Source organism: Vigna umbellata, chromosome 8 (assembly GCF_029865625.1).
Source record: "Vigna umbellata cultivar VRB3 chromosome 8, Vumbellata_1.0, whole genome shotgun sequence".
NCBI classification, from domain to species: Eukaryota; Viridiplantae; Streptophyta; class Magnoliopsida; order Fabales; family Fabaceae; genus Vigna; species Vigna umbellata.
The window spans coordinates 27,349,383-27,493,561 of record NC_142172.1 but is presented as its reverse complement, the minus strand read 5'-3'; the positions used below and the strand labels follow the sequence as shown (position 1 = coordinate 27,493,561).

Genomic DNA, 144,179 nt, shown 5'->3' with positions numbered 1-144,179 from the left:
TGTGCCAGAAATATCATGTATTTCTTTTATGGGTGTTGCTCCCTCCACCACCACCACTTACTCCCTCCACCTCCCCATTCCACTTTTACCCCTCCTTTCACTTCTCTATTCTTATTTTATCCTTGAGTAAAATTTTACTTTTACTATTAATACTTTTTAACTTCTATCCAATCCAATCCAATCCCCTATGCGTACAGTGACATACAAGCTTTTCTTTCTTTTTAACTGCGTCGACGTACTTAATCAACCTCAAATTAATGTATAAACCTTAAACGGATATAAGCACCTGTGGACGGATGTCAACATCCGTTCAAGGGAAAACGGATGTCGACATCCGTTTTAAGGTAAAACGGATGTCGACATTCGTTTTAAGGTAAAACGACGTCGACATTCCTTTTACGTGTTGACATCCGTTGACAATTTTTAATCAAGGGAAAAAAATGACAAAGTGATAGCTATTAGTTAATTAAAAGATATCGTCGTCGTGGTTCCTCCATCGGGGAGAAGAAAAACAAAAACTACAACTCACTTTCTCTCTCTCATTCTCTGATCTATAAATCATCATCTCACTGTGAAAACTCAAAGTTGCATTTTTTTCTCTCTGTTTGTGTCTCCATTGTTGTGCTTCCTTAACTTTTTCAATTTTTCTGCACACCCATTTGAGTTTTCTAGGAGTATGGCTGTCACTTCTTCAAATTTAGCTTTGACCAATTTTCTATAATCTTGTTTTTTTATTCACCATCGGGCAAGTATTGGTGGTTTCCGTAATTTGATCCAATTCCATGGAAATCACCATGCACCCTTTACTGCTATTGTTATTTTACCAAAAAGAAATATTTTTTTCAACCAATATCGATTCCGGGAATCCTCAACAAAAAATGAAAATCAAGATGGAATCTTGGTTTGCTTCTGTTTCTGTTTTTCACTTTATGCATGTGATGTTTGATTAAACGTGGTTCTTTACCATTTTCTGCGGTGCTTTCCACGTTTTGAATTTCTATCATAAATAGGTTGTTCTCTTCATTTTCAATATTTTTACATGCAGTGCCAAGATTTTTACACACCACCGCACCACCACGAACGGAAAGCAAAGGAAGAGTTGGAGTGACAAGAAACAGATCTCATAGAAGAAAGAACAAGTGAGAGAAAGTTGGGGGGAGGGGTGGGGCTGGGAGAGAAAGTGAGAATGATTTAGGATTTGGTAAATAAAGAAGGTAAAAAGTAAAATAATTAAAAACTATAGAGTAATTTCGTAATTAAAAAATTTGTGTGGAGGTGAAGGGAGAAATGATGGCGGTGGAGGGAGCAACGCCCTTCTTTTATTCATATAGGTATAATTAAACCTTCTAACCACTTGTAGATATAATGAATTCAAATTTTTTTATAAAATTTTAGCAAAAATTCTAAAATTTCACGAAGTTTAGTATTTTATAACTCTTCCTCTCCCTTGATTTCTTATTTATTGCGTTGTTTGTTTGTTTTTATGTATTTTTTTATTGTTTTTGAAAATTTCATCTATTTCATCACAAATATTTTGATTATTTTATTTTTATTTAATTAAATCTTAATAAGATATGTATTGTATATGACCAAATATTTTTCGGTCATATCAATATAGATTTCGTTCCAGGTAAAAAATATGTTAAACTACTAAGTTGACATGTATTTGACATTTTCCTACTCGATCAGTATAACATTACACAAGCCATCTATTCACAATAGTCTATGGTTAACCACAATAATTCATAAACTAATTGGTATTTGGACTACTGGTCCTAAGCTCATTCAGGTAAGGTTCCATGAATAATAATATAAATAACACATCTTATGTGGTATGTTAATTACATTAATTAGTTATTGCATTTATTGCTTGTTGACACACTAAGTTGACTTGGACATCAAAGTGTCTTATGCAGGCACAACTCCTACTCAGCTCAAGGATGACGAGTACCCAAAAAGAGGACAAATATCTTGGAGATTGAAGACTAAGAATGTTTGGAGTGACCTTTGAGTCTTTAAAGGATACACTTTCAGCTTTGTAAGACATTTATGATAAGGGTTTTTCTTTCCTTATTCCAGTCATTCTACTTCTTGTAGACATTATAAACGCTTTCTTCACAAAATACAAGTTGGTCCTACAGTGGACGCTAATTATTCTTACCGAGTCGAAAGTGTATCCTTTAAAGACTCAAAGGTCACTTCAAACACTTAAAGTCTTTAATATCCAAAATACTTGTCCTTTTTTCTATGTACTCATCTTCCTTGAGTTGGGTAGGAGTTCTGAGTTGGGTAGGAGTTCTGCCTACAAAAGATACTCTGATACCCAAATTAATTTAGTGCATCAACAAATAATAAATACGATAGTTAATAAACATAATTAACATACCTCGTACGATGTGTTATTTATACTATTATTTATGGAATGGATTGGGCTTAGTGACCTAAATACCAATTTGTTTTTATATTATTGCGATTAATCATAAACTATTGTGAATAGGTGGCTTGAATGATGGCATGCTAATTGAATAAGAAATGATCTATAATATATATATATATATATATATATATATATATATATATATATATATATATATATGTATAAACTTAGTAATCCGATATGTATTTAGTTATAAACAGAAAATATACTAATATGACTAATGATATACAACTTAGTACATAAATAAATGTTTTATTCAATATAAATTTAATTCCAACATGATTCTACTGCTTAAAGTTGTCGACGATCTCTTGTGTTTTGCTTCTATCCAAAAAACCTACATGTATTCATAAAAAGAATATAAAATGGTCCACATAGGGACAAGGATTTATTTTAGCATAAAGTTGAATTAAAATACAATGAGTATCTGATTATAGTACAACACTTTTATAATAACTATTTAAAAAGTCATGACATTTTACCATAGAGGATTGAGTCATAAAGCTTGGTTGACATTTTAAGCATAACCAGATCAATGGTTTAATAAATTAGCAGTTATAATGCAAGTTGTTTAGTATATAATGCATACGTCAAGATGTGAACATTAAGCTTCGTAAGCTGGGAAATGGACATGTGAGTGAAACAAATTAAATTTAGTTTCAAACCGACAAGTTGGAACAGTCAAACAACTTTATCAAGTGTTCCATTTTATCAGGAAAATGTTGGAACAAAAGAAATGGTCGAGACATAGATTCACATATAAACTTAAAGAGCACTATAAATATATACTTTTATAAGTACTAAATTTTACGTTTTTAATATATTCGTACAATATTATTTTTATTTAAAAATCGGTTTAAAGATAAACGAAGATAATTAAAGGATATTTAAAAATTAAAATAAATTTTTTAAAATAAATATATGTTTTAATAATTAATTAACGAGTGAATAATATTTGTTTTTTCTGAAATGTTGAAACGGAGATTATTATTAGCAGTAAACAAGAAACAAAGAAGCGGCGTTAGAAGGTAGCCAGCCCATGGTAATTAGGATACTAAACAATTTGGGCTTTATTATTGGGTTACAGTTATTTGGGCAATTTCTTTCTTATACTCATGTTTGTTCACCAGCACCCTATATATTGAAAAGGACAATAATATCCCTGGGAGTTATATTTTATTCAAGTGCTAATTTTTAATTTTTGGAAGGAAAATATGTATTCTGAATAATATAATTCTAACTAGATTGGATTTTCAAGAAAAATGGATTCTTGTAATCAATTTTGAATATCCAATCCCAGAAGGTACGTAGTGATCACAATTTTGGAACAGTCATGGAACTGTGAAAAACATCTATAGAAGATATACATGAAATTATGCATTGATAATTTTGAATCATATGTTTCGCAAAGCGTTATGTTCTTCATTTTTATTTTGAAAAGGTTTTCTTATAAAGTAAAAAGAAAAGGGTGTTGCTCCCTCCACCACCCCAAGTGTTTCCTACACCTCTTTACTATTTTTTTTATTTCAAAAATACCATATACCTATTAGGGTATTGCTCTGTCCACCACCCCAAATCTTTTCTACACCTCCTCACTATTTTTTTATTCCAAAAATTCCCTACACTTCCTCCACTATCTTATTGCAACGACTTTCCTTCACTGCATAGGCATAACCCATATATTTGTCTTCCTTTATATCTCTTTCTAATTCACTTATTGAGCACTTCCATTTTTCCTCGACAATCTCTCTCTTTCTCTCTCCCCATTGATGGAGCATTCATATAGTAATTCCAGAGAACCACATGCTGAAGAACATCAGACAACATATTTGCAATGAGAACTTTATCTAGGAACTTAAGTAGATTACATGTTAGTTGAAACAGTTCTGTACTTGAGCAAATTTCCTAAGAATGATCATCCAAAACAAAAAGCGCTTCAATTGCACGAAGAATTAAATCAAGAATAGAGTACTAAAACATTAAGATTAGGTTTTATCATACCCATTCCACCGATTAGCAGAATGGAATAGTTATGTGCAAAATAAACGTGACATTGAAACAAATTGTTTCTCTCTCCTCGCAATCAAACCCGTTCTCTCTCCTTGTAATTCTAGATTGTTTTTTCTCTCTCTAGAAACCCCTCGCTTCCTTCTTCTCCTTTTTTTCTTTTTTAGCTTATTCCATATTTGGCCTTCGACACTTCACTCACATCCATTTATAGAAAAAAAATTAGACAGAGAGAGTGAGAGCGAGCGAGAGACAAAGAAGAAGTGTTCAGTCACCGTTTATTGATTTTATCGATTGATTGGTTTTTTGATTCGGTGATTTACGATGCAACAATGAACGATTCTGATTCCTCGTTGCAGTTGCAGTCCACAGAGCAAAATGTTACACGGCAGTCGGTAGGGGTGCGGCCGCAGTAGTGGCTCCCAATGCAGTATCCAGCGGCCATGGTAATGCCCACCACATGCTGCCTCCGCAACACTACACGCCGCCACCGTACATGCCTTTCCATCACCACCAATATGCGTCGCCGCACGTCCCGCACCAGCAGCATCAGAACGGATCCAACGACGAAAACAAAATTGTCTGGATCGGCGATTTGCATCGCTGGATGGACGAAAACTATCTCCATCGTTGTTTCGCCTCCACCGGCAAGATTTCTTCTATCAAGGTTATTCACAATAAGCAAGCTGGCCTACACAAAGTTACAAATTTGTGGAGTTCTATTCACATGCTACTGCTGAAAACTATGCGATATTCGTGAACGTATATTGATATTCGGATGTTGATATCCGGATGTTGATATTTGAATGTTGATATTCGGATGTTGATATTTGTGATGTTGACATCCGTTTAAAAACGTTTAAACTGAAGGGTAAAAAAGAAATGGAGAAGTGTAGAGAGCTCTGTGTGGTGGTGGAGGGAGTAACTCCCAAAAGAAAAAGGTTATGGATTATCTATTCAAGAAAGCGCGAACCTTTTTTTATAGTTGTAATGAAGGTGGGATTTTGAAATAAATTATTGAACAAAATATATTTATTTTATATGTGGATGTTGGCGGTGAAATTTATTATGTTTATTATGATTCAACTAAAGATAAAATAGTTCACAACATTGTAGCAGTGATGGTTTCACAACAAGTTATGAAAAATATTTTTTTTATAATTGATTTTCTTAGTTTAAAAAAGTCATACCATATATTATAATACAATATTTAAGGTATTTGCGGATAATTTATTGAATCGAATCGAGATATTGTCTTTTAAGTTTAAATTTGTATTTGATTATAACGTGTTAGAGTCAAATAAAATAAATGATCAATGAAAAAGAAATTTTCTTTTAGATTGTTAAAAAAAAATATCGTAAAGATTTATAGACAATTTCTAGTGAAATTAAGAATTGTGATTGTCACTTTATATTACTAGGATAACTAATGACTAATTATGAAAGATTAAATGAGTAGTTAGATTGAAAAAGTGGTAATTAAGATTTCATAAATACTATGATAGGTAAGTTATATATCAATAGACTAATCACTAATGAGAAACCAAAGTTCATTTATATAATAAAGAGTTTTGATGAAGTATACCAATATTATAGTGGTGCCAGAGAAATTTATAGACAACTCTTACTGAAATTAGAAAATATGATTGTCTCTTGACTACTTATGAATGATGAAATGAGAAGTTAATTCCTAAAATAATAATTAAAACTTTACATGTATGTTGATAATCAAGTCATATGTCAATAGACTAATAAATAATGAGAAGTTCAAGTTTATTTATATGATAACAAGTTTTGATGAAGTATACAAATATTATATAGGGTGTCGTCAAAGGGATTTGTAGACAACCTTTAGTGAAATTAGAAAATGTGGTTGTCATTTTATATTGTAAGTATAACTAACAACTAATTATGAAGGATGAAATATAAAATTATTTTGCAAAAGTAATTATTAAGACTTAGGCATATATGTTGTTAGCCATATGTAAGTAAACCAATAACGAATGAGAAGTCCAAGTTTATTTAAATGATAAAAAGTTTTGATGAAGTATACAAATATTACAATAGCATTAAAGGTGTAAGACTTAGGAACTAAATATCTAGAAAGACGGTGGGTATGGATATCATAAATTAAAATAATAAAATATAAGTATTACAGAAGTGAAGTGCAACATAGTTGGTTAGAGCTCCTTGTTATGGGTTGGAGGTCGTGTGTTTAATTCTTGCTTTGTGTATAAACTAAGGGTTTCTCCTAAAAATCCTAAACCAAAACTTTACCATGCGATTTTTGGTCAAAAATTGTGGCCCTTTAAGGAGTATACAAGTGTCCACAAATTCCCTCCAATTAAGGAAGGACATGTTGTCATTCATAAAACAAAATCATCTCCAATGAAAGCATGACACATGTCACATACTTTTCACATGGTTTGGATGTCTAGCTTAAGGAAAAACACTATACTAATTAGACCTTAATACAAACCTTAAAGAAACCTATACTACTTGGCTGAAATACATGGTCTAAAGAGACCTACACTACTTCGCTGAAATACATGACCTAAAGAAACCTATACTACTTTTCACCCTCCATGATGGCCCATGAGAAAGAGCTTTGCCACCTTGCATAAATGACTCTAGATCTTCTTAAATGTGCTTGGGCCATGGTTAGGGGTATGCCATAAGTTGTTTTGTTAAAATTATGCAAATTGTTTTCATAATTATGTTCTAGTTATTTGTATTACTATGTCCATGGATCGAGTGTTGAATTTTGCTCGTAAAAGGAGTTGCTACTGACTTCAAGTGTTAGGTGATTAAGGTTAATTTTTGGATGTTGTTTTTTCGGCCAAGACTTGTGTTGTTTGAGTGGATTGCTTATGTTGTTAGTGTTAAGGCCGAACTATTTGAGCTACATTTGACTACATTATCTAGGTTGGTTAGTGTCAATGTCGGGTTGTTCATGCTATATTTGGTCAGGTTGTCTAGTCTGGTTGTGTCGGGGCTCGGCTATCTAGGCTGTGTTAGGCGGGCTGGTTTGGCCGGGTTGGGTTGGCTGGGCTCTAAGGTGTTAGGTTGGGTTGGTCGAGCTCTAAGGTGTCGGGCTAGGTCGGCTGGGCTCCATGGTGTCGAACTATAGTATGGTCGGCCTGGACTAGATGGGCTATTTTGTGTTACCAATGAAGAGCATTGGTAAATTTGAAGATAAACAATTTTGATGATGCTGAAAGATGATACATTGTTATTGTTGTTTTAAAAGCAATTTGTAGATTATAAATGTATTAGGAAAAGTCTTCAACATGTAATACTTAGAAAAATTCGTATTTTTAGAACTGCTACGCATTTAATCGATTATTAGAAGCTATAATCGATTATCCTGAGCCCTTCTGAAAAACCTCGTTGCTCTGGAATAATCGATTATTACTCCGAATAATCGATTATCACAGTTCTGATGAGAACTGCCAAAAGTCTCTGGAATAATCGATTATTCCTCAGGATAATCGATTATCACTTTTTGAAAACCCTGTAACGGACTCGAATAATCGATTATCACTAACAATAATCGATTATCTGCGGCAGTTATAATTCATCTTTGCAAACTTTAGACCAGTGGGCTATATAGATGAGTTCCAGAACTCTTAGAAAAAACTCTGAGCTTTTGAGAATACAGTGTTATCTGAGGAAGTTCTAAAAAGCTAGTTCAAGTGCTTTGCCTGGTCTCGTGAATAGGAGAAGCTCGCGTTTCGTGTGTCGATAGTCGGAGCGGTTCTCTTCGAGTTGGCAAGGTGGTCATCTTCCGGTTCGTTCGTCGAAGGAAGGTTTTTTATTTGTTTTTATTCACTCTTATTGTAATTTGTAAAACTGTTTTTAGTGAAAACGTTAATCACTTTTTATAGTGATTAACAACTTGACGTAGATTCTTTTGAATCGAACCAGGATAAAAATTCTGTGTTGAATTTTCTTGCTCTCTATACTCTTTACATTTTACGCATATCAACTGTTTGATAAATTTTCTCTAAGAAAATTGTTTTTCTAAAACGGACTATCAAAACTTGATTTGTGACCGTAACACGCTTTCCGAGTATTTTATTCCGCTGCGCGACTCTATAACGGTACCGATTGTTCTGACATTTTGTCCAAGTTGTTTGAGACCTTAGTTTTAGGGTTTCAAAACTTATTTCTAGGCATTTTATAGGTCAGTTTGAGGGTTTTTGACCTTGACCGAGCTAATGGCAATGTTGGCCAAGTTGTTCAATCTATTGGTTGAGTTGGTTTGTGCATTGAGTTATCTTTCAAGTTATTTGGGGGTTTATAGGTTGGTCTGTTTTAGACCCTAGCCAAGTTGTTGGTGGAGGTTGTTGAGCGGTTTCTCGTGATGGCCAAGGTGATGGGTGTAAGGTAGAGTTACTTGTTGTGTGTTATAAGTCCTATAGATGTTGGTCGAGGTGTTATGAGTGTTTGCCAAGTTATCTACCTTATTTAGGTATGTGGGCTGAGTTATTAGATGTTGTGATGATCTGTGGTTATTGTGTCTCCTTGTTGTACTTCGTAAATTTTGGGTTGTACCTTTCGTCTTGCGAGACGGTAGAAAGATAGTCACCTTTCCTTTTTTAAAGGAGTAGAAAGGTGAATATCTTTGTTTATGAGAGGAAATAGAAGAGGTGAGGTTCGAGTATTTCCCTTTCATTTTTCAAGTCGGTAGAAAGGGATGAATGTCTCGCATGTAGGTTTCCGGCTCGTGCTAGGTATAATGTCCGTTGTGAGCAACATTAGAATTTGTACTCATGTGTCCTTGAGGAGCAGGAGAGATAGGTCTAAAGCTGTAGTGGAGGACTACTCGAACTATCCTATTTTGGTGAATAGGTGTCCGATTTTGGTGAACAGGTTTTGTATCATAGAGTACGAAAGAAAGACAGTTGTTTTGGCATTGCTTGGCTATAGTTTATTGTTGGGGTGACTTACCTTTGAGATGACATAGGGTCTTAAAGATTGTTTGAGGTTAACGTGGTTTGTTTTTGAAATGAAGGATTGGATTGGAGACTAATTGACTAGTGTAATATGTTTTTGAATAGGCTTTGGTGGGTGTGATAGAATCATTGTATTGACTTGATGATTGAGTTTAATACGTTGTATTGATGTTTTCTTGTTTATTTTGTTAGCTCACCTTTATTTGTTTATATTTGTGTTTGTGTGATGATCATATAACTCGTGTTTCTATAAATTAAGGGGCATACCCCCATGTCTTGATATGTAGAATTCCATTAGAGGATCTTAGTCTCTCTCTTCACTTGTAATAGTTTCATAGGATTTAGAGAATACATGAGGAATGAACAACAACTCCTAGGATTAAATGTTAGGATCATTATTAGCTACTAAACCTCCAAGTGTTGGGAATTGAATGTAACTCTCTAAACTTATACTTGGTACAATTTTATTGTTTCATTCAAGTGTTCTTTCCTATGTTAGTGATTTGATTCGCTTTTCATGTGTGATGAATTGATTAATCATCTATCGCATACATAACTTAAGTTAGGTGAAAGGTAATTCATGTTATAGATCCAATTGAATCATCTAAGACTATTAATTGACAAACATGTCCTTATATAACTTAACTAGTCTAAAGAGTCTTAATAATCATTAATGCAAAGAGTTCATTCACTAGGAGTAGAGAAATCACACTAAGTTTGAATGTCTTTAATTCCTAGTGTTGTAAGCATGAGTCTAAGATTACATTAGTATACTTCAAAGAACAAAGAATGAACTTTGATAATCCAATGAAATAACAACTATGTATACGAACAAAGTAATAAAATTCAATCCCAACACGTTTTATACCACTAAATTATTTGCTATAAATAGTATCACGAGTTTTGATAAAAGTTGATCAAATCGTTGTGGATACGATACTTAATACTACAATTGAACCAATACTTACTAGTGTGATTGATCCCGAACTCGAATGTAACAATTATCTCCATTTGGTGGTGTGGACCTCTAACTTCTTCGTATGGGATACTAACTTTAATAAGATCATATAAATATGTTGGAATTTTTGGATCACATATATATTATTTAAATATGTTAAGGTCATTATCTAGTTAATTTAAATTATAAAGTGATATATTAATATTAGGTTTATGACTAAGGACATAAGTGTCATGAATGATTGTTGTGTAGATATCTAAAACAATATTTTGATTTAATGAGGGACCAAATTAGAATTATCAAAATCTATAAAGTGACAGAAGTTATAAAATGAGTTATGATCATCATCTGTAGAGAAGGTAATGTTTTGGACTATATTAGGGATTTTATTTTCTCTTTGTTCCATTAAGAGAGAAAATAAAAGTACTATCTAAGGTCCTCTACGTATGAAAAATCACATACATACTGTCATTAACATTATTATCCACATTACTCCTAATGATAAATTGAAGTGTGCTTTCACATTTTATTTTTGTCATGAATTAAAATATAAAAATTCGTTAAGAATTAATATATCACTCTATTATGCATTTTGGATTTATATAGATAAAACATGAGATTATGCATAATTATTATTTGGTAGAAAAATCTTCAAAATATACTCAATTAGTAACTTATTACAACTTAAATAAGAATACAAAAATACACAAAATTTATATTAAATCATATCTGTTGCAACCGGAATCGCGACGGGACGATGATCCAAAAAGAAACGAGTTTTTGAAAAGAGATTTGGAGTCGCCACCATAGTTTATTATGGAAAACTACGGAAAAACCATAAAATAATAAGGCATGGTCCACAAGAACCAGATTCTGGGTTCGGGAGTCGGTTACGTGTAGGGAAGATATTAGCACCCTACAACGCCTGCCCTAAGGCAGTACCTTTAACTAAATGCGCGAATATGATGTGGTTTTCAAAATGTTTAACTATCCCCTAAAGTAAAACTTTAAAGAAACAAAATATATTTTTTAGTTTTTTGGGCCCGACAAGGATTGACCTTGCTCCTACGTAGTCTCATTCAAAATGAGAAATCAGGGTTACGTAGTTCTTTTGGAAATTGGAAAGCTTGTTTGAGAAATTGTTTAGAAAATTTGTTTGAAAAATGATTATGGATAAATTTGGATTTTTGGGAAAGTGAACCTGACAAGGGCTAGCCTTGCTCCTACGTATCTCCACTTTTGATGGAGAATCAAGGATCACGTAGTTCTAGCAGAAAAATTGTTTGTTGTTTGAAAATGTGGATGTTTTTGGTTTTTGAAGATTTTATATTTTTAGTCTTTTTATATAAGAAAGAGAAAATGTTTTTTAGCACAAGGACGATGCGAGCGATCACACATGTGCTTAACCTTTAAAATATTTTTTTTTTGTATTTTAGAAGAGAAGAAGAAAAGGTTCTAACACAAGGGCGATGCGTGCGATCACACATGTGTCTAAAACTTTAAAACATTTATTATTAGTTTTTTAGAAGAGAAGAAGAAAAGGTTCTAACACAAGGACGATGCGTACGATCACACATGTGCCTAAACCTTTAAAAATATATTTTTTATCATTTTTTATAAAAGTGCATTTAAAAAGTAGATAAATATTTAAAATGAGAATAAAAGAGAGAGAAAGAAAAAAAAATTAAAATTAAAATTAAAATTAAAATAAAATAAAAATAAAAATAAAATAAAGTAAAAGGATAAATAAATAAATAATGAAAATAAAGTAAAAAGTAAAAGGATAAAATAAAAGTAGAATAATAAAATAAAAAAGGGTGTGGAGGTGCTAAATAAGAAACATGGGTGCTTAAACAAAAAAAAAGGGCCAAAGCCCAGGCGAGGAGGGGTGCAAAAATGAGAATAAAGGGGCGCAGGGAAGAAATTCATTTTTTTATTTTTTAGGAACAGAATGGGCCTGAGCCCAGACCAAGGGAATGAATAAGGGGTGTAAAGGTGAGAAATGGGGGGTGCGCGGAATGTGTGCCCAGGCCCAATTTTTTCTTTGTTTTTTGTTCGCAAAAATAGAGTGGGCTTAAACCCGAACGAAATGGGGGTGTAAGTGGAGTTGCAAGTGGTGTCTAAACCATTTTTCTTTCCAATAACGGACTGGGCCTAAACCCAAGCAGAGAGGAGTGTGAAAAGGAAAGCAGGGGGGTGCAAGGAAAAATATATCTATTTTTTGTTTTAGGGTTTGGCCCAATTTTTTGTTCAGAAATCCCTATGGGTTTCAACATTTCCTCCTTCATTCCCAACACTCATACTCAGTTCCAGAGATCCAAGGTCCCTCTCCTCTCGCTGCCGGTGCGCTCACGCCTCAGCCAGAACCGACCGCCACTCCGACGTCTCCAGCAACGCCATTTTTCCTTCTCTTCCTCCCCTCATTTTCATCGTTTATTGATTGGTTTGTTGTTGATTGATTCTTCCATTGGTGTTTTGCCTACTGGGATTAGGAATGATGGGTATGTGTTATGTGCATCTGAGTGTGAGGAGTGAATAGTCATGGTTGCAGTATAACAGTATTGAGAGAGGGGCTGACCGGGTGTGTGTTTGGAGAGGTGGTATTTGCTGCTTGAGGATTCAATTTTGCTGGGGATTGGAGATGAACAGAAACGTTAGAAGGGTTCCCTGAAAGGGGGGAAAAAAGAGAAGAGAAGAATGGGTTTTGTTTTTGTTTTTGTTTCTGAGTTTGATTGACTGCAGGTGAGGGGGAGTGACACGAGTTACGTTTGTTGGGGTTGATGATGAATGTTGGCCGTGTTGAAGATGGTTACGGGTGAAGATGATGATGCTGGAGGTGGTATCCGAAGACGAGATGGATGTTGGTTGGGAGGTAAGGATGAAGATGGGGTGTTGGCCGTGAGTGTCAATATGGCTTGTGGCAGTGGGTGAATATGGATGATGGGTGTTGGAGGTGAGGTAGAGGTGAATGAATGGAATGAGTTTCAAGAGCAGAGAGATTGAGGTCAGTGATGGCTAGGGAGGATGACAGTAGCATGGAAGAAATACCGATTCACATGTGCAAGACCAATTGGGACTAGCAAGCAGACACATAAATGCTAACTCTTAAACTGAAACACCTACTAGCTGAAGTAGTAAGACTTACCTCTATGGACTGATTTCGCACTTGTGCTATGGCTTGTAGTTGCCGATCAATGCTCCTTACTTATCCTCCTCTCTGAACATGGCCTCTACTCCTTCTTTGTTGTGGGTGCAGTTAGCTGATGAATGATGAATGGTATTGGGGGTGAGGGGAGTCGAGACTGGATTATAGTTGAAGGTGGAGGTGTTGGAGATCCCCTCTCTTTCTCCTGTTCACACTTCAAATCCAGCTTTAGAGTCAAAAGCATGCCCTGTCGAATGGTTGCTTCCTGTCACCGCCCCTACTCTGCTCTGCTGTGTTTCCTCTTAAGGTAAGCTAGCTAACGGCAGTGTAGATGCATGCATGGTGCAACAGAAGATTTGCACAAGAATGGAAGATATCGTGGAAAAAGAAAGAAGAAAGCAGCGAGAAAGTTAAACTTTGCCATCTTTTTTTGTTTCTTTTTTTTTTTCTAGTACATTTAGCAAAAAAGAATTAAAGTAAAAAAGACAAAAACAAAATAAATTGACTAGAAAAAAAAAGACTAACATAATGAAATAACTCTAAAAAAAACATAAATAAAAAAATAACCAAAATAAAATTAAAATAAAATAAATAAAAAAATACAGTATATTACAATAGACTCTAATACAATAACTTAAAATAACAAAGTAAAATAATCATAAAATAAAATTAGAATAACATAAAATAAATTTCATCAAAACTATATTATTTAGTCACCCGGACGAAATTGGGTGTTGACAGCTGCCCCTCTTTATTTAGATATTACCGGATAATATGAAAATTTTATATTTTTGTATTATTTGAGTAAAAGCTAAGTAAAGACTGAAACACTAATTTCGTCTGGGTTTCAAAAGGAAAAAAAAAAAGCAAGAGTTCGACCATTGCCTAGCAGAAGGTCGGAATACGAAAGGAACACTTGAACTTAGGGTGTCAAAGAAAAACTGGGCTTTGGGGGCCAGGTGAGCTGGGCTTTGTGGGCCAGTGTGGAAACTGGGCTTTTGGGGGCCAGTGTTGAAACTGGGCTTGGGGGCCAGGCGAGCTGGGCTTTATGAGCCAGTGTGGAATGGGCTTTATGGGCCAGACGAGCTGGGCTTTGTGGACCAGTGTAGAAACTAGGCTTTGGGGGCCAGTGTGGAAACTGGGCTTGGGGGCCAGTGTAGAAACTGGGCTTTGGGGCCAGTGCAGAAACTGGGCTTTGGGGGCCAGGCGAGCTGAGCTTTGTGGGCCAGTATGGAAACTGGGCTTTGGGGCCAGGCGAACTGGGCTTTGTGGGCCAATGTAGAAACTGGGCTTTGGGGGCCAGTGTAGAAACTGGGCTTTGGGGGGCCAGGCGAGCTGGGATTTGTGGGCCAGTGTGGAAATTGGGCTTTTGGGGGCCAGTGTTGAAACTGGGCTTGGGGGCCAGGCGAGCTGGGCTTTATGGGCCAGTGTGGAAACTGGGCTTGGGGGCCAGTGTAGAAACTGGGCTTTGGGGCCAGTGTAGAAACTGGGCTTTGGGGGCCAGGCGAGCTGGGCTTTGTGGGCCAATATGGAAACTGGGCTTTGGGGCTAGGCGAGCTGGGCTTTGTGGGCCAGTGTAGAAACTGGGCTTTGGGGCCAGGCGAGCTGGGCTTTGTGGGCCAGTATGGAAACTGGGCTTTGGGGCCAGGTGAAACTGGGCTTTGTGGGCCAGTATGGAAACTGGGCTTTGTGGGCCAGTGTAGAAACTGGGCTTTGGGGGCCAGTGTGAAAACTGGGCTTGGGGGCCAGTGTGGAACTGGGCTTTCAAATTTTGAAAATTTTGAAACTTGTAATTTGTGAAATGTTTTGTAATTTTGACAGGAAATTGATTTTTGAAAAGACATAAATAAAAAAAATAACGAAAATAAAATTAAAATAAAATAAATAAAAAAATACAGTATATTACAATAGACTCCAATACAATAACTTAAAATAACAAAGTAAAATAATCATAAAATAAAATTAGAATAACATAAAATAAATTTCATCAAAACTATATTATTTAGTCACCCGGACGAAATTGGGTGTTGACAATATCAAATTCATTACCAATAAGTTACATCCAATTGTGAGCCAATAAGACTCCTTTGGAAATTATCTATCATGATTTAATTGTATTTTACATCAAATACATTTATACTCATTAAAATATAGTAAAACATTTGCATTGTAATTTTTAATTATAAAATTATGGAATTTATTTTTGAATAAGAGAAATTTAAAATTACAAATGTAACAACAATAAGAATAATGACATATCTCTTTAATTAAAAATTTTCTATGATAAAATGATTAACGGTTCTTTTTAAAATGGTTTAATCATTCTTGTAGTCCATATTTCTGTTGGGTTTTCTCAAATAGGTCTCTTTCTTATTTTGGCTTAATATCATTGTTGGTCCCAATTTTTGTCAACTTTATTCGAAATGGTCCTCATTTTTTTTTATTATGTTTAATATAGTCCCTTATATCGTAATTTATATTCAATTTAGTCTTTTTGGCAAACGACGTTTAAATTGTTAATGACACAGTGTCAAAGTTTGCAATCAGTAAATGATGTAACCTATTTAATCTGTCGTGGCTGCCTTTTGTCATCTTTATCCTGACCACTTCATCATCTTCCCTCTTCAACCTCAAGCATAACACTTGCATTTATGATTTTAATTTTTCAATGGGGGACATTTTATTAGAGAACCCAAATAAGGGTAAAGACTTTGTTCTTTTAGAATTTGGGAACCCAACCTCAGGGGTCACGCAAGAGAGATTCTTCCCCAATCTCTTCTTTTCTCTATTTACTGTAAGCAAAACCCTGAAGCTTCAAGCTTATTTCCCTTCCTTTCTCGCGGATGAATTGGTCTTGGGCGGCATTTTTCTCTCGTGCAAAGTTCTCATCTAGGAAGGGTTTTCTTCTAGTTTTCTTTCTTCTGATTTAAGTTCGCGTGGAGGCAAGGAAACCATTCTTCTCTTCTCTGCCTTCAAGCTCATGCATCAACCCTTTCTATAGAGGGTTCTCCTTTGCAAAAAGGAATTTTGATTTTCTTTTTGGGGTTTTACTGATCTTGTTTGTGAAATTGGAAATGGGGATTTAGGGTTTTTCGGTTGGGAGATTTTATGTTTTTAATCATTCAGCGTTTGCGATTGAGGTTGATGGCTACACTTTGGGAGTCATGTTCTTTATCTATGAATTGGTTTTTTTCTGGTTGCGCGAGTGGTGGCAAGGAAGGTGGCTATGGATGTCACGGTGGCCGTCAATTCGATAAAAACCCTAATATTAAGGGGGAGTCATTAAATATTAGAAAATAAGTTTCAAAAAACATAAATCCACCTCACTATGCCTTAAAGTTTCCACATCATGCAATACATGACATGGCTGGAAATTTAGTCGTTAACGATTTAAATGTCGTTTGCCAAAATGACTAAATTGAACATAAATTATGATATAAAGGACTACATTGAACATTCTAAAAAAATGAGGACCATTTCAAACAAATATGACAAAAATTGGGACCAACAATGGTATTAAGCCTCTTATTTTTTTTTCTAAATTGGGTTCCTAAAAGTGAAAAATAAGCAATTGGGTCCCTACCGTTAAATTGGGTTGACGATGTTAAATTTCAGGTGACTTGTGAGTGTGAGGTGGAATAATTTAATAACGCGGAGCCTTAATTAGGTGGAAAATGTGTAATTAAAAAATAAAAAAAGTGTCATCCTCCATTCTCGAATCAAACCACCTAAAACACCAACACCCCACCATACATGTCGTCACGCTCAGCCTAATCTCCACCACACAAACCTTCACCTCCGTGCTTCAATCGTAATATCCTCACCCAAACACCATCAACCTTGCATAATTAAGCACCACCTAGAAATCTTCTTCCCTATGCATCAAGCCTACGAAAGGAAACCCAAAAATCAACCCTAAATTACGATGAATCGCACCTCATAACAAACTTGCAGAGAAATCCCAAATTTCACAAACTCAGGAACCCTAATCGCAATCTGCCCCAAATCGCCTAATTCGAACCTCCATGGCTACCATTGCGAAACCTAAACGCGAGCCATCGCGAATTTCCCAACAGAAAACCCACATTCGCATTCGCCTTCAACCTCACCGATTCACACCTCCACCATCTTTGTGACGCAAACCCATTAGCATCGCTGCGATTCGTGAACCAACTTCACCATGACGCGTGTTGCTGTGCGAGACAAGTTAGGGTTTCTCCGTCGTAGTTGTGTGATTTGAGATTTCTCTTATGATGGTGCGATTAGAGGCGATGGAGGGGTTTCTCAAAGGGTCCTTCTATTTTGTTTCGCAATTTTGGTTGAGTTCGAAATTATGCTCCGATTGGGTTGATGTTCACTGCATCTGGTTTCTTTGTTTTCCTATTTGTAGGTTTCGTGGTGGTTGACCGAAAGTTGGGTTCGAAGATGATGGAGGAAGCGCGTCTTAAGGTTTTTGAAAATTTGGGGATTTAGGGTTTGCTTATGGTGGTTGGTCCTGGTTTTGTGAATTTAGGTTTTTGCAGCTTGTGATTGGGGTTTCCGCGATAGACAGCGGTGAAGAAGATTGGTGATGAAGGTTGAATGAAGGCGTGGAGCTTTGTGGTTAAGATTGGAGGACGAAGAAGGTGGCATAATGAAGATGGTTTATGATGAGGAAGTGCAACTGCTTCGCTCACAATGGTGGATGGAAGAGAGCATGGTGGCCTTCTTTAATGGATGGTTGGGGTGAGGAAAGGCGATTTGACGACTGCCATGGTTGTGTGAGGAAAGATATTCACATTTCAGAAACAATTTTTTTTAATTATACATTTTTCACCTAAGAGGCTCTGTATATGTCACATCGTTAAATGATTCCAGCTCTCATTGACAAGTCACAAAAAATTTAACCCCGTTAATCCTATTTAACAACAAGGACCCAATTGCTTATATTTTTCACTTTTAGAGACCCAATTGAGAAAAAAAGAGACCTATTTGAAAAAATCCAACAAAAATAAGGACTACAAGAATGATTAAACCTTTTAAAATTATATATTGAATATATTTTCAAATTGTATATTAAAATAAAAGCAAACCAAGTACACAAAGTATTTGATTTTTATATGGGGATAGAGTCACTATTTTACGAAGAAAAGAAAGCAAATGGAACAACAAACATCTCATATAGGTTTTGTTTTTAAAATAAAGCAAAAGGGTATTTTGGTCTTTCACTTTGAGAGATAGTGCTGAAAACTAGATTTTTCTTTCACATCCTATAATTTTTTAGCATCACCACAATTTTTAAAATGATTACTTTACTTTTTGTAAACATGACTTCTAGATTACATATTTTTGAAAATTTTTAATTTTCAAAACATGATTTTTAGAATGAAGCTTTTGGGATGTAATTTTTGAAATAGAATTTTTAAAATGGGACTTTTTTGAATAGAAATTTTGGAATTTTTTTTTTTCTAAAACGCATGAAATATTTTGTAATAAGCTTTTTAAAATGAACTTTCTAAAACAAATTTTGTAGAATACATAAAATGTATTTTAAAAAGAATTTTTAGAATGAGCTTTTTTCTGCAAAGCTGTTTACTTTTGTTTGGTATAATGAGGGAGGACATTTTAGACTTCTGTCAGGGTATGGTGTAAATAATAATGATGAGTGCAGGAAGCAAAAACCTAAAACAATTGTCAAGCATTTGAACCTGGACGAGAAGAGCCCACAGCCCATGAAAATATCCATGAAAAAAAACCATTATCATTGGTCACAGGTCACACAAATGATACTAGCAAGTTCAATTTTCAGATTCTGAAACGAGAAAATTGGTTCGTTTATTTTTCAATTCAATTATTGCTAGCTGCTTCAAAGAGTAAACTTGAAGAAACAAATAATAAACATTAGAAAAAGAAGAGGTTTCAAATTGAATGGAGTCGTCGTCGTCATCGTCCATTCGAATCCGAAGATTCGATGAGCTTCCAACGGCCAAAGACTTCGACTCTGTGATAGAGCTTTCAAACGTTCCCGCTGTATGTGAACAACACACAACACTCTATTTCTCTTCTTTCTGTTATGCGCAATTTATTATTTACAGTTAATTAATTGGTGGTTTTTTCAATCCGGAAAAGGTTTTTCGCGGGTGCACCAAAAGTTGGAAGGCATTCTCGCACTGGAATCCATCCAACGGTGGCCTTGACTACTTGCAGGTTCCTCTTCACGTTACTCACATTCTCTTCTCCGCATCCTTCATTTCCTTGTGTCTTGTATCATTGATTGAAGTAAGTTAACCGTCTGTTGAACATTTTCATTTGGTGCTATGTGTTGAAACCTAGGCACGTGTGGGTTCTTGCACGGTGGAGGCCATGGTATCTCAATCTGCACCTGTTTTTTATGGTGATCTTGGAAGCCATCAGAGGGTATTTTTTTTTCTTAAAAACTATCTATATATGGTTTTCGGCCTATTGATGAAATGATGCGTGATTAATCTGTTTTTCTTTCCTTGCAGGTTCCTCTGCCATTTTCTAACTTCCTTGACTTTTGCAAGAAGCCGACGCAGATGCAAAGTAAGCGCCATCATCAGGGTCTTGATCATCGTGCTGCCTCACAAACTGACAATGATACAAAACATGCTTGTTTATCATTGGAAGATGCTCCCAAACAAATTTATTTAGCACAGGTTCAACGTCTATTAGATAGTCGGTAATTTTGCGAACTGGTTTACAAAAGGATTTTTTTGAACTGTTTTTATGAAGATTCTATGCTTTTTTAATATTTCATTGAACTATTTTGGCTGTCATCTCTGCGTTGGCCCTGTCCCTAAGTTGATGAAATGACAATGAAGAATATTCATAGGCATAAAGTGTAGCATGTGAAATCAATGCAATTATATAATAGTTAGTGATATAAACATACCTGAATCGGCATTCATCCCCATGAATACCATCTAACCTGAGTGCTATCTGCTTACCTTGGGTGTTTATAATTTCGTCTTCACTGTAAGAAAATTTACCCTCACAATTTCTAAAATAAATTCCCTAGAAGGTGAGTTCTTTTGTTTGCTTTTTAGATAGTGTGATGGTGGCATATTTTCAAATGAATGTTGGTGATGTGTATTTCAGGTACCAATAATGAACAGTGATCGTCAGGAAACCGTTCAGTTAGAAACCCTAAAGGAAGACATTCAGACGGTTGGTGCATTTATCCCTGTAATTTTTTTGTAGTCTACAGCTCTGTATATTTAGTTGTTCTCTGTAATAGGAGGTTTTATTTGGGCTTTTTTTTTTTTTTCTGCAGCCTTCGATTTTGGCTTCAAAAGAGTTATCTTCTATAAATTTGTGGATGAACAATGCCGAAGCCAGATCAAGTACTCACTATGATCCACACCACAATCTTCTTTGTATAGTTTCTGGCTGCAAACGAGGTATGTCTTCCTCTTATTGATGTATCAGATGACCTTGCCAGCGTGTATTTTTTCCTTTGAGTGATGGATGTGGTACTTCTCAGGGTATCAGTGTTTTTTTTTTTTTGTTTTTACACATCCTCAGGGTATCAATTATTAACAAATTTCTGTACATTGGTATGGCTTACTGATGTTTTAGTCTATTTAATGTCTAAAGTAACATGCCGATAAATAATGTATCACCCCCCAATAGAGTTTTGGAACTTTATTTACTTCTCCCTCAAACTTTATTTCCAAGAGTCTTCTTATTTTCCTCTATTCAATTTATTTTACAAACCTTCTCTAACAACCAAATTCTTTGTAGTTGTTTTGTGGCCTCCTTCTGCCAGTCCCTCACTCTACCCAATGCCTATATACGGGGAGGCTTCTAATCACAGGTATTATTTAAAACGAATATTAAGAGGAGAGAGAGAGAATAAATAGAGAATTACTGTATGACCAAATACACTCAGTGATTGTTAGGTTTCCTATCTCTTTATCAATGTGTTGAATAGATTGTTGTACACTGCGCTATTACTAGCATGAGACAAATTCAACTCTTAGACTTTGTTCACTTGAATAGATTTGGGGGAGAGTGATTGAGGGGATTTGAGAGGATTTGAAGATAATTTTTTTTGTTATTTATTTTAGTGGATTTGGAGGTAAGAGTGGATTTGGAAGTAAATTTTTTTAATCTGTCACGTCAATCAAATCTTACACTAATTCTCACAAACTTTACTTCCAAATTCCCTCTCACTTACCTCCAAATCCACTCAAATAAACAACAAAAAAATTTATCTTCAAATCCTCTCAATCACTCTCCCTCAGATCCAGTCAAGTGAACAAAGTCTTAGAAGTGCAGTCCATAAAACACAACTCTCTAGTTAGTTGTCACTAAGGCATCATTATATTCTGACAGTTCTATTGTTTTTCCTAATAAAATCCACGTGGCAGTTCTGTATCTTTAGAAAATCCTGACTACTCAATTTATCCAAGGTCAGAATGTTCAATGGAGTTTGCTCAAAAGGTTGTTCTTCAGGCAGGCGATGCACTTTTCATTCCGGAAGGCTGGTAAGCTCTAAAATTTGACAATGTCTTTAGGATATGACTTTCTCAATGTCTGTCATCTGAATTAGGGGAACATTGGTCAGGCTGGTTAGATTGGACAGAGAAAATTGTTGCATGATAATAGTATAAGTTGTCATTTTATTTTTGTCAATCTATGCTATATACACACACACACACACACTTTTGTTTTCTTGCAGCCATTGCTGATCACGAAGAAAAAAAATCATGTAAAATATACCCAAGAAAAGTGAGTCCACCATCTTTTTTTGACAGTAAAGAATAAAGAGACGATTCCCTATGCTCTTCTTTTTTATCTGCATAACAATCAAAGAGCACTACCAAAGTGTTTCAAAGAAGGATTATCTTGATGTAGACTAAAATTAAAATAGCATATAAGAAATGACACTTCATACACCTTAAAGTTCATAAGATAGAAAGAAAATGTAATATTTTCTTCTGAGATTTTTGACCTTTTCAAGGAAGGTTGTTAATCTTTGAATTCTTTCATGCTTGTCAAATTGTAAATATAGGCGGGCTTTGTTTTCAATTTATATTTGTGTCTATGTGTCTTAACTACTTGTATCCATTCATACAGCCTTACAGGCCCAACGAATCTTCACACTAACAAATTTCTAAAGGCCACTGTCTCATCTCTTTTCTATATTTTTGTGTTGCATTATATTTTCCCCAATTCCAGGACCATCTTATTATTTATGGTTGGAACAGTTACATTTGAAAGTGTACTATTTTATATGATGTGACCTTGTTTGATTGATTTCCATATTTTATTCATTGGCATAAAACACTTTGTTAAAGGTTGTTGTGCCAAGAGAGTACAAATATTTCCTGTAGGATGGAAAGCATGAAGATATACCGAATGTAGTTTAAAATTCTGTTTGTTATTTATACATCTGGAGATAACGCATCATGCTTCGTTTTTCACTTTAAGCTTCGTGTTCATATTTGTCATAATTTCTGTGTATTTGGTGCTTAAAATGCTATTAGTGTATTTCCCTTCTTAGATTGTTGGTATGCGCATCTGACTATAAATTTATTTACTCACAACTCAGTAGGATTGAAGAATATAACAGGTCACATGGTTAAAGTATTTAGAGAGCTTCGTACATAATGACCAAAAAATAGGGGGGATGTAAACTATAGGAATTAAGCAAGATAGATGAATTGGAAGAATGCTTTTGGTGTTATCTGTGATAGAAAGGCACCCAAAGTCAAGGTTAAAGGAAAATTTTCAAACATAAAAAATACATTCTGATACTCTCTATTTGTAATAATCTAATTCTCCTAAAAAAGGAAATAGGGAAACTAGGAAAGTAAAATAAAATAAAAAGATTATATATCTATTTCCTTTAATTAGGAAGATTCTAAAGATATTATCTCAAATTACAACGCTCCCCCTCAAGATGGATCATACAAGATTGTATGAACCAAGCTTGGAATAGTCAAACTCAATTGTAGAGAACGTCAATAAACCAAATTGGATAGCAATGGACGAGGGCGAACTATCACCATGAAACTTCAACTTGGACAACAATGGACGAGGGAGATTTCCATAAAAAATGGATGATGACTTGCAACAACAAACAACAACAAACTACAAAAACAGATGAAGGGCCTCCAGTGGCGAACAACAACAAACTGCAGGGACTGGATTGCCATCAATAGTGGCGAACAACAACAAAACTTCAAGAACATGATTTCGATGAGTAACATATGCGAGGCCTTCAAAGGCTAACAACCACAAACCTTAGGGACTTAACTACCCTAAACAACAACAAACCTTCAGGGACTTAACTGTCCTAAACAGCAACAGACCTGCAGGGACTTAATTGCCCTAAACAGCAATAGACCTGCAGGGATTACACTACCCTGCAGCGGCACTAAAAGGCTAACAACCACAAACCTGTAGGGACTTTAACCACCCTGAACAACAACACACCTTAAGGGACTTAACTGCCCTATCAACAACGAATCTTTAGGGACTTAATTGCCCAGAACAACAACAAATCTGCAGGAACTGAACTGTTTGCAGTGGCTAACAACAACAAACCTATAGGGACTTAACCACCCTACAACGGCTGAAACAACAACAAACCTTCAGGGACTAACTACCCTGCGGCTTTCTTCCCCTCACGACTGAACGGCATATGGACGTCAATAACAGAACGTGAAGGTGGAAGAATTGGTGAGAACCGATTTGTACTTGGGGACAAATCTGAAACCCCTAACATCGAACGAGTCAAATCAGTGGGTGGTCTCATAGAACAACTCTCACTGAGCTGTTACAACAAGGCATTGGCAGAAACCAAAAAACACCAAAGATTGGGACTTATGATGGCATCAGCAGGCCAAAGACAGGTTGGAGGTCCAAAGTTCTCTACTGGACTACTCCAAAAAGGTGATACTTAACACTGTATCACAAGAAGTACGGGCTAAACTCTAGCCCAAAAAGAAAGTTCTCTGCAGGGGCTGAAAAATATTTCCCCTCACAGCAAACAGTGAGAACGACGGCTAGTGCACTTTACAAGACACTCTTAATCTTGACCAAAGAAAATATGGCAACTTATGGAGGCAACAACGACAAACTGCAGAGGTTACACCAACTTGTTGACTGGAACATTACAGCTACAAAAAAAGACTCCCCTTCATGCCACAGGCCAACGGGGACATCACACTTGCAAGAGAGAATCACAGAATTGTAACCAGATGGTGGAGACAAGCTTGGCCATAGGTGTCAGTGCATTCGACGGCACAAGCCACGGAGACGCGGGCAAGAAGCACCAATCAGTGTCGCACAAGAAAGAGGAAGAAGAAATCCATTGGTGGTGGCAGAAAGCCCGTGAAGGTAGAGAACCCTTCTCCCAGAAGAAACACAACAAACACTGCCGCCCAAGAAGTTACCGAAACACTACACACTTTGTAATTTTTAGAGTCTTTCCTTTCGTCAAACAATTGGAAGGCTGAATGGGAGGGAGGAAGAAGTTCATTGACAAGAAGAACTCTGCCACTTTCCAGCTCATCGCTCGCGACGCCTTTGACCCATCTTTTTCCCAATCCAACAGCGTCTTCGTCCGCGTTGACAACAACCCTGTTTCCTTCCCCGACGCTGAAGATGCCGGCTTCGACGATGCTACTGGTGACTACGACGACTACGATGGAGTTAGCTGTGGCCCATTGCTCGAGGACGTCAGGAAGGAAATTCTGGAGCTAAGTGGTTTATGAGAACGTCCGGGAAACGGACAATGAGGGAAAATGGAAGGCTAAGCCCCCACCCCCCTACAAATTTGGAATCGGAGGCCTTCTTCACAATTTTTCAGCGAAAAATTTCCAGGTGCAACTGGATGGCACCTTTCAGGATGGAGAAGAAAATAGCGGAAGCAGTAGAGGTAGGAATGACAACTGACTGTGACGGCAGCGGCGATGGCTGACTGCAGCGGTGGCGGCTGACTGCATCGGAGAGAACAACAAAGGGCAGTAGTTGCGAAGTGGAAACGCGAGGTGACACCCTCCTCCTTGCGGCTGAGATGGATCCTCGTCAACCCGTCGCGGAAGTGTGTTGCGAGGAAGATGAAGATTCTGTGAAGCAACAAAGTTGGTAGCAATGGCAGCTATGGAGGGTCAGAACAGAGAGGAGGAGGTCCGACGAGTCGACCGGAAGCGGCGCGTGACAAACACGCACACGAGATCTGACGGAGAGAGGAGGCGCGTGACGGCGTGTGCGGAGGAGTCGGACACGTTGACCACCCGGGTTAGGTCGCGCTCGAAGAGACAATCCAGATCCGCTGGTCACCGGTCGAAATTGTGACGACGGCCGGCGGAGATCGGCAGTGGAGATCGATTGGGTTGTGGCTGGCGATGGCTGGCGACGGTTGGCGACAGCTAGTTCAGAGGAGGCAGTTGCCTTTCTAGGGTTCCCAGAAGACTTTAGGTCTCTTTGATTCTGGGTGCATATGAATGGAAGCCAATGAGAATGCCAACGTTTGGGCATTAGAGAAGGACCCATTCTAATTTTACTGGGCCAAAGTCTGGAAGAACAGCTGCTTTAGCTGTTATCAGAGGAAACCAACTTGTTGTTGGTCATGAAGATTCTAGATGGCTCTTGTGAAAGACACTCAATTGATCTAAGGATCATAAGCATAAACTTGGCTACGGAAACTGGAGTAGGATTGTCCATTGAAGGTACAAAGGTACAGGTTAAAACGAAGAATTTTAGGGGGCCGCCGGCGGACAACAAAGACAATGGAAGTAGACCAGACAAGCTCTGATACCATGTAGAAAATAAGAATGATTTATTATTCTTAATCATAAAAAAAAATACATTCTGATACCCTCTATTTGTAATAATCTAATTCTCTTAAACTAGGAAATAGGGAAACTAGGAAAGTAAAATAAAATAAAAGATTATATATCTATTTCCTCTAATTAGGAAGATTCTAAAGATATTATCTCAAATTACAACAGAAAGAAGTTCTGTGATATTTTATGGAATTGAATGTTGGGTGTAAAAAAGCCAGTAGGACAATAATTAACGTAGTATGATAGGGATTGGAAGGTGTATGATAGAAAAAGGTTTAGAAGAGAAGGGGAAGACCAAACGGTGGAGGAAGGAAGACCAAACCGAACGATGGAAGACAGGGAGGAGTCGATACCTGGAACAACAGTTAGGATAGGCGGAAAGTAATTATAGTAAATAAAGCTATATCCTAGGAAAATATTGTTAATTACGGTAATTAGAGCAGTATCCTAGGGAAATATTGTTAATTACGATAATTAGAGCAGTATTCCAAGAAATATTGTTAATTACGGTAATTAGAGCAGTATCCTAGGGAATTATTCAGTATAAGTTTATTACAGTAATTAAAAGTATATCCTAGGAAAATAATAATTATAAATAAAGTCCTAACCCTATGGTTTAGGGCATGCTTTTGATTATTGAGTTTTGTAAAGGAGGTTATGCTCCCCAGTGACTGAAGGAGGTTATGCTCCTAGTTATTGTTTGCTTTCTTTGATTCAAATATTTCTATCAATAAAAGAGGTTTATTTAGTTACTGTTCTTTTGATTTACTGTGAGAGTTGAGGGTTATCTTTCTACCTACGGTCGTGGTTAGTTACGTCTCCGACACGGATACGTAACATAGTAGATATGAGAATTCTGCATTTGGCGAGGGAACATTGGAATGCATTGTAGAATATGTGGTTGAAACATGCATCGGGTAAGATGGTTTGGGTGTGTGGAGAAGACTTGTATTATAATTATAGAAGCCTCATTGTGGAGAGTTGATCAAATGTAGGGCAAAACAATCGCTAGAGGTTGGGAGATCTTGAAAAAGAGAATGATTTTTATTATTTTCATTCATTACAATTACATTCTCCTTACCTCTATTTGTAGCAATCTAATATTCTAAAAAATAGAAATAAGGAAACAATGTACTAAAAAATAATCTAGAAGATCTCATTCACCTATTTTTTTTAATTTGAAAGATTCTATAAATATTTTCTCTAATTAAGAAGATTCTATAGATATTTCCTCTAATTGACTCAGAAAAATTATAAACAAAATCATTAAGAAGGATTTAGATGTCAATTAGTTTTTTATTGATATGATTCATGGCATCATTATGGTTTTGCTTGATGTATGCAGCTGACCCCACCTAATGGGCAAAGGCTTGGTTATTGTTTTGTTATCTAAATATCTATAAACTTTTTAAAATGTCCTGCATTTGTTTATTTATATTTCATTGGTCTCATTAATGCCTTTTGTTATAGGTTTCATCAGGTAGATAGTGATGATTTGACCATTGCAGTTAACTTTTGGTGGAGATCTAACATGATGTCTTGCATGTTGGAACACATGGATGCTTATTATTTACGCAGAATATTGAGAAGGTATTGGTAGTTTTTGTACATAATTTATCCCCAAATAGATGCTTATGAGATATACTGACTTTTGAATGTTATTCTTTTTCTTGTCAATTTTAATTCACCTATTGGATGGACACATACGAAGATTGATTGACAAAGAAATGGTACGTGCCTTGTTAAAATTGTGTCCATTATTGATGAAATTTCAAATAAAGTGTACATTCTACTTCATCCTGATAGAAACCAACTGGTATAGAAATTGTATTAAATTACTGTCACAAGATCTGGTCTATAGTTTACCAGATTACACAGAACACAACAGAACACAAACTGAAATAGAACAACACTTAGGACAGTATGCTTCTTCGAAGTTACCGAGAGCTTGGTCTCTCTCTTTCCAGATTTTCTCTCCAGTTTGATAACTACCTGAAAGCAGTTATGCTTGGCCCTAATAAAATATGGAAAAACTGTCAAACTGCACACCGAACTGTTAAAAACTATTACAATAACTGTCCTAACTATTACAATAACTGTCCTAACTATTAAAATAACTTTCCTAACTATTTCAATACTTGTCCTAACTATTACAATACTTGTCCTAACTATTACAATACTTGTCCTAACTATTACAATAACTGTCCTATACTATAGAACCTAAAGAGTCTTTATTTCTGGTTTCTCCTCTTATAGTGCTTACTTATAAGAGGTCTAACACATTCTTTATTCCTTTTCACGTACTGGGTAGTTAGTATTGGAGGATGGATAAAGACATAAAGCTAAAAATTGGTACTTTAACATCTATTTTGTTAACTTTTGAACACACCTAGAGAGGTATACATGTAAGTTATTCCTTTTTAAAAAATCTTCTGATGTGTATGTTCTTCTTTTAGTGCTATTTTTTGTTTCCTTTTTTCTATTGAGAGTATCACTCACTGGCTTAAAAGTTTCAGATTGGTCATTGAGACAATGGTGAAGTGGATCAATTTTGGGTATGAGCCCAAATAAGTCATTTACTTGGAAAGTATATTCCAGAAGAAAGAAAAAGGCTGAGTGGGTTGGGAGTTATTGATGTAGCAAGTGTGAGGAGAGAGAGATTGGTTGGTGAGTCATGGTTTATAGGGAGCATGTATGGATAGTGGAGAGGAGATTGGTTAGTATTTTTCTGTTGCAGGGAGGTTGTCTTCATGTAGGAGCTTTGGCGGATTATTTCTTAGGGTTCTTGATTGTAGGACTCCTAGTAGTTTATTTCCTTATTAATCAATAATTTCATGTCCTTATCATTCTATCAAGTCTACGATTAGATAGTAAGCACAAACTTATGAACTCTTGTCATTTTCTCTATAATTTTATTCTCACGTCTGGAGAAGGGAATGGATTGCTAAGTTCATTATAAAGTTAAACCATCTGGTTATTAGTGCTTCTCTCCCTAGTCTTCATAAATTCGAAGTAATTGTATTGAACTTGTAACATGTTTACTTTTTCAATAGACAGGACCAACTACTGCTTAAATTGGGGTTGAAAACTAGGATGCGGGTATGCGAGTTGCCTAATAGTGGACAAGCAGGTAGGTAAATTACAAGAAGGCGCTGATGAAGTTTGTTTTTATGAGTGTCTCTCGTGAGAAATTTATCCTGCTATCATTTTGCCAGTGGTTGTCTAACCCAGTCTTGAAATCTGATTGTCAGATCATGGCGATGTAAATGATGGTAAGTTGTTGAAAGGGATGGATCTAAAAGAGAAAAGAGTTAAAGAGAGGAACACCTTGCAAGAATTGGAACCGGCTGCAGTTCAGGTGCTTCATGAACTTGTGTCTTTAGTTCACAACATTGTCAATGCCAACCAAGATCGGCAATCACTGTCAACTTCTACAAATGGTTGTGAGCTTGTAGTGAATGATAAATTTGAGAAAATAGTGAGTGCTGACTTTAAAGATGATCCAGTTGCTAAATTTCTCTGGGACATCAATCCACAAACTCTCCAAGCTGTCTTTCTTGCTATGGCGGTTAGTTTATATTAACCTACTAAACTTGCAAATGTCAAATAAGTTTGATATTATGCAGTTCTTGGTACTTTGAACTTGTGGTGGGGGTTTTTCCTTATGGTTGGATATACAATATTATTACTTTGTCATATCAATGAAATTTTTCATTCCTTCCTTGCGAGTTGACAAACATGTTTGAATGAGATTGAGATTTTTGTTTGTTGTATTAGGATAAGGGCACTGTGACCGCTTCTTTTAGTTTTATATATTGTGCTTTCCATCGTTTTCTCAATTATCAATGATATTGGAGCTATTGCTACTTCTGCAACTTGAATTATACACTAATCTTATTTTTATTTGTAGGGTTTAGTTGTTTGTTTGATTATTTAAGCTGTATACATTTATATATTATTTGAAGCATGTTGGATTATTTACTATTTTCAGCACAACTTCCCAAGAACTTTAGAGGCTCTTGTTCTGCATGTACTTTCGCCTGTTGGAGCTGAAGTCCTTACTCGGAAATTTGATGAGATGGATCAACATACTCTTGAGGAAGATCGGTACTTACTCATGTAGATAACATCCATTATTTTTGTAGTTGTCAAAATGATAATATCCATTTTTTTGGCCCTGTAATTTTAGGAATGGATTCTATGAGGCTTTCTACAGTGCATTTGATGACCAATCTGCAGCAATGAATTCAATTCTAAAAGGGAAGGAGTTGTTCACTCAACAGGTAATTGCTGAGCTGTGCTCTAGCTTTATCTTTTGGAATTTAATATTCTGGATTTAGTTTATAATTTATATTTGCAAAATTTAGTTATATATTTAGCCATTTGGTTTGTTGTGTCGTGAGCGTCAGCAGGATGGTATTTCGCTCATTAGGACTTTTTGCCAATAAGCAAGTCAAACATTTGTATTTCCATGCTCTATAGAAACCATGAACGTCTAACTGACTTTAAAAGCTTACTGAGGAATTACATCTGTTTCTTTTTTTTGCCCACATGGTTAATGTAATATTACAATATTAGTTTACTTGGGTAAAAGAAAGTGAACGCTTGTTGATTGCCAATCTCCTTGAGTTTTTTTCACTGAGTTCAAAGTTACACTATTTTGTTTCCATTCTGGCCGCTTTCAATGCCTAACGAGCAAGTGACAGGTTGCTATCTGCTTGTCATTACTCAACTGTGCTTAAATAATTGCACTATATCAAGCTCCATATGCATTTGATGTCATATTTCCGCTATTCTATCTTTGTTTTGCATTTGGCTCTTTTATCATATCCCTTTATATTTTCATACGCTTTGCCTTAACATTTATAACATTCTTTATATTCTGTCTGTCATTTTCAATTTGAATAATCGATGATTTTCTGACCAAAGAAACTATTTTTTATTTCTCAGAATCAATTGATTTTGATAAGTTTGACTGTCATGTTCTGTATTTTTTTTTGCCCGAGAGTGACAGATTTCCTAAATATACTTTGATGGTGGCATCTTTCTCTTTTCAATGGTCTCTATCCTCATCATTATTGCTATGCATGATTCTTGCATTTGTTGCACTGCATGTGCATTGAGACTTTAGTTTCACTTTCATGTATGAAAGAGAATATGCAAATGGGTTAAGAGTTTTTTGTGTTCAGAAAATTACTTAGTCATACAAACGTGGAACGTTTTAATAAAACTAATCGAAGCTAATTTTATTAAACTTTGAACAACTCATAGAAGTTATGCATATAGGCTTATGCGTTTCAAACGTATTGATTATTTTCCTTTCTTTACTTGTAGGCGTTTAAAAACGTATTGGATAAATTTGTGGGAGTGAATCTGGAAAACTGAAAGCTGGGTGTTAGAAGAGATTCAAAAAGGAGTAAACTTCATGGACGAATTGACCCACCAGTACCTCCAAAAAGTAAATTGATGCTTGAAGCATTTCTTCGTCTGGGTCCCTAGATGCCAAGTGAAGTGAAACATATGAATGAATTGGTCCACAAACTGATGCATATAGGAGACTGAAGCTGTTCGTCTGGGCCTGTACTTTTGTTTGTCGTTTTTAGTTCAGTAGACCATCATCACTAATTTGAACTGTATTCGTATTTGTACAAGTTACAACACTTGTGTATATACGTTGAACTAACATGCCAAAGTTCTTTGTCCCCGTCATTCACTTTTTTTCCTTAAATGAAAAAACTCAGTTTGGACAATGGATTAGGCAAATACTAAAACAACGTTACCTTATTTGTGTTGTTGTTTCTGCCTAAAATTCAGAATGTTTGAACTGGCGTAAGAAACGACTATATGGATAAAAAAATGCGTACAGGTACCAGATAAGTGAGCAGCTTTAAAAGCCCAACGTAGACAAATTATTATTGACAATATTCTGCACCATTGTTCTTTTAGTAAAGTGCTTTATTCTAGTACACTTTTATTAATGGTTTATTATCTAAAAAATGTTGAGTGCCCAACCATTTTCAAAAAATCTGTATTCCGTAGAACAGTTATTTTTATAGTTAAAAATCTGTCATTAATATTTAGTAACAACACGTTGTTATCTTAATTACCATCTTAATGACTTCTTTATTAGGAAGCGTAGTTTTTCTAAATAATAGATCTTTAACATTCTTCACATGAAAAAAGTGGGACAGGTACTATTAGCGCATGAACTCTGTATAATCGTGTTCGAAATAAAATTAAGTGTAGAGAAATCAAATATTGGAAGTGGGTAGACAAACAATGTATGTCACTGACTGTCCAAGAATAGGTCTGTTGCACTATCTAAGAATGGCAGGGAAAAGAAAGCTGAGGTAATAATTAGTACTGTGGGGAAGAAAAAGATGAAAAAAAGAAAGGTGAATGAGATGAGAATCTGTGGTGGAAGATGACATACGCAAGAATGAAAAATGTAAAATGTTGAGAGATAAAGAAGGGGATGGAGGGAATAGAAGAGGCTTTTGGTTTTTCTTCTTTTACAGCAGAGGGACATGAAAAGAGGTTGTCTCTTTAAGTAGGCAAATGGAATGGATTGTACCTTAACCCTGCAACTTATGAATATACTTTCTAAAAGCTTGGATATACCATAACACCCACACACACCTAAATAAACCATAAAATCCGACACCACCTTCTTTCGTTAATCCCTATGCTCTTTCTCTTCCGTGCTCTTGCAGTGAATTTTACTCAGTTTTAGTGGCAAAGAACTTTCTTCATTCCTTTTTTTATCTTGTATGCTCATGACGGAATGTGCATGTCAAATAATCATAATAGATTACTTAAGGTATAAATAACAACTAAAAACTTAATGCTTGAGATATTCATTACATAACAGAAAAATCATGAACTGCTTTATCATGTTTGGTCGTGTTTAAGATGATAGTTAAATTAAAGTTGACAAAACGGTGGTTCATGAAAAAGCTTGACATGATATATACAAATGGTGTAGACAGCAAATGACGTTGAATTACATCTATGGACGTAGCCAGCCAAAGCCTACGCGGCACAAAAGTTGATAAAGAATATACTGAAAAGAAGGCCAATTTAAACTTTCAAACGTGCATCAACCATTTTTTTCATAACCGTTGACATTTTTTCTCTCCTTTTCCTTTATTTTCTGTACTCTTCTTTTTCTCTTTTCCTTTTAATTGATTACCACCGGACCACCATAACACTCCGCACAAATATACAAACATACACCGTAAAATTTATCTTGCCTTTTCACTCATGCTCATAACCTCATTCACTTGCATGTTTTGGAGCGTCCCTTTACAAAAAAAGCCTCCATTTCTTCAAAACTGTATCATATCAAAAGAAAAAAAGAATTTCTTGGAAGTTGGTTAATGCTCTAGGCAATAAATGTGGGCAGCCCCATTTCCCTCAAAGTAGCTAAATCCAAGTTGGTTTTGGAATTTGCAATTTTCGTCCGAAGTGGATTAACGAAGAAAAATAAAATTTTCTATATATGAACAACCGTAGAAATTAATGCTTTCTTTCTTGACATGAAAGCCTGCAATGTCTTTGCACCTTTTTCACCGTACGTGAATTAATTAGTAGATGGGACCCACATGGATCTTGTATATGGTTGTAATTACAATTACATAGTGATCTCATTGACTCACGGACTAGGATTTGGGTTTCACAAAAAAGCATATACATGAGCTGTTTCTGTTTGAATATCGTTCACGAAAATTCTTTGGTTAAATTTAATCGAAATAATAATAATAATGGGTATACTTGACCCTTTTGGAGTCTTGTGTTGCATGGCACAAACAGAGACAAAAGCTTACGACACGGAGAACTTTGGCATTTAGCTGCTAAATCCAAAAATGGTGTCACTTCTAATCCACGAGCTTCACAATCTGCATCATTCGCTATCCGACAGAGACTTAAACTAAATTATTATGCAAATAATGTTCAACACGCATGACAAGTTCCACTGTCACGAAGATTTTTATGCATAATTTTAGATTGTGGTTATTATTTATTTCACCAATTACAGAAGGGACTTCATATCTTCCACCACCATGATTTTTTTTTTACATATCAAAATTCATGTCATAGGGTAATAATTTATTGTTTATTAGATTTTGTGGTTTCTAGCTCTCATCCAAGGGTTTCACAACAAGGGTGTTTCAGTCATTGGAAAGCTTGCATGGTAATTGTGACTGCTAAACCCTTGCCGACATGTGATAACCTCACGATCATTTCGAGAAACCTACGCGTATTACTTCATGTTAAAATTATGAATTATGAATTCTGAATATATATCAGAAAATTTTGAACTCATGGGACTACAACTTTTCTTAGGTGAAATATATACTTCTGATTTTTCGTACAAGTTGTCTTTCTCGTAAACTTTCTGATATATTTAACTTCTATTCACCGTGTTCATTTCAAAAGAAGGCCGTATCTTTTCTTTATTTAATCTATGATTTAAAAACATAATATATATATATATATATATATATATATATATATATATATATATATATATATATATATACACATTTATCTATCATTCTCTTAATATTATCATATGAGGTGCATACAACTGTGTCGTTCATGAAATTCTAGAATGGAGACAGCAACTACAGTTTATGTATGACCTAAAACATTTAGCATAATTAGGTATTATTTTGTAGTTGTGTTTAATATTTAAAAGAAATTTTTTGTCATTTATTTCCTCATTTTTTATCATTTAGTGATGTTATTTGGCTTAAGAAAAAATGTCTTTTATACCCAGTTTGAATATATTGTTCCCAATAAAGGTTCAATCATGTGCCTTTATTAAAACCAAAATAAGGGTTGAGAGTAGATATTTTTAAGCAAGTTTTTGATATTAAATATAATCAAAATACATTGAGAATGTAATTTCCATAAACTGACTACTTTATAATAATTATTATGAAAATCAAATCAAAGTTGAACTCTTTAATATGAAAAGGTTATGGAAAAGTGCTTGACTTCGGGTTTTAAACAAAATGAGGGACCATTTTAATTAAAAACCACTGTGTAGAACATTTATGTAGGATATATATGTGAATGTGTGTGTGTGTGTGTATATATATATATATATATATATATATATATATATATATATATATATATATATATATATATATATATATATATATATATATATATATATATATATATATATCTGCATTATCACCTGTAAGTTCATTGTTCTTCTTTTAACAATATTTAATGTTCCTAAAGAGTGTTATGAAGCATTGCATATATCTTATTAATTAATACTTTTGATTACTTAAAGAAATAAATGATGAATAGTTATTTATATTTGATGTAATAAATATGAAGTTTTTGTTTTGTTTCTTTAAATATAAGAACGGGTAAAAGTAATAAAAATGATTAAAAACACATAAGAAATGTGATAAAAGTAAGAAATTAGTGGGATGCCCTTTTATTTCTCTCTTATATGATATTATACCTCAGCCGAGGGAAATAGAAAATATGAGACACACTAGTTTGGCTAGTAGCAGTAGCAGCAGATTAAAAGCTGTAAAGACAAAGATGGGACGTGTGTAGTGATAAAAACAAAAGGACCAATCATTATAATTGTTCATGTGACGTTTTCTCTGTTTCCACACTGACAAGAAAGACCACCGTCGTTGCTCTTATTAACTCCATCTGTGCAGTGTGCAACAGTCACACACACCCTTCCACACATATTCCACAAACAAATTCTATGCCTACTCCAAAATTATCAGCACATGCATCGTACCATATGTAGCTAAATTGATTAAACATTTAATGTATATATAACTGAAACTATAAAGAAACAAGAATTGTACCTTAAGAAAACAACATCACAAGAAAAAGAAAATCAGGACAAAACTAAAACACCTTTTAATAATTAATTCATCAACCAAACTCTGAGGCAAAGCATTAACTGTAGTAATTCAAAGGGGTAAAATAAAAATACAAGTTCCAGCAAGCAAGGGTATTCCACTCTCTAGTTTGTGTGAACATTATCTCGAAATTACACCCAACACAACACATTGGTCCCTAAAATTGTAAGCAACAATCTCTTCAGTAACTTTGATTCAAGATTTTTACTTCAGTCCTTGATTTTAAACAAGGTCATTCAGTACAAACGGTCACTGTTAGCAGCACACCCCTTCACAAACTTTTATTAATAAAAGTGGTTTTCAATAAATTTTAATCTATAAAAACGAGTGTATTAAAAGAGAATGCTAGGAGTGTGTTGTTAACGTTTACTCTTGTAAAATTAAGGATTGTAGTAAACATTTTTCGAAATTTTGTGACCGAAGCTTACAATTTTCACAGACTAAAGCAGTTCACTCACAATTTCCCCAGGATTCGGGTCCAGTGGTTGTCCCAAGGAATCCAAACCCATGCTGTGGCTTGAAAAGCGAGTTGCTATGATTATGATGGTGATCGTAGGCTTGGTGGTGGTAATGGTTGTACTCTACGCTCCCTCCCGTGAACGTTAGCATGTCCTTGACGTCGATGCTAACGTTCACCGCGTCGCCATTGGTGAGGCCAAGAAAGTCCCTGGTCAGACCGTCGCTATTCGTGAGGCCCCTCATGTTCATGTAGCGTTCGGGTGGCACCGAGTCCAGCTGAGTCGATCCGGTTCCCAACTCGGCCATGCTGAGCGGAGTGACGTGAGTGGGGCCCGTTATAGCGGCGGCGCCAAAGGTTGCAGCCTTCTGGAGCAGCGCAGTGGCGGAGAGGTGCGCTGACGTGGCAGCGTTGGAGGGGCGTACGTGGAGGTCACTGTAGGGTGAGGTTATCATGGTCTTGGGGGGATGATGAAGAAGCAATGAAGGAGAAGAGATGTTGTTGTTGGTGGTGGTGGTGCTGAAGATTGGAGTGTGGAAGTTGTGAGATTCAGATTTGATGGCGTTGTGGAGGGTTGGAAGGTTGCTAGGGTTAGGGTTTGGGTCCCAGGGATTGATGAAGTTGGTGGTGTTGATATTGTTGTTGTTGTGTTGTTGGGTTGGGAAAAGGAATAGGGATTGGACCAAAGGGTTTGTGGTGCTTGTGGCCAGTTGGTTTGCTGACAGTCTTGCACTTTCTTCAGCCAATGCATCACAGAATGCTCTGTGAGTTATGAAGCTGTCCTTCCTGCAGTTTTCACACAAATAATACAAATTTTACTTTCACTGCACAAAACAACCCTACAGATATTCCTTCACCCATATCACACTATATAATAAAAACATGTATCAATTATGTCTGAACTATTGGATGTAAAAATCTTCTCTTTTCACATTTTAGATATATCATTTTAAGAAACTAATAACCTTTAGTATTATAGGAGCAAGGGATTTTTTTTTCCTTATTCTTTTGGGGGTGTGTTAACGAATGAAGTGAATCATGCATGCGAATGTGGAGTTTTTGCAAAACCGAAAGAAGGACTTATTACATAACCTTGTAGAATGTGCCCCGTTTCAAAAAAGATGGGGAAAATTATGCATGGGAGAGAGTAATCCATACACGGATTGAAGTGTAAAAGGCTTAGACCTAATGGGACATGAATAGTGTCTCCGGGTCAAATTTAAAGTAGGAGAGAGAACAAAATGAATGTGGAAAATTGATGAATGCTCATGTGCTTCATGCATGGAGATAACAAAAAAATATTGGAAAATCTTATTTTGGTTAATATAGATTTTAATTGGAAAATATCTAAAGTTGGTCCAAAATTTGATATACAGTGTAAAAGAATAATCGGCATTTCGTGATGATGGCGGAAGTCTTGGGAAACTAGAGCTCATGCACGACACAGTGGTGAGAAATGTAAATGAATCCCATATATGCACTGATGATGCTAGAGGAAAGCAACTTAGCATATCAGATTTTTTTGCAGATTTATCAGGTTTCACAATGATGAAAGTTCAGAGAAAAATGGCTATACTAAAAAAATTTAAGAAAAAGTAAGAAATCATCACAAATTTTTGAACAATGTTAATTATACTTCTTTTACTTTTTCAGTAGACAAAAATAGATCCCATCATTTTCTTAGAGACTGCATCCACTCCATATACGCACATTTGTGCATATATGTTATGAGAGAGAGAATAGAAGTCTAGAAAACAATTGATCACTCTCTGACACCCTTGAAATTTTTTCGTAGCCTTAAACCCTATGAATTGAACACTCTTGTTTTTTGACATAATGTAAACATAGTACATATCATGCCCTTCATGCTGACATGCATGTGAATGTATTATCATGATAAAAAAAATGCTATTGAGTCACAGATAAAACAGTAGATAAAAACAAAAGATGTATGTATGGATTGTGATTTTGTTTTTGTTGTTAATTGCCGCGCATTCATTTGGCAGTTTTAGGATTCAGAAACAGGTAAAGTTTCAGTCACTCTTGCAAATTGACACTTGTATTTTAGCTGTGTCCACTTTCATGCAACCTACCATGGAACTTGAGCAATTAAAACAAGGGTGAAATCAAGCTTAGTTCCATTACCATAAAGAGCAAAGATCATCCAAAATTTTTTAAGAGAACCCCTTTTGATAGTTAAACATGAATTGATTTAAATCTAACATATGAACACACTTCAAAATTTCTAAATAAATAGAAGTTGAGTATACATATATATACCTGGAAAAAAGGGTTCCACAATCACATCTATATTCTCTAGTACCACAGGTTTTGGAGTGAGCTTTCCAATCGGACTGAACGGCATAGATCTTTGAGCACTTTTCACATTTCCACTTCTTCTCTCCATGTTTTCTGCAGTAATGTTTCTTAATTCCTGTGAGGTCCCCGAGAGCCCTTGAGGGGTTGTGATGAACGCATGAAGGTTCCGGGCAAACGTAGGCTTTCTTTTTCACCTCTTTGTTGTTCCTTTGCTTCAGCTTCCATGGGAGGTTATGCCCTCTCCTGTGAAGCTGAAGGTTCTGGTCTCTCTGGAAACCCTTGTTGCAGATCTCACACACAAATCTATTAGTAGCTAGAAGAGTCTTCGGTGATAAAGCAATCACTTCAGCATCCGGGTCTGAAACGTGCACAGTTTAAATCAGAAAACGAACCTAATTAACCAGCACACATGTCATCTGATAATAATAATTCACATCTCATCAATAGCAAGGATATATGTATGATGCGTATGCATATAATCCAAACTCCAAAGAGCTTATATACATATAATGATAAATTAGTTAATATTACCAGGGTTTCCAGGGAGGTTTCTCTTTTTCTTGATCTTTTGAGGTTCTTGTGGAGAAATGATTGTTGTGACTACGTGATTGAGTCCACCGATTCTTGTACCACAGGAGACAGTGGCCTCTTCAGACAAGGAATTGGAATTGGACATAACTGAAGGGAACATTGCCTTTGAAGAAAAACTCCAAGTTGGAGGAAAAAGAAAGAGAAGAAAAGCAAGATACGATATTCTAATGTCTTGGTTTGTTTGTTTGTTCCAAACCGTAGCTATGTATTTATTACCTTGGTTTCGTGATGGCTACTTTTTGCTCCTTGTTGAGCCAAGAAATGCAAAATCCTAGCTTGGGTTGGGACACGACTAATAATTATATGCAGAACCTTGCTAGTGAAGGGGTGGCAGGGACTCATAGACAGAGAAAGACATCATTTACTTTGTGGTAAAACATTACAATAAAAAGAAAAAGGTAAAATGAGTAATTAATCTCGTGAAGAGAGGAGGTGATGATGATGATGATGGTGGTGGGTTATTTTTCAAGTCACTGTCTAAGCTATGTGGATTCTTTGTCTGAACTAACTCTGAACAACTACTTTAGATATATATGTATATCTCTTTCCATATGTAAAATTAAACATGCTCATCACTACAATCCTCTATATATGCAGTCAACAAACCATATTGAAAAAAGGAAGATATAATCAATAACCTGACTTCGTTTTTCTTAATATATCTATATTATGCTAAGAGAAGTTCATATTTGTAGAGAGGAGAAGGTGATGATGACAACAGAAGTAGTGGAAAATTGTAAAACACATTAAGAAAAAACTGAACAAAGAAAGAAATTAGGGTGAAGGAAAAGGCAAGAGGACTAAAAAAGGTTAAGAAGTCTGCAGAGAGAAAAAGAGGGATGTGGATGACGGAATTGACCGGGCAAAGACTACGAAGTATCTCCTACCCACTTGACTCGTTAAATTCCCCTTTTACTTTTATATTTTATTAACAAATACTTAATTTTTTATTTATACTTATATATATATATTTTTATTTATTTATTTATCACTATTTCATTTTATATTTTCCATCCTTTTCTTTTTATCTTTTTCTTATGTATATAAAGAGTTTTTCTCTTTTAGCGAGGTCTGATGGTTTTCTTTTTGTTACATGTAATAAACACCCAAATCTTAAAAGGGCCTTAAAAGAGAGGAATAGCTCATGTTAAGAAATTTCAAGCTTGTGAAGTACATATATGTTGGCATGCAAAGATAACCCCACAACTAACATGATTGATTCACTGATTGACATTACTGTGAATGTAATAATCTGACCATAATCATGTAGTTTGCATAAGTTAATAATAATATACAGTCATTCCTTTCCTTTAATATAAAATTTAAACACCGTATATGTAAATGTATGTGACTCTGAAAAAAAATAAAAATACTGCACTCTATAAAATGTGAAAAGTGTTTGAGTAATGGTTTTAAAGTTCTCATGGTCTTGAACCTTTTCGATGATATATACAATAATTCATAACTCATGTCAAGTAGCATGTTCTCTCGGTCATGTATGTATATACACTTTCCACAAGCTTATTATTTGGTTCGTGGAATGTAATATCAAATAATTGTTCTCCATAATAGCCTTTAGGATTTTCTGCCACTCTATCTTTCAGTGTTATTCTCTTACATCCTAGTTTGTAGAGAAAGTGCTTAAAAAACCCCACTAAGGATAGAATTTGCAAAGGTTTCTTCTTTTCTTCTTTCCTTGCTCTTTATTCCAAACCCAAATCTAAAGCTACGGAAGGATGGCATACATTGTCCATTTTGCCATTTCTCTAATCAGCATCAGCTAAGGTTTGAATTGCTTCAAAGGTCAAACATGTCATTTTGGACATCAACATTGGCATTCGCTAACTTTAGGGGCCATGCGTGGGCTACTTCCGTGGAAGCAGCCATGCAAGCCATTCATAAACCATAGGCGTGTGTGGAATAGGGACCCATCACAAATTAGATCTTTGTGACTACAGCCACCCAGTTTCACATTTTCTCTTCCTCTATATTATATAATTAATTTGGAATCCTATGTGCTCTCTTTACATTTATTTTATATAATCATTTTAGTCAATCACTTAATTAGGTGAACCAAGTTAGCTAATCATGTTTACTCAGATCTCCCTTTTAACCATATTTTCATCATTCATACAATTTAAATCGAAACCTTTTAAAGACTCTGAATTCCATTCTTTTTGGACCAACCACTCGTTAGTGCTTTCTTTACATTCATCCAATCTTTTTGGAACAAACACTGAATAGAGATTAGATCAATACTTACTTAGCCTTAGTTAATCTGTTTCTGAGGAATGTGAAGGCTGCATATCCTGAAGTACTCCACTTTGAATTAGCAGCTCAAAATTATGCTTTTTTTTTCTTACCTTAGAAATATTTGATAAAAAATATATAAAGTTTATATCTCTAGATAATGACGACAACCTAATTTACATAGAAGCATGTCACAATTTGATTTGGCACATAGTTTTCCATCCCTGAAAATTCTAGCAGGAAATTGTCAGATTAAACATTTTGGAAGTTAGTTTATTAAGTTTATTGAGAACTCTTATACTTAATGAATAATGACGTGGCTGTATGGATGGCCTTTCAATTTTGACTCATTACTTAAAATATATACATATTCATTTGAGATGTGGGCGCCTAACTTTTTATCAGTTTATGCAGAAAATTGAGGAACAAGACTCGCCAATTATAATACGAAAAGAGAGAAAAAAATGATTTAATTTTCCTTATCTGTCATGGTTAGTTAATTGTGGGTAGTATACCAAACACGATCGAGAATATCCATGTTTATTATATAAGTTTGGTTTTAGAGAAAGAGATTTGAAAAGTAAAACCACACGTATTCCAAGAACAGTACACACTCAATCATGTATGAACATGCATGCTATGGACATAACTTATTCCAGAGAAGCTGAAAATTACTTTATGAATGGTGCACGATTCCAAATAATATGACGTTTTTAGATGATGATGATGAGAGCATATGTATGAATGAATCTTCCCAAGTGGATCGGTTAATGGATATATATTCTGTTTCCTTCCTAAGTGATTGATGCACACATTTGAGGTTATGATGATAACAATCTCATAATAGTGTTTCAGTGTTTCTTCTTGGTTTTCTAATTTGATCCAATTCTCTCACAATATATATTCCTGTTACTGTGTTCTTCTGCAATATTCTGCATGCAGAGAGAGAGAGAGACAAAGAGAGAGAAAGTAGTGATGATGAGTGGAAAAGAAAACCTCATCTATCTCCATGCGGGCCAGACATTGTTCACGGGTTCTTCTATTACTAGATTCTCCATCTCATCATCGCATATCAAATAAGGTTATATATATATATATATATATATATATATATATATATATATATATATATATATATATATATATATATATATATATATATATAGTGCCCCTTTGTATTTTTTGAAAAGTGAAAGAAAAGTATTTTCTACTTAAGAATGTCTTAAAAAAAATGTATAACTATTTGCTTTTCCTAAAATGTAAAAAAAAAAAAAAACTGTTTTAATGTTTTTCTTTAAATACTAAAAATAATCACTGTATTCGAAACTCTGCACAAAATTTTACAATCATTTAGGTTCAGAAAAAAGAAAATGCAAATGTTTAGGATAAGTAATTATAAACGTGAAACGGGAAATTAATTTAGCATGCATGCCATGAATATAAAACTCGTTTAATGAAAGGCTATAGAGAGAGAATTTAGACTCAATCAATAATAGGCATAAAATCACTAGTAATAGATAAGGTTTTACTAATCAAATAAATCTTAATTAGTATGGTTGCATGGAGATTGGATTATATAAATATGGACACGTAGTTATAAATTTATTTATTGTATTTATAGTTGATTTTAATTATTATTGAAGAGTCTTAATAATTATACACAGACAATGCATAACGAGTCATTGAAGATTCTTAATAATTATCATTGGAGAGTCATTGAAGAGTCTTAATATTATTTATAGTTATAAAAAGTTTTCATTTTAATATGTTCTTGTGTTTCTTATTTCATATTTACTAACAGTAGAAATTTAAGCCTCTCCAAACAACCCTTAACTGTCGTTTTCATACACACGTAACGAGAAATCCAACAGTAAAATAATAAACACTGTGTAGATTCAATTATTGACTTTCTCTCAGACTTTGTCAGTAAGAAAGACATCTTTGTGCATATTTTTTTTCATATATGTTTCTGTTGATGGAAATCAATGTATATGTCTCTAATTTATTTTCTCTCTGTGGAGTTTTATCTGCAAGTATCCTACTCCTAAATTATTAGGTAAAAATATGTTCACCATATATGAGCTATATCAAAAGTTGAATTTCATATAAACAAATTTGAAAAATATTAATTAATCCATTCTCATTTTTGTATGTATATATATGAATAAAATTTGTTGTAAATAATTGATATTACTAAACAATAAATATCAACATATAATAAATAACAAGTAATGAATAATTTAATATTAACTTATAAATAGATCAAAGATATCCTAATAGTCGTACTATAAATGTCTATTACTTATAAAATAATTAGAACTAAAATTGAAATTATATTTTATTAAATTTAAAATTAAAATTTAATTTATATTTAATTTAATTTACATTATATTTTATTTTAAAAATCTATGAATTATTTTTTAAAATATATTAATGACAGATTTTAGAAAAATATACTTTTTAAATAAATATCCAACATATAATAAGTTGAATTTTCTGAATAAGGATTATTCGTTTCCACCCAACTTATCATACCCAAACATGGTTTATATCTTAGGTCAAGATTTTAAGGAAATAAAAATATGAAAGAGTTAAAATTAGTGTATACATAAAGTTATATGTAAAAACTATTTTTATATAGTTTTTTTAATCCTTATTTTTATCTTATTGACATAAATTTTAATTTTAATATATAAAAAATTATTTTCTTTAAATGTTAATTTTTTTTATCTTAAAAATGTTTACAAACAAATTTTTTCTTTTATTTTCTCCATTTAATGATTTCATTTTAGTAATATCATTCAATTGTCAACTTTAGTTTTATATATATATATATATATTCTCACACATTAATTTATTTATCGAGGAAATAATCATTTTCCTTAATTTTCTTAATTAAAAACTCAGTTAAGAAGGACGATGAACATATCATTAAGAAAAAAAAGAAGCCAAAATAATAAACAAATAAAGGGAAGGTACACTTAACATGGAGAGAATAAGGATAAGAATGACGAAAGATAAAAGGAGGGACCAAGAGGACAACTATCTCATGCTCTTAATTGGCTCTGTACTCATCATCACCTTTTAGAAATATTCGTAAGAATAATATTTTAAAAATAAATTACAAACTGTATTTTTATTTTATAAAATTATTTTGGACAGTATATGTATTATATATATATATATATATATACACACGCACACGTGTTATATTTTGTTCTAATTATTTATTTTAGTTATTTAGGTATGGTGACTAGATAAATCTAAAAGTTTGGAATAATAGATTTAATTAAACAGGTGAAATGATTTTTTGCATGAATAGATTTCTTTTATATCGATTCATTATAAAATGACCTTTTCATGGTTATGTTAGAGGTTGAATTTTTACAACAAGTTTTTTGAAGTTGGTTTTTTATGAACATTTTATCGGAACTGCATTTGTATGATTAGTTTGCATTGAATGTTTATAAACTTATATTTTATCACTCATGTATCAAAATGGTGATTTTATATGTATATCAATGAGAATATATTTTTTTTCCAGAGGTTATATTACTAAGGGTTTATCGTTAATGTAAATTGTTTTAATAGCTTATTTTCTTTACATTTAAAATTCATTTAAATTTTCTTCAACCATTTTTTTCACAAACCTTGTAAACTTTGGAGTGATTATTTTTATAGTTTTTCATTATTATTTTCTTTCACTTTTGACTCTTGCCTTTCATCTATGATTATTTCTTTCTTTTCTAATTCCTATAATAAAGATATCTATTTGATAAAGAAATATAAGATAATATTTTTTGTTTTTCACTTGAGTTTGTTAGGAGATTAGTTTCTTCTTTGTATTTTGTTTGCCTTTATCACTCAAATACTTGTCTCAAAATTTAGGCTTCCTCTGATTCTAATTGGGCAACATGTCCCACTACCAAACATTTAGTTTCTTGTTATTGTATGTTTTTAGGCACTTCTTTAGTCTCTTGGAAGGTCAAGGAGCAAACTACTATTTAAAGATTTTCCTTTGAAGTCGAGTATCATGCCTTAACTTCTTTAACTTGTTAGCTACAATGGATTCATTTTGTTCTTCAAGGTTTACATCTCTTTGTTTCCACTCATTACACAACGTTTTGTGATAGTAATTATGCTATCGAGATTTTCAAAAATCCCACTTTCCATGAGCAAATTAAGCATATTAAACTTGATTGTCACCTTGTTAGACAAAAAATTTCAAAAAGGCTCATTCACCTTCTTCATGCTCCTTCTTCACATTAAATGGCAGATGTTTTCACTAAGTCCTTGCATCTTACTACAATAGAGTTTGGGGGGAAGAATAAAGTTTAGAGGAAGAATCGTGAAAGTGAACCGATTCATAAATTTTTTTATAATGAAGGAAGTTCAGAACCTCTAACAAGTTCAAAATCTCTATAAAAACAAACTCAAGATCCTTAGAAACATGTGCTTCATGAAGAGTATAAATCTATTCAAGATAATAAGGTTTGGAAACTTGTCCCATTACCAGAAGGTATGAAGTCCATTGGTAGTAAATGAATGTTTAAGATCAAGAGGGAATCTAATGGTAATATGGAGAGGTATAAAGTTTGTCTTGTGATGAAGGGCTATACTCAAAAGGATGGGGTTTGTATGTTGATGACATAATTAATGCTTTTAGCATGAAGATAGTAAATCAAGGGATTCTCCAGTTGTTAATGGAGATGACTTTAGTCTCAACCCTTGCCTAAAAGGAAATTTAGAAATTCAAGAAATGTAGAAGATTTCCTATGTTTCAGTAGTAGAGAGTTTGATGTATGTCCAAGTATGTACATCTAGATATAGCATACATAGTTAAGGTTTTAAGAGATATTTAAGTAATTTAAGAATGGATCTTTGGAAAGAAGCCAATAAAGTTATGAGGTCTTTTCAAGAGAACAAAGGTTTATAAACTCACATATATATGGTTAGACCAGTTAGAGATCATTAAGTATTCTGACACAATTATGCAGGATACCAAGATTGTTTAAGATCCACTCCAAGTTACATTTCCATGCTAGCTGGTGATGTGGTTTCTTGGTCCAGTACCAAGTAAACCCTAATGGTTTTATCCACTATGAGTGCAAAATTTGTAGCATCCTTTGAGACATCAAATCAAGGTATATGTGGCTGATTTTTTTCATAAGACTGCGTATTAAGAAAGGAATTGAAAGACCACTCAGGTTATATTGTGACATCAAATCAATTGTTAAAGAAAAAGTACAGAGTGGATGAATTTCCATAAAACACTTAGGGACAAACTCCTTGATGGTATATCCTCTTAATAGGGCTCTAACACCCAAGGTTATTCTTGAGCATATATTACTCATATGAGTGTTTTATAGTTTGAGGAATCTTTAGTTCAGTGGGAGTTAGTCGTTTTTGTGTGTTTGTGTTCTATGTTTGATTTTCATGTACGCATACATTCTGGTTTATTATTCAAAAATTACACTCTGTATATTAAGGTTATTGTATTGATCTCATTAAGATAAAGTAAGGACCAGTTGAAAATAGACGTGTACGAGGCACCTTCACCTAATTTTCATGCTACACATTTTATGATGAATTCATATCATTTGGTTCTGTTAACATTAGTTATCATTTTCAGGTTTGATTGCGATTGATGCAATGAAAACTGCTTTGGTTCTACATGCGGATATAACGACAATTTTTTTGAACTCATAAATTCTAATATTTGTAAGGATTTATATATATATATATATATATATATATATATATATATATATATATATATATATATATATATATAACAAAATCATTAAATGTGTTAGGGTCATTGTATTTTATTATCTAATTATAAAGTGATCTAATAAAGTAGATGTGACTACAGACATATATGTTATGAAAGATTTATTGTGTAGAGACCCGTTATAATTTCAGTTTGTTGAATGAGCTAAATTAAAATTATTGAAACTTAGAAAAAGTACTCGAGATAAGTTACATAAAAAAGTCATAATATCCCATGTGAGCACGCTTATAATTCTTTTTTCTTTCTTTTCATTCTCATCAAAAGAGAAAATACAAAAAGAACATAAAGTGTTCGGACTAATTAAAAGTTTATTATTAATTGTTCCTATGTTAAATCCTTGAGTTACACTTCCATATTTTATTCAAGAGAACTGAGTATTGATTTGTTATAAGAGTTTATTGTTCATTATTTATTTTTATTGATATGTGATTCGTAAACTATCATCTCTTATTCCATTTTATGCTTTCGAATGTAGCTTTGATAACCTTTTATTACTAATTTTTTCTAGTGTGCAAACATTATGAGCAAATATTTTATTATAAATAAATGATTGTGTGTCAAAGTTGGTGCAGTCATCCTCGAAAATGATCTCTTGATTGATTTCCAGCAACCTTTAACTAAGAAGAAGGGTGTACTTCATCCACACTCATCATTGAAATGATCATTAACAATCCATCAAGGACAAAAATAAAATTTGGGTGGTTTCATGTAAATCATTTCGACTGCAACAAAAGCCTTGACCACAATATGTTTGGCAATAACATTGAAACTAAGAAACAAATAATTCAATGTTCTCGCTTGAAGTGAATTAAGAGGAATACGAGATAACTTCTCTGATTACTCGGGATCGAAAATAAAAGGATGTTTTTCCTTCCATGGCTCAATTGTTTTCACAACCTCTTAAGAATTCTATTTGGCCTCCTCGAAAGAATAAGTGGTGATTGTCTTGTAGGGGGCACACGTGTGTACGAAGGAAGGGGGTGGAAGTTTCTCCATACAACCCCTCTAGATGAGTCAGTACAACATTCTAATGACAATTTATCTCCAACTCCTGTAACTTTCTTTCTTACAATAGTATTATCCCTGTTAGAGGAATCATAAAAGAAAGAAAAGTTATGAATGGGAGAATGTAAAGTGAAGGGATGACAATGGAAACTGAAGGAAGATAATATATGGAGAACTCTATAATGCTAGCTCAAAAGTTCAAAAGGTCTTTGAAGAAAGACTATGAGCGGAGGGAGTTGAGTGGATTCTGAACATAAGGGATGATAAAGGTTTAAAATGTTTCACATAAACAAAGTGACAACCGCTTATTTAGTGTAACGTCTTGTACATGATTTGCTTTAAAATATAGGTTTATAAACATTTAATAATAGTCGCACGAACTTGACTCCAATAAAATGGTTGTTCATATTTACAAAAAAAACTAGTTATAAAAATTCAACCTTTGATAAATGTATATTTAATATTAAATTTTTAATTGATATTTTTACTGTAAAAATTTGTTTTAGTTAGGATTTGTTATATTTGAATTTATTGAGTATGAGATGCAAAACGTGTTAAAAATAGTTTTTTAGTTGTATAAATGTTCTTTGAATATTTTGAGGTGTGTTAATGCAATTGCAACTAAGTTGAACTTATGAAAATGTACAAATAATTTGATTAAATTATCCTCACACCTTAAATATAAAGCCAAAAATATCAAACAATCAAAACCACAAAAACCAAACTAAACATTGTATAAAGAAGTCAAGAAAATAATGAAAAAGTGAAGAAGTTTGGCTTCGTCAAACTCAATTTGGTTAAGCCAGAAAGAGGGAACGGGTAACAAAAATTAGACTTTGCGATTTCTGCTATATTTTCTACAAAAAGGATTTTATAATACAATAATCCGCATCATGAAAGATAATTTTGGACAAATATATCTTTAGATATTTAATTTGATATGTTTAAATAATTATCTTTCTTATATTATCAAAAGATAATAATTGCCAAATATTTTGGAATTTGGCAAGATCTTCTTAAATATTTTTAAATCTCGACAAAAACCAAATATATCTTGAAGATATTAGATTTATTTAGAAGATAATTGAAGAGATTACATTATCAAAAAGTAAATTATTGCAGCGGAAAAGCCCAATACAAAGTCCTATCCAATTTTTATATAAAGAGACTTAAGTAAACACATTAGAGGAGTTTCTAAACCATTTGGGGACCTAATTTTGTCTTCTTCACCATCTTTCATGTCCTCTCCTCTATTCTCTATAATTTCTTAACTGGATTATGATGTTAGATATAATAAATTTGTTTGTTCTTATTTATGTTTATCTATGTCTTTGGTTTCCGAATCAAGTAAAAATAAGATTTTTACATTATAGCTAGTTCTCACAATGTTTAATCTACATACATATATTAATCATATGCGTCAAAAGGTTTTTAAGTTTAATTGAGATTATATTTTTATTAAAGGTGGGAACTTTCATATGATTGAATTAATTTTTGCCAATAATTGAGACCATACTTTGATTAAATGTAAAAGCTTTAACAAAAGTTAACTTAGCAATATTAAACTTGTTAGAGTATAGTAATATTAATTTGAATGCTTTAATGACAAATTTATCAATAACCTGAAAAAGTCGATCTATAATAAAAAGATTATAAAACTCCTTCATCATATAAATCAGATTACTAGCTTAATTACATCTTCCAAGCTTAAGAGACTTGTATACCCACCCATGTCTAAATTACTTGGACAAATAAGACTCGGATATAGTTTTTAGTTATTTATCACTACTTAAAAAAACGAGTTTTAACATCCATTATTTTCGACCTTTGATGTGTGTCCAAACTCTTATGTCATAGCGGGGACGTCAACTTAACATCGAAAGAAAAAAAAGACATTGATTGACATCGAAAAGTAAGGAGATCTGACGTCCATCACCATTGATCATCACACCTTAACCGTTGAGCGAAAGTTTCTGAAATTGTGAAAAACAGCCAAATTGATGTCGAAATTTTCCATTTTCGATGTCAATTGACGTAAAAAAATACACTAACCGACATCCCTCCTAGTTTTTTTCTAATAAATCATTCATTTTTAAAGTTTTACCAAACCTGAAAAGCAAAAATCCAACACAGTTTTGACATTCATATATCTAGAACTCATTTTGAACTTTGTATGTGAACTAATCAAAACTATAAACTAAAGTTATCACAGATAAAACTAAAAACTAAAGCTATCAAAACTCAAAGTATTAAAATTAAACTAATGTATGTCCTAACTCCATCGCTCAAAAAATACAATGTCCGCTCCTATTTATTTTCTTCATTGTGTGTCCTCTATTATTGGTGATGGATTGTTGAAGCGCTGCAAAAATAAGACAACTTTATTATTTTTTTCATCCAAATGTTTAAAGTTGAGTTTGATTTGTAATATGTGAAAAATATATTATTACTTCAGTCCAATCATCTCTAATTCCTACTCAAAGGATGGTCTTGATCCAAGACATGACATAGTAGTCAGATGCTCATGAATTTGGCTGCTTGTTACACTAAACATGATAAAGAAAATAATCAAAATAGTTAGACACTAAAGTTCACATACAAAAATTAATAACTTAAAGATCATTGAGTTCTAACCTTTGGATATAATATTTGAATTTTTTGTGCTCTATGTTTACCCACAACTCTAATTAAAAGCATAGATTAATATATTAATATCATAATGAAGTGATATGAAAAAATCTAACACTTATGTTTGTAACAAGAATTTCAAGTTAGGTTTCATCTTCTTAATTGTGACTTCTTCATCAATTAAATAGATTTGTAAGTAAGACTTGATATCTTAACTAAGGTTAAACCCCTTTAGTTGTCCCTATTTTTGTGGATTTTTCCTAATTTGATCCTCGTTTAATTAAAATCCCCAATTTAGTGCTAAAAAAATGCTAATTTGAGTCAATTGGGCCTCTGCCGTTAAATTGGCTTAATGGGGTTAAGTTTTTGATGAGGTGGGAGATTGACGTGACAAGTTTTTTAAAGATGACATTCACAGAGCTCTACGTGGAATTTAAAAACATTTTAATTTTGATTAAAAATTTTTTAAAAAAAAGTCATCTTCCATTATAGTCAAGCACCACCCAGAAATCCTCTTCTTGTCCACCACCCAGACCCTAAATTCAGCAATAACTTTCATTCCAGCATCTGTAATTCCTACACATTACACAACAATAACCATCATCAGAGAATCCAATCGCGCCTCAGAACCACCATCATCTTCCTCGTGCACCATCAACCTGGAATCAGGTAACCACAAAATCAAAATCGTGACTCCGCCATGTTCGCTTTAATTCATCTCCTTCCATCCAGCACCGCGAGGGAAAATCGCCACCATGGCCAACGTAACGAGCGCTCAAGCTTTTCGCGCTGCAATTGAACTCATCATCATCTATTTTCTTCTTCATTAAACCATTTGAAACCTGTAAAGAGAAAACATAATCACAAATTTGAAAACCCCCAAATTAGCCACGAACCCTAAATTGCGCTGGACACAAAACCCGAGACTTTCGAATCTCCATGGAACCTACGAAACGCCACCATCTCTAATCGTAAGGAACCCCAAATCCACTTCATTGGACCAATTCGACCAAGCATTGCCAACGCAGCTGAAGTTTCAGCTTTGAATCGCAACAAGTTGCATCTTTTAGGTGAACTCTCTCCACTCGCGACACCCCAAAATAAACAACCTTGCTTCCAATTTAATCAAACCAATCAAAGCCCTTCTCAATCTTCTTCCTCTGATTCTTGCCTCTCCTTCGATCACTACCTCATTGAGCTCTTCCACCCTCAAATTCAATTACCCTTTTTCGAATTTGACTCAAACCCTAAATAATCAACCTCGGCAGCCCCAAACCCCTCACATCGCTTCATAAGAAAACGACGGTGGTGAATTGTTTTCGGGAGATGTTGTTAACGCCTTTAACTCCAATCTCGAACCTAATTTGATTTTACTAAACCTTAATCTAGTGGTGCTTAATTTCATGAAAACCAAATTTCGTAATGAACATCAATTGTTAAGGTTGAAGATGATGAAAGGTAATGTTGAAGATGATGAGCCCTAATTTGGGTTTTAGTTTTCAGAATTTTTTTTTAATTATATATTGCACGTATACATAGTAGAGAAAGCCACATTTAAAAAATTTGTCACGTCAAAGTCTCAGGTCATAAAAAACTTAACTCTATTAAGCCAATTTAATGGCAGAGACCTAATTGATTCAATTTTTCATTTTTTAGGACTAAATTAGGGATTCTAATAAAACGGAGATTGAATTGGAAACAACCTAAAAAATAAGGAAAAAACCCTTATCTAACTTTATACTTTCAAAAGCAAGACAAAATTAACCTCGTTTAAATTTGGGATGACAAAATTGTTTTAGTACTCTAATACAATAAGATAGTTTATATGAAAAAAAAAAGGAAAAAAAAGAACTTGTTTATATACAGTTTATGGTACATAAAAAAGAACATGTGATTTAATACAACTTAACAAGTTGACATCTTTCAATGCATTTCCCTCTGTTTGTGTTGGGTTGATTTTTTATTAAAATTTAGCAAAATAATAAAAACACAATTACGTATTTAATTGTTGAAAAAGAATAAAAATATACGTAATTGTAAAGAGGGATGAAAATAACTTACCAAGTTCTTAACCTTTAACTCATACTACGAATGAAAAAAAAAACCTCTGTTAAAATACATGAAAATTTTCAAGAAATATATAAAATTAAGTTTGGATCACATATTCGAATCAAGATCACACCTCCACAAAATGAAAAACAAAACAAAGAAATCCTTTGTTAGATTACATTGAAATTTTAAGAAAATAAAAAATAAAAAATAAAAAATGCCAAGAAAATTTAGAATAAGAAAATTTTGGATGATAATGGGAAGAGGAGGGGATATATAAGGAGAAGGGAAGACATTTGTAATAATATCTTATCAATAAAGCGTATGGAAAAGTGATCTTTCACAAAAATACTCATTACAATCCATTAAATTCCAATAAGATGAACCAAAGGAATAAAACTCCCCTTTGTTATGTCACATGAGAATACTAATTTTTAAGATATGAGTCAATAATTAAGGATGAAGGTGTCAATATAATAATTTTAAAAAATGAAAAAAAATGGAATATTTAAACAAATAAACGTACGTTCGGTGATTTAACCTAAAATAAGAGATAGGCACCTCTTAAATTCTTAATAACTTTAAGATAAATATAAAATTACTTCTTAAGAGACAAAACTCTCACAAATTCACAAAGAACATTCTTACTTTTACATACCATTTTTTTTTATTTTAAAGCAAGATTAAAAAATGTCTTTAATTTCATATCTAATTCAAAATTTTCTTATTTAATTTAATCACAAAAGTTTTAAAATTCAAAAATTAATCACAATTACATTACATGAAATGCACATATTTTCCTTGTTTCTTCATGTTCTCTTTTTGCTTAATTTGGCTGAGAATAAACTCGTGTTTTCTATGCTTGATTTGCAACAACCTTTGATAAAATTGATTGGCTATCTCAAAACGGTGCACTCCATATCATGTTTTATTCTTATTTTTTAATCCAACAAATCTATTTTCAATAAAATTTACAAACCTATTCTAAAACTACTAGAAAACAATCATTTTGTAAAATTATAACCAAATAAGTCTTTACAAACAACATAAAACTTACAAACAAAGAACAATTGGAATTTACTACAAACAAAGAAATTTTATTCTCTACTAAAACTAATATCAATATTGAAAAAGATTCTTCCTATGCATTCCTAACAAAAATTAACTTAGAAGAGATGAAATGGATTTTGCTTCAATTTTTGTTTTATCATATCCAATAAATTTGTGTTGTCATGTAAGTAGGATAATTTAGAATGAGAGAAATAACATGTGTTGCCATCAATATATTTGAAGTTTGAAATGGAAGAAAGATGGTTTTAAAGAAAAGAAAGAATGATCACATGATTTATTTTTGAATGCAAAATTTTTGTTTTGCAGTACATGGTGATAGCAACCAAGTGCATATAGTTCAAATTCAGGAGGGGGAAATTTTGAGAAAGTGTTGACACGTTAACAGTGAAGACTTTGTTTTATACACAGATATAGAAGAAGATATTGAGTTACCCATTTTTATGGGTTATCTTGGTTCCTTCACTGTCATCGTAGAGGCTAAGTTAGGACATTTAATAGGCCCAATTGGTCAATGTTTGCAAAAAGCCTAGTTGTTTCTCTAGATGATTGACTATTAGGGTTATGGGTCCCAAGTTTTAAGCCAGTCCCAAGTTTAGTGGCCTTTTTCAATGACCTATAAAATGTTGTCAAAACGGAAAATCAGAGATGGATAATTGACAGTGGGAAGAAAATGAAGGTCACATGATTTTCCAATAAAATAAATATATCTGTAAAACCATTGCGGAGAATAAAACTTGAGTGAATAGCTTGGTTTTGCTATCTTTTTCAACATTATCGGCTCATATTGGTTGAATATTCAAAAGGGGAAAAGAGTAATTTAATTAATGAAATATGAGTTTATGCTTCATTAGTTTTCACACAAAATCCAATTTAGTCTTAACTAGTTAGCATGACATCTTTGACTCCTTAACTTGCTCAAAGAATTCAGCTTTACTAAGCAATAGACATCTTTGACTCCTTAACTAACTCAAAAAATTGAACTTTGCTAAGCAATAATGATAATAATGAATGTAATAAACTTCTACATACGTAACACTGTTCTTTCCAAATTTGGAATTGGAACTTAATAATTGGGAAAAACATACATTCACCAAGACATGTATATTACCCTTTTACTGAATTTTAAATTTAGAAAATATAATTGACAAAATTAAAATTTTGTCCTTAAATTTAAATTTCTCTTTGGTACTGATGCAGAAAACGCTTTGGTGATTCAAGTGGGTATGGGTTTGTGATGAAGATATGATTAACAGTGTAATGAATAAAGGTTTATTTGATTACTGATATAGTGAATTTATAGTGTTTAATATTTAGGTGCCTGAATAAACAGAATAAGGTTTAAGTGATTAACGAGAAGTTTACACCGAAAGATTGAGAGTTTTGGATAATGGCTAAAGTCTAAGTCGAGACATAAAGGAATTTTACTTCATAACTTCGCTTCTAGACACTTCATGATAAAATTATTCTAAAAAAAACACAAATTATAAAGATTTTTTTTAAGTGTCTAAAATATTTATTCTGTGTTCATAATGGATTTGGAATGTGTATCAATAAGACACATGTAAAGATTCTGAAAAACTTTTGTCAGGCAAATAGGGACACAGAATAATTCACATGCAAAAGAATTTCTAATCCTTAAGTCTATGAGAGAACTAATAATCTTCTTAAGAGTATATAAGAAAGAATGAAAATGTTCTATGCTTAATACCATAAAAGAACTACCAATCTTTTAGGAGTATATAAGAAAGCATGAAAATGTTTAATTAAATTATACTTCTTGGTTCAACACTTTATATAGAACTAAAGAGATATGATCGTTGTGTCCAAGTAATAGAGGAATCATGGCCAATAATTACATCATAAAGGAGAAGTCACATTGGCTATATGATTTGAATGTGCATTATGAACAAAATTGTCGAACTTTAAAAATGTATTAAAGTCTCTTTTTGGATTGGATATATACACAAACCCCTCCTAAGTTTGAATTGACAGACATATAATATCTCATCTTGTTGGATGACAACGAGTCTTTTAACTAGGCTTCATCTGACTTACTTGTGCAGGTAAATAAGACTTTGTAATGACAATAATTAACCATTTTGATCAAGTTGAAGTCGACTTTTATGTATAGGTGGATGGCCTTTTGGTCAAGTTCTAAGCGGTTGTCTTTGATCGATAACAAGTTACATTCTCGGCCTCAATGTTGTTAAAAAATCTATATATTACAAAATTTTACGAGAGAAAACAACTTTTTGAACGTTGCAAGGTCAAACCGAAAGGCTCGAGATTTCAAAAGCTTTTTCCACAAGTGAAGGCACCGTTTTCTTCACATTTTTTTTATTTGCTTAAAATGGTTTTAACTAGCGTCCCTTGCGGTATTTTTGTACAAGTTTTATGCCTTGGGACTACTTCCCAACTCTATAAATAGATCACATCTTTCACTCCAAGAGCAACACCAAAAGCAACTCTCTCATCCTTTTACCCTCTCCTTTTTCTCCCTTTTCTATTTCCTACTTAGAAAATTTTGGATTTATTCTTTTACTCTCTTTAGAGTTTCTTGCTAGTTCTGAGATCCTCAGAAATTTGTAAGAATTTATTGTTGTATCTTAGAAGGCTTGCGCAAGACACCATGAATAAGTCCTTAATGTGTTCTACACGCCTCAGGAAGTTCTATTCATGATTTTGTCAACTTTTCTACAACAATCTTAAGGACTTATGGCTGACATCAACAACTCAATCTTGGAGAATCAGAATATTGTTTCTGGAACTCAGACAGTCTTCACAGAACATTTCCTAGATAAATCGAAGTATTTTCTGGTTAGAATTTTTGGCGCTAGTAGGAACGTGTGTCAGCCCTCTTAGACATGTATGGAGTTGCCTATGTTCTTGCATCCCCAAAACTTGACTCTAGTCTCCCTCCAGATTCAAAACAAATTAAAGATTGAATTCATGTAAACAAGGTATGTTGACATACTTTACTTAGTGTCGCAACCGAAATCGTGACGGGACAACGATCCAAAAAAGAATAACGGGTTTTGAAAAGAGATTTTGGAGTCGCCACCATAGTTTATTCTGGAAAACTACGGAAAACCCATAAAATGATAAGACACGGTCCACGGAAACCAGATTCTGGGCTCAGGAGTCGGTTACGCGTAGGGAAGGTGTTAGCACCCTACAACGCCTGCCCTAAGGCAGTACCTTTAACTAAATGTGCGAATATGATGTGGTTTTCAAAATGTTTAATTATCCCCTAAAATAAGACTCTAAAGAAACAAAATATATTTTTTAGTTTTTTGGGCCCGAAAAGGATTGACCTTGCTCCTACGTAGTCTCATTCAGAATGAGAAATCAGGGTTACGTAGTTCTTTTGGAAACTATTTGGAAAGTTTGTTCGGAGAATTGTTTGAGAATTTTGTTTGGAAATGATTTTTGGATTTTTGGGAAGTGAACCTGACAAGGACTAACATTGCTCCTACGTATCTCCACTCTTGATGGAGAATCAAGGATCACGTAGTTCTGGGCGAGAGATTGTTTGTTGTTTGAAATTGTTGATGTTTTTAGTTTTTAAAGATTTTATATATTTTTTTTATATTTTTATAAAAGAAAGAGAAAAGGTTTTTTGGCACAAGGACGATGTGAACGATCACACATATGCCTAAACCTTTAAAATATTTGTTATTATTTTTTAGAAGAGAAGAAGCAAAGGTTTCAGCACAAGGACGATGCGGGCGATCACACATGTGCCTGAACCTTTAAAATATATTTATTATTTTTAGAATAGAAGAAGAAAAAGTTTTAGCACAAGGACGATGCGTGCGATCACACATGTGCCTAAACCTTTAAAATATTTTTATTATATATTTTTTAGAAGAGAAGAAGAAAAAGTTTTAGCACAAGGACGATGCTGCGATCACACATGTGCCTAAACCTTTAAAATATTTTTATTATTTTTTAGAAGAGAAGAAGAAAAAGTTTTAGCACAAGGACGATGCGTGCGGTCACACATGTGCCTAAACCTTTAAAATATATTTTTATCATTTTTTTTTATAAAAGTACATTTAAAAAAGTAGATAAATATTTAAAATCAAAAGAGAAAAAAGAAAGAAAAAAAACATAAAAAATAAAATAAAAGGATAGAAAAATAAGTAGTAAAATAAAGGTAAAATAATAAGTAAATAAAAAAGGGGTGAGGAGGTGTTAAATAAGCAACTGGTTGCCTAAACAATTAAAAAAACGAACTGGGCAAAGCCCAGGCGGAGAGGGGTGTGAAAATGAGAATAAGGGGGCGTAAGGAAGAAATTCGTCTTTTTGTTTTTTTTAGGAACAGAACGGGCCCGAGCCCAAGGCAGAGGATGGACGTAGGGGTGTAAGGGTGAAAAATGGGGAGTGCGCGTAGGAGAAAAGATTCTTATTACATATTTTTTGTTTTAGGGAAAGTTGGGTCAGAGAAAAAAAAACAAAAACAGGCCCAAGGCCTTTTCATTGGCTCAGAAAAACTTTAGGGGTTCTCCCATTCTCTCTGCATCACGCCCCTTCACTGAAATGAGACCCAGGGTCTCCTTCTCTCGGTCGTCTTCCCTGCACGCACACTGCCATCTCCGCCAAAACGGCCACCGCGCCACCATCCTCTACAAGTCTCGACGTCGGCGGTGACCCCGAGTATCACCAGAACCATTGCCGACCGTGGCGCCACCGCCTTCCCCCTCTCTCGTCTCCCTTTGAAATCGATAACCCAGGGAGGGGTTCATCCCGTCCGCCGGCTCATGCCCACGGGCCGCCACCGGAACCGGCCATCGCTAACCGCGATCCATGGCGTCACCGGAGCCACAGTCAGCCACGGCGCTGGGTTCGCCTTTCCTCTTCTCCTCGCGCGTGGGAAGTTCTCCCCCTTCTCCGTCGAACACCGCCTGAGCGAGCCCAGACGTCTCGAATCAAGACACCACCGGCGTCACCGGTCACAGCCAAGGTCGCCACCGGACATCGCCTCCACCGGAACGGGCCGCCGCCGCCTCCGAATCGCGAACCAGGGTCACGCCGGTGACGCAACTCACTGCCGGCGTACGTAACCCTTTTCTCCCTCTTCTCCTACCGTAGTCGCTGCCGCCACAAAGGCGGAAACTGCCGCTACCGAGGCCACCACTAGTGTGGTTCCAAAGTTTGTATATCATACAAAACGGCCGGCTTGTGGAGACAATGTTTGAAGGTTCTATGTATGGGTTTTCTGGTTTCTGTTGTATATGTGTTTCCTGCTCAAGGATTCAAATTCTTCGGTGTTGATTGGAGATGAAAGGAAGCTTGAACGATGGGTTGGGTGTTTACAACAAAGTAGAACTTCATTGTCAATGGTGGCTGAAGAGAGTAGTGGTAAATTTGTTTCTTAATCTAGCATTGAATTGTGTGAGGGAATAGAAGAAACTGTAGAAATCGGAAGATGAGTAAATGGTTTATTCTGTGTTTCAGGTGTTGAACATAGTGGAGAAGATAACCGTGATGTATACATACACGGTTTGGAATACTCAAGCAACAATCACACACAAGCAAAGCATAAAGCTATTCTAACAGCGATTGTAAATTGGACGTTACTTGCTTACCTCTTGGAGCTCCTTTCTCTATTGTTCAACTCTGAGCGCCTCCCCCTCGGTTGTAATTTCTTGCCAAATTTTTTAGCTCTCAGACCTTGTGTTTTCTCTCGGTTCCCCTGATCAAATGGAGCTGGATCGATAGTGGCTGGTTTTGAAGGTGAGAAGAGTTGAGATTCCCCTTTCCCCTGTACATGCTTCATATCCCGCTTAGAGTCAAAAGCCTGGCCTGTCAAATGGTTGCTTCCTGCCACAGACTCTGTTCTGCTCCACTAAGACAGTTTCGGTGCAACATGCATGGCGAGCAGAAGATTTCACCAGAATGGGAGATGGCGTGGAAAAAGAAAGGAGAGAAAGTTGACCTTTGCCATTTTTTTTTTGTCTAGTTTTAACATTTGGCAAATAAATTAAAGTAAAAGAAGACAAAAACAAAATAAGTTGACGTAAAAAAAAACTAAAATAAAACATAATGAAATAACTCTAAATAAATAAATAAAAAAAATAAAAAATAATCGAAATAAGATTAAAATAAAATAAATGAAATAAAATACAGTATATTAAAATAGACTCAAATACCATAACTTAAAATAACAAAGTAAAATAATCATAAAATAAAATTAGAATAAAATAAAATAAATTTCATCAAAACTATATTATTTAGTCACCCGGACGAAATTGGGTGTTGACACTTAGTGCACTATCTAACGATTTGTTCAATTTTATATTGTTCCTATAAGGAGATGAAAAACATTTGGGATTCGTTGATTCTCAAATACACTGCTAAAAATGTTGTCAAACAAAGGTTTATTATTGGGAATTATTATTGTTGGGAAATGATTGAAGACAAGGACATATAGCCGAAAAAGATGACATTATTGTTGTGGTCGTTTTTCAAGTAAATCTGATGACCAATGTGAGCAAGTGGGTGGTAGACTTTGGTGCTACTAGGCCTATCAATGCAAACAAAAGTATCTTTACCTCTTACACTAGTGTAGGGGATGGAGAAGAACACGTCCACCTTGATGATTCCAAGATCACTCCTGTTCTAGAAAAATTTGAAAGACTCTAGCCTTGAGGTGATGTGCTGCATGTGTGCCAGCAATCAAAGTTAATTTAATCTTTGTAACATTACTCGGAAAAGTGGGGCTTAAAGTGTCATTCGAGTCTAACAAAATTATAATGACAAAAAATAATGTTTTTATCGGAAAGGGATATTGTGATCAAGGTCTGTTTGTACTCAACATTTCTGAAAATATTAATGAATCTTCTTATGCTTATATTGTTGATTCATGTGATATATGACATGCTAGATTAGGACATTTTAATTCTTTCTATGTTATGAAAGTACAACGACTAGGATTAATTAATATGCATGATAAATAGAGTAGTAAATGTGATATACGTGTAGAATCTAAAATAACGAAGAAAACATTTATCTTGTAGATCGTCAAACTGAATTGTTAGGGCTAATTCATATTAAGCTAGCTTATTTAAAACAAACCGTGTTTAGAGGCGGGAAAAATTATTTTGTAACTTTTATAGATGATTATGCTAGATATACTAAATTGTATTTAATCAAGCATAAAGATGAAACCTTTCATGTGTTTCTAACCTATAAAGCAGAAGTATAAAATGAACTAAATAAGAAATTAAAAGGATTAGATCAGATATAGGTGATGAATATGTATTGGTTAATGACTTTTGTGTTAGAGAAGGTATTATCCATGAAATAACTTCACCATATTCACCTGAGTCTAATGGAGTAGCCAGGAGAAAGAATAAAATTCTTAAGGAAATGATGACTGTTATGCTTATTATAGTTCTAGTGTACTTGATAACCTTTGAGGAGAAGCCTTACTGCATGTTTTTCACAAAATAGAATACCTCATAAGAAAACTGGTAAAACATTCCATGAGTTGTGGAGTGGCTATCAACTTAACCTTAAATATCTAAGAGTGTGAGGGTGTCTAGCTAAGGTAATGTTACTCGATCCTAAGAAAAGGAAAGTAGGCTCTAAAACTTCTGATTGCATGTTCTTATGTTATGCTGAAGATAGTGCTTCCTATAGGTTTTTGGTTCTTAAAATTGATATACTTTAGAGTAATTCTATTATGGAGACGAAAAATGTTTTTAACATGTGTTTCCCTTAAAGGTTAGTGAGACGTCTTAACATGTTGATGATAATAATAATAATGATGTCTTGTGTGAGAATTTAAGAAGAAGTAAAAGATAGAGGAAGGAAACTTTCTTTAGTAATGATTTTTATACTTATCTTGTTGATAATGATCCTAGTAGCTTTATAGAAGCTATTAGTTCTACTAATGCAAAACAGTGGAATAGGGCCATTAGGAATGAAACTGAATCAATTCAGAAAAAAAATATTTGGACCTTAGTAGATTTGCCTAAATGAGCAAAACTCATTGGTTGTAAGTGGATCTTTAAGAAAAAGTATCACCCTGATAGATCTATAGAGAAGTATAAGGCAAGATTAATAGCAAAAAACTTTACTCAAACCAACATAGATTATTTTGACACTTTTGCTCCTATGATTAGGATTTCCTTAATTTGAGTATTGTTTTAGGAGTTATGCATAAGCTAGTGATACACCAAATGGAACTGCATTTTTGAATGGTGATTTGGAGGAGCAAATTTATATGACTCAACCTAAAGGGTGTGTTGTACCTGGTCAAGAGAATAAAGTATGTAAACTTTTAAAATCTTTGTATGGGTTGAAACGAGAACCAAAATAATGACATGAAAAACTTTATAATGTAGTGTTATGTGATGGTTTTTCACCTAATCATGCTAATAAATGCGTATACTCTAAATATGAAAATGGTGATTGTGTCATTATATGCTTGTATGTGGATAACATGTTAATTTTTAGTACATGCAATGAGATTGTCGCTAGAACTAAATTATTTCTAGGATCGAACTTTGAAATGAAACACATGGGTAAAGGCGGTAGGTAGACTGAGTAGGTACACTCAATGTCCAAATCAAGAACATTGAGATGCACTTTCTAAGCTTATGAGATACTTAAGAGGTTCAATGGATTATGTTATTGAATATAGTGGATTTCTCGTTGTACTAGAAGAGTACAATGATGCTAACTGAATCTCTGCTTCAGATGAGACAAAATCCAGTAGTACTTATGTATTTATACTTGGGGTGATGCGATTACATGAAGATCAACCAGATAAACAATTATTGCAAGATCAACAATGGAATTTGAGTTTGTCACTCTTGAGATGATTAGTAGTGAGGCTGAGTGGTTGAAAAACTTCTTAGCAAACATTCCACTACTAATGAAACCAACCACATTATTGTGAACACACTGTGATTGTCAATCGACAATAGCTATAACTAAAAGCAATAATTACAATGGAAAGAACATACATATTCAATTAAGACAAAATTTGGTGAAACAGCTACTAGAGAGTGAAACTATTTGCATTGACTATGTGAAGTCAGAACGAAATCTAGCAGATCCTCTAATAAAACCCTTAGAAATAAATATGATCTTAGAAATATCGAGGGGAATGAGACTTAAGTCATTGGCAAACAAACAAGTGATGGTAACCCAACTTTTGTGATTGGAGATCACATGAATAAGGTTTAAAAACAAATCACTTGTTAATTCTGATAATACTAATTTGATTTTAAATCAATTATGTCAATTCCTATGATGCATGTAAAAGTAATTTTGCTTTATAACTAATTTATTATATTTTAAATTTGTATAGTTATCTACTTAATTGAAATGTTACATTCGGTATATTTAAAAAAATATAATAAAATCTTAATGAAAAAGTATCCAAATTTATGAGAAGTTTAAACTTAATTAAATCTATTTTAATTGGTCTCTTATCTTTTATATTTTATTTAGTTTGACGACTTATCTTTTATATTTTATTTAGTTTGAAAATTCATTATTTTAATATATTTAATTTTAAGCTTTATATATTTAAAGTTCAATATCATCATAATTTAAATTAGTTAATATTTAATCAGTTCCCAGTTTCATCTTAGTATCCCTTTTCCACCTCCACATGCAATCACACACAAGCCCTTCCTTATTCCCCCAACTGCACTCACACCCATATCCAACATTTTCTTTAACAAAATGACATAAAAATACCTCCAACAATAAAATGAAAATATTTTTTCAAACAAGCAAAGAAAAAATATTCTTGTGTTTCTCTTTTTGACAAGAGAAAAAAGAATATAGTTATTTTCTCAATGCAAACAGGTCGAGTTAAGCTACATTTTAGGATAGAGTTCCTAAAATGAAATCGTTTGCACATTTGTATAATTTATTACAGTTTTGTATGCATAGGTCTATAATGATAACGAAATAATTGAAATGTCGAATGCATGCTTCAAATTCGATTTATTGTGATAAGATGTGAACTATATACTATTCGGAATCGTCATTTGCTAATTGTGAATGAGAGAAAAAACCAATGTCTCATCATTGAGGCTCGAAATCTCTTCTCTAGAGTTCTATGGTTATGCACACCCCATAGGAACGAGAACAAAAGAGAAAAATAAAGAAGGATCCTCTTACAATTTGACCACATATTGAACATGTTTGACACTACCCATCTTGAAGACAGCAAATCATGAACATGTGATGATGATGAAACCCAAGTAGATAGTACATGAGTGACATCATCCATTACGTGTTCTTCCTCTAAGGATATACACAAAAATTTTAGGAGGGAGAACCAAATCAAAGTGACAACCTTAACCTCTGCTTCGTGATCTTCAGTTACTATTGTTGGAGAACAGCTGTTTCTTGTCCATTCTACATTTTCTGATGAATCTACATTCATTGAGATGAAGAATAATTACAACAAGCAGTGACATATCTGGGTTGACACATACATAGTTACTGAAAGGTGTTTAAAAAACTGAACCTTAATTGGGTATATGTAGTGACTGCTATCACTACCAAAGACTCTTGTCCAAGCGCCATCAGCAACCTACCTCATCAAACAATGACAATGAGAAAAGTGAGAATATGGGGTTTTACCAAGTGCTACAAAAGGACATGTAATGAAGTTAGAATAGAAACACGAAAGATCTATTTCCCTTCTTGTAATTTACTGTCTTGCCAATTAGGCTCCATCATATGCGCTTCCTTTATACTAGACTTAGTTGAAGTCTTGAACCTATAGTGAACAAAATGAAAAGGTTAAATGATTCAGTGGTTCATTTAATGACTTGAATCCAAGCAACCAAGTTCATTGGCCAATATGTTGACAACATCTTCATCGTTATCTTCAGTAGTTGGAATGTCAAATCGACCATCAAATTTCTCACTGAACATCAGTTCTTCCCAAAACTCTTCATCAAGTACTCTATCCAGTCTCTCTTGTGATTCTAGTGCCTCAGGTTCTACCTCCCGGTCTATCCTACCCTTTCCACATCCCTGCATTTCCATAGCTAACTTTTCCAACTCTGACACTCCAAAATCACAATCGTACTCCCCAAATTCCAAGGCCTCAACTTTAACACTGCTCCTTCCTTCACCCCTACTACTTGATTCTCCAATACCTCTAACTCCTTGCTTAATTTGTCTTCTCTTTTTAGTCAAGGCTTCTTCAAGATCCTTTCTCTTCTCTTTCTTTAGGAGTTGGTGTATGAAGGCAGGATTTTTTATGGCTCTAGCTAAGAAAGCCATCATATGTTTCTGCTTGATTTCAGTCACTTGTAACCTTTGCTCCATCTCCTTAATGCACATTCTGGCTTTCTGCTGCTGCTGTCTTAGATTCATAAGCTCCATCATCAACACTATCTTCTCGTGCTTCAAACGATCAACCTCTTTGTCTAACTCAAAACGTCCAACTTCAACACTGTGACTTTGTGTTAGTTGGGAAGGTGCCCTCCTTCTCCTTATGCTTTTCAACAAATGCTTATGCCCTCTGATGAATCCTTCGTTTGCAAACTGCCATCTATCTGGATCAATTTTCCTAAAACCCTGTAAAATTGATCACCACTATCAATATTTCCAACCATCAAAATTGAACAAAATCATAATAAATTGGAACTGTAATCACAATAACAAACTACTTCAATCATTCCATAACAATGTCCAAAGAGTTATTTTCCATTGAAACACGCGACTTTGATTACGAGGAGAATTAGAGAAATCAAGTGCAACACAATTCACAAAAAACAAACAGAAGGGTGTATACAGTCATCGAAATCGAAAACAAAACCGGTTTCGTGAGTTATTTATAGATTTGTGTACTCAAGCAAAATTTTAAACCACATACGCATTAAAATTTGAAGAAAATAATAATTAAAGAGATACTGTGATTAGATAATACATACGTAAGTGTTTAGTTGCCTGACAAAGCTTGAGAAATTGCTGTGCTTGAAGTATCTGGGAAGGAGACTTGCAGAGAAGGTATGTGGATCCCAGACCACAAAGCTTGTGCCGTCTCTGCTCCAAGAAATTACGTGGTTGGTAACTGGGTCATCAACAACATCAAAAGTTTTTGTGAGGAATGGTGGTGGTCCAGCGTAATGAAGTCCCTCGATTGGCTTTGGTGGATACTCATTACCTAACTGATATGATGATGATGGTGGTAGTGCTGATTCCAACTGATATGATGATGATGGTGGTAGTGCTGATTCCAAGCATTCTTCTTTCACTGGATATATATAATTCATTCTTCAATTTTTCTAATTAACTTAATGGGTTTTGTGAATTCGTTATATGGTTCTAAAACAGATTGGTAACTTGGCCAGTAAGCAAATTTGCACTTAACCATAGAGTATAAAACTGATGAGTATTAAAAGGGAAGACGGAGAAGTGTATTGAGACTAACTATAACGAGGAGGAAAAGGGGGAAAAAGTACAAAATATGTTAGAACGAAGAAAGTATACGGCAGAATCAAAAGGGGTTCAAGAGAAAGGTTATGAATGAAAATGAAGAAGAAATGAATGATTAAGTTTTGTTTTGGGGATAACCCTTTCTCCTTTGAGAAAATAAGTCGTTTATGCAGTTAGAAAGAGTTGGTTGTATCCTACCAAGGAATATAACTGAACCGTAAAGTGAAGCGTATAAGAGGGACTATATAGAAGAAAATTTTGGATCATATCCATAAAAAATAATGCATTAGAAAGTTCTAGATATGTTGGAAGGATGCTCCTTTGTCTTGACTCCTTCTTCATGAAGCAATTGGTGGGCCACTGGTTTGGAAAATTCTGGAAGCAAGCATAAGCGATTGTATTTGGATTTTGATTTGGTTGAAACATTCAGCATATGATAACATTATTTACAAATATTTGATTAGAACTACATCTTTTCAAAACCACAAATCACAACAATTATTAGCACCGCAGAAGAAAGAAAGAGTAGATCTGACTTCTCTATATATGCCTGGTCGGTAGGAGGTAAACTAATTCATGATTTTGTGGGACGAAAAACATTACTTAGTATTTCCGTACAATCAATCTCATAAACAACGAACTCAGATCAGATATATATATATATATATATATATATATATATATATATATATATATATATATATATATATATATATATATATATATAGTTAAAATCATCTTTGGATTGATTTTTGATGCATTATATAAGAAATGTGTACATATGGGACATATATAACCAGACTTTTCATATTAATACAAAATACTATTTTGAAGAAAGAAGCATGTGTTAGCGTGACATGGCATCACAGTGCATGTCCATACTCGTATCATGTTATACTAGAAGCATCTTTATTTTAGATTAGGAGTCCCACCACCACTAGAATAGGCAACTTGCATTTCTCTAATCTTGAAACGATAAGAATAATTGGTTAGCTACGTTCAAGTCCTAATAATGACGCATTGTGACAATAATAAACAATTGCATACGCATATACCTATATTGATCAGATCAAAGTTCTATAACATTCTCGAATGTACCAGGTTTTATATTTTCTGTTTCTGTGAAACCATAGTTTTAAATTTGTGCACAGAATTATAGTTGGTTCTCCTTGTCATTTTAACGATAATCCTGTTTGGGCCCTGCTGTCCTGTCCATGACAAAACATTTGCACGTTACTGCAGCTCTTTTACTCATTAATGATGATCATGAAGTGGAGGAGTAAGTGGATGAGAATAAATATTACATATGTGGCGCACGATTCTAAGTAACAATATCGATAAACTTTCCTCGCCGTGCCTTTTCAACGGGAATATATAACTTGTAATTATTCTCATTTTATTTGGTTAAATGTTGTTTCTTTTGTATGTAAAGAAGATGATTGAATGAAAAGTTACGTATAAAGATCATTTAAATATAATTTGAATCCTAAATATGAATGTTAGGCATTGTTTATGGTAATGATATATTCTGATACTGGTAAGTGACCTCTCTCCATATATGTTTGTATTCTGCAGCATACCCTCTTAACAAGATTCAGTATTTGTACTTTTCAGTGTTAGGATTTGTACATTTTTTATGGTCTTAGCAAATGGTCAATAAGCTATACTAATTATTTCTTTTGCCTTAAGACATTTGCATATATGCAACTTTCTTATGTATGAAACTTAAATTAGGAAATTTATTTCTTGTTGATTGGTATTTTTAGTATTAATGGTTTTAAGTGGCAGACCTACTCAATAGGCATATTTCCAAGGATTGTAGGTTAGAGAAAGAAAAAGAGGAGCCAACAAACTTCCTTACCGAGAAAGAAGAAGAAGGATTGCTGCTAGTGACAAACATTCCAAAAACCAAGGTCAAACCGAGCTGTTCTAATAACTCGGTTTTGGTACTTGGACACCGGCGTAAGTAACCATATGTGTGGCGACGAGAGTTTATTCAAAGTACTTTCAAAGAAGGAGTCTGGATCCGTTTCTTTCGGTGATGCTTCGAAAGTAACCGTCAAAGGTCGATGAACGATATGGTATCAACAGAAAAATGGGCGAATCGGAGAGATCAGAGATGTATACTACGTACCCGATCTCAAAAGCAACATACTGAGCATGGGACAGATAATGGAGAAGGGGTACTCGGTTCTGATGAAGGACTGAGAACTACAACTAAGGGATAAACTCGGGAGGCTCATCGCCCAAGTAGAAATGAAGATAAATCGCATGTACAAACTTGAGTTGGAAATAGTTCAAGATAAATGCATGCTACTTGATATGGAGGATGAGGCCATGAAGTGGCATTTGCGATTCGGTCATCTTCACTTTGAAGGGTTGACCGAGCTGGTGAAAAAGGAGATGGTGCTCGGATTGCCTAAAATGGAATTCGAAAAGAGGTTTTGTGAAGATTGTGTGATCGAAAAGCAAGTGAGGACTTCTTTCCCACGGAGCTCTGAGTACCGAGCAAAAGAGCAGCTCGAACTAATCCATACCAACTTGTGTGGGCCAATAACTGTAGAATCATTTAGTGGTAGGAGATACTTCGTCTCTTTCATTGATGATTTCTCAAGGAAGACGTGGGTTCACTTTTTAAAGGAGGAGTCAGAAGTGTTTGAAACTTTCAAGAAATTCAAAGTGATGGTAGAGAAAGAAACAAACAAAGTCATCAAAACAGTTTGATCTGACAGAGGAGGCGAGTTCACTTCTGCCGAGTTCAACAAATACTGTGAGGAACATGGAATCAAGCGTTTCTTGACGACTCCATATTCTCCGCAACAAAATGGTGTAGTAGAACGAAAGAACCGAAGCATTCTCGACATGGTTCGATCTGTGTTGAAAGGGAAGAATATGCCGAAAAAGTTTTGGGCAAAGGCGGTACAATGCGCAGTCTACGTGTAAAATAGATGTCCACATGCAAATTTGGGCGAGAAGACGCCTTAGGAGATTTGGAGTGGTGTGAAGCCGAGTGTCTCTCATCTAAAGGTGTTCGGTAGTTGGCCTATGGGCAAGTACCAAGTCAGCACAGGACAAAATTAGAAGATCGGAGCAAAAAGTACATATTTATCGGGTATGATAAAAATTCTAAAGCATATAAATTGTTTGATCCTGTTAACAAGAAAGTAGTGGTGAGCCGAGATGTTCACGTGGAGGAAACGAAGGAGTGGTGCTGGAGTAACCCGGTCGAAAAAGAAACTAGCTTGGAGATTGTTGTACCTTCAACAACAACAACCACCGAGTCCTCAGATGAAGAAACTGAGCCACAACAGCCTAGGATGAGAAGTCTACAGGAAATATACGACACTACAAATGAAGTTCATGTTGTATGTCATTTGGCCGACTCTGAAGATTTGAGTTTTGAGAAAGTTGTCCAAGAAGAGAAGTGGAGAATAGCCATGGATGAGGAGATCGGAGCGATTGAACGCAACAAAACTTGGGAACTGACTGACCTTCCTGAAGGAGCTCGACCCATTGGAGTAAAATGGGTGTACAAAAAAAAGATGAGTGTTGAGGGAGAGGTTGAGCGTTATAATGCTCGACTCGTGGTAAAGGGCTATAGACAAAAGGAGGGGATAAACTATGATGAAGTATTTGCTCCTGTCACGAGAATGGAGAAAATCCGACTCCTGATCTCGTTAGTTGCTCAGAACCAATGGCCAATTCTACAGATGGATGTGAAGTCAGCCTTTCTAAATGGAGTGTTGAAAGAGGAGGTGTATGTCGAGCAACCACTCGAGTACATGAAGAGAGGGGATGAGAAGAAAGTGCTAAGATTGAGAAAAGCCCTTTATGGACTGAAGCAGGCTCCCCGTGCCTGGAATGAGAGAATTGACGAGTATTTCAAGAAAAGCGGGTATGAGCAATGTCCGTACGAACATGCTTTGTACTCAAACAAATCAGAGAAGGATATGATGGTAGTTGCTCTCTATGTCGACGACCTCATATTCACCGGAAGCAACACGGAGCTGATTAAGGAGTTTAAGGAGGTAATGGAAAAAAAGTTCGAGATGACAGACTTAGGCCTGATGAAATATTTTCTTGGCCTGGAAGTGAAGCAATCAGAGGAAGGGATTTTTATATCCCAAGAAAGGTACGCGCTTGAAATTTTAAAGAAGTTTAAAATGGAGGACTGCAACTCGGTTTCTACTCCAATGGAACTCGACACTAAACTCTCGAAGTTTGATGGAGGAAAACGAGCTTATTATGGGAGATATCAAAGTTTAATCGGAAGTCTGAGGTACCTTACAAGCACGAGACCCGACTTAATGTTGAGTGTTGGGATAATAAGTAGATTCATGAAGGATCCAAGCTATAACATTGGAAGGCCTTGAAGAGAATTCTGATATATATTCGAGGAACCCTATCACTTGGTCTTTTCTATTCAAAATCATATGACTATCGACTAGTGGGTTACTCGGATAGCGATTGGTGTGGTGATGTTGATGACCGGAAAAGTACTTCGGGTTACGCATTCCTACTTGGAAATACGGGTTTTACTTGGCTGTCTAAGAAGCAACCCATTGTAACCTTGTCTACCTACGAGGCAGAGTATGTGGCGGCCTCTTGGAGCGTGTGTCATGCAGTCTGGCTTTTAAATCTATTAAGGCATCTGGAAGTGATCCAAGATGAATGGACTGTGATCCGAGTTGGTAACAAGTCGGCGATCGAGTTGGCAAAGAACCCAATTAATCACGGAAGGAGCAACCATATCGACGTCCGTTTTCATTTCATCCGAGAACAAGTAAGAGTAGGAAAGGTCAAGCTGGAGCATGTTAAAATCCGAGCTCAAGCCGCAGACATATTCACCAAGCCGCTACCGACCACACTGCTCGAGAATTGTAAAAAGCTTATTGGAATGAGAAATGGGAAGAATATTTAAGTTTAACGGGGAGATTTGTTATGAAACTTAAATTAGGAAATTTATTTCTTGTTGCTTGGTATTCCTAGTATTAATGGTTTTAGGTGGCAGACCTACTCAATAAGCATTATGATTTATTTCTGGCATTTGAAGAGGCAAACTTTTTGCTGATAAATACTTATAAGAATTCATTTGAAAGAATGCAAAAGAAAGAAAGAGAGTTTTAAAACCTGCCAACTTTTGCCTTCTTGTTGCCAACATCTTAATCATCGTTATGGATGAGTTTTTCGTAACTGAACGTGGTGAAGAGGTCTGTTAGCGCCGGTAGGTGGTAGAAAGAAAATATCAGAGATGAGAGAGAAGCATAATGCAGAGAAAGAGAGAAAACAAGAGTTAATTCTCATCAACCACAGTGGGGTATATATGTATAGTAGATACATAGAATGATAGACTGTCATTTACAACACACCCCTCTAAAACTAAACTCCCTAGAAATTTAACTCCAAGCATTGCCAAGATCATCGTCCATCACATGAGCCTGCCTCCCTTTACTCCTGATATTTCATTTGAACACCATAGTTCTCACCATCGGGCTGTTTCCATTCTTTTGTTTCCTTCGTTTCTTCTTTCGACGTTTGTTTCTCCTTTTACCATGCCTATGCTCATCTTTTCTAGATCTCCTCTTCGTCTTCCGTCTATAATCCCTAGTATCAATCACAGCTAGAAACTGAACAATCGAGGCCTGCAGATTCACCTTAAAGGTTCGGTTTCAGGCAAGAGGTGTTTGAGCATCAGCCGCTGCCTTTCATCAAACACTTCGGTGTGTCCTTGCTGCATCATCACAGTGTATCCCTTCTCTAGGAACTGTCCAAGACTCAATAAATTGCTTTCATTGTTGGAACATACAGTACATCATCCATATATGCAACTCCGCCATTTTTGTCTGCGATTAGGACTCTGCCAATTCCTTCCGCTGTAACCTTGCTATCATCTACGAATCTCACACTGCTTCTCATATTTGGATCAGGATTCACCAACCACTCTCTCCTTCCTGTCATGTAGTTAGAACACCCCGTGTCCAAGTACCACGATGATTCATCCTCTACATGACTCATCTCACTCGAAAGCAGCACGTGGTATATAGATCTTCCACACCTGTCCAGTGCACGATTCCCACTTTCATCTGATGGTAACGCTCGTTCGGTTTCCTCATTACCACCCGTTCGATTTGAAGGTAACACTTCTTCTTCAGTGACCATTCGGTTTGAAAACAATAACTTTTCTTCAGAAACCGTTCGGTCTGAAGGCAACATCTCTTCTTCAGCAACCGTTCGGTCTAAGGACAACAACTTTTCTTCAGAAAACCGTTCGGTTTGAAGGTAACACTTCTTCTTCAGAAATCGTTCGGTCTAAAGACAACATCTCTTCTTCAGCAACCGTTCGGTCTGAAGACAACAACTTTTCTTCAGAAACCATTCGGTTTAAAGGTAACACTTCTTTTTCAGCAACTTCTCCAATCTAAGGGCCTTCATTTGTTTATATAATGCACCTGAGAGAGAAGTAACTGATATTCTTCTATGCAACACCTTTCACTGTAACCATGAGACCGTCGGGACCATCTACACCAACCTTGTTCTAACCAAAACAAATCACACACTCTCGGACCACAAAACACACAAGCACTCAAGGACCACATAATCACTGGAAAATTGAACAAGAATGGACCAAGTAGATTGGAGAAGATGAACTCGAATGGCTAGGGGTGTAATTATACACCAAGTAGTAAATGAAGCACATAGATATTTGGTGTATAGTAAATCAAATTTAACCACATTCATTTAATGTTTCCCGGAAGGCATTTATGGAATTTGGAGGTGCAGGGAGAAGCTCTCCCCCATTTTTCGGTTTTTTACACACATTGTTTTCACGTTAAAAAGCCCACATCTGTTTTCTTCCACATTCACTCCCATGTTTTCTTTTCATACATATTAGAAAAATACTCTTCATTCATAGAGTGCCACTTAATTTCATTCTCAATGACGATTCCATTTTCCACTCCGTTTTCACATTCATTACACTTCATCACTCAATATCGCCAACCTCCTCTCCACATTCCTCCATCACGGAGTATCATCTTCTTTTGATACACATTTCTTCTTCTCCGAGTCGGTTCCCTCTCACAAAACCACCATCCTTCTCACCTCTGTTATCATTTATGTTCCTCCCTTCGCGGCCATCATTACAAGAATGCATATCAAAGGAGTGAAAGAGAACGAACGAAAGAAGGAGAACGGATGAGTTTCTGGATATAGAAGGAGTCGAAGCGAATGAAGAGGAAAGATTACGCTCGAAATCACACATCGAAGGTTTTTATTCGTTTTATCACCTCATTTTCTAAATGATGCGATTATATTAGTCATTGCATGGTTGAATGATTGATAGATGATAAATCTCATCCCTTCTGGTTCGCTAATCTCTCATATGCTGTGTTTCTATCGCAACTCGGATATACATGTTTTTTTCATTGCTACGTGTTTTTGTTCATCTCTATCATGCCTCTTCACTATTTCATCTTTGTAGAAAATTCAGAAATTGTGAAATAAGCAATAAAAATAACCGTGTAGGAGATGTAATGAATCCATAAATCATTAAACAAGTAACATAATAAAAAAGGAATGAAAAAATGTTATCTAAGAGAGTTACCACTACTTTGTAAATTTGATTTCCAAAACCTCAAATGTTCAATTGAAGAGCAAAATGTTATTCTCTTAATTCTACACGGAAAGCAAATCCAGACCAATACATAATAGGCTTAAATGTTTTTTCGTCCTTATGTTAAGAGGTGAATTTCTATCTCTTATGTGATCGTACTTTTTCTCTTCTCTCTTCTGCTGTCCAGTTTTTTCTATCTCTTGTTCAGCTTTTTCTTTGATAATTTGTTGAACTTGTTCTTTCTTTGCGAACCTTATTCATATATTTTTCATAACATCGGGATCCAATGTCTTCATTTTTAAAATTGGGTACTAAACATAAATTCACCTCTTAACGTGGAGACGAAGTAAACATTTAAGCCTACATAATATAATAAATCTTGAAATAGAAAAAAATTTAAAATAAAAAAGAGATAGGATAGAGTAAAAATGCTGAGTTGAGTGGAAGAAGAAGAAGAGTGACAGCGGTGTTTAGAATCTTGATCAGAGTTACAGTGATTGTCACGCAACAACGAAGGCTATGCCGCCAGTGATTCTGATCAGTATTGACGGTGATGCTATCAGAGGCTGAAGTGAAGCAGAGAAATTAGGGCTCAGGACGAATTGCGATTTGTCTTTGCGATTCGAAGAGGAGAAACACGCGTTTAGCTTCACAGGACGACCTCGTTTACTCAGAATCGGAACCCTAACGGTAGCCGCAGCGGCGTCATCAAGTAGCTTCGACTGGAATAACGGCGATGGGCAAGCGGTGGTTTTTGTTCGAACTTGGCGCGTGAGGAAGGAAGAGAGGAGAGCCGTGTTGGAGAAGAGGAAGATACCAGCGTTTCTGGTGACGTCGCCGAGCGCCGCAGCGGCGAGAACGGGTATTGCTGCGGCTGCAGTGGCCTGGGCTATTCTTCACTCGCTAAACTTGCGGCGAAGCGCCAACCTAATTCTAATTCCGGCGAACAGAAAGGGCCATGGTTCTCCGATTGGGCATTTGAAGAATGGTGAGAGAGGTGTTTTGTGCGATTCCTGAACGGGAAAAGAGCAGCGCAAGATGATAGCATCGCTCTCACCGGCGACAAACTTATTAAAATATAACTAATTAAAATATATTATTATATTCAAAAAATTTGATTTAGTTTATAGCTCTTTATTTAATAAAAAATCAATTTAATATCCCCTTAAAATCATTCACTGAACTTTTCATTTTTTAAAAAATAAAATAAATATTTTAATTTTATAAATCATTATATCTTCTAGGCTTAATACCTCTTTTTGTCCCTTTTTACAAGGGAAATGTTCAAGTTTGTCCTACCTTTTTTAAAAAGTTCAATGTAGTCCCAAGTTGTGAAAAAAGTGTCCAATTAAATCCTTTTTGGTCACAGCGTTAAATATTTAACGATCCAGCTGACACTGTGCAACATGGCTGTTTATCTTCGTAAGGTGGCAGTTGACGTGGCCAGTGACAGTGTAAAAAGAAGAGTCAAAAGAAGGAATTTTGGAAAGAAGAAGAGTTCCTGTAAAAAGAAAACCCTAACTCGAAAAACCAATCGTGAGTCAAAAGAAATGTGAGAACAGAAACCCCTGTGCTGCGTAGTCGCTAGAGATGCTACGGTCATGACCACTGCGCCCGCGAACCAGAACAGAGAGGATGAGGATCTCCTGCAACGTCAAGCTCGAACAGAGAAATTAACAACCCCAAATTATTTTTAATTAACGTTAACAGGAAATAAAAATTCTTACTTTATATAACAACCCCTAATTAATTTTAATTAACATTAAAAGGAAACCCTAATTCTTACTTTATTTCTAAATACTATTAAAAGGAAACCTAACCACTGATCTATTCCTTCCTTCAACATTTTGGAAGAACTGGAAATACAAATTGGGTGATGAAATCTGCAGAGCAAATTGTGCGTTTACCCTTTTTGAGAGAGAAAAAGGAAGCCCCACACTACTCTATTCTACATTTAATTGTCAAGTTCTTTGTAATTCTTACACCTAACAACAATATACTTGTTTTCAGTGTTTAGAAAGGAAAAACAGAGCCAGCAAAAAATGGCCGTGGGAGGATTCTCCATTGATGCTTCTTCAACCAGGGGCTTCGACGGCAAAATTACACTCTCCGTTCTCCTTCAAACAGTTCCAGTTTTTTAATCACTGCCACTGCCACGTCAACTGCCATGTTAGGAAGGTAAACAGCCACGTTGCACAGATCACTCCACGCTGTCAGCTGGATCGTTAAATATTTAACGCCGTGACCAAAAATGATTTAATTGGACAATTTTTTCACAACTTGAGACCACATTAAACTTTTTAAAAAAGGTAGGACGAACTTGAACATTTCCCTTATAAAGAGGGACAAAAAGAGGTATTAAGCCTATCTTCTATTATAATCTTTAAATATTTTATTATCGCTTATTAATATATATCAATATCTTAAAATATTTCATAATAATATCTAATAATATTTAGTATTTTCTTAATTAAATAATTATTAACCAAGTCTTTTAATTTTATAATGTTTAACCTCGTTTTATCTTTTATTTTTTCAACAACTGTATCTTTCAGGTCTCACAGCGGACCTATGGCTCTCTATCACCTCTATCATCGCTGAATATGATTCCGAAGACTCCGTCGGAGTATCTATCGTTCGCGTTAGGGTTTCTGCTTTGTGCCACAGTCCCTTTCGTTCACGCGGAGTCATCCACGTGCTTGACAGTCTACAAGAACGGCGGTGCTCCGGCGGTGTTTCAGTCTCCAAAATGCCCCCGCTGGAAGCTCTCCGAATACGATTCACCTCCCAAAACCACGGCACGTTGCCAGATTGCGATGCTCCAAGGCCACAGAAAGTCTCAAGAGGATCGCGCTCTCTGCGTCCTCGATGTTCGCATTCCCTTCCCCAGTACGCTGTCCTAACCGCCTTCTCTCTTGTATGGTTTGTGTTCCGGAAGCTTCTCTGAAGCATTAGTTGTAATTTTAATTTATCGCGGAACAGGTGTGGACGGGATCAAGGAGGTTGCGGTTGGCATTGTGGCCGTTTTTGACGGTCATAACGGTGCAGAAGCTAGTGAGATGGCATCGAAACTTTTGTTGGAGTATTTTGTTCTGCATACTTATTTTCTCCTCGATGTTGCCTTTTCTGTTATTTCAAAGACATCAACAGGAGCATGGCTTCACAAGAGAGACCGTGACCATGCAAACTTACTGCATAGATGGAAGGAGATTCTAGGTTCAGAATGGCATGGACTGCATTTTGAAAGGTGCTTTACGTCTTGTTTTTAATTTTTGCTTATATCAACAGTTTTAAGTTACTAAAACTGAGATACCAGTATTCTTGTGGATAATTCTAAATGTCTAATTTAGTCATCGGTTAGTAGTATTCTCTTCTAACATTTGGTTTGGCGCTTTGGAGTTGCTTCCTTGTTTTACACGTCAGTAAGCCATGTGTTCTTAATCGCATTTAAAATTTTACCTACCTTTTTGTTTCTGTCAGTTGTATGCCAATCTCAACTTGGAACAATTTGCCAGGTTTCAGAATACATTTTCTCCAAATTTTGATGATTCTTTTCACTTGGAAATTTTGAAGGAAGCATTATTGAGGGCAGTCCATGACATTGATGCTAAATTTTCTGAGGTAAGTTCGACTATTTGCTCATTTGCAAAGCTTTAGACATCCTTTTTCATATTGTTGTATTGACATCTTGAATTTGAACTACGCAGGAAGCGTCTAGAAATAATTTTCACTCTGGATCAACAGCTACCATTGTTTTGGTAGCGGATGATAAAATTTTGGTTGCCAATATTGGAGACTCTAAGGCCATATTGTGCTCTAAAAATTTTCAGTCTCCCAAAGAGGCTAAAGGTGAGAATTTTTAAGGTATAATGGCATAATTGAAATATCATATATTATTCTGTTGCGCTTGTTGGTTGTTACAGGGCAACAAGGTTACTTTTCATTTTGGTGAAACATGACTAAAAGGTTTTTAATTATAGTTCCTTGTGATTTGTAGATTTATTATTAAAGCTATATAGACAGAAAGAGCATGATGGTTCTGTTTCTATGTGGGATCGTGAAAAGTACAAAATGGCTTCATCCCATGGTCTCACTCATTTTGCAGTAAAGGAATTGACCAGTGATCATCATCCAGATAGAGATGATGAAAGAAATCGGGTGGAAACAGCTGGAGGTCAAGTTCAAAATTGGGGTGGTGTGCCTCGCATAAATGGTCAGCTGGCTATTACACGGGCTATCGGTGACCTACCCTTTAAAAGGTAGGTTCAGTGCAAATTCTTTATATAACCCAAGCTTATTGCTAAAGCATGTGCATATTATAGGTAGCAGCTTTGAATCATGTGCAAATGATTTTGGTTCCATGCTTCATATTATGGAAATAACTTTGCCTATGATTTCGTAGCCAGTCTGAAACTTTGGTGAAGGTGAAGGTGGAGGACCATGTTGCAAGGTCATCCATAGCATACAACTTGTTGAAATTGCATATATAGTTCATATTGTAAATAAAACATTTAAACCAACTGTTTTTTCTATATTAAAAATTAAAATTCAAATTTTAGCAAGTGTGGTGGGTCCATGCTTTTCATAGGCTTCAAGCTATGATGTATGGATACTATCCAATACGGCCGGTTTATTTTAAAAATAATAGGATACAATACGTGATATATGCATATTGAAAAGTGTACAATAATTCTTAAAAAGATGATAAATATATGATTGTTATTATGTGAATCCAAATTAAAATCATATATATTGAAGTTGTTAACATAAAAAATTATAAAATATTGTAATCATAAAAGTACTACTGCTTTATAGATTAAATACTTCATCGATAAGTAACCCAAATTGAAAATCTTCTTGTGTGATTGAAATTTCAGGAAGACTGTTTTTTCATAATATAAAATTATTACTTGGAATAATAATGCGTTTCTTGTAATGAATTGTTTGCAGTTATGGCGTTATATCTGCACCAGAAGTGACTGATTGGCAGCCTCTGACTGCTAATGATAGCTATTTGGTGGTAGCATCGGATGGTGTATTTGAGAAGACAAGCTTGCAGGATGTCTGTGATTTGTTGTGGGAATTGCACAGTTACAGTAACATGAGATCAGAGTGCGCCCATTCTTCCTATTCGTTAGCAGATTTAATTGTTAATAATGCCTTAAAAAAGGGCAGTATGGACAATGTGGCAGCCATTGTCATTCCTCTGGAGTCTATCAAATCCTCTGTAAACTCGCGTAGGGGAAGTTATATTGGAAAGAGGGATGCTGGTTTCCCATTTGGTGTGCAAGAATCTTCCTTCAAAAGCTCAGGTACATATTATGTGGGTTTCGGTTAGTCGTATCGTATGAAGGAAAACTGCATTTTCCACCATTTGTTTGGGAAAAAATTGGAAATGAAAGGAAATAAAACAGATGGGGCCAAAATATTTTTTTTAGATCTACAAATTTACCCATACACTAAATTGCTCACTATTGTAATAAAAAGGCGTTTTATTATGTGAGTTTAACGATATTGTATTGTTTGGTTGAGAGAAGTAGGAAGGAAACTGCATTTTCCACCATTTTTTCAAGGAAAAAATTTGGAAATCGAAGGAAGATAGATGGGTCTGCAAAAATTATCTTTTTGTTAAGTTGACAAATTTAACCACATGGACAACTACTTGCTATTTTGATAAAAGGATGTAAACATAGTTGCATTTTCTTTCCTTTTTTTGCAGTTTTTGAAATCTATGTCTCCTGTCTCATGTTTTGAATATTTCATTGGCCTTGCTCATATTTTACCTTTATCTAGAAAAATCGTCCCACGTTTTTTCTTTTCACATGCCTTCCCCCACCCTCTCTTTTTTACAACATTTCTTGGACGAGTTTTTATATTTCACGAATTACAAGAGAAGTAAGATTTTTTTTTAAACAAGAGGACAAAAGATACAAAAAACATAGCTGGTAATGTAACCTCCAAAATAAAAAATGAAAATAACTGAGTGGGGAAGAGAAATTAATGTAGTGAAGTGTTCCTAATCTCTAAACACATTTTAGTGAAACCCAATTAGAAAGCCACTAGATTTATACACCAAATGGAGGCCAAAACCTAATCCCAAATGAATTGATGTATGTATGAGAGTCCTCTCCAAACAAATGTTGTAGCATGGATTGCACATCACCCACCATCCCTAAACATATTAGCCTCTTTATTGATTAATTTTGTCAAAGGCACATAAACTAATCATAAAGAAGTGGTCTAGGGAGCTAGGACAAACCCAACATCGAGAAAGTGATACACTGAAACCATAGTAGACAATATATGAACATACATGGAACATATTGTAAGCAAACAACGCATAATTCATACACAAAGCCTAATGTTGCTTTTGGCTTGGCACCCTTTTCTTAGTATTCATTCATATACAATCATTAACAATATATAATAAGAATATTCCCATATGGTTGTACACATTTAGTATGTCTATTTTGTCCTTCAGTAAACATTAATCTTAAAACTATGGATATTCAACTGTTCAAAGAAATAGTTACATCTACAAAATTATCATACATGCTGTCTTTATCTCATTTTTTACCAATTAACTGCACACCCTTGTTAGGATATTTATCTTATTTTATCATCATTATAGTGTGTCAAGGGTTACCCTATTTATCATGATTATATTGTGTTTAGGATTACCCTATTTATCATGATTATATTGTGTCTAGGGTTACCCTATTTATGATGTACTTGTGTATCAATTTATTCTTATAAATAGAAGATTGTGAGAGGGATCAATTAAGCCCTCTAGAATTATTTTACAGTTTCAATCTTAAGTTGGTATCAGAGCGGGTCGATCCCGCTCTGGTTTTTGTCTCGTAATATATATCTGTCCGACGCCACAGTTCTTTGTCGCCTGCCACCGTCTGCTGCTGCCCGCCGCCGGCCACAGTCCACCGCCGGCCACCGTCCACCGCCGGCCACCGTCGTCCATCGCTATCACAGTTTCCTTCGTCTAAACCCTTAGGGTTTTCTTAGTACTATTCGTCTTCTTCAGAAATGACGTCTGACAGTACTCTTTCCTTCTTTGGAAGTCCATCAATTACCTCCGAGAAGCTAAATGGAAAAAATTATCTATCATGGTCTGCTGCCGTTGAAATGTGGTTCCTTGACCAAGGGCATTATGACCACCTTGAGCGAGATGGAAGCCATGTGCCTACTATCTTTAAGGGCTTTCAAAACTTGTCACTCCTTTTGGAAGAAAGCCCAAAGCATTTATGCCAACGATATTCAACGTCTCTATGACACTACGAGCAAGCTTGCATCTCTTAAAATGGCAGACCATGATATGGTGCCCTTCATGGCTGAAGCCCAATCTGCTGTCGAAGAACTTAGGATGTTTTTGGAAGTAGATCATTAGAGGATATCAAAAAGAAACTAGACAAATTTTATATGGAAACATTGACCACTCTGCTTGCATCTCAGAGATCAACTTCTAACTAGTCATGAGGTCCCCTCTATGGAAACATTGACCACTCGCCTTCTGCGTGTCCCGGTACCTCAAACTCAAGAAGCGCATGAACTAGTGGAACCATCTGTCATGGTTGCCACACGAGGAAGAGGAGGACGTGGCACTAGAGGAGGAGGACGAGGAGGTCGAGGACGAGGAGGTCGAGGACGAGGAGGTCGAGGACGAGGAGGACGAGGAGGTCGAGGACGTCCTCAATGCACATATTGTAAAAGGATGGGTCATACTCAAGAGAATTGCTACTCCTTACATGGTTTTCCTTCCAAAACCGCCAATATTTCGAAGACTGAAACTTCCACTTCTATGTTTTCTGAGGATGAATATCAAGAGTATTTAAGGTTAAAGTCTAACAGCTTGGCGCAACCATCTCAATCTCCCAATACATCAACAGCCTGCGTTTCTCAATCTATGGAAGGTCAAAATTCATGGGTAATTGACTCAGGTGCTTCTGATAACATTTTTCTCGTAATATTTTTTTGTTCTCATCTATTTCCTTTCGAGAAAAACCTCATTTCATAACCCTTGCAAATGGATCTAAAACTTCTTCCAAAGGAGTCGGTCATGTTTCTTTGTCTCCCTCCCTCAATCTCAACTCATTCCTTTTTGTCCCTAATTGTCTTTTTAATTTAATTTCCTTAAGCCAGTTGACTAAAATGTTAAATTGTTCAATAACCTTTGATCATAAATCTTTTGTTAAACAGGAGCGTGGTTCGGGGAGACATATTGGAGAAGGATATGAAGCTGGCGGATTATACCATTTTGGATCTCGTCCAAGGGTGTCCTGTGTTGCTGCTCCTAATCCTAAAGTGCTACATGATCGACTTGGCCATCCTCATTTGTCCAAATTAAAAAAGATGTGTCCTGAACTTAGTGGTCTCCAAACCTTAGAATGCGAGTCATGTCAATTAGGAAAACATGTTAGATCTTCCTTTCCTAAAAGGTCTCAATCAATATGTAATTCTAGTTTTTCCATCATCTATTCTGATATATGGGGACTTAGTCGTATCTCCTCCTTTGGTTTTAGATATTTTGTTACCTTTATTGATGAATATTTAAGATGTACTTGGGTTTATCTTATGAAAAATCGTTCTGAATTGTTAGCTATCTTTACATCCTTTTTGAATGAAATCAAGATTCAATTTGGTCAAGTAATCAAAATATTAAGAAGTGATAATGCAAAAGAGTATTTCTCATCCTCCTTTTCTCATCTTGAGTTCCCATGGTATCTTACATCAGTCTACTTGTCCTCATACACCACAACAAAATGGTATAGCAGAACGAAAAAATAGACACTTGGTTGAAACGACTCGTGCCCTTTTGCTTGGTGTCCATATTCCTGTCCATCACTAGGGGATGCCATCTTAACTGCATGTTATCTTATTAATAGGATGCCCTCCTCCTCTCTTGATAATAAAGTCCCTTTCTCCATTTTGTTTCCTAATGATCCTCTCTTTCATACATCTCCCCGAGTGTTTGGCTGTGTATGTTTTGTTCATAACATCTCTCCAGATCTAGACAAACTCTCCGCTCGCGCTCTCAAATGTTTCTTCTTGGGCTATTCTCGACTTCAAAAAGGATATCGGTGTTACTCTCCTAAAACTAAGAAGTATTACATGTTTGCCAATGTCACATTCTTTGAACAGACTCCTTACTTCTCTCCATCTGTTCAGGATGTTTCTATCCTCCAGCAGGTTCTTCCTATTCTAATGGCTGAGTCAAATAGCTCCACTGTCTCTGTCATTCCAAGTCTTGATCACAATCCTTTTGCACCTGTTTCTCCACATACTGAGATCATCCCACACAGGGCCCTAATGGATAGTCCACCTCCCCAAGACAATGGTGAATCTCCTACTTCAGATTCTTCTCCCTCGTCACCTCCTCCCACGCCTACTGGTGCAAATGGTTCAGCATGGCTTATTGCCCTCATGAAAGGTACTCGTTCCACTCGAAACACTCATCCCATTTATAATTTTCTAAGCTATCATCGATTTTCGCCCTCCTATTTTTCTCTTTTATCCTCAGTGTTACCCAAGAATGTGAAAGAAGCACTTGATCATCCTGGATGGCGACAAGTTATGATTGCAGAAATGCAGGCTCTTGACCACAATAATACTTGGGAGCTGGTGCCCCTTCCCCCAGGAAAAAAGGCGGTTGGTTGTCGATGGGTGTATGCAGTTAAAGTTGGCCTTGATGGTGAAATTGATCGGCTCAAAGCTCGACTTGTTGCAAAAGGTTACACTCAGGTTTATGGTCTTGATTATTGTGACATTTTCTATCCTGTAGCCAAGATGACTACTATTCGTCTTTTCTTTGCAATGGCAGCCATTCGTCACTGGCCACTTCATCAATTGGATATCAAGAATGCCTTCCTACATGGTGATCTTGAGGAAGAAGTTTATATGGAGCAACCTCCTGGGTTTGTTGCTCAGGGGGAGTCTGGTATGGTATGCAAATTGCATCGATCTCTATATGGCCTTAAGCAATCCCCACGTGCTTGGTTTGGAAAGTTAAGCTCCATTGTTCAAAAATTTGGGCTAAAACGCAGTGAAGCAGACCATTCAGTTTTTTATTGTCATTCTTCTCTCGAGAAATGTGTTTACTTAATAGTATATGTTGATGATATTGTCATTACAAGAAATGATGCTGTTGGAATATCTCAACTAAAAGAGTACTTGTGTAGACATTTTCAAACCAAGGATCTTGGAAGTCTCATACTTCTTAGGCATTGAAGTAGCGCAATCAAAAGATGGAGTTGTAATCTCCCAAAGGAAGTATGCTCTTGATATATTACAAGAAACAGGCATGATTGATTGTAGACCGGTAAACAGTCCCATGGATCAAAACCAGAAATTAAAGACAGAAGAAGGTGAATTATTCTTCGATCCAGAGAGGTATAGGAGGCTGGTTGGAAAACTGATTTATCTCACTATTACAAGGCCAGATCTATCCTTTGCAGTTGGAGTGGTTAGTCAGTTCATGAGGCTCCATGTGTTGACCATTGGAATGCTCTCATTTGCATTCTAAGGTATGTAAAGAAGGCTTCTGGGCAAGGATTGTTATATGAAGATAAAGGAAGCATTCAGGTCTCTGGGTATTGTGATGCAGATTGGGCAGGTTCACCTATTGATAGACGGTCTACTACAAAGTAAGAAACAAAATGTAGTAGCTCGATCAACCGCGAAAGCCGAGTATAGGGCAATGACATCACTAACGTGAACTTATATGGGTGAAACAATTCCTTCAAGAGGTTAAGTTTTGTGACATCCATACTATGAAGATGTATTGCGACAATCAAGCTGCTCTCCACATTGCATCAAATCCAGTGTTTCACGAGAGGACTAAACATATAGAAATTGATTGTCATTTGTTCGTGAAAAGTTGTTGACCAAAGAAATATGTACTAAGTTTATTGGGTCAAACGATCAACTCGCAGATGTATTGACCAAGTCATTAAGGGGTCCTCGGATTGAGTTTATTTGTTCCAAGCTTGGTACATACAATTTGTATGCTCCAGCTTTTGGGGGGTGTGTTAGGATATTTATCCTATTTTATCATCATTATAGCGTGTCAAGGGTTACCCTATTACCCTATTTATCATGATTATATTGTGTCTAGGGTTACCCTATTTATCATGTACTTGTGTATCAATTTATTCTTATAAATAGAAGATTGGGAGAGAGATCAATTAAGCCCTCTAGAATTATTTTACAGTTTCAATCTTAAGTAGTTACATCTACAAAATTATCATACATGCTGTCTTTATCTCATTTTTTACCAATTAACTGCACACCCTATTTTATTTATCTTCAGCAATGAGATCTGTTCAAGTTCAATATGCCATGTTAACAAAGATTCAATCTCAATCCACATGTAACTCAAAATGCAGACACAAAGGCACGCCACCACCTTTGTTTCTGCTAGTAATAGTATCAATAAAGCCTTGTTCCATTTAGTGAAGTTGACTGCATTGATAAAATATTATCATTGGGCTTGATTAAAGACTGAATATTAGAGATTGGAGATATTATTCGCCATGAGCTACAGTACAACAATAAAACTTCTCCAAGTTTGTTAAGTTTTGGCAACCACAAATAATCCCTATTGTCTTTTTCTGTTTTAACCAGTTGAATCTTGAATGTTACATTTGCCCCGTCATTTTGTAATATGATATCCAATATTTATAACTTCAGAACATGTGGCATGACATCTTCTCGTGCTTTTACATCCGTGTCATCTTCTGCTGTCTCACTAAAATTGCAAGGCACATACTCTTATTCCTACTAATCTTTTGTTTCCAAAGTATGTATATAAATAATGTTTTTGAATTTAGACAGAGCTTTGCATTTCCAACTCAATTTCTTTATAAAAAAAGCATCCCTATGCAATGAATGGATGATGGGTATTTTTTTACTAGATGGGTGCACATTTAATTACATATTACATAAATGGGTAGATTCCAAAATTATTACACGCTTTAGGTAAGTTATGCATAAAAGGAACGACTTTAGGTGAAGAAGTTGTGCTCCATGAACACAGTTTCCTCTGTGTTCCAGAAACTGAACTGAGTCGTGTCAATGGAGAACAACTTCCATTTTTTTTTTGTAGTTAGAACTAGTGCACAGGGAAGACGACTTTAGTTAAACTATGTTGATATAGAAACCGTCTTGTCTAATAATGACTTTTAATTGGGTGTATAAAATTAGAACTTGTGCCCTCACAACACGACTTTAGTGAAATATTGAGAAGAAAAAATCATGTGTTGGGAGCACGACTTTCAATTTGATGTGCTCAATCAGAAATCACGCTCTCTTTCTCCTTCTTCTTGTGTCTGCATTCTCCACACCAGCTAAGAGATCTCTTTGATATTTCTTCAACTCTTTGATATTGCTTTTCAAATTTCAATGAAGGGAAAACCAAGAGATGAATTGTTGGCCAAGGCGGCATTCAATGCTCATTGGAAAGGAGAGGGGAGTTGCAGAGAGGGTAGTTGAACTTGTAGTGGTGGAGCCAGCCACCAAAGCAGTAACAGTTGAAGATGTGGTGGAAGGGGAGCATGCGTAGCTAGTCATTGTCTTGGAAGGCGGCTTGGCACACTATGCATGGGTGGTCGTGGGCAACTCCTTCATAGAAGAAATATTGGTTGTTGAGTGAGCTGATCAGAGAGCATGAGACCTAGGGATTGCAACACTGTGAAGAGCATCAAGCGGTATCGTGCATCAAATTGAAAGTCGTGGTCCCATAACAAAACTTCTAAATATTTCTACCAAGGTCGTGTTGTGAGGGTACGAGTTCTAATTTTATACACCCAATTGAAAGTCCTTATGGGACAAAACGATTTCTATATAAACATAGTTTAATTGAAGTTATGTTTCTTGTGCACGACTTCTAACAACCAAAAAGAAAAATGGAAGTCGTTCTCCATTAACAAAACTTCAATTCAATTTCTGGAGCATAGAGGAAATTGGGTGCACGGTGCATGGTTTACATAAAGTATAATCAACAACTTGCTCAAATATACAATATTACCAATGAAATGGTCCCTATTGTATTGAATGGCATTGATGAATGTAATGAGTGGTTAGTGGGAGAAGTTGATGATGATAACGATAATGAAGAGGAGGGAAATGAGTTGGTTTTTGATGATGATCCCCCTCTTAATAGGGCAATTGTTTATGAAGCTTCAGATATTGGAGGACCAAGAGTTTATGCAAGGAGACATGTGACCAATAAAAGAAAGCAACCATCAAGTAGTGGTATTGTTATTGGATCTTCTCATGCTTATAAGAAATGTTCTGGTACAACGCCAACTCCAACACCAACAGGGAACGGTAAAGAGAAGGCTCAAATTGGGGTTCAAAATGAATTGCATGATAGCTTTGATTTCGAGTTTGAAAGATTATTGTAGTTTGACTAGAGTCTCTTAGAAGGGGAAGATGTGGGATATGCCCCATTGTATGATAGTATTGAAGACAATTATGTTGGGATTGAAGATGAATTTGATAATTTGAACTTTAAATTTGTGGTGTTCTGATATGATGTTATTATTATTTGAATTTTTAGACATAATATCGTTACTTTTGCATTAGAATTATATGTGGTGGTATTATATTTCTTCTGACCGCAATATTTTCGCCATAACCCATTGTGGTTTATATTATAACTTTATACATGATTTTTGGGTTGCCGATGTTGGTGGAAGTCCCACATCGACTAGAGATTTTGTCAATTTGTAATATATAAGTGGATGCAAACCTCACCTTACAAGCTGGTTTTGTGGGGTTAAGTTAGGCTTTAAGTCCACTTCTTAACATGGTATCAGAGCTATGGTTGGAGCCTATCCTAAGGATATTTATTGTTTGTTGGCACATTGTTCTACCTGCTAGGGCCACCCATTAATGTCTAGTCTCACGCGCGAGATGTATATACCTCGGCGTGAGGGGGGTGTGTTGGAAGTCCCACATCGACTAGAGATAAGGTCAACTTGTAATATATAAGTGGGTGCAAACCTCACCTTACAAGCCAATTTTGTGGGGTTGAGTTAGGCTTTAAGTCCACTTTTTAACAAATGTTTTCCGTTATCCCTAAGAAACAAGCAGTTATTGCTTTATCTAGTGCAGAAGTCGTATATATATCTATGGCTTTGCGTATGCATGAACTTTTGTGGATTAAACTATTCCCTTCAAGAGTTGAAATTTTGTGAAAATTATTAAATGAAGTTGTATTGTGACAAGTAGACAACTCTTCATATAGCCTCTAATCCATAGTCTCATGAGAAAACTAAACATATAGAGGTTGATTGTCATTTTGTTAGAGAGAAGTTGCTATCTAAGGATCTTATTTCAGAGTTTGCCAGTTCTAATGCACAATTCACAAACATTCTAACTAAATATCTAAGAGGACCTAGGATTTAGTTTATATGGTTGAGCTTGGTGCATGTTATTTACATGCTATAGCTTTAGGGGAGTGTAAAGTGAAATGTTATTTAGTATTATTTCTTTTGTAGGTACCTAGCTTTTGGGTTAGGGTTAAGACAAGTGCCTTACTTTTGTTAAGTAACCAATATTAATGCAAGTACATCAGTGGAGGTTGAATGCATTGTATTTTTCTTATCTTAGTTATTCAAGTAAGACCAAATCAAAGTGAAGGAGGCCTAAAAGGATTCCAGTTTAAAAAATTTTGTGATTTAAATTACAATACTTGGACTTTTTAATAACTGTATATAAGAATTATGTGGAGAATAAAAACAATAAAGGTAAGGAAAGACAATTGAAGTGACACTTTTTGGGAGAACTTATATGATTTTAGCTATATATTTTTATGTGGTTTAAAATTCGTAAGGTAATTCTTTTGTAGTTGCTAATCACTAATCTTGTTTATTTTATCAAAAGTTTAAATGCTAACCACTAAAATTGAATTCTCTTGTTTGGATTTGTATAGTTGCCCTGCTCTGATATTTTGGTTATCTTTAGTTTGTGTTTAAATGTCTGAAGAAAGTCTAAGTGGCATGCAATAACATATGAAGATACATACATAAAGCATGTATTGGGTATATTTGCTTGCGCTAAATTGTAGGTAAAGTTTTACAAAGTATCGTTTCCTTTGCATTTGTATGTAGCAAATGCTGGTGTCATTAATAATTTCAATGAATAAATTTAAAATTTGCTCTTTCATGTATGTTCTGCTCTGATAACTTAAACAATTGATGAATAAAATTTGGTTATTCCTGTATGTAGCTTCCGCTAATTTATTATTTTGGAACTTCCTCAGGTAATGGCATCTTGTCTAATCTTATGCACTTGGAGCACCCTCATCTGGTAGATACGAAGTTGAAGCGAATATTGGTATGGCCAAAAGCCATGGAAATTTATTATTGTCAATTTCTTCCATATTTTGTTTGGTTTTCTCATAAATTGTATCCTAATGGAATTAATTGAGTATTCTGAAAACACTGATAGAATTTTCAATTTATAAGTTAATTGTGATGTGTGTCAAAGTTTGATGATTCTTGTGCTGTTTCTTAAAATGTTACTGAGTCCATTGTGGAGCTATGATTTTGTGATATTGTTGTTGGATGGGGAACTTTGTGTTAAACATGGGAATGTTTATATGCTTGGAATTGAATGAAGAGGACCAACTTGCTCTACTGGATTTCTTGGAATTCCAGCCATTATTTGTTCTGAGGGACTTGAATCGTCAATCCTCATGCCTTATCACCAATCTGATCACCGAATGCTGTATTGCGAAAGATTGGAAAACTTGCAACTAAAAGGGAGGTGTAGTACTTTTATGGTTAATTGATAGTATTTTACTTGGGCTGAGGAGATATAAGCTCTGTACCCTTCTGAGACTGGAGTTTTTATTGACATAAGTTGATTTATCAATTTCTCACTCCTTTTTTTTTTTTGGGGTGAGATATGCTATAATATCTCCCACACGGTCACACAAGGGTGATACTAGTTAAAGAATACATTACTATTTTTTTTTCTGCTTTTAAAGTTTGATCCTTAGTATTGAAATGCACGTTGAGAGTAAGTTTCCCTCCTACTAGGTATACTGATTTATTATCTTAATAAAGTTTTAGAATTTGGGCTTAAGGCCTAATTTAATCTTGCACAATTGACATGTAATGTAGGCATTCTATTTAACCCATATCTTTCTAGTAACATTTCTAGAATTTGGGTTTAACGTCTATTTCAACCTCATAAAACTAACTTACTTTACATCATATATATATATATATATATATTTTTTTTTCTAGAGAGCTTAAGGGATCCCTCTCATTGTCATTCTATATATAATAAATTTCAAATGCAAAAGTACATGGAAGATTAAGGGTCTGCCCTAAACACTTAGGTGTAGACCTAGGTAATACTACTATACTAGACTAGTACACTACCCTTAAGTAGGCTTAATGATTATACATAAGGCAATAATTCTAACAATATATATATATATATATATATATATATATATATATATATAAATAGTATATATTTGATGTGGGACTATATAGGCTGCCCAGGGTAGGTGACCACAAATTTTTCAAAACTCCCTTTCATGCATGGGACTACTATTCTAGAGCATAATGACTATGATAGTGGCCTTACAATGAATCTAGGATAGGTTTTAAAGTTATTTCAAAATTGGGGTTTAGATCCAATCTAAATCCATCAAAACTAGTTTGTAAGTGATTGCTATCCAAGCTTTCTTAGCTATATCTTTGTTGGATGCGTATCATCCTTAAGACTAATGAGGTTGGTATTAAAGATGGGCCATGCTTGACCATAGTTAAGGCAGCTTTCCAACATAAATCATTATTTCATTTTAAAACAAAAATATCATATCAAAACCAATCCATATAATTGAATACCTCTGGACTTTTATGACAGGTTGAAGTGAAAGATGGTGATTTTGGCTGCTTTTATTTAGCTGAAAATCTTGATGAAATAGAGGACTCCAAGCAGATTGCCAAAAAAGTTGACTGGGATGACTATTTGTATGAACTACCTCCACCTCCACCCGATTCCCTTTCTCAGCATCCCAGTAAGCAAAGATGTTATTATGTTGCATTTGCTTATAGTTAAATTTTGGTTTATCGGTTGACAATCAAATGTGTTGGTTTGTCCGTTTTCAGCTTCAGGGGGTCTTGTCGATTTATACAATAACCAAAACTTTTGCTTTGACTATGGTCCAACTATTAATGAACCTGAAGACCGATGCATAAATCCTGAAGGCTTTGCTAGTTTCATTGGTCTTCTTGAATCAATTCCTTTGCATGATACTGATTCTAGTAATGGGTCTTCTGATTATTCAATGCCTGATTTGAGGTAATTTTATCTACTTTGAATTCCTATATGTTCATTAATCGAGAGGACAACATATTTCTTAGTCTGGTGAAAAGTGCAATTTTAAATTCATAAAATTTTAGAATTGCCCTTGCTTTAGTCGTACATGGATGGTCATTGTTGGAAATTATAGCATTTAATGTTTATTATTGTTGAAGATCCCACATCAACTAGAGGTGGGTTGCAAATCTCACCAGGTTTGCACTCCACCCTTAGTTGATGTGAAATGTCCAACAATCTCATGCCAAGGAATGGATATCTTGAACATAAGATTTGATATTTGTGGGTGTTATAACAAGAGCCCAACAGGGGGTAGGACATGAACCTTAATGAATTTGACTAGGGTAGGCTTTAAATGATTTTGATATCATCTACAAATATCTAATTTTAAGTTATAGATGTTCATTCTTAGGTGCGAGTGTAATGACCCTACTTTGGATTTACATTACTACTAATCACTATACATATACAAAATATCTACATCAAAGAATCTTTCTCAACCCCTCACTTCTACTCCATCCTGAAACATCTTCTGCTTCCGTGTTATGTGTAACACGATCATTGTAGGTGGATATCACATTCTCAAACACAAGGTAAACTAGCATATTTAAAAGATTAGAGTTCAATTTATAACAAACATTTTAGAGTACATCTCAGCAAAACACAACATCATCATGTGGATCACGTATATCTCTACTAACACTATACATCTACTTTCGGAAAACTCATGCATTGAATTGGACTCAAAGATTTGGTATCTGTCATGGTAAATTTTGACAAAACCACGTGACACTCTACTCGGTTTCACAGCTATGGAACTAAGTCCTCTTCATATGATAGGGTTTATTCTAAATAACTTGCTTGACTCACCTAGCGACTACATGTTAGAGCTGAAATGGCACATTTTCACTGAATGAAGTTAGTCCTCGCTCAATGATCCAACGATCCTGAGCTCTTTGGATTTTTCTTGAACATTTTTGCTTAGCTATTTTCTGCTCACCCAACGACCAAAACCCCTAGAGCCAATTTTACTAGGCTCGCCCAATGAGTTTTGTCTTGTCTAGTGGGTGAAATGTCTTGAGCTCTTTGGAATCTCAGTTTTTTCATTTTTTCCTAGCAGTTTGTTGGCTCCTAGTGAGTCTGCACAAAATTACAAATCTAATAGATATATTTGTTGTCTCAATTGGTTCCTGCATGTGTTTTTAACTCTTTTACAAGCCATAAAAGGCACAAATCAGCTCAAACATAGATCATCACGAGCCAATTAGTCTAAACTAATATACATATCCTAAAATTGTTCCTTAGTAACACATTCATTCAACTCACACCGTAAACAAATATTCAACAAAACAACCAAGAATACTACTTGCTCTCCCTCATCACAAATATACTACACATCAAATAATCAGTCATGACAGTGCAAAACAATTAAATTAAATAGCTAGCTTCCTTTACCTGAACTTATACTTCTCACTAACAAAGCTCTAAGGACTCTAAACCTCACATGATGCTTTACTTGAATATAGAAAACTGATATCTAAACACATCCTAACAATTGTAGCCAAACAAAGATTATTTTGAGTCCCCTAGAATCACATGTAAAGCCTCCTAGTGCTAGCATGCAAAACTACTAAAAATTGACTCAAGAAAAGGAGTACAAATGAACTTATTCAAAATGAAATTTTGATTTTCTATAATTGTAGTTCTCTATGTCAAAATTCATATGGTGCAGTCTGATCTTCAAATAGACATGTAGATTTGTTAGAAAGTTAGAGAAAGTGTAGAAGAAAAAAAAAAGGAGCACTTTTTGAGTGACAATAACTGTTGTAATTTGAGATAATATTTTTAGAATCTTCCTAATTAGAGGAAATAGATATATAATCTTTTATTTTATTTTACTTTCCTAGTTTTCCTATTTCCCTTTTTAGGAGAATTAGATAAATTATCACTGTTGAAGTATAATGTCATTATTTTATTATTAATACTTATGTTAGGGTTTTGTTAGGGGCTTCTTGCCTTTTTATCTTTCAGAACTACTGATTCTATAAAAACAGCAGTAAAGTGTATCACTTTTGCTTAATCAAAATATAAGATTCATCTTCTCTGAACTTCAAGTTGGTATCAAGAGCCAGACTCTTTGTCTATAGTCGGCGGCATCGTCTCACTGTCATTTCTGCCTTTCGCTCCGCTGCCCGCCGTCGTCGCTGCCGCCTCCGTCGCCGCCCAAAGTCGCTTTCTCCGGCGAAGTCAAGGGTTAGGTGCGCCTTGAGAAGCGCAACCCAACCCTGGTGGTCCCGTCCTCTGAAGCCTCCGCACCAGCCGCCACACGCTGCTTCTTTCCGGCAAGTCCGCAGCCGCCGAACGTCGTTTTCTCCGGCGAAGTCGAGGGTTAGGTGCGCCTTGAGAAGCGCAACCCAACCCTAGTGGTCCCGTCCTTCGAAGCCTCCACACCAACCGCCACGCGCCGCTTCTTTCCGACCAGTCTCGACCGCGTGTTCTGCATGCGCCGTCTTCCCGGTGTCAGAGTTTCACCGCGTCACTGCAGATCGTCTCGCCGGGGCTTCTTGAGTGTGTTTTGGTTCCTGGTTCTCCGTTTAGTTGGCTTGGGCTCATACCTAGAGTCCCATCTCTTCTCTAAGTTTAAAATGGCTTCTTCTACTGGAAGTAATTCCTCTTTAGCTGCTACCCCTATCATTACATCTGCAAAATTGAATTGGAAAAATTATTTGTCATGGTCCTCAGCCGTGGAATTGTGGTTTCTTGGTCAAGGACACCATAATCACCTTGAACAATATATTTCTATGGTCCCAGACGAAGAAAAATCTCAGTGGCAGAAATTAGACTTTCAGTTATGTGATGTCTTGTGGCAATCAGTTGAGCAAGAGGTTTTAGATATCTTGAGACCCTATAAGACATGCTCCTCTTTTTGGAAAAGGGCCCAAGATAATTTTGCTAATGATGTTCAACGTCTTTTTGATGCAACCCAAAGAGCAACTTCTCTCAAACAAGTCAACCATAATATGGTTTCCCATGTAGCAAAAGCTCGGGTTGCGGTAGAAGAGTTAAAGAACTTCTTTGTAGCTGATTCATTAGAAAATCTCAACAAAAAGCTTGACAAGTTTTATATGGTCCTAATTTTGAAAAGTTTACACTCTGATTTTGATCATGTACGTGATCAAGTTTTAGCTGGTGATCAAATCCCTTCGATGGATGGCTTAGTTACTCGACTCCTTCGGGTACCTACATTGGTAAAGGAAGAGAATTTAAATGATGCTATTGAAACATCAGTAATGGTGACACCGCGAGGAAGAGGAGGAGGTAGGAGCAATCAAGGAGGACGTGGTGGTCGTAGTGGACGTCCTCAATGCTCATATTGTAAGAGAATGGGTCATACCCAAGATAAATGTTATTCCTTGCGTGGCTTTCCAGACAAAGCTACTTATGTGTCTAAATCTGAGTATTCAGAATCTAGAATTTCTGATGAAGAGTACCAAGAGTTTTTGAGGTACAAGTCTGAAAAATCTTCTAATCTTGGCCAATCCTCCTCAATGCCAAATGTGTCAACTGCTTGCATCTCTCAATCTGTGGAAGGTCATATTCCATGGATTCGTGACTCAGGTGCCTCAGAGCATATCTCTGGTAACATCCCTTCATTTTCTTCCATGTCCTCTTAGAAAACTCCTCATTTCATTACTGTTGCCAATGGATCCAAAGTTTCATCTCAGGGGATTGGCAAAGTTTCCCTATCTCCTTCACTAAAATTGAATTCTGTTTTGTATATTCCTCATTGTCCTTACAATTTAATCTCTTTAAGTCGATTGACTCATTCTTTAAATTGTTCTGTAACCTTTTCTGCTAATTCCTTTGTTATACAGGAACATGGTACGGGTCGTCTGATTGGAGAAGGACATGAGTCACGAGGACTTTATTTCTTAAAACCTAACTCCTCAGTTTCCTATTTTGCAACTTCATCCCCAAAACTTTTGCATGATCAGTTGGGTCACCCAAGCTTATCCAAGTTGAAGATGATGGTTCCAAGTCTCAAACACATTCAAGTCTTAGATTGTGAGTCTTGCCACTTAGGAAAACATGTTAGATCTTCCTATCCTAAGAAGTCTGAGACGCGATGTAATTTTGCTTTTTCAATTATTTACTCTGATATTTGGGGACCGAGTCTTGTTACTTCTTTGGGTTTTAATTATTTTGTAACCTTCATTGATGAATTTTCTCGATGTACTTGGGTTTGTTTAATGAATGAGAGATCTGAACTTTTGGCAATATTTGTGTCTTTTTTTTAATGAAATTAAGAACCAATTTGGGAAGACAATTAAAATCCTCAGAAGTGATAATGCTAAGGAATACTTTTCTGCAACATTTTCTTCATTCTTATCTTCCCGAGGAATTTTACACCAGTCAACATGTCCCCACACTCCACAACAAAATGGCATTGCAGAGAGAAAGAATAGGCATCTCATTGAAACTGCACGCTCCTTGATGTTTTCATCATTGGGGTGATGCAGTTCTTACTGCGTGTTTTCTAATCAATATTTTCTAATCAATAGGATGCCTTCTTCCTCTCTTGAAAATAAAGTCCCTCACTCTATCATTTTTCCAAATGACCCTCTTTACCATGTCTCTCCTCGTATATTTGGGTGTACTTGTTTTGTTCATAATGTTTCTCCAAGTCTTGATAAACTCTCTACAAAAGCTATTAAGTGTGTCTTTTTGGGATACTCTCGCCTTTAGAAAGGGTATAAATGTTATTCTCCCTCAACCAAGAGGTATTATATGTCTGCTGATGTCACATTCTTTGAAGATACACCTTTTTTCTTGTCCTCCATGGAGGACCGCTCATTTGTTCAACAAATGTTTCCTCTACCATCATGTGATCCCTTGGTTCAACAAATGTTCAACAAATGTTTCCTCTATCATCGTTTGTCTCCTCCATATTTCTCCTTTGTTTCTTTCTTATCTTCCATTAAGGTTCCTAATAATGTTCATGAGGCACTTGGTCATCCTGGATAGCGACAAGCCATGATTGATGAAATGCAGGCACTTGAACACAATGGCACTTGGGACCTTGTTCCTCTTCCTCTTGGTAAGAAGCCTGTTGGTTGTAGATGGGTCTATGCTATTAAGGTTGGTCCTACTGGTGCAATTGATCGTCTCAAAGCTCGTCTGGTAGCTAAGGGATATACTCAAGTCTATGGCCTCGACTATTGTGATACCTTTTCTCCTGTGGGTAAAACCAGTACTGTTTGTATTTTGCTTGCTATGGCTGCCATTCGTCATTGGCCCCTTTACCAGTTGGACATTAAAAATGCCTTTCTTTATGGTGATTTAGAAGAAGAGATATACATGGAGCAACCTCTTGGGTTTGTTGCTCAGGGGGAGTCTGGGTTAGTTTGTAAATTACATCGTTCCCTTTATGGTTTGAAGCAATCACCTCGAGCTTGGTTTGGTAAATTTAATCGGGTTGTGCAGAATTTTGGATTGAAACGATGTGAGGCGGATCATTCAGTATTTTATAGTCACTCTTCTCCTGATAAATGTGTTTATCTTATGGTCTATATTGATAATATTGTCATTACAGGAAATGACGTCACTGGAATTGCTCAATTAAAGATTCATTTGGTCAACCACTTTCAAACCAAAGATCTGGGTCAGCTAAAATATTTCCTTGGTATTGAAGTGGCACAATCAAAGGAAGGTGTCATCATTTCAGAAAGAAAATATGCTCTTGATATTTTGGAGGAAACAGGCCTGACAAATTGCAAGCCCATTGATAGTCCTATGGACTCAAATCAAAAGTTAATGAAAGACCAAGGTGAACTTTTCTCAGACCCAGAGAGATATAGAAGGCTTGTTGGAAAACTCATCTATCTTACCATAACAAGACCTGATCTTTCTTATCCAGTGGGAGTTGTGAGTCAATTTATGCAAAATCCACATTTGATCATTGGAATGCAGTGATTCGCATTCTCAGATATGTAAAAAGGAACCCAGGACACAGATTGTTGTATGAGGACAAGGGAAGCACTCGTGTTGAGGGATATTGTGATGCAGATTGGGTTGGTTGTCCAATTGACAGAAGATCTACCTCAGGATATTGTGTTTTACTTGGAGGGAACCTTGTATCTTGGAAAAGTAAGAAACAAAGTGTTGTTGCTCGATCTAGTGCTGAAGCTGAGTATCGATCTATGGCTCTAACTACATGTGAACTTGTGTGGATTAGACAACTCCTTCAAGAGTTGAAATTTTGTGAAAATGAACAGATGAAGTTGTACTGTGACAATCAAGCCGCACTTCACATTGCCTCTAATCCAGTGTTTCATGAAAGAACAAAACACATAGAGATTGATTGTCATTTTATCAGAGAGAAGTTATTGTCAAAGGATCTTGTTACTGAGTTTGTCAACTCTAATGAACAACTCGCAGACATTTTGACCAAATCTCTAAGGGGGCCTAGAATTCAATTTATATGTTCCAAGCTTGGTGCATATGATCTATATGCTCCAGCTTGAGGGGGAGTGTTGAAGTATAATGTCATTATTTTATTATTAATACTTATGTTAGGGTTTTGTTAGGGGCTTCCCGCCTTTTTATCTTTCAGAACTACTGCTTCTATAAAAACAACAGTAAAGTGTATCACTTTTGCTTAATCAAAATATAAGATTCATCTTCTCTGAACTTCAAGTATTACAAATAGAGAGTATCATAATGTATTTTTTATGATTTGAGAATAATAAATCAGTCTTATTTTTAACTTGGTATTAGAGCTTCTTTGATCCGCTTCCGCTATCTTTGCTGTCTGCAGGCGGCCGGCCCCCATGGACGTCGGCAGTCCCCTAAAAGTCTCTTCTTTAACATGTGTTTTTAATGGACTCCAATTGCCCTAGTCAAGTTCTGCCTTAGAATTCTGGCCTATGTTCCAGTATTACCAAAATACAAAGTTTGTTTGAGTATGATCAGAATGGGATTCGAACTCATTCCCTTTCGGACTAGTAGTTGAAACTGATGCTTTAGATCTGTTGATGCCCAATCAATTTTGGCTCCTTTTGGCATTCTTATTGACTGCCAGTTCAATCAAAGAGATCGAAAGTCTCTTCTTCGAAGAACCCATGAAAGGCCACTGCCTTCACTGTTTATTCCGTTGTGCACCGCTGCCCTCCGCCATCGACCACCATTGTCCTCTGTACGCCGTCGGCCATCGTCGCACTTTCGTCAGGTGACCAGCGGATCTGGACTGCCTCCTTAAGCAACGACCAACTACGTCGGTTCCGAGGGCTACCTGTCATTCACGTGCCGCCACGAGTGCCAAATCTGTCCGATCGTCACTAGCCACCGCCATAGTTTCGACCGGTGACCAGCGGATCTGGATCGTCTCTTCAAGCGCGACCTACCCCTGGTGGTCGACGTCTCTGTCTCATCCGCTTGCGCCGTCACACGCCTCCTCTCTCCAATAGATCTTGGGCGCATGTTCATGACGCGCTGCCGTCCCTGTGTTGGAGTCACACCACGTCGCTTCTAGTCATGTCGCTGGACCTCCATCTCTCTGTTCTAACCCTCCATAGCAGCCATGGTTGCCATTTTCGTTGTCTTCACAACATCTTCGTCTTCTCTGTGCGACTTCCGCTTTGTGATCTACTGTTCGCCTCACGTTTCATGACCAGGGAGACCTCTTTCGATTCCTAGTCCGCTTTCGACACCACTGCGGCACTTCTTTCTTCTCCATTGTGAAAGGCACTCTGCCTCCACCAATGAGTTTCGCCTCGCGCCGTGCTGTGTTGTTCTTGCCTTTTCTTCCCTTTCTTGTGCAACATTGATTGGTGCTTCTTGCCGACGTCTCTGCCGCTTGTGCCGAATGCACCGGCACCTGTGGCCAAACATGTCTCCACCATTTGGTTACAATTCTGTGATTCTCTCTTGCAAGTGTGATGTCCCCGTTGGCCTGTGGTATGAAGGGGAGTCTATTTCTGTAGCTGTGATGTTCCAGTCAACAATTCATCAGCCTTGTTGGCGGGTGCTTTAATGCCGTTGTTGCTGCAGTCAATTGTTGTAACCTCTGCAGTTTGTCGCTACTGCCTCAATAAGCTGCCACATTTTCTTTGGTCAAGATTAAGAGTCTCGTGAAGTGCATTAGCTGTCGTTTCCGCTATGTGCCATGAGGGGAAATATTTTTCAGTCCCTGCAGAGAGCTTTCTTCTTGGGCTAGAGTTTAGCCCGTACTTTTGTGACACAATGTAAGTATCATCATCATTTGGGAGTAGTCCAGTAGAGAACTTAGGACCTCCAAAGTGTCTTTGATATTTGGTGTTTTTTGGTTTCTACCATCACTAATGTGAAAGACTCTCTTCACCGTTAATGCTTTGTTATAACAGCTCACTGAGAGTTGTTCTTTGAGACTGCCAGCTGAATTGACTCTTTCGAAGTTATGGGATTCAGATTTGTCCCTCGTACGGATCGGTTCTCACCAGTTCTTCCACCTACACTTTCTATTGTTTAGCCGTGAGGAGGAGAAAGTTCCAACTGCTGTAGGGTAGTGTAGTCCCTGCAGGTCTGCTGCTGTTAGCAAGACAGATGTTTCCTGAAGGCTTGTTGCTATTTACAGCAGTTAAGTCCCTGAAGGTTTGTTGCTGTTTATGGAAGATAAGTCCCTACAGGTTTGTGGCTATTAGCCTTTTAGTTCGAGCCGCTGCAGGTAGTGTAGTCCCTGCAGGTCTGTTGCTGTTAGCCTTTGCAGGGCAGTTAAGTTCCTGAAGGCTTGTTGCTGTTCAGGGCAGTTAAGTCTTTGAAGGTTTGTTGCTGTTCAGGGCAGTTAAGTCCCTGAAGGTTTGTTGCTGTTCAGGACAGTTAAGTCCTTAAAGGTTCATTACTGTTAGCCTTTAAAGGCCTCCCATATGTTACTCATGGAAATCAAGTTCTTGAAGCTTTGTTGTTGTTCACCACTATTGATGGCAATCTAGTCCTGTAGTTTGTTGCGATTCACCACTACAAGCCTTCATCCATCCTTGCAGTTTACTGCTGCAAGTCATCATCCATTGCTAATGGAAATCTCTCTTGTCCATGGTTGTCCAAGTTGAAGTTTCATGGTGCAAGTTCACGGTTGTCCATTATTCTCCATATGATGCTGAGGAGTCTCTTGGGCTACATTTGTTTGTGTGTGCAATTTGGTTTATTAACAATATCTTCGATTGGGTTTGTCTATTCCAAGCTTGGTTCATTCAATCTTGTATGATCCAGCTTGAGGGGAAGTGTTGTAATTTGAGATAATATCTTTAGCATCTTCCTAATTAGAGGAAATAGATATATAATTTTTTATTTTATTTTGCTTTCCTAGTTTCTCTATTTCCCTTTTTAGGAGAATTAAATTATTACAAATAGAGAGTATCAGAATGTATTTTTTATGATTTGAGAATAATAAATCAGTCTTATTTTTAACTATAACTTTTATAAAATTACATTCAGCTTACTAATTTTATATTTATAGCTCGAGCTTTTGAATAATAAAATAATCAGGTGTTATTTCTAAAAGCTATTTCTACTCTTAGGTATTTCTAGATTCTTACATTGAGAGGATGTGTTGGAGATCCCACATTGACTAGGGGGTAGGGTATAAATCTCACATTACAAGTCAGATTTGGTTATTCATGAAGAGTATTGAATGTTGGTCAATGTGTATGGGTAGTGTGAGAGGTGAGTGATGGAGTGAGATGGTGTAGAGAAAAATGATTTATGGAGGTGCTGGAAGATGAGTTTTTTTATTGTGTTAGTGGGTTTTTTTTTTGGAACAAGAACAGGGAAGACACCTCTTCTTTGAAACCCTACACCTTCAAATGTTAGGGCAACCACAATCCCTAAAAGAGGCACAACAAACACATCATCTACACTGCCTTTTAAGAAGAAATGACATGTCATTTCATACATATTTCCGCCCCACCAAGTCCAAATGTCATTTCACAAAACAGGTTTAATTCTTACACATTTTCAAACCCAATTGAGACTAATCAAAATATGGGAACCTACTTAAGGTTTTCAAAGAAATACGAGAACCAACTGAATAGTTGGACCTTTAGGAAAAATGCATAGCCTATTCTAGGAAACAAATCCTTGTGATTGCAATAATAAAACCCAAATACAGCCAATATATAGAATTGTAACCAATAGGATTTAAATCTAAAACATCCTAAAAGATATTGACAGAATAAAATGTAAAGCTTCCTAAAATATCTCAACAACCTTGTATCTTTTACCATTTTCATAATAATAAGTCTGCTTATTGGTTTTCCTTTCAATAATCATTGTAATTATTAATAAAAAAAATTTCTAATTTATACTCGAGAACATTCAGAACTTTTCCTACCGATTTTTTCAGTGTACTGTCATAGTGGCCATTATGATTCATGTATTGTGTTCTTATGAAAGTTGATGGTGACAATGTTTTTCTTTAGCCCAACAATTAATCGAAATTGTGTTTTGGTGCATAGGTATGTGTTGAAGAAGAGTTTTGGACGTGGGTCATTTGGTGAAGTGTGGTTGGCTTTTCATTGGAATTGTTATCAAGATACTAATGTTGAAAAAGAGAACAGGGATGATACAAATACAACCAACAGCACAACGACTTCTGATTGTCAGAATGGTCCTTCTAATTACACCCTGTACATTTTGAAACGTATAATGGTAATAAGTTTGAGTGATGTTGAACTACTTTTATCGACTTCAATGCATTAGGATCTTGGTGCCTATGCATTGTGAGAATGGAGTTTATGCCTATTTTTCTTTTTGTGAATTGACATAATTAACAAGCAATAACTCTGCTGCCTTATTTATTCAATTGATGGAAATCTGGTCAGAGGTTTCTTAGACGGGAGGATCTTACATTCAGGTTTTAAGATGCAACAAAAATTACAGCTAGCTAAGCTTCTAAAAAATGGTTTATTGGATGGTTCCTAGGTTCTTTATGTTCGTTTTGGTTTCTATAGGGAGGATGGTGTATACTTGTTGTTAAAATAATTACTAAGTCTACTTGTTAGTGTAGTCAGTAGGACTAAAATAGGGGGTAGTGTGTTGGGTTATCTCTAATCATTGTACCTAGCAGTCTAGGACAGTGACTTGACCTTCTATCTCTCTATTGTATCAACTCTTTATCTATATAAATAACAGAACATGAGAGGTGTCTTTCAAGCCCTCAAGAACATATTTTTATCTTAAGTTGGTATCAGAGTAGGTTCATCCTACTCTGGTTTCTGTCGTAAAGTGGTCCACCAGCATTGTCATTGCTGTTTGCATCTGTCCGGTGCCCATTGCTGCCGTCCGCGGTTGTCTTGCCACTGTCTGCAGCTGTCAACTGCAATTTGAAGCTCTTTAACTTGGTTCTCTGCCATCTCGCATGTGTTCTCCACCGTCCGCTGTCACTGTTCCGTCCGGCGACCACTGGATCTGGTTCGCCTCTTCACGCGACGACCAACCCCACCGGTGCTGGCGTCTGATTCTTCCCCATGCTCTGCCACGCGCCGCTTCTTTGTGCGCTGCGAACAGGCGCGTGCAGCTCACCACGACACCTCCATAGCCGTCGCCTGGACCCCCTCTCTCTGCGTTGCCCCTCAAAACCCTGCTTCAGTGAGGTCCAGAAGCTCCCCTTGAAGAAAACCCTAAGAAACCCCTAGGGTTTTCTAGTTCCTCTCTGTTTTCTGGCTCCTTTCTGGTTCCTCTCCTATTTTTATCAACAATGGCGTCTGGAAGTGTTCTTTCTTTCTCTGGAGGTCCCTCAATTACTTCTGAAAAGCTTAACGGAAATAATTACCTCTCTTGGTCTGCTGCCGTGGAAATGTGGTTTCTCGGTCAAGGACATTATGACCACTTTGAAGAGGATGGAAGCCAAGTACCTTCCGAAAAAGCTGAACAATGGAAACAAGCAGATTTCCAATTGTGTGCCATATTGTGGCAATCTGTGGAATCCTGACTTTTGATATCTCTTAGAGCCTTCAAAACATGTCACTCTTTTTGGAAGAAAGCTCAAAGCATTTATGCTAATGATATTCAACGTCTTTATGATACAGCAAACAAGCTTGCATGTCTCAAAATGATAGACCATGATATGGTCTCCTTCATGACTGAAGCCCAAGCAGCTGTGGAAGAGTTGAGAATGTTCTTGGAAGTGGAATCTTCGGAAGACATCAAGAAGAAGCTTGACAAGTATTATATGGTGATGATCCTCCGTGCTTTACACCCTGATTTGAATCATATCAGAGATCAACTTCTGACAAGTCATGAGGTCCCTTCCTTGGAAGCCTTGACCACACGTCTTCTTCGTGTTCCAGTGCCTCAATCTCAGGAAGCTCCTGAAACAATGGAACCATCTGTCATGGTTGCTACGCGGGGAAGAGGAGGACGAAGCACTAGAGGAGGAGGACGTGGAGGTAGGGGACGTCCACAGTGCACTTACTGTAAGAGGATGGTCACACCCAAGAAAACTGCTACTCTTTGCATGGTTTTCCTTCAAAAACAGCCAATATCTCTAAGGCTGAAACTCCCACTTCCAAGAGTATCTGCGATTAACGTCTAACAGCTTCGCACAATCATCTCAATCCCCAAGTACATCCACAACTTGCTTTTCTCAATTCATGGAAGGTCAAAATTCATGGGTAGTTGACTCGGGTGCTTCTGATCACATCTCTGGTAATACCTCATTGTTCTCAACCCTTTCCCTCCAAGAAAAACCCCATTTCATTACTCTTGCAAATGGCTTTAAAACTTGTTCAAAGGGAGTCGGTCAAGTCTCCCTGTCTCCCTCTCTAACTCTGAAATCCGTTCTTTTTGTCCCTAATTGTCCATTCAATTTAATTTCCTTAAGTTAGTTAACCAAAATGTTACATTGTTCAATAACTTTCAATTCAAAATCTTTTGTTATACAGGAGCGTGGCTCGGGGAGACAGATTGGAGAAGGATATGAAGCTGGAGGTTTGTACCATTTTGGATCTCGTCCACGGGTATCCTGTGTTGCAGCTCTTCCCCCTAAAGTGTTACATGACCGATTTGGCCACCCTCACTTGTCAAAGTTAAAAAAGATTTGTCCTGAACTTAGTCGTCTTCAGACTTCAGAATGTGAGTCTTGTCAACTAGGAAAACATGTTAGATCTGTCTTTCCTAAAAAGTCTCCGTCAATGTGTAATTCTAGTTTTTCTATTATTCATTCTGATGTCTGGGGGACCTAGTCGTGTCTCTTCTTTTGGTTTAGGTACTTTGTTACCTTTATTGATGAGTATTCTAGATGTACTTGGGTTTATCTAATGAAAGATCGCTCTGAATTGTTACCCATCTTCACATCCTTTTTGAATGAAATAAAGAACAAATTTGGTCTAGTGATTAAAATCTTAAGAAGTGATAATGCTAAAGAGTAGTTCTCATCCAATTTTTCTGCAATCCTTAGCTCCCATGGTATTTTGCATCAGTCCACTTGTCCTCATACACCCCAGCAAAATGGTATTGTCGAAAGAAAAAATAGACACTTAGTTGAAATTGCTCGTATCCTTTTGCTTGGTGCCCATATACCTGTCCATCACTGGGGGATGCCATCTTAACCGTCTGTTTTCTTATTAATAGGATGCCCTCCTCCTCTCTCAATAATAAAGTCCCTTTCTCGATTCTCTTTCCCAATGATCCTCTCTTTCACACCCCTCCTCGAGTTTTTGGTTGTGTATGTTTTGTTCATGACATGTCTCCGGGGCTAGACAAGCTCTCTGCTCGTGCGATCAAATGTGTTTTTTTGGGCTATTCTCGGCTTCAAAAAGGGTACCGGTGTTACTCTCCTGAAACCAAGAAGTACTACATGTCTGCCAATGTTACATTCTTTGAACGGACACCTTTCTTCTCTTCATCTGTTCAAGATGTCCATATCCTCCAACAGGTCCTTTCTCTTCCAGTAGTTGAGTCCAACATCTCTAATGTCACTGTCAATCCAAGTCATGCTCAAGGTCCTCCTAAAGTTTCCTCTCCACATATTGATATCTGCCGACACAGTACCCCGATGGGTAGTCCTCTTCTAGAAAATGGTGGATCTCCTCCTTCAGATTCTTCTCCCTCATCGCCTCCTGCCATGCCTCCTGGTAAAGATGATTCTGGTTGGCCCATTGCTCTCAGAAAAGGTACTCGTTCCACTCGAAACCCTCATCCCATTTATAATTTTCTTAGCTATCACAGATTGTCGCCCTCCTTTTATTCCCTTTTATCCTCAGTGTCCTCTGTGGTTATACCCAAAAATGTGAAAGAAGCACTTGATCATCCTGGATGGCGACAGGCCATGATTGCTGAAATGCAGGCTTTTGACCACAGTAATACTTGGGAGCTTGTGCCACTTCCCCCGGGCAAAAAGGCTGTTGGTTGTCGATGAGCCTTTGGAATTAAAGTTGGCCCTAATGGTGACATTGATGGCTCAAAGCCCGGCTAGTTGCAAAAGGGTACACTCAGGTGTATGGCCTTGATTATTGTGACACATTTTCTCCCGTGCCCAAGATGACTACCATTTGTATACTAGCTTAGGGAGGTTCTTTTAAGTTTTTTGATGCATTTTGTTTAGAATGTTGGAGAGCTTCTTGAAATAATTTTGTGGAAGCTTTATTATAGAAGGGTGGTTTTGATTGTCTTTTTAAAATTCTAACATTGGGTGATGTTGTGGTTGTATAGAGGGTTGCAACAAGCTATGATAGGTAAATTATGAGATTTGGGTGGTGTAAGGGAGGATAGTCGAAGCTATGGTTGGGAAAGGTTTGAAGGTGTTTCTTTGTTTTCTTGGAGAAACATAAGATTGGACGAGTTTTGTGAGAGTTCTCTTTAGGATTTTTTTGATGTTATTGAATATAATAAAATTAGGTATAGGATTAATCTCCCTTATGTCTAAAATACATATAGGGTAATATATTTATATGAGAATGATACAATTATATATGGAAACCAAACACAAATATAAACAATATCTACCAATATGGTAAATAGAAAATATTGTTAAAAAACAATATGAACAATATTTACTAATATCAAACAATATCAAAAGTCCATGTTTTCCTAATTAACTTAAAACACAATATATTTAACACTCCCCTCAAGCTGGTGCATATAAATTGTATGTGTCAAGCTTGTTACAAATATAATCATTGGTCCCCTTAAAGACTAAGCGAAAATATCTGCTAATGAAGTGATTAAGTTAACAAAGTCATTCTTGATGTCTCTAGCTACAATCTTCTCTCGAATGAAATTGTTAGGTTTCTATAATTGGAAACCTAATTCTCTCCTCTCACAATTCACAACAGGAATACCAAAACAGAAGAATGAATCGTATTTCTTTATTTGCACACTAACAATGTCAAGAATCAATGTACACTTATGGGTAAATGCGGGAGCCTAATTCCCCTCCCTGACTATACACGTAAAACTATTCCCTCCTTAACCAACTAACAATTATTCTATTTATAATGTGTTCTTCCCTCCAACTAGCTGTCAGATATAAGTACATTTGAGTGACATCTTCAAATTGTAACTCTGTAAGCAATTGCCAAGGAAATGTCAAGACGAGTTATTGTAATGTAATTTAATTTCCTAACTAATCTTCTATACTGCTCAGGATCTAAAATAGGGTCCCCTTGATTTTGGTATTAGGATCCATGTGTGAATAGGTTTTGAATTCATCAACCCAATTTCTTCCAAAATATCCAATGGATACTTCTTTTGAGATATAACAATACCATTGTTGGATTGTGCTACCTCAATACCTATGAAGTATTTGAGTTTGCCTAGATCTTTGGTCTGAAAATGATGACAGGTATTGTTTCATCTGGGAGATGCCATGGTGGTTCTTGCTAGTGAGAACAATGTCCTCAGCACATAGTATCAAATAGGCACATCTAGCACTAGAGTGACGATAAAAGACTGAATGATCCGCCTCACTTCAAGTCATACCAAATTGTTGAACCACAATGCTAAATTTGTCAAACCAAGCCTTAGGAGATTGTTTTAGACCATATAAAGATTTGTGAAGATGACATACCAATCCAAAAGACTTTCCCTAAGCAACCAATTCGGGAGGTTGCTTCATATAAATTTATTCTTGCAAATCTCCATTGAGGAAAGTGTTTTGACATACATTTGATAAAGTGACCATTATTGAAGAGTAGCCATGGCTAGAAATAAACAAACAAAAACTATCGTTGCCACTAGAGAAAATGTATCTCTATAATCCAATCCAAAAATGTGTGTAGCCTTTGGCTACAAGTTGAGCTTTGAGGCGATTAATAGTACCATTAAAACCAACTTTGATAGCAAAAACCCATATGCAACAAAAAACAAATTTCCCATATGATCATGGGATGAGCTCTCAAGTTCCACTGTTCTGATGAGCAAAGTTCATCTAGCATGTCTGATGCTAACTAGGACGACCTAGGCATTACTGACAAATTTAGAAATGGATACAAAAATATACCTTTACGAAGAGCAATTGGGAGGTCAAACTCAATTGTAGGAGCTAGGGTAGACAAAATAGTTGGCACTTGAATCACTTGGTGGTTGTTGGGACTATGTCTTCGACTAGAAACCCGAAGAGGTGGTGGAGGAGGAGAATCTGATGGTGGACTATGTACAATAGGAGGATCACATAACAGTAGCAGATGGAGACAAATAAGAAGAAGAAAGACCCTTAAAGTAAATCAAAAATTCATTGAAGGTGGCATCTACGGAAACAAAATAGCAGTTAAAATAAGGAGAAAAAGACTTGTATCCTTTTTGGGATCGAGTAAATCCTAAAAACACACATTTGTGTGATCTAGGAGATAACTTACCAAGTCTAGGACCAAAATTATGAACAAAACATATAAACCCAAAAACTTTCAGAGGCAAGGGATGAAGAGGTTCATGAGAAAATAAAATAGAATGAGGAATTTTGTAATCTAAAACCGAAGATGACATACGATTAATAAGATAACTTGCATTAAGAATAGTATCACCACAAAAATTGTTAAGGAACCTGACCATGAATTAAAAGGGTGCAAGTTGTTTCAATAAGATGTCTATTCTTGCACTCAGTCACCCCATCTTGTTGAGGTGTATAAAGACCATGAGACTCACATTTATTATCAATAACCTATCTCGAACTCTAGTCATGTAAACAAACAGAAGTTTTAGTAAAAAAAATAACACAATCAAGAGAATGAGTTTGACGACTAATGGATAATAAGTTTTAAAGAAGATTTGATGGTATTTTTGAGAACTATACATAATTAAGCATCAATATCTTGATCACCTTTAGTAAGATGATCAAGATACTCCTAACTCAAGCCAAAGTTTAATGTCCGATGCCTAAGTCACATAATTAGTACCATCTAACTTATCAATGGGCAAGTGCACATTGACATAGTTAGTAAAGACTTACTAGTCAGACACATTGGTGGCAGAAGAGATACTTGGAGACGCCATTGAAGAAGAGAGAGAAAAACCCTAAAACACCAAGGTTCTCCAATCAAGGTAATAAGCACAGATCCTGAAAGAGGGTAAGGAGGCGACTTCAGCGTAGTTGATCGCTGCCCCGATGGTGCGGTCCTATCCAGGAAAGAGTTCGTCCTATCTAGGAAAGAGTTCGATCGTTTTTGTATTTGATTCCTCCCATAAGATAAACAAAGGAAATCTAAAAAACGCAAAAATAAGACAAAGATGGAGATACCACAATCTAGCATATTCATGAGTCAATGATGATTTCGCCCCAAAGATCTCAATCTTGGATAAGAACCAATAAAATCTTTTCTCAATGAATTCAAAATTAAAATATTGACTATCAAAAGCTTTAAGCTCTAGACACAATATTGAAAATGATAAAACTAGGTATATGATTAATCTCCCTTGTGTCTAAAACACACATAGAGTAATATATTTATAATGAAGAATGATACAAGTATATTTGGCAACCAAACATAAATATGGTAAATAGAAGATATTGTTAAAAAACAATATCTACCAATATCAAACAATATAAAAAGTCTACGTTTCCCTAATTAACATAAAACACAATATATCTAACAAATGTTATTGGCAAGCCGAAGGGATGTAGAGGCAAGGAATGAAATCTTGGCAAGAACACAATTGAACAACACAAGAAATGGAATAGAAAAAATATGGAAGATAGACACATGATGAATGGAAAAGGGATAAGGTAGGGTGATGATTACCTCATCAAATGTACACAACCATGGAGGTTGGCTATGACCCTTGAAGGTCCCTTGGCACACTTCTTGGTGGCTCTAAGAAGGCAAGAAAAAGAGAGGTCACTTGGGACAAGTCAACTAAGCAAGCAACACTCCCACATAAGAAACACAAAAAAACTTTAAAGGCACTCTTTCTTGATTTCTATTCCATGAGTGATTTTGCAAGGCATGTATGGTCTCCCTTTATAGGACGAGGAGCCATGATCTATCTAGTCTAAATGGAGATCTTATACTACTTTTTAGGGTTAGCTATTCTAACCTAGGTTGGCTTTATTATAATATTTAATTAATCTAGCTAATCTATGCCTCTTTTCTGGATATTGCCTTGTGGGACTTTGTACTATGTTTTTTACATTTTTTGTATTTTTGATTTGTCTTGCTATTTCTTTACCAAACTCTTCTTTAATTGAAAACCCCATTTTCATGATCATATCAACAATGTATATTCTTGTAGTCCCTATTTTTTATATATTTTGGAATATAGATAGACATTTCTCGAAAATGAGTCAGTGTCCTTATGTTGATTACTTGACCTCAGAGGAAGCGGCTTGTTTTATTCTTTTAGTCAGATCGTTCTACTTTCCTATTCAGCTTCTACATATTACATGGTGCGCTTTTTTTCTTACTAAATATAATTTAAATTAGATGTTTTATTTTAGTCTTACGTAGTTATCACCGTAAAAATGAAAACTGAACCTTCTAAGAAGAAATTAATTTTAGTAATTGTTTTCTGGAATAATGTTGAAAGCCTAAAATTATGATAAATTATCTTTTACATTTGATGTGTGTGATTTTCTATATAGTCCTTTAGTCTGTATTTTGTTTTATCCTCTCATTAGTAGAAATCTAATTCTCCCTATTGTTTCTAATACTCCCTATTGGAGCTTGTCTCATCTCCCCTCCGTCTTACTGAACTCCTCTCCTTTCACACCTATCTCTTTCACTTAAGAATGATGCCTGTCGTTATTGCAAACAAAGCTTCAATTGCTTGTTATTTTGGGCCTCTCCCCTTTTACCTTTCATTCTCTAACAATAATTTGTTAACAAAAGCTTTTAATGATAAATATAAATCCCAATCAAAAGGGAAGATGCATGCTTGGACTTTTTGCTTTGATTTTAATAGGAAAATATGTTTTTAGGAGGTACTGTATTTTTAATTATGCACACGTAACCATGTAACAGAAATAAATCTGAAATGAATTGAACAGGTGGAGAGGGGGTCAGCTGTTTACTTAAGTGGTCTAAGGGAGAAGTACTTCGGAGAAGTTTTTTTAAATGCCTCTACATGCTTTGAAGATCCACTATCGACTGGAAAATCAAACTGTGTCTTGGAATCATCACATGAGAATTCATTTCCGAACAAATTTCGACCACAAAGAACCCTATATGAAGAAGGCTTGAATCATATTGCAAGATATGTGGAATCTTTTGAGTCTCAAGCAAACGAAATTTGGCTTGTATTTAGTTTTGAAGGTGTGTCACTGTCTAAACTTCTATATTCCATGGAAGATGCATATGGTACTGCTGAGCAAGAAAGACTTGAGCAAGCTAAACACGCTCAGATACTACGACCCTCAAAGTGGTGGCATTGGTTGAAAACAACAGAAGAAGGGCAGGCAGAAATGCGTAACCTTATCTGGCAGCTGGTATGTCTTAAACATAAATGTATTACCCTGATAGCCTTTATAGTTCCCTAGTATTCATAATATACTTTGAGATCTGTGTAGATATTAGAAATTGCATTTATTTCAGGAAAAAGTAAAAAGCCATTACTATTACTTAGGTGCACAGCTTTTTTCTTTTTTTTTTCTTTCTTTTTAAGTCCTTAGGTTTCTCATCATTTTTCTTTCATTCTATTTATGGTGCATTATAAACCTGTGCATAAGTTCTTGGGTGCTTAATTTGTGTCTAATATTATAAATTGGTTTCAATGCAACCAGGGCTTATTAAGAAGTTTTTGTCCTAGTTTTTCTAATAATTCGTCAATCCCAAATCTTGATCTCATGGAGAAAGTTGAAAATAAGAATGATTTTATTATTCTCAATCATATGAATTACATTCTCCTTTGCTCTATTTGTAACAATCTAATCTTCTAAAATAGGGAAATGGGGAAACAAAATAATCTAGAAGATTACATATCTATTTTCTCTAATTAAGAAGATTCTATAGATATCTTCTTTAATTAAGAAAATATTTCCTCTAATTACAACACTCCCCCTCAAGCTGGTAAATGAATATCAATCATAAATGAATATCAATCATTCCCAACTTGGTTATAAGATCTTGAAATCTACCTGGAGGGAGTCCTTTTGTAAAAATATCTGCTATTTGAAATTCTGTAGGAACATGCTTTGTAATCACAAAGCCTCTGTCTATATTATCTTTGATGAAATGTCTGTTAATCTCAATGATTTTGGTTCTATCATGCTGTACTGGATTATTGGCTATGCTCATGGCAGACTTACTGTCACAGTATAGTTGCACAGGGCTATCCACCTTGACTTTAAGATCATCCAAAATGATTTTCATCTAGAGTCCTTCACATTCCTTGAGCAAGAGCTCGAAATTCTTCTTATGCACTAGAACGAGATACTCTATCTTGCTTTTTGCTTCTCTGTGTTACCAGACTATTTTTAAGAAACACACAATACCTAGTAGTAGGTTTTCTGTCAGTAATAGAACTTGCACAGTCAGCATCAATATATATTTTCATAGTCAATGTGTCTTCCCTTTTGAATAATAGCCCCTTTCTTGGACTTGACTTCAAGTATTGTTGAGTTTCGTCAACTACTTGCATGTGTCTCTCTCTTGGATCATGCATAAATTGGCTCATTACACTAACTACATAAGCAATGTCTAGTCTTATGTGTGATAGATAGATCAATTTTCCTACCAATCTCTGATATTGGTCTTTCTCTACAGGAGCACTTTCCTCACTTCCAATTCTGTGATTCTGTTCTATAGGAACTGTAGAGGTTCTACATCCCAACTTTCCTGTTTCTTTGACGAGATCCAATACATATTTCCTTTAGGAGATGAAAATTCCGTTCTTGGAGTAATCAACCTCTATTCCAAGAAAAGATTTGAGTTTTCCCAAGTCTTTCATTTCAAATTGGGCAGCCAATTTATCTTTTAATGTCAATTTTTCTGTTTCATCATCTCCTGCAATAATCATATCATCCACATAAACAAGCAATAAAGTGAGTTTACCTGTAGAAGAGTGCTTTATGAATAGAGTATGATCTCCTTGCTTTGTCTGTATCCCAAGGAAACCATTGCTTTTGTAAATCTTCCAAACCATGCTCTAGGGGATTGCTTAAGACCATACAATGCTTTCTTCAAGAGGCATACCTTGTTTCTTTCATTTTTCACTTCAATACCTGGGGAAATCTCCATGTACACTTCCTCTTCTAGATTTCATGAAGAAAGGCATTCTTCACATCCAACTGGTGTAAGTCCCATCCAAAATGAGCAGCCAAAGCGAGAATAACTCACTGTATTCATCTTTGCCACTGGGGCAAATGTCTCCTCTTAGTCAATCCCATATGTTTGGGTATATCCTTTTGCCACCAATCTAGATTTATATCTTTCTATTGTCCCATTTGCCTTATGTTTCACTGTGAATATCCATCTACACTCTACTGCCTTCTTGTCTCTTGGCTTATCAACAATCTTTTCTTTCATGGCTTGATTACAATGTTCAAGTTTCATGGCCTCCTGGATTGAGATAGGAATTTCTGTGGCATCAATGGCAATAGTAAAACTTTTGTGCTTACCAGAGAGATTGTTAGTGCAAACATACTGAGAAATAGGATATTTAGCACATGATCTTCTTTCCTTTCTCATTGCAATGGGTAAATCCTCATTAATACTTACCTCCTCTTCATTGATATCTTTAGGGATCCTCACCTTCGGATTAGACAAATTTTCTTTCTCGAGAGTCGAAGTGGGTTGTTTTCTTCTTTCATATATTTTGCCAAAATATTTGTCTTCTTCCTCACTGTGGACTATGGTAGCCTCATTAAAAACTTCAAAATATCCCCTTATTAAGCATGATAGTTCTCCAAGCTTCTTCTCCTCTTACCATAATAAAAACTTCTGATAGGGATGGTAATTTTTCTCTTCCAAAAATTTGTACCCAACTTGCGTCGTACTCATGATTCAGGCCATGGAGAAATTTAAAGATTCTTCCCTTTTCAACGAATTCAGCAAGTGCGGCAGCATCTGTTTTACACATCTTTATTGTTTGGTTCTGATCAAATTCCATCCAAAGTCCATTCAGAATCCTGTGCTATTCTGATATGGAAAGGGAGCCATGTTTTGTATTAAATATCCTGCTTTCAATGTCATAGAAAGCAGTACGATCCTTTTTCAATGAAAAAGTAATCTGTAAATCATCCCATATTTCTTTTGCAGAAGAATGAAACATATAATTTCTACGTATCTCATAAATCATGGATTGCCACATCCAAGTCATAATTAGTGAATCTTCATTGTCCCAAATTGGAAAATGAGTGTCGTCTGGTCCTGGTCCTCTTTCATCTATGTGATCAAGTCTTGAACGACCGTTGAGAATCCTTCAAATAAACTTGCTCCATTGTAAGTAATTCCAACCATCCAACCGATAGGTACCCATTATATTTGGTAGGTCATTAGGACCCAAAGACAATTTTTACTTCAGACATCACGTAGAACGCAATCAGGTGTCTTTGGTGACCTTTTCCGAGACATCGATAGCATGAGTGTCACACTGAGAAAAAGGAGAAGAACTGAAAACTCATATCTACTCAAATATGGGCCAAACGGGACGTCACCGACCCTTGGAATGGAACCAGGAGGCTCTGGCGACCCGGTATGTGGCAGCGGCAGCGAGTGGGTCTCGTTGGAACTAGGTGTGTGGGCTACATGCGCCGGCGACGGTGGCGGCGCATCGAGGCGCGTGGCGGCTTCTTTCCTGGAGTGACTTCCGGTGTTGGGATCACCCTTCTACCCTATCAACAACCCCAGTCAGCTACTGTGGCAGTCGTGGTTGTCGGACAGCGGCGACGGCACTGTTAACCTCCGGTGTTGGGTTAGCCGGAGTTGGGCACACCTTTCTTCCCTATCAACAACACCAGTCGGTTACGGTGGCAGCCGTAGTGGTCGGACAACGGCGGCTACTGCTGCAGCAGAAATAGAACCCCCAAAATCAGGAGCTAATGATTTTATTATTCTCAATCATATGAATTACATTCTCCTTTGCTCTATTTGTAACAATCTAATCTTCTAAAATAGGGAAATGGGGAAACAAAATAATCTAGAAGATTACACATCTATTTTCTCTAATTAGGAAGATTCTATAGATATCTTCTTTAATTAAGAACATATTTCCTCTAATTACTACAGAGAACATTCATTATTCAAGTATCTTAAGAGTTTTTGCCGTTCAGTATTTTGATATCTTAAATAAATTTGATAGCTGCTGTCAACAAAGACGGACAAATATTACATTTCCCAGAATTTATTATTGATTTTTCCTGTGCTGCATATTCTTGACAATCCTCAGTTATTAGCTCTCAAGTCCTGTCATGATCGCAACATCACACACAGAGATATTAAACCTGGTAAGACATGGGTAATTTGTTGTTCCTGAGAGATGTATGCCTATACTGATTCTTAGAAGAACAGAATATTAGTGACTTTAAATTCATAAGCACCAACTAATTGATACGCTCTTGAACTGTGGATAAAAGGGCAATTTACTGAATCAATAGTATATCTATTTTTACCTTTTTAAGTAAACTCACCTTTTATTCTTCTTTATTATAGATTTACTTAATCAAGCTGGGCGATTTTTTATTAGAGTATAATATAAAAAAGATTGCATTTTTCATTCTGTTATAAAACAGAATATGTTCTTCGTTTGTCTTACCAGTTGTACCAGTTTGTTAGTCTGTTATCCTCCATTGTACAGCTGTATTACTGAGGGCAGCTACCATAAATGCTTACTCTGTATTCGGTTTTCAGTGGGTTGAATCAATTGAAAACCTTCAGTCTAAGTTTAATTCTCTCTCTAAAACTTTTCAATTTCAGTTTAATTCTCTCTCTAAATTTCTCTAAAGGTTTTGGATCTTATGTTTACTCAAAAATGTTTCACCTGTGTATTTTAATGCTTACTTGACTAATTGTTTAAACACTACCCTTATCCACAGTTCATAACAAGATTGCTATATGTGATTCATTGATGCATATTTGATCGATTTTTCTTTTTTTATAATGCAATGCTCCATTGAAAGAATTTATTTTAAAAAAATTAACTGAATGTATTTTACTTTTGAAGAGAATATGGTGATGTGCTTTGAAGATCAGGAAACAGGGAGATGCTTGAAAGAGATTCCCACTAAAGTTAATAATTCTTCTACCAAAATGTACGTGAAGCATCCTGGTTGTATTTCAGTACCATCCTTTTGTTTTAAACTGTTTATTTTGGAATAAAAACTTTATTGTAAACACTTTAACATCTGTCTTATATTTAAACCATGGATATGCCTAGTTACATCTATTTATTATTAGTTTAACTGTGGTGTAATCCGTATTTTTCTTAAGCATTGTGTATTTGGTTTTAATATCATCTTATTGAATGATTAACTTTTGCAACTCTTCTACTATCATGGTGTTGGTGCATCTAAGAGTCTTGTTACAGGCAGAATTTCGCTTCCTAATGTTTGACATTCAAGTTATTTCAAAAACTACTTGAATAAATATTTTTAAAGCCAATAATATATTGCAATGATCCTCTTAGTTTGGCTGCCTATTTCATGTCATTTCAAAGATTGATCTACCATCTATTTCCAATTTTATATCTCCTTATGTATGGAACATTTAAATAGTTTTTTCATTTCTTTTTGTTGAAAGTCTCACATTGACTAGAGATAAGATCAATTCATAGTATATAATTTATATATATACATAAGTTGGTGCAAATTTCACCTTATAAGCTAGTTTTGTGAGGTTGAGTTAGGCTTAAAGTTCACTTCTTAACATAGTATCAGAGTCATGGATTATAAAGTCTATCCTAGTGAAATTTGATGTTCGGCCTATGGGTCCACTAGCTATCGGACTATCCATTTATATAAGTGGATGAAAACCTCACCATACAAGCCGGTTTTGTAGAGTTGAGTTAGGTTTAAAATTCACTCCTTAACACTTTCTGAAAATTGATCTACAAAATTAAATTCTCTGCTATTTCTATTCACATTTACTCATTCTGTTCCAAAAAGGTAAGCTATATATGGTGACTGACATTTCAGTAAAGATAATATGCAAAGAAATTCATTCACTGTGAAATCTGATGTTCATCTCTTTTGATAAGAATTTTATATTTGAGCTGTTTTTGTTTTTGATTGCTTACCATTTATTTGTTTAGAGAGGACCTACTATTACTTATGTGTCTGAATTCTATGCCTTTTAGTATGATGAATGTTGAGATTTTCTTATGAAGCCTTTCATGTACTGTACTTATGGAATTTAAATTCAGCTATATCACATGATGCATAAAATTTTTCCTAATTAACTCTTCAAATCATTACAATGTGAATCTATCTATAAACAGGTCTATTAGATATCTATATATGCTATATATCCTGCTTGCGTTGGGAAATTTTTTTCTCAAATTATTATTTACCTGATAGTCATAGTTGAGTCTTTGGCAATGATAGCAATAAAACTAGGTTAGTGCTTACCTTTAAAACTTGAGTTGTCTATCCAACTATATGTCTCCATTCATGTGTGCATAATTTCTAGGCGTTTTGAAGTGAGTTTGGTTCCTTTTTGCTGTTTCTTTTAGGCGTATTATTGACTTTGGAAGTGGACTTGATGAATACACATTAAATAATTTGTATGGTTCTACTGGGCCTTCGAGGTATCTTGCTTCTCTTTACACACTGATCATTTACTAGTGATTATTGTGGTAAAAAATTGCTATATTTCTTCAGAGCTGAGCAAACCTATGAGTATACGCCTCCTGAAGCTTTACTAAATGCTACATGGTATCAAGGGCCAACAAGCTCGACTTTGAAGTATGTGATATTTCTACATGAAGTTAGCATCCATATTCATTTTTTTTTTTTTCTTTTTAAGATGTTGCTTGGTCTTTTGATTCTGCATGTTTTTGATGCAACCTTTATGCTTTCACAGATATGACATGTGGAGCGTTGGTGTTGTGATGTTAGAGTTGGTCTTAGGGACACCAGATGTTTTTCAGATAAATGCTTTAACACGGACTCTATTAGATCAACATCTAGAAGGCTGGAATGAGGGCGTGAAGGAGCTGGCATATAAGTATGTATTTTTTATGGTGTTAATCTTAATTCTGTTTGATAGCAAGAAATTAGGATGACACAATGATAGTACCTATCTCTATCTAAACTAGAAAGGCAACCAAAATTTGTTTATGCGATGTAAGTTCTTGCTAGTTCAAAAGGAATGTAGCCTTTAGGTGTTGTTCTGTGTCTGAAGATGTCTTGTTCACCAATTCACCAAATTGTGTGATGGGAACTAAGATCCAAGTTAGTTCCACTAATGGATTGGAGGTAGTTCAGTATTAGGAGTATATACCATAGAAAATAACTGGTTCTATGGTAACAAATCCATTAAAGCATTTCTGTATTAAAAGTTGTAGGATGTCAGTTAAGAGTTGAAAATGACTGGCACTGTATTACTAGAAAATAGTTCTGTATTAGAAGTGCATAGTGGCAGTTATGCATGGAAAATAACTTTTGGGAGTCATGTTTCAAAAGTGTGTGGCTAATAGTTGGTTGTGTAATTAGGAATTATGAAGTTATTTGTAGTTTGTGGATAACTAGTTTATGGCTGTATCGTGTGTGATTTTCAGTGTCTAATATTATATTTACTTTCTCTTTTAGGGTTTTATTGAATTTATTTTTAAACTCAACTTAATCAGTATCTCAATGCTACAGTGTCTGTTTTGTTGTTCCTAATATTTGGCTGGAGTTTTTTTTACACAAGTACAAGTCCTTCATTGAATTGGAGTTTCCCCATTATTTATTGGCATAGATGACAACAGTTTTGATGTTCAATGATGTGTATTCCTTTGTGGATCAGCTTGGGACCCCAAATAACAATATTCAGTTTTCTGGTTTAAGTTTGAAGTTAAGAATCTTTCATTCATTTCAACTTTTTAGAATTTGCTTGCTCTTTAGCATTTTCCTATCTTTATTAAATATTAAGGAAGCAGGGGAGAACAAATGCTTCGAAATTTCAAAACACTGGGCATCTGGGAGTTGATTGCCTTTGTCTCTGTTATATGATTGCATTTTAGTTGTTTATTTATATCAGGTATTTATTATTGCAAAACCTCCCAAGCATTTTGTTTGCCACAGTCCCATACATTTTGTAGGTTTGACTGTTGATAACTAAAATGTTTACTGTCACTGTCTCCTTCAAGGGTGGTATGTGCAAGCAGTCAGGTGTATATTTGAATCTTGCTCATGCATCCCAGTTTTAAATATTAATAGTTTACATCTAAACGTGTTATTTTTGTTCTAAAGACTTTATTGTAATGAAGGGAACTTGATATTTATTCATTCTTTTGAATTTATGTACCCTATTATTTTAACTATCATCTTTTAATGTGGTAACAGACTTAGATCATTCATGGAATTGTGCATTTTAATCCCTGGGATCTCCAGGTCCAGCAGTTTCTCAAAAAAGTATGACACAGTGAACCAAGTAAGTTTTACCACCGTTACTGTTTTAATCTTTGGTTCTTGACCTGACTAAAGCTAATTAAGTTGTTTAAACTTTTTCATGTGTTATGACGCTGTTGATTGACATTTTTTAAAATTAAAAATATTTTACTATTTTATAATAAATATATTGGTTTTGGAGACATTTCTAGATTTAGGTGATTTTCAACAAGACAAGCAGCAAAGATTATCTCCATTTGTAAACCTCATACTTAATCCAAGTCTAATGTGGCTGAAAATCACTGTGTTGGAAAGTCATCTTAATTTCAGTTACCCCTAACTCACCTTAGTTGTAGCCTTTTTGGGGCCTGTCTTAATTGCAATGTCAAGGGTCTTGTTTAGTCTCACATTGACTACAAATATTGATTACATTAGAGCCTAGAAAGATTGGAGCATTTTCAATGCCTAAGTCTATTTGTGTGGAGTTGAGTTAGATCCTAATCCTGAATTTTAGAAGATACTCAGTAGTTGATAAATGGACTGTGAAAGACAAGTAGGAGGGGTTGAAATGGAATTTTATAATATTTTTTATTTTTATAAGCAAAAAGAATTAGAGACCTCCCAGATCTGGGGTTTTATAATACAGCTAAGAGACCACTGACTACAATTGTTGTCGTGTTTTTGTATAGTTCTACTTATCAGTTTTGTTAATTTAAATGCAACACCCATGATTATAAATAAATTAATACCTTTTTATACAAAGACATTTTTATATAGTTTATATAAAATAACATTTTTGTATTGATATATTTGTTCTATATCACTATATCAGTAAAGAAAGCATGGTCCAAACACAAATAATGGGATCACTGTAACCCAATCCAAGATGGTCTTTTCATGACCACTGCAGCATGATGAATAACACCCTTCTTTTGCACTAGTTTAAGAGAAAAAATCTTTTTATAACTATTTTTAATACACAACAAAACTTAAGGAGATTGAGAGGAAGAAAATGTTTAGTGGTGTTTGGTATCTATCCCCGTACTTCTGTAGTTAGTATGAGAGTTGTGGGAATTAGGAAGTCTTGGAGTTAGTGTCGTCAAAATGGGTTGAAACCCGTGAGCCAACCCGGTTCACCACGGGTTTGAGCCAGGTTGGGTTGGAAAAAAATGTAAAATTTTTTATGCGAGCTAATTTTGACCCGGCTCACTAAGAACCCGACTCACACGGGTTGAACCCGTGGTGGGTTGAGTTGACTCATCAATCCACCTATTTTTTTAATTAAATTAAATTAATTATTCAAATCCTATTTTTTTTATTAAAATCAAATTAAATAAATTAATTATTCAAAATGCACAACCTTTACTTAGCAATAGAGCGTTTCGCGCTTCTGTCTTTCCAAAAGTTCCCCTCTGCAAATAAAACCCTAAGATTATAGATTGGATAATATTATAGATGGAGATAAAGAAGAAGATGCTTCAAGAGAGCATAATACTGTGAATTTATCCATTCATGACTCCAATTTAATAGATGGATAATATTATAGATTGGATAATTCAAGAATATATAATTTGTTTTATCTTGTTTTTAGACTTATCTACAAGCAAGCATGACAGTTTTATCTTGTGCTATATATTTTTGTTAACAGTTATATGTAGTTTCTTGGTCAAACGGTTGTGTATATCTCATTCAACTAAATTGGCAAAATTTTATGCTTGATAGCTTATAATATATATATAACAATATATTTCTTTTGTTTCATTTTCTTTTATATCAATTGGTCCAATTATTACTATTTCAATTTGATCGATCAAAGTAACATGTTATAATAATCTGAGAAGAGGGTGAAAAAAAGTTAATTAAGTCAGCCAATGAGCCAACCCGTTTAACCCACCAACCTGTGGTGGGTCGAATTTTTTCAGCTCGCTAATAAATGAGTCGGGTTGAGTTGACTCACTAAGTAGCCAACCCGTGATGGGTCGGGTCGGGTCGGGTTACCCGTTTTGATAGCTCTACTTGGAGTATTGTTGTCTTGTATATACTTAGGATTTAGGATTTAAGATTATTGACAATTTGGTGCAATCTTTACGCATTTTTTTTGTATTGTTATCCTACAAGAGTAATTTAGTATGCTTTAGTCTGTGTCTTCCTCTTCCCCGTCTTTCCCTCCTTCTTAGGCCAAATTTAATTTTGAATGGCCTATATATAGGTACAGTCCAATGGTTTAGTTGTTGGAAAGATGCTACCTTCCAGCTTTCTTATTTGAACATACGTTGACCTGATGAAGTGTTCATTTTTGTCAATATAGGTTGGAGTTTCACCTGCATCTTGGAAATGCTCTGAAGAATTCTTTTCTCGTCAAATTAGGAATCGAGATCCCCTTAAAATAGGGTTAGCTTGCTACATCTGATGCTTTCCCTTTTAGCATATTATATCAAGTCCTTCTGTACAGTTCAATAACTTTCTCGTCAAAATATTTCCTTTGACTTGCAGTTTTTCAAACATCTGGGCTTTACGGTTAGTGCGTCGTTTGTTACATTGGGATCCAGTAAGTTGTCAGCTTAAAATGGATTTCTTGTCATGTTTACCCTCAAAACATGTTTTATTGATGAAAGTGTAAATTGTTTTCGATGATATCATTGAAGTTTGATTGACTTATTTATTGGGATCCAGTAAGTTGCAAGAATAAAATGGATTTCTTGTCATGTTTACCCTCAAAATATGTTTGATGGATGAAACTATGTAAATTGTTTACCACCATATTTTATTGGAGTTTGATTGACTTATCTATGTGGAGTTGTACTAAGTTCTGCATTTCTATTAAATCTGTCCATGGAGGAAAAGAACAAGACACATGAAGGAGCCCATATGTTTGCATCACCCAATAGGACAAATATTTATGTTGGGTTTCATAAATGCAAGAAAAATGACAAGAATGTGCAGTTACCCGAATTAACAGAATTTCAGTGATATACAATATGTTCCAAGTTAGAGCATATAAATCTTGTACCAAGCCTATTATATAACTAATTTGAGGGTCTTTAAATTATTTGTGAAAATATCTTTAAGTTGATCATTTCAATTGATAAAGCTAGTGGTTTGTCTCTGAATAATTGGTTGTGTCAACAATTGTTGTGCAGTATTATTTCAACAATTGTCAGAACTGTACACCAACATCTGGATACGATGGAAGACACTTCCATGCCAAAGATTATGAAAAAGGACCTCCAACTACACCCGTCAATTTGACCAACCAACAGGGCTTGGGGCAAAAGAGCCCACATGGCTCGGGCAATGAAAGCCCCATGGGCTAGGGCCAATCCAATCCATGGGCTGGTCTATGCAAGTTAATCCTAGGTTAAGATAAATAGGGCTTGTCATACCCAAGTCAAATATGTCATTTGGGTTGGGCCCATGTTAGACGTTGATTAAGAGTGGAATAGATATTATAGAAGGAACGATAGCATATGGAAGGTTTACTGTAGAACGAGAAATAAAAGTAAGCAGTGGAAAGGTATGTGGATGCAGTGCTGTCAGTTGGCAGTTGATCTATATAGTTAGACCAGTCAGTTCCTTGTAGGGGGCATTCATTTATGTTGCAAGTCTTTGACTTTGTGACAGGGAATACCCTGTGTTAAAGGAAGCTTTTTTCTTTGTAAACTTTGGCTTATACGGCTAATAGTGAATAATCAAGTTTAGAAGTTTTTCGTAGTTCTTTTCAGTCTTGTTTTTCTCTTCACGGTTTTTGGGCGCCTAACGGTCAATGTCCTGTTTGGTGTTGTGTTAGAGTCAGTGGTTAATAGGTTAAGAGTATCAAAACACGTTAAAACACATAATGAGGAAGGATTCTTTTTTCTTTCAAACTTCGTTGAAATATTCTTGACTATATTCATTTCATGATCTTGGGCTTAAACTCGAAATTCACTGTATATTTCCCACTCCACAAAAAAGAACAGATTTGGCTAATAGTAGTCTGTATTTTAATTGTCTGCTGCTACTATATCTAATCAAGGCTTCTGTCATAACTGTAGGAGGATCGGCCAAGTATTGATGAGGCTCTTCAACATCCTTATTTCCAACATCCCCGCAGAGAGTGATTATATAGAAAACGATAAGGTCTTCTCCACCGATTTATTCATTTACAGGTAAGTAATCTGTGCCTCTAACTTATAAGCTTATGTTAGAATTTTGTCTATAGAACTTACAATAAGCTTGTATCTCATGATAGCTTGTGCTATAAAACTTAGGTTAAATAAGTTTTTGATCCCTTAAAATTGGTTCAAATTGAAATTTTTACATCCAAATTTTTTTCAGCGTTTTTTAGATCCCTCTGTTCGTTACTATCTTACTTTTGAATTAATTATATTAACATGCTAATTATAACAATGTCCCATGAAATGTCTAGTGATTGATTTTGTGAGACTCTTAAGAGTAACAAAGTTACTGCTTGGACCAAATTAGCATATTTAAGAGTAATAAAGTTACTATTTGGATCAAATTATTAAATATTTATAAAAACACTGAACAAATTGTATGGTTTCTAAAAACTTAATCAACCCTAACTTTTATAACTAAAGCTAGTCCTTTTCATCATCCTAAATAAACAGTATATAAACTCTTCCAAATACCTCTTGAATGAATTGATATTGGTTAAAGTTGAAAATAAGACTAATTTATTATTCTCAATCATAAAATATACATTCTGATACCCTCTATTTGTAATAATCTAATTCTCCTAAAAAGGGAAATAGGGAAACTAGGAAAATAAAATAAAATAAAAGATTATATATCTATTTCCTCTAATTAGGAAGATTCTAAAGATATTATCTCAAATTACAACACTCCCCCTCAAGCTAGATCATACAAGATTGTATGAACCAACCCTCGAATAGTCAAACTCAATTGTAGAGAAGGTCAATAAACCAAATTGGACAGCAATGGACAAAAGCGAACTAGCACAATGAAACTTCAACTTGGACAACAATGAACGAAGGTGAACTAGCACCATGAAACTTCAACTTGGACAGTAATGGACGAGGGCGAACTAGCACCATGAAACTTCAACTTGGACAGTAATGGACGAGAGAGATTTCCATCAAAACTGGATGATGACTTGTAGCAGCAAACAACAACAAACTACAAGAACAGATGAACGACCTCTAGTGGCAAACAGCAACAAACTGCAGGGACTGGATTGCCATCAATAGTGGCGAACAGCAACAAAACTTCAAGAACATGATTTCCATGTGTAGCATATGGGAGGCCTTCAAAGGCTAACAGCCACAAACCTGTAGGGACTTAACTACCCTAAACAGCAACAAACATTCAGGGACTTAACTGCCCTAAACAGCAACAAGCCTTCAGGAAACAACTGTCCTGCAGAGGCTAACAGCAACAGACCAGCAGGGACTACACTACCTTGCAGCGGCTGGAACTAAAAGGCTAACAGCCACAAACCTATAGGGACTTAACTACCCTAAACACCAACAAACCTTTAGTGACTTAATTGCCCTGAACAACAACAAGCCTTCAGGAAACATCTATCCTGCAAAGGCTTACAGCAACAGGGACTACACAACCCTGCAACGGCTGGAACTTTCTCCTCCTCACGACTGAACAACCGACGTGTATGTGGAAGAACTGGTGAGAACCGATCCGTACGAGGGACAAATTTGAATCCCATAACTTTGAAAGAGGTTGTCCCCCATAACTTCGAAAGAGTCAATGCAGTGGGCGGTCTCAAAGAACAACTCTCAGTGAGCTGTTATAACAAAGCATTGACAGTGAAGAGAGCCTTTCACATTAGTGATGGTAGAAACCAAAAAACACCAAATGCCGAAGACACTTTGGAGGTCCTAAGTTCTCTACTAGACTAATCCCAAATGGTGATACTTACACTATATCACAAAAGTACGAGCTAAACTCTAGCCCAAGACGAAAGTTCTCTACCGGGGCTGAAAAATATTTCCCCTCACGGCAAACAGTGGAAACAAAGGCTAATACACTTCATGAGACACTCTTAATCTTGACCAAAGAAAATGCGGCAGCTTATTGAGGCAGCAGCGACAAATTGCAGAGGTTACAACAACTGACTGTAGCAACAGTGGCATTAAGCACCCGCCAACAAGGCTGATGAATTGTTGATTGGAACATCAGAACTACAGAAATAGACTCCCCTTCATGCCACAGGCCAATGGAGACATCACACTTGCAAGAGAGAATCACGGAATTGTAACCAGATGGTGGAGACAGGCAGTGCCACAGGTGCCAGTGCATTCGGTGGCACAAGTGGCGGAGACGTCAACAAGAAGCACCAATCAGTGCCGCACAATAAAGAGAAAGAAGAAACCCATTGGTGGTGGCAAAAAGCCCGTGAAGGCAGAGAACCCTTCTCAATGGAGAAGCAGATGACAAAAGTGGGAGAAGTAGTACTAGGAACTGGCGCATCAGCAGCGAAGACGAAGCATTGTTGCTCGAGAAACAAAAAACGAATGAAGCTTGCGGCGAATAGTGAGAAGCAAAGAAGACGCAGATTCTGCTATGGAGGGTCATAACAGAGAGGAGGAGGTCCGGCGAGTCGACCGAAAGCGACGTGGTGTGATTCCGATACTGGGAAAGAAAGGCGCGTGACAAACACACACACGAGATCTGACGGAGAGAAGAAGCGCGTGACAACACGTGCGGAGGGGTCTGAAACATCGACCACTAGGGTTAGGTCGCGCTCGAAGAGACGATCCAGATCTGCGGGTCATCGGTCAGAACTGTGACAGTGACCAGCGGCGGACGGTGACCGCGGCGATGCACAGCGGAGTAAGCAACAAAGGCAGTGGCCTTTCTTGGGTTCTTCGAAGAAGAGACTTTCGGTCTCTTTGATTCAACTGGCAGTCAATAAGAATGCCAAAAGGAGCCAAAATTGATTGGGCATCAACAGATCTAAAGCACGAGTTTCAGCTACTAGTCCGAAAGGGAATGGGTTCGAATCTCATTCTGATCATACTCAAAGAAACTCTGTATTTGGTAATACTAGAAAAAAAAAAAAGGCCAGAATTCTAAGCCAGAACTTGACTAGGGCAATTGGAACCCATTAAAAACACATGTTAAAGAACAGACTTTTAGGGGACCGCTGGCAAAGACAGCGGAAGCGGATCAGACAGGCTTTGATACCAAGTTGAAAATAAGATTGATTTTGTTATTCTCAATCATAAAAAATACATTTTGATATCCTCTATTTGTAATAATCTAATTCTCCTAAAAAAGGGAATATAGAAACTAGGAAAATAAAATAAAATAAAAGATTATATATCTATTTCCTCTAATTATGAAGATTCTAAAAATATTATCTCAAATTACAACAATTAATGTCAAGTAAACCTTTACTTTAGTCCTTTTATATATAATTATAGGTGACAATCACTTTAGTCTTATAATGTAATGAAATCCGCACACTACTCTCATTATACAAAATGCCAGTCACTTTCTTGTGTTAACTGAAAAATGAAATGGACAAGAACTATAGTAATACTTTTTTTGCATAGTGTGGAACTAAAATGGATATTTTAGAATGTTAAAAAGTAATGTGATCGACTCTCAATTGTGGGTTTTACAATGATTTTGTCTCTTCTATTACTGAAAACGTGTCCCAGAACAGAAATGTGGCAGTTTTATTTTGTCTATATACGTGGAGGATTCTTGTTTGATAAGATTATGCCAAATAAATATTTTAATAGTATTGCAAGGCCCTCGTCATTTTAGTAGTCCCCGACAGATTATGCAACAGTTATTGGCCTTCATCTTTTTAATAGTATTGCAATGCCGAGGGTTAATGCTGCAAATATGGAGATGAAACCTGCTTTGATTCAATTGGTGAAGAGCAACCAATTCAATAAATTATCACATGAAAATCCGTATGAACATATGACCACATTCAATGCGATATGCAATACTGTGAAGATCAATGGCGTACCAAATGAAGCTATTAGAGTTAGCTTGTTCCCTTTCTCGTTGGAGGCCATGCTACTAAGATGTGGTTGAACTCTTTTCCAGAGAACAGTTTCCCTGAGTGGGAAGCAGTAGTTGCAAAATTTCTGAATAAATATTTCCCACAATCAAAAGTGAACAAAGGTAAACAAGAAATTTCTTCTTTCAAGTAGGGCATGGATGAAACATTAGGTCAAGCGTGGGATCGATTCAAAGGTTTATTGCGGAAGACACCTACACATGGCTTTGATGATCCTACAGTAGTCATTCAATTCCTTGGAGGTCTAAGCTCGTAGACTAAATTAATGCTGGATGCCTCAGCTGGAGGTAATATCAAGTGCAAGACTCCAGAGGAAGCCTATGAATTGATTGAAAATATGGCTACCAATGATAATGAGATGCACAGTGAAAGAACTCAACTTCAACAGAAAGGAGTTCTACAACTACAATCTCAAGATGCTCTGTTAGTGGAAAACAAGATTATGAGTTCTACAACTACAACTACAAGATCATTGAATTGCCCAGCTTGCCCTTGACCCATAAACTTGACTTCCTCTTGGGTAACTTCTGGCATAGCACATTGACCATTAATATGATCTCCACCATATAACTCACAAAGTTGTTGTTGAACTTGTGAAACATTCTGCAACTCCTTTGGCAATTGAGAGATTTTCTTCATCAGAGTTTCCAGCTATTGAGTCATAATCTTATTTTGCGCCAACAGAGCATCTTGAGATTGTAGTTGTAGAACTCCTTTCTGTTAAAGTTGAGTTCTTTCACTGTGCATATCATTATCATTGGTAGCCATATTTTCAATCAACTCAAGCTTCCTCTGGAGTCTTGCACTTGATATTACCTCCAGTTGAGGCATCCAACATCAATTTAGTCTACGAGCTTAGACCTCCAAGGAATAGAATGACTACTGTAGGATCATCAAAGCCATGTGTGGGTGTCTTCCGCAATAAACCTTTGAATCGGTCCCACGCTTGACCTAATGTTTCATCCATGTCCCGCCTGAAAGAAGAAATTTCTTGTTCACCTTTGAATGTGGGAAATATTTGTTCAGAAATTTTGTAACCATTGTTTCCCACTCAGTAAAGTTGTTCTCTGGAAAAGAGTTCAACCACATCTTAGCATTGTCTCCCAAAGAGAAAGGGAACAAGCTAAGTCTAATAGCTTCATCTGGCACGCCATTGATCTTCACAGTATTTCATATCTCATTGAATGTGGTCCGATGCTTATATGAATTTTCATGTGATAATCCATTGAATTGGTTGCTCTTCAACAATTGAATCAAAGCAGGCTTCATCTCCATATTTGCAGCATTAACCATCGGCCTTGCAATACTATTAAAATGATGAGGGCCAATAACTGTTGCATAATCTGCCAGGGTACGTCTACCATTCTGCTCTTCAGTCATATTTTTTGTTTCCTTGCCAGATCTTTGAGGTGAAGGGTCTCAAGAGAAGGGAAAAGTTCTCTGGACGTCCTTGTTCCTCCTTTTTCTTCTACTAGTAAAAAGAGGTTCAGAAACTCTCGTGCTTCTAGTCCGAATTGTACCCTGCATACACTAGAGCACCCAATTAGCACCAACAGATAAAAACAATAAAAAATAAAGTCTAATCGGTTAAGAATCACACAAAAGTATAGTTTAAATCATGAGTCCCCGACAAGTGTACCGAATTGTATCAAATAATAATAAATGGTATCGTTTCCCTAGAGACTCACGACACTAAACAGTCGTTTAATTACTTAACTAATTAAGACTTTTAAGAACAATTTTGGGTTTTTAAATGAAAAAACAAGAAAGTAAATATGAATGTAATTTTGATCAATTGAATAGAAATGCAAAAGGGAATGATGATGTTTGTACTATGAGATGAAGATGTTGTTGGGGTTTAGATTTCACCTAATCAATCTCATGCATATAATAATTCTTGTTTATTAAATGTCAATGTCACTTTCTAAATTACTTAGAACCCGATGTCTCGGTGAAATAAAACTATCCTTAATTACTAGACCACAATGTCTTGCATCTTTAATAATTAATTTTGCGTTACAAACGGAAGCTTAAGACAACCAAACGTTCTATCCCTATGTCTAGGCAATAGTTCCCGAAATTCCCCAGTTCTAGGTTTCTAGGTATTTAGCAATAACAAAGAAAACCAAAAATCATGCCATGAATGAGTTAAACATAACACACAGAGTAAAGGAGAATAACCCTAACAATTAATGAAAGAAGCATATATAAATTGAAATCAATTCAAATACATGAGAGTTTAGAGGTTACATCTTCTCCAACAACATATGAATTTAGTTCTCCATTGTCATGGAGAAACTAGATGTACAATGGAATGAGAATGAAAGATAAGCCCTAAAAACCGAAGAGGAGAGCTTCCGCATCCAATTTTGCCTCCAGAGAGTCGAAAAAGTCTGAATTTGCGTCCCTTCTGTCAAAAGATACCAACCCTAGGACGAACAAATCCTTAAATAGAGCAGAAAACAAAGTCCAAGCCCAACATGTTGACGCTCAGCGCCCCTACATAAGGCAGCCAGGAGCTGGTACGAGAGGAGTGGCGCTGAGGGCCCATAAGAAGGCGCCTAAGCGCTGTGCGACACAAGGAGGATGGCGCTCAGCGCCTCAGAAAGGGCGCCCAAGCGGTGATGCGAGACATCCTACGCTGAGGGTCCTAGAAAAGGGCAGCTAGACGCCCATACGAGACATCCTGCGCTAAGGGCCCTAGAAAGGGGCAATCAGGCATCCTTCGACCTTCTGTAGCCTTCTTTTCTAGTGCTTTTTCTATCCTTTTTGGATTCCAACTCCTTTGTACTTTAACTCCTCTTCCAAATCATTCCAATTTCCTACAAAATCAAAGGAATTTAGTAATAAAAATCATAAATTCTAAACTCAACTCTCTTTACTCACAACTTAACTAAAAACAATAGTTCAAGTAGGTTTCTAAGTCAAAAAGAGCTCATTTAGTATCAAAATTGAATCACAAATAACGGTGAAATCAACAATTATCAATCGACACTTAATTGCGGGTTTTACAATGGTTCTGTCTCTTCTATTACTGAAAACGTGTCCCAGAACAGAAACAGGGCAGTTTTATTTTGTCTATATACGTGGAGGATCCGTGTTTGAAAAAAGATGATGCCAAAAATACAAATACTGACTACTAAATAGGGCCATAGTCGCATGATTGACGACCCGGAGGATCCTATGAGCATCGAATGCTTCATATTTTACATTGAATTATAAAAAAAGTTAGTGGTGTTTCTTTGTCTTGATTTTATAAAAGAATAATTGCATTACAGCACATGAGAGAGCGGAAACAATATCAATGATAGGTTCTGCAAATATTTATTCATTTTGTTCTTCCTTCAGATGTTGAAGGAGGGTTTAAATGAACTTTGCTGATTTTAGCTGCATCATGAACTACAATATATCATTATCCTTTATTTTAGTTGGTTGGCTGGTTCTTAATGACTGCTATTTCATCTCATTTGATTTCCTTCAGATGTGCTGTAATGACATTATGAAAGTTAATATGCCTCTTCAAGGACATCGAGGAAAGCTGAAAATCTAGCGGGGCGGTTGGCATCAAATATCGTCTGTAATTGGCATGGAAACTTTAGTAGAATAAAATATTTGGAATTCATGAAAGGCTCGTCACAAAGAAAGATCAATATTGCCTCTGCTTAGAACAGCCTTTACGGCGCATTCGGCCAAACATGATGAGAATACTGGTCGGTGAAAATTCTAAAATCAGTCACACGTGTTAGAGAGACGTGTTCGATTTTTTATCATCCCATACAGTACAATACATTAATGCGCTGTGTTAATAAAATTCCTTTGTATATCCGTGTATAAGAAGAGCTCATGTTCGTAAGGAAATGCTTGCAATTAAGATTTAAAAAGTATTTTTAAAAAAAAGATTGATATTCAATATAAATTATGAGAATAGGGTAATAAACTTGCTATTCAATTGAGATTGTAAAGGATTATTTTTCTAATTTAATTTTTATGGATTTTTGGGTTACTTTTATCGATCTCTTCTAATTTCAAACATTTTTTACACTCGAGTAATTGTTTTTAAGTTATTGCTTCCATATTATTTTAATTATTGTGATACGTATGACACCATTTAGAAAAATGTCATTTCTTACTGAGACAATGGTATTAAGAGACAAAGATGCTGAATGATTTTTTGCTTAACCAACAGTCAGTATACTAATAATGACTAATAATGAGTAGTGACAGTTGATCACGTTCTCATTTAAATTCCTGATTGATTTGATGAAGTGGATAAAAATGAGATGTGGCAGGTTAAATGGTAATCCAGTCATGATATGGTGAATAGCAAACTTTCCCATATCAGTTATATGATCCCTACGTCACTTTTGTGCAATAATGTCTTGGAGCAAATGAATTGGAGAATCTTGACATATATCCAGAGATGTTCATACATAATTTTTTTGCCTACAAATTCCTTTTTGAAGTTTACTCTATAGAGTGAGCATTCAATGGTTCCTTTGATAGTATACATTTGATCTTATCCTTCAAAATAGCAATTGTTGAACCTCAGGCATTCAGGTGCAGCAGCAATGGTTTCAATATTTACAATCACCTATTTTCCAATAACTTTAGAGACAAGTTTGTTGGACTGTATTTTTACTTTTGTCCAGAATTGTCTTACTAATTTCATCAGTATTGGAGTATCCAGTTGAAGAAGTTTGTGATGCCGCAACGATGAACATCTTGAAAAGGTTTGCATCCATATGCTATGAGATTTTCAAGATCCACCAAGTGTTCGAAATAGAGTCTTATGGGTTTCTCTTCAGATGCATGAATGACTGAGACATGTGTTGCAGTTTTGTATGCTTCATTGATGGAAATTTTAGCATCTTGTGCAATGGCCATGGTGGGGTGAAGAGTTTTCTTTGGGAAAGAAAGTTTTGGGTATATTAGGGTTTTTGAGGGTTTGTGGAAGAAAGTGTTGAGATTTCTTAGGAAGCACGAAGATGTTTGAGGTTCTGGTGGTTAAGTGTATGGGATAAAAGAGATTTCTTGGAATAGTTAGAGATTGAGGGCAATCATGGTATTTAATGTTGTGTACGGTTTTTGTCATTCTTTTCAAATTTCGTTTATTTGTTCAGAAAGGTTTCTATTGGGCCAGTTCGTTTTGGACTCAACACTGAATCATGTTATACATGTATGCAATGCCCCTTAGACTATTTGTCTTGGACTATCATGTAATGAGTCTTTAGATTATATGTTTTAGAATTTAAGCATTTAGACACTGACAAATTACATACTAGGTGCAAAATTATTAATTTAAGAGTTAAGAATCTTACTCCCGTTGGTGTCATAGCTTTAAGTTGTTTCTTTCCTTTATGTGTCTTCTTCCAACATCTCAATGTCAGTAGATGATCCTCTTTTTCAAGAGAAGGTAGCTTAGCCTTCGTTTGTGGATGAATGTGGTCTTGACATGCTAGTTGATGTCATCAGTTACTTTAATTTTTGAATGAACCTTCTTGACCAACGATGAGTAACTGGGTTTCCTTTTCTCCTTCAAGTATTTCATTTGTGAAGCTTTCAGTGCCTGTAGAAAGAAATTACTTACCTCTGACCTTACGGCTTTTACTTGTTGCTTTATTATGTACGGTTTTTTCAATCATAATAATGTATCTGCTGTTATATTGACTGTTTATCAACAGATCATATCATGTTTGTACCTTTTAAAGTAAACATTATAATCATGGTTTGACAAAACAAGAAAGATGACCAGGTAACACATACACAAACCATTTCCAAAAGATATTTCCACTTTTTACAATGTCCCATATGACTTATGATCATTCATTGCTTTTGGTGGTTAAAACTTTGAAAATATACCCAATGTTTTCTACTAGGATAATTTTCCTAAGTCCTGATAAGAATTAACCCTTGAGACTAACTTTGATACCAATTGAAGTGCAAAAAACACGGGGAGAATGGTTGAATATTGTTTTCAAAAGACTTTAGCAAGAAAATGTTTATCTAATTTTAATTGTTAGATAATTTATATTGATAGTTAAATTAAACATGTGCAAAACATAATAGAGCATTTAGAAAAACATTTGTAATAGAATAAATAAACACACAAGTATTTTTATACTGATTCACTCAACTTGAACTATATTCAGTCTTTCTCAAGAACACTTAAAGGCTTCTAATAATCTTATTCAAGATTATATTGAGTATAACTCACTTCTAGTTACAATTATTATTATCACTTTTGGTTCCGTAATCAATCCTGATTAGTTCAAGTATTACACTCCTTCTTCCCTAGTCAATCCTGATTAGTCCGAGTATTATAAGTCACTTTTGGTTCCCTAGTCAACACGACTAGTCCGAGTTTAATCACTCTTTGATTTTCAAGTGTTTTAATACAAGATGGAAATGACTCTCGTAGGGAGGATATTTGATCAATACAACATATTCCTAAATTCTTGTAATTGATCTCTCCTTCTCTTTGGATGAAAGATTTCAATGATGTAAGCTTGGAGTAGAAGACTTGTTTTTTGTTTGCTCTATTATTATCTTTCTTCTCTCTTTTGATTGAGCATCTGACATTGTGGGCTCGAAGATAAACATCATAATAGATATTCAAGAATAATCCATAAGGATGTATTTGTTTTACGGGTCTATCTAAGTTGGAATGCTAATAAGCAAAAGATTTTAGAAATTGTTCAAAACAAGAAAACAAAAATAGATAAGAAGATGAAGTGGAAATTGATAGATGTCATACTTCCAAGGATGAAAGATAAGTCTAAGAGTTAAACGCACAAAGGGATGAAAGACCTATGATAAAACTTAAGGGTTCTTAAATCACTCAAGAAATTAGGAGAATCACTTTTTTTTAATTGATAAAAATAGTTACACTTATATAGAAGCTTTAGACATTAGAATTACAAAGGATTAATTAATTGCAATTACATTCCATTTAAGCTAATAATGGTCCCACTAAACTAATGGTTGATTGTAAATGGAATTATGGTAACCAAAAGTCACCCAAAAGCATTCAACTTTCATTCTTTTTGGTTTCCCAAAGGCTCATGACTAAGTGACCAATTTGATCCTTATTACAACTTTAAATAAAAGTAAAATAAAGTCCATTAATTGATTGATCCAAAACATAACTTGGTTAGCCAATTTTGCAAAGCATTAAGCCATTATTTAAACAACCTAATTTCTTAAAAATTGTAGCAAAGTGGCATGTCACCATATTGGTTGGATTCACATCAATTATCTATGGTGGAGAACTTAGAGTTTTCAAATTAAAGGAATATGGAAGAAATTGAAATCATATGTCAAAAGCAAGCATTCTCGTAAGGTTTTTGGCAACTATTCCACACTCCAATTTGTAGCTTTTTTCCTTCTTCAACCCACGTCGGGAAAAACCACCTTAGATGAAGATAGAAACCTAAGGAGGAAAAGGGAGAGAATCCCAACACCTTTAGCGGCCTCTAAGGGCCTCTCCTAAGACCCTAAGATGAAGAGAACTTGGAAAAATAGAAGAAAATATAGATAAGTTGTGAAAACAGGATTAAATGCTTCTATTTCACACAATAGGCTGATATTCTCATCCAACGACTCAATTATTGCCCAATGAGGCTTAAATATTTTATGCTTTTTGACTTGTTGAACAAGAAATTACGCTTAACCTAAAAAAATGACGCTCAACCTCATTTTTGTTTAGTTTTACCTCTTTTTTCAAGCTTTCTTGAATTCCACATTGTTTTGATCAACAAAAATGCTTTCTGTTTCTACTGAAAGGGACCGAGGGAAACTCCTGTTGCTACTGCTCGGGAACGCTCCTCCTCCACCGATCGGTCCTTCTCACTTCCGCCTTAACTCCTGACTCTTACTCTCTCAATATCAAACTGGGGTGACCTGCAGAAAACACTCCGATGCTCAAGTCAGAATTTATCTTCGCAAGTCTATCGAAAATTAGTCAAAAAATAAAGAGTTTACCTTCTCCATCGATTGTTATTTATATGGTTTCAGAGAATATTATCCATTAATTTACCTCTTAATGACGTTCAATGCTCACTTTAACTGCTCGACAATGACCGTTACCTCATTAATTACGCATTCATGGATATTCAAATGTTGTCTCCAGCCAAAGGCTAGAAAGGCCCGATGGCCCGATCAGACTGATTGGACTGTCGGTCTCACCTACTCGGTATTTGCTAAGCATGAATCGTTATTGGCTAAGTATGCCCGGTCGGTCGATCCTACTCGGTAGTAACACAAGTCCCCCAAGCCCTAGCAAATTAATTTTGCGTAGGGTTTTGAAGTGGTCTCCGATCGGTTAGCATCTTTCCTTATCCAAGCCTTCAATTGTATTATTTCTATTTACAAGGGCGGGAAATCGTAGAGTCACGACTGTAAATTTTAGGCGGGAAAGGCGAAAATGAAGCGTCAGATCGCCTAAACCGTCAGATCTTTCTGCAAGCGAACCGTCAGATCGCCAAGACCGTCAGATCTTTCTGCATTTGACGTTCCAGATGCGCTTGGTGAATCGTTTTTTTTTTTACCTTGTATAAATAGCCACACCTTTGTCCTAATTTTTTACTCCTTTCTTCTCGTCGTTGCCACTGTCTTCTGCTTTACCCTCTCGTTCCTATCTTCCTCATTCTCAGGTAATCATGTCTTTCGACTTCTCCGGCGAAGCGGGCAGGGGGTACGCCGACGACGATGTTGGTTCTCCATCTTCCTCCTTGGTTGCCATTGCTGGTCAGGGTGTTGGGGCTTCTCCGTCAGGGAACTCCTCCGATCTCCTAGTAGATAGCGATGGTCCTGAGGAAGTTGCCATCCACGTGGACTCCTCTAGCGCCTGGGATGGGAAACCCCGGATTTGGCCTATTGTTCCCGGCTACGATTGGGCTCCTCATGAGGTTAGACAAATTTCTTCCTCCTTCCATAGTCGCCGCCCATTTAGGGAGTTGATTCGTAATATCTGTCTGGTAAAGGCGGCTGAAGACGCTAGGCATTTTAAACTGGACATCTGCCAAATGACCGAGTGTGTCTGCCACGATCGGGGGAATTATCCCACCGACTTCTTTTATGTCTACGCTACTATGTTCAAAGATTTGAAGGTTCTTCTACCTTTTACGGACTTCCAAATGGGCGTGCTGAGGGAGCTTAACGTGGCTCCTACGCAACTGCACTTGAACGGCTGGGCATTTATGCAAGCGTTCTCCGCTATCTACTCTGGCTTGGCGCTTAGCCTTACGCCTGCGGCTTTCCTCTACTTTTTTCATGTACAGCCTCATCCGACCAAGCTGTGGGTTTCCCTTTGCACGATCGGGAATAGGCATCTGTTGTCCCTCTTCAACAGCTCGTATAAGGACTTTAAAGGTCACTTTTTTTAAAGTCGTGCCTCTGGAGACTGGGTACCGAAGTTTCTGTCTCCCGAGCGGAGAAGCTAAGTTTCCATTCTATTGGACCAGAGACCTAAGGAAGGTAATTTCCTGGCCCAAGCCCCGGATGACACCCGAGGACCTGGATTTAATAAACCAACTATGTCAGCTGCCCCCCAAGTCCTCTTGTCGCGCTCTGATCGGTTTTGTAAGCAACAAAAACCTCCCTTCTAACGTGTTCGGTAAGTTATTTATGACTGCCCTTTGTTGAGCAGTCATTTGAAACTTATCTAAATTCATTTTTGATGTGCAGATTACCTATCCAAGATGGATTCGGCCAGAAGCAGCACGTTCGCCCGCCTGTTCGCGCAGAGAGGGGGAGATTTGAGAAAAATCGGAGGGGGCTCATCCCGTGTCCCGACTACTGTCGACGTCCCTGCAACATCCCTTCCAGTTCAAAAAGCACCACCTCCTCCGCAGCTGCTAAAGTCCCGTCGCCCAAATCCACTCATCGTCTTGTTGGTGAGGCTCCTCAGTCGGAGCCTATTCAGAAGAAGAAAGGAAAAAGGAAGGTCGTTCGGGAATCTTCCGTCGAGTCCAAGCGTGCTAAGAGGACTCTGCCCACCGGTCCTCCCCTCTTGGGACTGTTGAGTCCCAACTCGTGGGTGGCGAAGCACATCCACTTTGATCTTTTCGTTGAGGAAAAGGCTCTAGTCAGCGGGATGACCGAGGAAGAGGCCTCCAACATGGCTATGGAGCTGGCCGCTCGGTCGACCATGTGTCTGACTTATGCCGCTCAGAAGAGAGCTTCGGCTTCCACATAGCTTTAGGCTCTTCAAGAGAAGTACGATGCCGCTATGAAAGACAACCAAGACTTGACCCTCCGCCTAGCCGAGACGGAAAGGATAGCGGAAGAGGACAAGAAAAAGGCCAACACGCTACTCGCCGAGGCCCGCACCGCTCAACGTCGCATGCAAAGGTCCCTTGACGACCTAAAGCTTGACCTTCAAAAAGCGGCTACCTCGTAGAAGGAGTTGGTGACCGAGAGGGATGAGCTTCGGGATCAAGTGCTGAAACTGGAGGCGGACAACAAATTCTTGGGCGACGAAGTAATGAATGAGCATCTGCTCGGTTTTGAAAAAGCGCTCGTCCAATGCAACCTCCTTTTTCAAGTTCCCACCGACGATCCCTGCCTTGACGTGAGCATGATGGTGGTGGGTGAGGAACTAGTTCCGATCCATGCTCCACCCTCTCTTCTGACCGTCCCCAATGTTGAAGCTGCTGTTGAAGTGATCGAAGAGACCGATGGGGCTGATGTTCAACCCTAGGTCTTAGGATTTTACTGCTTTTTCCTCTTTATGCCTTGTAACAGACTTTGTTTTTAAATGAATATACGCCTTTTGAACACTTGTTTCGGATGCATATGCCTCGTATTTACTTTCACGCTTCATTTATTTATCTAGTCTTCGCGACTGTCCTTTAGTGCTTGCTCGATTTAGGTCTTAGGAGCTCTCTAGAAGCGTGCCCTAAGACTAAGGTGAGAGTTCACGAAAGAAATCTGTCTCACCCGCTCAGTTTAGGTCTTAGGAGCTCTCTAGAAGCGTGCCCTAAGACCAAGGTGAGAGTTCACGAAAGAAATCTGCCTCACCCGCTCGGTTTAAGTCTTAGGAGCTCTCTAGAAGCGTGTCCTAAGACCAAGGTGAGAGTTCACGAAAGAAATTTGTCTCACCCGCTCGGTTTAGGTCGTAGGAGCTCTCTAGAAGCGTGTCCTAAGACCAAGGTGAGAGTTCACGAAAGAAATCTGCTTCACCCGCTCGGTTTAGGTCTTAGGAGCTCTCTAGAAGCGTGCCCTAAGACCAAGGTGAGAGTTCACGAAAGAAATCTGCCTCACCCGCTCGATTTAGGTCTTAGGAGCTCTCTAGAAGCGTGCCTTAAGACCAAGGTGAGAGTTCACGAAAGAAATCCGTCTCACCCGCTTGGCTGCTATAACATCATAAAATCTTTGGAATGTGATGAAAATCATAGTATTATTGATATGCAATAAGAAATAAAAGGTCGTTTCTTAGCTGAAATAAAACTTTAAGTGGGACGCATTCCACGTATTGGGTATAGCCTTTCCCGTCGGATGCTCCAATCGGTATGCTCCGTTCTTCAAATTTTCGACCACTCTGAAGGGACCTTCCCAGTTTGCAGCTAACTTCCCTACCGCTCGGTTGCGTCGAGCTTTCGCCGTCTTTTTCCACACTAAATCTCCTTCACTGAATTGCCAGGGTCTCACCTTGGTGTTGTATCGTCTCGCAAGAAGTCTTTTCTGGGCCTCCGCCCGGATCATTGCGACCTCTCTTCGTTCATCCAAGGTATCCAATTCCACCTGGAGCTCTTCATTATTCTTCTGCAAACTTTGAACCCCCTCCCCCCTTCTAATGGTAGGTTCCCCTACCTCGACTGGTAACATAGCGTCCATTCCATATGTGAGGTTGAATGGGGTTTCTCCCGTCGTACCGTGCGGTGTGCAACGGTATCCCCAAAGGACTTCCGGAAGCTCATTCACCCAGGCTCCCTTAGCATCCCCCAACCTTTTCCTTAGCTTCGCAACAATGACCTTATTGGTCGTTTCCACCTGTCTGTTCGTCTGTGGATGCTCGACCGAGCTCGTCACATGCTTAACTCCCAACTTTTTGTAGAAGTCCCCCAATCATTTATCAATGAATTGTCGCCCGTTGTCTGTAACTATGGTTTTAGGGATTCCAAATCGGCATATGAGTGTCCACACAAACTTTTGGACCCTCGCCGCCGTGATTGTTGCTAGTGGCTTTGCTTCCACTCACTTGGTGAAATAATCAGTTGCTACTAGCAAAAATTTCTTCTAAGCTCGGCCTATTGGCAAAGGTCCCACAATATCTATTCCCCATTGTGCGAACGGCCAAGGAGACATCAGGCTGTGTAACTCTACCGGTGGTAGATTGAGGTTCTTGCCATGCTCTTGACACTTCAAACACTTCTATACAAATACCTTGCAGTCCTGTTCTACCATCGGCCAAAATTAGCCTACTCTTATCACCTTCGCTCGCAGCGTTCGCTGCCTAGCATACATTCCACACGCCCCCTCGTGCAGCTCCCTCATGACGTATTCAGCTTCCTCCGCAGACACACATTTTAATAAAGGTAGGGAGAACCCTCTTTTGTACAAATCCTCTCCAAGGTAGGGACCAAGGGAAACTCCTCTTGCTGCTACTCGGGAATGCTCCTCCTCCACCGATCGGTCCTTCTCACTTCCGCCTTAACTCTTGACTCTTACTCTCTCAATATCAAAGTGGGGTGACCTGCAGAAAACACTCTGACGCTCAAGTCAGAATTTATCTTCGCAAGTCTATCGAAAATTAGTCAAAAAACAGAGAGTTTACCTTCTCCATCGATTGTTATTTATATGGTTTCAGAGAATATTATCCATTAATTTACCTCTTAATGACGTTCAATGCTCACTTTAACTGCTCGACAATGACCGTTACCTCATTAATTACGCATTCATGGATATTCAAATGTTGTCTCCAGCCAACGGCTGGAAAGGCCCGATGGCCCGTGTCAACACCCAATTTTGTCCGGGTTGAAACAATGTGTTTTTATTGGCTTTTAGTTTATTGTTATTCTTTTTTTTATGTATTTAGATTTTTTTTCTTTTATTTTATTTTGCTTTTAATTTTTTTTTTTTTTTCTATTTTATTTCTTATTTTCAATTTGTTTTAATAGTGTTAATTAATCAAAATAATTAAAATAATTAAAAAAATTGAAAAGTAAAATTAAAATTAAAAATAATGAAAATAAATAAAATAAAATTGAAAAAGTAAAAAAAAAATGGAAAAAGGGAAAACACGTGGAAAAGGGTATGTGGGAGGCGTGTATCAGCAGGGGGGACAGGGTAGTTAGAAAGGAATATTTTCCAAGGATTTTGGGGGGGGATTTTGGGGGGATCAGGGAACAAAAGCGAGAAACGGCATACGAGTAACGATCCATCTGAAATCATATAGCATTGGCACCGGCACCGGCGAGAAGAGATCACCGGATATTCGTAGCTAGCAGCAGCCTTAGAGCTCCGAGAGGTAAGCTTCTTACTCCCCTGTGTGGTCATGATGCTTATTCCATTTTGTTTATGCTATGGTAAGTCTGCTACATTCCCCGTTTTATAATCTTATAGCATTTGTTTATCCTCTTCCTCTGAGCATCCATCTTCATCTTCTCTTAACATTGAACCTCTAACTTCCTTCATCCATATTCACCCACTGCCACAAGACATATTAACACCCACGGCCATCATCAATCTTCACGTCCAACACTTGATTTCCCCATACCCGTGTTCATCTCCATTACCTGCTGAAAATTCCCACCCATCATCACGGGCACATATGCAAGTTTTGTATTCCTCCATTTACTCAATCAAACCTCATTCCCTCATCCACTCATAAACCATCATCCATATTCGCCCACGGCCACTACCAACACCTCACGGTCACCGCCTTATTCCTCCATTGGAACCTCCATTCTAACCCACGCATAACACCATCATCCTCAACCTGCATTATACAAAGCCACAGCCTAGAGCAATGACCAATTTCCAGCCCTCAAACACCAGTACATATTTTACCTTCACTGAGCCAAAGCGGTGTTTGGTCATTGTGTCGTTCACCGTCGCCTTCAACCACGCAACCACACACCACCACCTTCAGGCACACCGTCTCGTTGTAGAATACTAAATTAGGATAATGGTGCTAAGGAGATCAGAGATGAACGCAGAGGAAGACCCTCCCTGAAAATCGCCGTTTTCGAAGTGAGAAAGGTGGAGCAGTGGCGTCGTGGCTGGTGGTGGTTCTGGTGGCGCGAGTTGCCGCCGGCGAGACCAAGGTTGTTCTGGGCGAGGTGATGGTGGCCGGTTATGACGGAAGTGGCGGGGAGTCATGGTGCTGAGTAGGAGATCTTAGATCTCTGGAGAAGGCACAAGCCGGCGTGAATGAGTGGGAATGAGGGTGAACCTCCTGAACCCCTAGAAAATTCTAGGTTAGAAGCATTGGACTGGGCCAAGCCCAGAAATGAACGTACGTCCGGGAACATTCAGCCCTTTTTTTGACCGTTCGTTCAACGTTCCAAATGAACGAGCGCTCGTTATCCAAAAGAGCGAACGCTCATTATCCAAACGAGCGAACGTTCGCCTTTTTGACCGTTCGTTCAACATTCTCATCAAACGAGCGAACGCTCGTCATCCGTAAGCCTTTTTGAGCGTTCGTTTCTCACCCATGAACGATCGTTATCTAAACGAGCGAACGCTCGTTAACCTTAAGCTTTTTTGAGCGTTCGTTTACCACCAACGAGCGCTCATTAACCTTGAGCCTTTTTGACCGTTCGTTCAACGTTCCAAATGAACGAGCGCTCGTTATCCAAAAGAGCGAACGCTCATTATCCAAACGAGTGAACGCTCGCCTTTTTGACCGTTCGTTCAACATTCTCATCAAACGAGCGAACGCTCGTTGTCCTTAAGCCTTTTTGACCGTTCGTTCAGCACTCTCACCAACGAGCGCTCGTTATCCAAAAGAGCGAACGCTCGTTATCCTTAAGCTTTTTGACCGTTCGTTCAAACCTTCTCACCAACGAGCGCTAGTTATCCAAACGAGCGAACGCTCGTTAACCTTGAGCCTTTTTGACCGTTCGTTCAAATTTTCTCCCTGAAGAGCGCTCGAACGAGCGTTCGTTTCCGAACCAATGAACGCTCGTTACTCAGCTTCAATTTCTCAACGTCCGTTCGTCATGCCTTCAACGAGCGTTCGTTATTGAGCCTTCGTTCTCAACGTCCGTTCGTCATATCTCTTGACGAACGCTCGTCATTCGGTCACATTTCTAAACGTCCGTCCGTTATGTTCCCCGATGGACGTTCGTCCTCTTCCCCAACGAACGTTCGTTCTTTACCTAACGAACGCTCGTTATTCTGAATCTCTTCCCAACGTTCGTCCAGCCTTTCCCATTTCTTTTTTTTTTTTTGTTTATTTATTTTTCTTTATTGTCTTATTTTATTTTGTTCTATTTATTTATTTTAGACATTCACTTATCCTAAAATATATATTTAATAATACAATATTGATAGTTTAAATAAAAAAATTAATTACAAGAAAAGTTTTAAAGGTTTAAAGCGCACGTGTGACCGCTCGCGTCGTCCTTGTGCTAAAAACCTTTTTCTTCTTTTCTTAAATAAAATTTCAAAAATATGTTTTAAAGGTTGAACACTCGTGTGATCGCTCGCATCGTCCTAGTGTTCAATACCTTTCTCTCTTATTTATGTAATATTAAACGAGGGTATGAGTGCTCGTGCGATCGTCCGCATCAGCCTAGCACTCAATACTCTTAAGTTTTCCTAAATAAGTAGATAATGGTATGAGTGCTCGTGTGATCGTTCGCATCGGCCTAGTGCTTAATATCGTTATCTCTCTTTTCAAAATAATTAAAAATATTTAAATATCATTTTAAAGGTATGAGTACTCGTGCGACCGCTCGCGTCGGCCTAGTACTCATTACTTTCTTTTTATTGAAAATATTAAAAACATAAAAATCTCCAAAAATTAAAAACATCTGTTTTTTTAAACAAACAAACAGTCTTTCAGCTAGAACTACGTAACCCTGATTTCTCATTTTGAATGAGAATACGTAGGAGCAAGGTCAATCCTTGTCGGGCCCAAAAAACTAAAAAAATATATTTTGTTTATTTATAATTTTTATTTTAGGGGATAGTTAAACATTTTGAAAACCACATCATATTCGCGCATTTAGTTAAAGGTACTGCCTTAGGAGCAGGCGTTGTAGGGTGCTAACACCTTCCCTACACGTAACCGACTCCCGAACCCAGAATATGGTTTTCGTGGACCGTGCTTTATCATTTTGAGGTTTTTCCATAGTTTTCCATAATAAACTATGGTGGCGACTCCAAATCTCTTTTTAAAACCCGTTTCTTATTTGGATCGTCGTCCCGTCGCGATTCCGGTTGCGACAGATGGCGACTCCACTGGGGACGTCTAGAGAGTTGAGCCATTTAATTAGATGCGCGAATTTGGTG

General features: G+C 36.2%; 5 protein-coding genes and 1 pseudogene across 8 annotated transcripts; 4 read left to right on the top strand and 2 right to left on the bottom strand.

The window, feature by feature from the left end:
- Positions 1–19,280: 19,280 nt before the first annotated feature.
- LOC124828070 (2-oxoglutarate (2OG) and Fe(II)-dependent oxygenase superfamily protein) lies at positions 19,281–32,055 on the top strand. The gene is made up of 15 exons (XM_047301278.2): positions 19,281–19,514; positions 19,614–19,691; positions 19,818–19,901; positions 19,991–20,161; positions 20,604–20,672; positions 20,779–20,905; positions 21,249–21,321; positions 21,878–21,994; positions 27,776–27,895; positions 28,017–28,035; positions 29,363–29,435; positions 29,557–29,873; positions 30,297–30,412; positions 30,495–30,588; positions 31,640–32,055. Exons 1-15 carry the CDS (start codon positions 19,413–19,415, stop codon positions 31,688–31,690), a joined length of 1,611 nt encoding a protein of 536 aa, XP_047157234.1. The 5' UTR covers positions 19,281–19,412; the 3' UTR covers positions 31,691–32,055.
- A 4,136-nt stretch (positions 32,056–36,191) lies between these two features.
- On the bottom strand, positions 36,192–40,366 carry LOC124828071 (protein indeterminate-domain 12-like). The gene is made up of 3 exons (XM_047301283.2): positions 39,524–40,366; positions 38,954–39,350; positions 36,192–37,459 (listed from the first exon to the last, which is right to left on the bottom strand). The coding sequence occupies exons 1-3, from the start codon at positions 39,681–39,683 to the stop codon at positions 36,667–36,669; spliced, it is 1,350 nt and encodes a 449-aa protein (XP_047157239.1). The 5' UTR covers positions 39,684–40,366; the 3' UTR covers positions 36,192–36,666.
- Positions 40,367–64,410: 24,044 nt separating this feature from the next.
- On the bottom strand, positions 64,411–67,028 carry LOC124828072 (heat stress transcription factor A-7a-like). Its single transcript, XM_047301284.2, has 3 exons — positions 66,302–67,028; positions 64,882–65,945; positions 64,411–64,787 (listed from the first exon to the last, which is right to left on the bottom strand). The coding sequence occupies exons 1-2, from the start codon at positions 66,641–66,643 to the stop codon at positions 65,181–65,183; spliced, it is 1,107 nt and encodes a 368-aa protein (XP_047157240.2). The 5' UTR covers positions 66,644–67,028; the 3' UTR covers positions 64,411–64,787; positions 64,882–65,180.
- A 9,930-nt stretch (positions 67,029–76,958) lies between these two features.
- On the top strand, positions 76,959–131,727 carry LOC124828073 (uncharacterized). 4 transcript variants are annotated; one of them, XM_047301287.2, is made up of 21 exons: positions 76,959–77,307; positions 77,401–77,665; positions 77,934–78,039; positions 78,126–78,267; positions 78,524–78,677; positions 79,369–79,730; positions 89,696–89,769; positions 91,318–91,471; positions 91,563–91,755; positions 102,261–102,453; positions 111,224–111,661; positions 115,474–115,618; positions 116,335–116,422; positions 117,841–117,915; positions 117,989–118,072; positions 118,191–118,334; positions 119,657–119,744; positions 122,010–122,092; positions 122,195–122,249; positions 123,733–123,846; positions 131,200–131,727. In XM_047301287.2, exons 1-20 carry the CDS (start codon positions 77,022–77,024, stop codon positions 123,796–123,798), a joined length of 3,195 nt encoding a protein of 1,064 aa, XP_047157243.2. In that variant the 5' UTR covers positions 76,959–77,021; the 3' UTR covers positions 123,799–123,846; positions 131,200–131,727. The 4 variants fall into 4 exon arrangements, with proteins under 4 accessions (XP_047157243.2, XP_047157242.2, XP_047157241.2 ...); XM_047301286.2 differs by having other exon boundaries at positions 78,416–78,677; positions 115,561–115,618; XM_047301285.2 differs by having other exon boundaries at positions 78,416–78,677.
- On the top strand, positions 92,550–95,640 carry LOC148194372 (uncharacterized). Its single transcript, XM_088096431.1, has one exon. It carries the CDS (start codon positions 94,275–94,277, stop codon positions 95,445–95,447), a length of 1,173 nt encoding a protein of 390 aa, XP_087952557.1. The 5' UTR covers positions 92,550–94,274; the 3' UTR covers positions 95,448–95,640.
- On the top strand, positions 102,463–104,630 carry LOC148194371 (uncharacterized; annotated as a pseudogene).
- Positions 131,728–144,179: the final 12,452 nt, after the last annotated feature.

Coding starts and splice junctions, on each gene's coding strand:
- LOC124828070 (XM_047301278.2), top strand. CDS start 19,413: ATGGAGTCGTCGTCGTCATCGTCCATTCGAATCCGAAGATTCGATGAG. Junction 19,515..19,613: donor AGCTTTCAAACGTTCCCGCT/GTATGTGAACAA, acceptor AATCCGGAAAAG/GTTTTTCGCGGGTGCACCAA. Junction 30,413..30,494: donor CATACTCTTGAGGAAGATCG/GTACTTACTCAT, acceptor CTGTAATTTTAG/GAATGGATTCTATGAGGCTT.
- LOC124828071 (XM_047301283.2), bottom strand. CDS start 39,683: ATGTTCCCTTCAGTTATGTCCAATTCCAATTCCTTGTCTGAAGAGGCC. Junction 39,351..39,523: donor AAACCTCCCTGGAAACCCTG/GTAATATTAACT, acceptor TGCACGTTTCAG/ACCCGGATGCTGAAGTGATT. Junction 37,460..38,953: donor TGTGGAACCCTTTTTTCCAG/GTATATATATGT, acceptor TGAAAACTGCAG/GAAGGACAGCTTCATAACTC.
- LOC124828072 (XM_047301284.2), bottom strand. CDS start 66,643: ATGAATTATATATATCCAGTGAAAGAAGAATGCTTGGAATCAGCACTA. Junction 65,946..66,301: donor TCAGGCAACTAAACACTTAC/GTATGTATTATC, acceptor TCAATTTTACAG/GGTTTTAGGAAAATTGATCC.
- LOC124828073 (XM_047301285.2), top strand. CDS start 77,022: ATGATTCCGAAGACTCCGTCGGAGTATCTATCGTTCGCGTTAGGGTTT. Junction 89,770..91,317: donor CGAAGTTGAAGCGAATATTG/GTATGGCCAAAA, acceptor CTTTTATGACAG/GTTGAAGTGAAAGATGGTGA. Junction 122,093..122,194: donor CGAGATCCCCTTAAAATAGG/GTTAGCTTGCTA, acceptor TTTGACTTGCAG/TTTTTCAAACATCTGGGCTT.
- LOC148194372 (XM_088096431.1), top strand. CDS start 94,275: ATGCGCCGTCTTCCCGGTGTCAGAGTTTCACCGCGTCACTGCAGATCG.